The sequence below is a fragment of the Papaver somniferum genome, chromosome 11 (assembly GCF_003573695.1).
Source record: "Papaver somniferum cultivar HN1 chromosome 11, ASM357369v1, whole genome shotgun sequence".
NCBI lineage: Eukaryota > Viridiplantae > Streptophyta > Magnoliopsida > Ranunculales > Papaveraceae > Papaver > Papaver somniferum.
Window position 1 is genome coordinate 130,428,158 of NC_039368.1, and position 144,179 is coordinate 130,572,336.

A 144,179-nucleotide genomic window follows, 5' to 3' on the forward strand; every position below is an offset into this window, starting at 1 on the left:
ACTTTTTTTTCGCTGCCACCTTGATTATCGCCAGCAATTACTTCTTTAGAAGAGATTTCTTTTTCGTTTTCATCTTGATTAGCACCAGCAGCTGCTTCCTTAGAAGGGATCTCTTCTCCATCTTCCAGAAGACTATTCTCTCCACCACTTTCATAATCATAATCACTGTCAGCAGGACGAGGAATTTCATCATCATCTACTTCCAAAGGTTCGATTGATATAGGATGAAGAGATTTGGACAATAAAATATCATTTACAAGGACTTCAGCCTGGAGATGAACTTGACGAAGAAGTGCTCTCTCATGATTCCTATCTTGAATATCCTTAAAGTAAGCAAGATAATCAAGTCTTCTTTCTGATCGGTCGCGATAACCAGTAAGGACAGAGACGAGTAGTGCATTTTCTTTGCGAATTTTGGCATATTTAGCCTCCAAAACAGAAATGGAGGAATGAATATTTTTCTCAGATTCTGGGAAAAGTAGAATACAAAATTTCAGTAAGATGAAGAACTCAAAAAGATATAACAAAGAAAAGATAGTTAAGGCAGTCAAACTATTATGACTACCTTCCTTTTGTGAAATAAGGTGTTGAATCAAGGTCATACAACTATTTTCCCAACGGTCCATTGCATCATCAAATTTATTTCCAACTAAACCTTTAAGTCGAGACTGAAGATTTTTCTCTTTAGAAATAAGAAAGGCATTTTTCTTCGCAAGAGAAGAATAAGATTCTTCTAATTTGGAATATTTTTCTTTAAGTTGATTCACCTTTACACTTAAAGCTACTCTACCTTTTATGAGTGTATCTCTTTCAGCGATAGATGACTCTGTTACTTCTTTAAGTTCATTTCTCAAAGAGCGAAGAGATTGTTCTTGGTCATCACATACTTTCTGAAGGATGCTAAGTTGTTGCGAAGACATCGCCATCTTATTTAAACAAATTCGCTTTTTTTGAGATAGAGTTTTATTCCCATCTGATAAAGATTCCATCCCTAAATTAGCTTTAGTTAAAGAATAAGAGAGGCGAGATATTTCATTACTTAATAAATCTTGCCTCCGAACTAATTGGGTATTTTCATTAGTAAGGTTATTTATATGATCAACAGAGTATGAATAGAGGTTATCTAATTGGTTATATTGATCCATCAAAATCTCTTTATCAACACAGGCTTCTTCAACAGCAGATTCAAATTGATATCTCTCCATTATTCGTTTCTGGTTTAAGGCTTAACATGCGAAAGAGGGATTTCAAGGATAATTAAATATGGAAAGGATAAAATCATTAGAAAGGCAAATTGAAGACCCAGATAAGGAAATCATACCTCTCAGTTCATCGTTCTTCTTGCGAAGATTGTCGCGATCCAACAAAACATTCTATAGCTTTTGATTTTCGAGACGAAGAGCATTACACTCTTTTTCCAAATCTGTTTGCGAAGCAGCTCTGTCAGAGACAAAATACTTACTCAGAATTTCGCAAATACCAGACTTGACAGGATGGGAGACATCTTGCCATCATCCAGGACCTCAGACAAAACTTTGGAAGCAATATCTATTCCTTTAACGGTTTCTTTCGAAAAAGGAAGAGGCTCAGGTAGAGAACTGGAAATGATATAACGTTGAGAAACATTATCAATAGGAAGAGAAGAAGTTTCATTCACAGAAGGATTAATAAGGGGTTTTCAATCATTGAAAGGTCAGTTGAAGAAATGAAATCTGAGGCAGCCTTTTCGCGAATTGGAGATAATGGTTTAACTTGCGAAGATGTCGCGTGAGATTTAGAAGAAATAAGTAAGTGGAATGGAACAGAGGTTTCAACGGTTTTAAGGTGGCGAGATTTCTTGAGAGGTCTGTTGGCATCCTTATCACCCAGCGAATCATAATCCAGATAAGAAACAGAGGCAACAATATTGTTATTAGAAAAGAATAATGTTTCTTACTACCTTCTGATTCGCAGACTTTCTTTTGTTTACAACAATCTTATGCTGCGATTTGGGAATATTAAGGTTCTGAACCGTAAATTTGGTGTTAGAGGCGTTTTTTGTTGAAATAAAAACAGCATGGGAATCACATAAGCAACATCATTAAATAAAACAGTAAGCAAGATCAATTTCAGCAGAACCCATAAGAAAGAAAAAAGAAAACTAACCTTGATGAATCCATGGAAAACACCAGCAGGAAGATTAATTCGTAAAAATTAAAAAGGAAGAAAGTTACGAACAGTGAAGATCTACAGAGGGAACAATATGGAGATGAAGAAGAAATTAAAAAGATTAAAAGAAGAATAAAGAAGAAAAAGTTGTAATGGCAAAATTTATGGAAGAACAATAGAGTTGCAGAGATGAGAGAATAAAAAGAAAAGAGAAAGTAAAAAGAAAATGGAAACAAGAGTAAGAATAATATATAGAGAAGAAATAAACCTATTAATACGAAAAGACATGAGCGGTTGAAAAGCAGTGGTTATAGAAGACGTGTCAAGAAATAGATGGAATAAAGGATACGTGTGATAAATGCAGAATATGAAGAGATGGACAGATGCGGCATTTCTCACATCATTCTCTACTTCGCAGAGAAGATATGAGAAGAGGCAAGATGTAGGATCAAAATCTTGCAGCAATAATGCCTCAGCGAAATTATCAACAACACAACACAACAGTGTCGCAGAACAATTTCAGAAATGACATGATAAACGACGTCAGCTAAAATCATGAGAAAAATTTGATGTTCCTGCGAAAATTAGAGAGTTTGCGAGATTAACATTTGTAAGGATGCGATAATGTCGCAAGTCATATCCGAAAAATAAAGGACAGATTAGCTGCCATCCACTACGTAATTCCCTATAAATAGTTGTTCCGTTGTAAAGGAAAGAGAGAGATCTTTTCTGAGTGAGAAGCAAGTAAATAAGATAGAGAAAATCTAGAGCAGTGGTTATTCTTGATTCCTTTATCTTTTCTTGTAAGATCGTTCAAAGATTCATTAATAAAATTAAGATTGTTAATCTAAAATGAGTTGAATGTTATTGAAATCTTGTGAGGGGTGTAGTGTAGGATTTCCTGCAACTACAATCACTTTGAGAATTGCTCTAACGTGAATAAGTTTGTGAATAACGGCTACATAGCGTCCTCTGAGAATGTATCAATGATTGAAATGAGATTTTAGATTACATAACCATGTATTCCTTGAACCGAAGTTTTCGAACTTTGTTGATCAAGAGAAATCGAGAGTATTGTGGAATTGGCTTGCCAAGTCCGCGAACTGTCGGAAGTTCTCGACCGAGAATTTCTGCTGGATTTTCCAAAACTCGTTTGTGTGCTAAGTCCGCGAACTCAGTACGCGAACCCAGCCCGCGAACTGGCGGAAGTTCTCTTTCCGAGAATTTCTGCTGAGTTTGGAAAACTCAAACGATAAACTTAAGTCCGCGAACTTGTTTGTGAACTTAAGAGGTTATGATCTAAAGATGTGCTCTGAACATGAAACATTAAATTACTAAGGAATACTTTATGAAAAACGTGGATATAATGTTCATGAGCCGATTCAATCGAATCGAATCATCTTTGTTTCAATTGTGTCTTGTGTAGTTACATAAGATCTCATAGAAATTGAACAACTCTTTAAATAGTTCATTTGAGTCAATTGAACTAGTTATGGTGAAGAAGAACAAGGTTGATATGAAATGCTCATATGGTTAACCTTTTTGGGTTACTATGTTGAACCAACATACAGGTACAAGTTTGGGCATGGTTTTCACAAACCCACTAAACGTCTACCCAAGTGTATGTGACAAGCTAAGTTTTCGATCTAACGGTTGAGAAATATTAGCTTGAATCTAAATCAGGTTTTCATCTAACGGTGAATAAGGATTGCTTTGTACCTAAGGAAAAATCCTGATTTGAAGGCTATATAAAGGAGACATCTAGCATTGTGTAAAACTAATCGCCACACGTCTGTGTGCTACTAGTGCGCCCGCTAGATTCGATCTCCATTAACCTTTGATTTTCTTCTCTAAAATCAGGTTAATGACTTAAAGACTTCATTGGGATTGTGAAGCCAGACCGATACTACTTTATCGTAGTTGTGTGATCTGATATTGCATCTTCTGTCGTACGAGTACAATCGATTGATTGGCTTGAGATCGTGAGAGTTCTTCGATAGTAAAGATAAAGAAGTCACAAATATCTTCGTCTCACTGTTTGTGATTCCTCGACAAATCTCCTGTGTAGTCAGGAAGGATTGTAGAGAGGTGATTGATTAATCTAGGTTGTTCTTCGGGAATATAAGACCGGATTATCAATTGGTTCCTATTAACCTTGATTTTATATCTTAAGACGGAACAAAACCTAGGGTTTATCTGTGGGATACAAATTTATCCTTTGATAGAATTTTCTGTGTGAGACAGATCTGTTTATTATCAAGTCTGTGATTTTGGGTTGCAGCAACTCTTGGTTGTGGTTGAGATCAGCTAAGGGAATCAAGTGCGTAGTATCCTGCTGGGATCAGAGGCATAGGAGTACAACTGTACCTTGGATCGGTGGGAGACTTATTGGGGTTCAACTATAGTCTAGTCCGAAGTTAGTTTGCAGTAGGCTAGTGTCTGTAGCGGCTTAATACAGTGTGTATTCAATTTGGACTAGGTCCCGGGGTTTTTCTGCGTTTGCGGTTTCCTCGTTAACAAAATTTCTGGTGTCTGTGTCATTTCTTTTCCGCATTATATTTTATATAATTGAAATAATACAGGTTGTGCGTTCGTGATCATCAATTGGAAATCCAACCTTTGGTTGTTTATTGATATTGATTGATCCTTGGACATTGGTCTTTGGTACCTTCCAAGTATTCCTTGTATTTGATAAAGACTCTCTATTGTTTTTAGCTTGAGTAAAAATCAAATCAAGAGAGAGATGTTAACTCCTTGAGATAATTTTATCTAGATTGAGTCTGACTGTCTAGTTGATTATCTAGCAAAGTATTTCGGAGTTAGTCCATACAGATTGCTAAGCGAAATTTTGGGTGATGTTGTTAGACCCCCGCTTTTTCAATTGGTATCAGAGCAGGAAAACACGTTTAAGACCTAACAAGTCCGTGTTTGTAGCGATCTGACTCTATGGACAAAGGTGATATCCCTATTAACGTACCACCAGTCTTCGATGGCTCCAATTACTTATGGTGGAAAATTGATATGCGAGCTTTTCTTCAATCGCGTGATTTTCAATCATGGGTATATGTGGTGAATGGTTATGATGCGCCCGTTGTTGCAGCTGGAGACGGAACTGTTCCCAAGAATATTGGTGAATATAATGCTGCTGATATTTTTACTGCAAAGCAGAATTCTGAAGGGTTAAATGCTATCATACATGTCATTGCCCAAAGTCTTCAACACCATATGTCTAATTTCACTAGGTCTAAAGATGCTTGGGATATCTTAGAAACCGTATTTGAAGGAAACTCCAGTGAAAAGGAAGCTAGGCTTCAATACCTTAATTCCGATTGAGAGACTCTTCGTATGGCAGATGAAGAAATATTTGATGATTTTAATCACAAAGTGTCTGAAATTGTTAATGCATCTTTTGCATTGGGTAAGACTATTCCTGAAAAGGACATTGCGATGAAAATTCTCAGATCGCTGCCATCTTAGATACGAGTCTAAGAAGAATGCCATCGTTGAGGGGAATAACCTCAATAATCTTTCCAGAAACACCATGGTTGGGAAGCTAAAAATCTTTGACCATGAGCATAAATCCAAAGTCGGTAAGGATGTTGCATTTAAAGCACAGAAGAGCACTAAATTACTTGCCAAAGGTAAAGGTGTTCATGTCTCTGAGGATGATCAGTCTGAGAATGATTTTTCAGTTGAAGACCTTGATAAGTCGGTCTCCTTGATCACAAGACAGTTTAGGGATCTTCTGTTGAAGAGAAGTAAACGATTTTCAAGAGACAAACCTAGGTCATCAGACAAACCTCACTGTCGCGTTCCTCCTAAAAACAGGGATGCTCATAGTTCTCAGGATCTTCATCTTGAGAAAACTGTCAGGATTATACTGCATTCGATTTTACTTATTTCGTTTGCTCCTCAACATCTATTTCTCTTTCTCTTTGGGATTCTTTGGTCTTTCATAGGCCCGTCTCTCTAGTACACGCACCAACCCTCACGAACGTCTTGTTTCCTAGGGTTTGATGGAATCCCTTATTTTTATAATGTGTTCCAGAGGTGCAAAAAGATTTTCTAAAAATCATTGTGGTGCACAATGGAGGGAAGAAACAAGGTTGATGATGTTGAGCAATGCCCTATTGATATTTCCTTCTTTCATGATCTTGATCATGAAAACGAAGACAAACTGCCAGTTCAGATTTCTTCACAACTGGTAGGAAATATTCTTGGAGATTTCAAGGTCGTTCGCGAACAACTTGGTATCGCAACAAGGAATCTAGACTACCTAAAAGACGAACTAAGGAAGGCAACTGAGGAACTCGCTCTTGTTCAATCCCTGGTTGCAGACAAGATTTAATTTTTCGTCTGATCTTGGTTCTAGTTGTTTGCGTAGTATGTCTTCTTTTTGGATTAGTTGGAAGAATAACTAGTGCTTTGAATAGCGATGATTGTGACTACACATAGCTATTTTTGTTTTCATCTTCTTGTGTTATTTTTTAGGTTTATTGGTTATTAAATTCTAAAAATATTTGAAGGATAATGTTTATTGCAGTATTTTAATGGTTTATGATATTGCAATATTTTTATGGGATATGTATTGTTTGCGTCCGTGAACTTGAAGATCCCATATTGCGGTCAAAAGTAAAGTCGTTTATGAATATGTATTCATATTGATGAAAGGACGAATGGACTTTTGACATATACAAAAGTTATGCCTATGTAGTCATGTATTTGATGGAAAATAGGATGATATCTTTTGTTTGACAAGGATAAAGTCTATTATATCGTTGTGATGGAAAATAGAATGGATCCTTGTATGTTATCCACGGTATTGATCTTCATTGATCCATCTTGTTATTTTTTACCGTGAAGGCTCCATTAAGTGTCTTATGTTGAGCATGATACAACTAAGTCGATTTACCTTGTCTTTGTTGGTTGTTCCATAAGATGCTATATGTCGAGCATTAGGAACTAAATTAATCAACCAGTTTGGTTATTTAGTTTGTACTCCATAAGTTTTATTTCTTATGTCGAGTACATGTACGGTTAAGGTTGTCATATTCTATGATGAACTTAGTCGGGGTTCCATAAGTTCTCTTATGTTGAGCCCAAAATAATTAAATTGATTACTTCGGTGATTAGTTTGGTTGTTTGTAATCCAATTAGATTAATTATAGGTTCTCTTGTAATTAATCTAGTTGAGTTTTCATATATTCCACAAATTCTTGTGTTGAGTATATGAACGACTATACTAATCATGTTTTATTGGTTAATGTAGTCGTATATTCCGTAAGGTTTTCCTTATATTGAGTATGTGAACGATTAAGTTAGTCATATCCGTATGATTACCTTAGTCGTAGCTCCGTAAGTTTACTTATGTTGAGCACTTTCAATTAAATTGATCACTTTTGTGGTTTGATTTAGTTGCGTTTTCAATTGAATTAATCATGGGTTTACTTGTGATTAATTTGGTTGAGCTTTGGATATATAAAATCATTCATATGGTTTTTGGTGTCCAATTAAAAAATACTTCTTTCTTTCGAAATTAAGGTCGCCCTTGTTGTTCTTTCGGAAATGACATCAAATGGGGGAGTGTTCTTTTGAACTTGTGCTTAATGGTAATATCTTGCGGGGTGTGCTGTTGTGGAATTTTATAGAGGTCATCTTGTATCTTAAAACTCCTTGAAAAATGTATTTATCTTCGGCTTTATGATTGCATCTAAATTAAGTTGCTATGTATTTTTCTTTTAGTCTATGAAATGTCTCTTGTGGAAATTTCATTATGTTCCCGTTCTTGTAACTTTGCCAATTTTATTGACAAAAAGGGGGAGAAATAATGTAGTTCACACTACAAATACATATGGTTTTCGGATCATTGTGTAAGGGGGAGTGGTTTCCATGATCGAGATGGAGTATTGACTAAGGGGAAGTGATGCATATCACCGTAGTATTATTTTTAAAGTCGTGATACAATTGGACTTTGATATTACATAATAATACTATGACATTGTATAATAATGATCGAGAATATCGATTTCTTTCATTGTTATAGCTACGGATCTTCAACAACGGTGATGCTAAACTTACAACCTTTGGGATCATTGGAGTACTTGGAAGGACGAAGATTTCAGGGAACGTTGAAGATTAGACTATGGAAGAGAAGCCACTAAGGTTTATCTTTTTTGTATTCCATATGTATTAATAGTTTTGTCACTAAAATTGACAAAGGGGGAGATTGTTAGAGCATAGCTCGGTCGACCTCGCATGCGTTGCTATCTCAAGCATGTTTGTCAATGTTAGTGATCAAAACTATAAGTCTTGATTTCTAGCCTACATAGCTAAGTCTCGGACTAGGATAGAAAAGTGTAGTTGAGCTCAAGGACTTCATGGCGATTCATCATACAACGAAGAAGATCTATACAAGGAACCGTGGAACTTAATAAACAAAAAGGTATGTGGATACTTGAACTTATCTACCACTCAAAAGTCTATTCTATTCTATCTCCTACTTCTTATGAGACAAAAGTCGTACGCTATATATACTAGATCATACACATTTCACATTTCGAGCTGAGCATTCATTGCTTATCTTTTATCTCGAAATCGTGCGTTGGTAAAGCGTTTCGCTTTGATCAAGTTTATCTTCACCTAGTGACGAAAGTCATGAAAAGTTTCAATCACTTTGAGAATTGCTCTGACGTGAATCGGTCTGTGAATAACGGATACACAACGTCCTCTGAGAATGTCTCAATGATTGAAATGAGAGTTTAGATTACATAACCATGTATTTCTTGAACCGAAGTTTTCGAACTTTGTTGATCAAGAGAAATCGGGAGGATTATGGAATTGGCTTGCCAAGTCCGCGAACTCTGTCCGCAGACTGTCGGAAGTTCTCGACCGAGAATTTCTGCTGGATTTTCCAAAACTCGTTTGTGTGCTAAGTCCGCGAACCCAGTCCACGAACTGGTGGAAGTTCTCTTTCCGAGAATTTTTGCTGAGTTTGGAAAACTCAACTGATTAACTTAAGTCCGCGAACTTGTTTGTGAACTTAAGAGGTTATGATCTAAAGATGTGCTCTGAACATGAAACATTAAATTACTAAGGAATGCTTTATGAAAACCGTAGCTATAATGTTCATGAGCCGATTCAATCGAATCGAATCATCTTTGTTTCAATTGTATCTTGTGTAGTTACATAAGATCTCATAGCAATCGAACAACTCTTTTACTAGTTCATTTGAGTCAATTGAACTAGTTATGGTGAAGAAGAACAAGGTTGATATAAAATGCTCAGATGGTTAACCTTTTTGGGTTACTATGTTGAACCAACATACACGTACACGCTTGGGCATGGTTTTCACAAACCCAGTAAACGTCTACCCAAGTGTGTGTGACAAGCTAAGTTTTCGATCTAACGGTTGAGAAATATTAGCTTGAATCTAAATCAGGTTTTCATCTAACGGTGAATAAGGATGGCTTTGTACCTAAGGCAAAACCCTGATTTGAAGGCTATATAAAGGAGACATCTAGCATTGTGCAAAACTAATCCCCACACGTCTGTGTGCTACTAGTGCGCGCGCTAGAGTCGATCTCCATTAACCTTTGATTTTCTTCTCTAAAATCAGGTTAACGACTTAAAGACTTCATTGGTATTGTGAAGCCAGGCCGATACTAATTTATCGTAGTTGTGTGATCTGATCTTGCATCTTCTATCGTAGGAGTACAATCGATTGATTGGCTTGAGATCGTGAGAGTTCTCCGATAGGCAAGATAAAGAAGTCACAAACATCTTCGTCTCACTGTTTGTGATTCCTCGATAAACCGCTTGTGTAGTCAGGAAGGATTGTAGAGAGGTGATTGATTAATCTAGGTTGTTCTTCGGGAATATAAGACCGGATTATCAATTGGTTCATGTTCACCTTGATTTTATATCTTAATACGGAACAAAACCTAGGGTTTACCTGTGGGAGACAGATTTATCCTTTGATAGACTTTTCTGTGTGAGACAGATCTGTTTATTATCAAGTCTGTGATTTTGGGTTGCAGCAACTCTTGGTTGTGGGTGAGATCAGCTAAGGGAATCAAATGCGTAGTATCATGCTGGGATCAGAGGCATAGGAGCACAACTGTACCTTGGATCGGTGGGAGACTGATTGGGGTTCAACTATAGTCCAGTGCGAAGTTAGTTTGCAGTAGGCTAGTGTCTGTAGCATCTTAATACAGTGTTTATTTAATCTGGACTAAGTCCCGGGGTTTTTCCTGCATTTTCGGTTTCCTCGTTAACAAAATTTCTGGTGTCTGTGTTATTTCTTTTCCGCATTTTATTTTATATAATTGAAATAATACAGGTTGTGCGTTCGTGATCATCAATTGGAAATCCAACCTTTGGTTGTTGATTGATATTGATTGATCCTTGCACATTGGTCTTTGGTACCGTCCAAGTATTCATTGTATTTGATAAAGACTCGCTATTGTTTTAGCTTGAGTAAAAATCAAATCAAGAGAGAGATATTAACTCCGTGAGATACTTTTATCTAGATTGAGTCTGACTGTCTAGTTGATTCTCTAGCAAAGTATTTCGGAGTTAGTCCATACAGATTGCTAAGTGAAATATTGAGTGGTGTTGTTAGACCCCCGCTTTTTCAATTATGTTATTTAATTTGTTGTTTATTTTGCGTTAATACGATTATCTAAAACCATCAATATCATAAGTAATTTAAATTTTTTCCTCGATTAAACATTGCACCATCAATTTCATAAATAATAACATACTGCATTGAACAACCACATCATACATGAGAATAACAGAAATACATTAAATTAAAACAACTACTACATAGGCGTCAATTCTCGACGGGTGGTGGAATTCCTAGGGCGATGTAGGGATCGTATTTGATGAGCACCCTAAGAATGTTGAAACAAGCATGGAAGTCGAAAGGATGACTGCGGTGAGATGCTGGCCACATCGCTAGAGTTCGGGGAAAAACTTCATGTTCGGCTTCACCGTTGAGATTATTTTTGTGATTCTCCATTAGTTGAGCGACGAATTCAGATACATTACACGAAATTACACTAAAACGATGCGCCAATCCGTGATAATCACGCCCATGAATGTTCATCGTTTCAGCGGCGAACATTTCAAAAACTTTCTCCCAGAATATCGATTCAGATACATTCATACCGGTATCGGCAATATCTTGACTGTGAATAACGTAGGCTCTGCAAAAGTTTATGACTGTCCAGATTCAGCCGCTGGCGCTTTTATGAAAATTACGGCGCTGGAAGTACAAGCTCTGGCGCCCTAATCAAGAATGCGCGCTGCAAAGACAGGCGACATCGCTGTTGTTTCAACCGAGGGCGTTTGAGAAAAGATCGCCCATCCTATCATCAAACGCTCGCTATATCCTCCAACTCAATGAATAAACCAACAAATTTGTTGGTTTGAACATCCATTTTTCATGTTTGTTGGGTCCATAGTGGTAGCAAAATGAACAAACTAGATGGTTTGTTCATCCATAAGAAATGCTCTTCGGTAAAAGTAGTGGGGCTGTAAATAATAGCTGAAAATACTCAGTCTTCTTGTATCATGTACCCAGAGTTTGCTTATAACCGTAGGACTCCAAAGCTTGGTACATCTTGTTATTGGCCGCCTTTTCTGGTCTGGTTAGCTTAAATGGGTGGGTTCAGGTTGTTCCTAAAATTCAATAGTCTAACCTAGTATCTGTCTAAATAATCCGACTTGGAATCCGTTTGAACTTTTTTAATAGTTTTATTTAATCATTGCAGTAAATAGTTATGTGTTTCGGTCATATTTTGGATCAGAATTCGTATTTTTAAAAAATTATTAGCAAATTTTTCCTACAATGGTGCATTATCGACCAACTAAAAACTAAAAGTCCAGTTATAAAGTACCTGGGAAATATTTATTAGTTGAACCAATCACCTAGTAGGCCGAGCCACATCAAACATCCTTGACACAGGAAGCAAAAGGGAAACATCAATATTTTTGACAGGTCACATAATATATTTGTTGTTTTTAAGTTTTGATGGGTAACGCAAGTAGTTCTGAAAGCTTATTTCTTCATTCGCGACTCGAATTTGCAATTCACTCAAGAAATCCAGGAACAAATTTGGGCACATAAAAAAGTAGCTTTCTGCAAAAATTATTTTGTAAATTTGATTTTAGATTAATGAATATTCTCCTCTTAAATTCAACCGAACTTGTTAAGTTTCGGTAAAGTTCTGTTCTTCATTCATTCATCACCTCTTAATTATACAAGACCAAACTTGGGTTCCAAGACACAAACCCTAGACCTACCGACTTAATTTATAACATCTTATGCATACTGCATATCTCCTAATGCATACTGCATACTGCATAACATCTTATGCATACTACGTATCTCCTAATACACTGCATAACATCTTATGCATACTGCATAACATCTTATGCATACTACGTATCTCCTAATACCCCCCCCCCTCAAGACGGAGCATGTAGGTCACAAATGCCCATCTTGGACAAACACCATGAAACTGAGCTTTCCCTAAGGATTTGGTGAAGATATCTGCCAATTGCACCGCCGTAGGAGTGTAAGAAGGTGATATAATCTTCTTCAGGATAGCATCTCTAATAACATGACATTCCACCTCAATATGTTTTGTGCGTTCATGAAAAACTGGATTCTGAGCAATGTATAATGCTGATTGACTATCACACAGGAGCTTCATTCCATGCGCATGACGAACTCCCAAATCACCTAGTAACTATTTCAACCACTTTAACTCACAGGTTGCTGCCGCCATGGACCTGTATTCTGCTTCAGCTGAGCTCCGAGAAACAGTTGGTTGCTTCTTTGTCTTCCAAGACACCGGTGAATTCCCAAGACAAAAACCATCCTGTCAATGAACGTCTAGTCAAAGGACAACTTGCCCAATCTGAGTCACACCACCCTTGCAAACTTAGGGTACTATCAGAGCGCAACAAAATGCCTTGCCCAGGATTCTTTTTCAAGTATCTAACCACTCGAAGTGCAGCTTCCCAATGTTCTATTCTCGGTTTTTGCATAAACTGAGACAGTATGCACCGAGTATGTAAGATCAGGTCTAGTCACTGCCAAATAAATCAGTCTACCAATTAGTCTTCTATATTTCTCCACATCATCAAACAAATCTCCCTGCGCCAAAGCAAGACGATGATTAGTCTCCATTGGAAACTCAGCAGGTTTAGCTCCTAATAAACCCGTTTCCATGATAATATCCAATGCATATTTCCGCTGGCATATATAAATACCCTGTTTACTGCGAGCTATCTCCAAGCCGAGAAAATATTTCAATTTTCCCAAATCTTTCATCTTGAAACATTGTCCCAAGTATGATTTAAATTTATGAATCTCCACTAGATTATTCCCTGCAACAATCAAATCATCTACATAACCAAGACATTAAGCTGCATGTCTCCCTTGGTCATAGTAAAAAGAGAGTAGTCTGAGTATGCTTGCCGAAAACCATATTTCTTCAAGGCTGTGATAGTTTGGCAAACCAACAACGAGGAGCCTGTCTTAAACCATATAATGATTTCTTCATTTACACACCATATTTGTCTGACCTTTGGCAAATCCAGGTGGTATCTTCATATACACCTCTTCCTCCAAGTCTCCATGAAGAAATGCATTATGTACATCCATCTGATGTACTTCCCAATGTTTAACTGCTGCGACAGCTAGAAAAGTACGTACCGTTGTCATTTTTGCAACTGGTGCAAATGTCTCTTTGTAATCCAACCCTTCAACCTGATGATTCCAAAGATCACCAATCGTGCTTTTAATCGTACCAACTTCCCATTTTCATCATACTTCTCCGTGTAAATCCATTTACTCCCAGTGCTCTCTTGCCCGGTAATTCTTGCAATTCCCAGGTACCTTGTTCTTCCAAAGCTCGGATTTCTGCTTCCATGGCTTTCCTCCACCCTGGATGCTTCATGGCTTCTTTAAAGTTCGCGGTTCAGACCCAGCTGTTATAGCTGCAAGATATTTCTTATGCACAGAAAATTTATCACAACTAACATAATATGTCAAAGGATAAGGCGTACCTGAGGATGATGATTGTGTAGAATGAGGATGAGGTAGACTATTTTCTCGAATGGTGTGCGTCACAAATCCTTTTAGTCTGCTAGAAGGGATCTTCTGACGCTTCCCTTTACCCATGTCACCCTCATTGCGAGAAGCATATTTCTTCATGTTGTTTCGGAACATCATTGTATTCTCTACCCATACCTCGACTCAGCTGAAACACCAGCACCTCAGTCTCAGTAGAAACACCAGCATCCTCGGTCTCGGCTGAAGCCCAGCTCTCTGTCTCAGTTGAAACTCCACCTTGAGGAGCTAATACTGCTTCTCTCTGTTTTCATCCTCACTCCAGTACTCATCAGGACTGGACTGAACCCTCTCAGCCGATACACCTTGCATCAGTCGCAGATGAAGCGTTAAATCTCGACTGCATCATCTCATCTCCTCTTACTGATCACCATCAGTCTTAAACGGAAATTGATGTTCAAAAAACTTGACATCTCTTGACACCCGAAATTGTTTCGTGTCTAAATCATATACTTGCCATGCCTTTTTACCAAACGGATAACCAAGGAAGACACACCTTCTTCCTCTACTCGCAAACTTATCCCCTTTACTACTTTGATCATGCACATAGCACAGGCATCCAAATACCTTCAACTGATGATATGGAGGCTGTTTTCCAAACAAAAGTTCATATGGAGTTTTTGACCTAAAATAGGTGTAGGCGTACGATTGATTAAATACGCAGCCGTCAATGCGCATTCCCCCCAAAACCTTATTGGAAAATTGGCTTGAAATCTCAAAGCCCTTGCTACATTCATGATATGTTGATTTTTCTCTCAACTCTTCCATTCTGTTGTGGTGTACCTACACAGGATGTCTCAAACACTATCCCATTAGTTCTAAAGTATCCACGCAATGCATTGAACTCGGTTCCATTATCACTTCTAACAATTTTGATATCTTTATTAAACTGACGCTTCACAAGAGAAATAAAGTTAAGAAATGTCTGTTCAACTTCAGTTTTGTTTCGAAGCAAATAAATCCACACACCTCTTGAAAAATCATCTACTATTGTCAAAAAATAATGTGCTCCACACGATGACTGAGTCTTTTACGGACCCCATAAATCTATATGAACCAACTCAAAATTACAACTGGATCTACTGATACTACTAGCAAAACTACTCCTATGATATTTTGCTCGTGGACAAATATCACAAGCATCATTATTCTTCTTTATTAACCTACTTACTCCTTGTAACTTCTGCAAAACTTTTTCTGAAGGATGTCCCACACACCAATGCCATAGCTCATACGTATCTCCACTAACAGTCATAACTTCAACTTGAGGCACACCACAGAAAATATATAGTCCACCTTGTCTCTCAGCCACTCCAATCATCCTCCTCGTCAACCGGTCCTGTATAAGACATAAACTGTTAGTACATTGGATAATACATCTTTTCTCATCAATAAGTTGTGTAACCGAAATTAAGTTACAAGTTATCTGAGGCACATAAAGCACATTCTATAGTCTCAAACCCCCAGGAAGGATAACAGTTCCTATCTTCTCAGAAAGTGCATACTTCCCATATGGAAGTCCAATAGTGCATGCCTTAATATATTTTATCTCTATCATGTCATCCCTTTTATATGTGACATGATTTGTAGATCCCGTGTCTACAATCCAAACAGTTTCGTTCTTCTTACCTTGAAGTTGAGGCGTAGATTTTCTTGAGTTTAAAAACTCAAGCACCTGTTGAAGCTGAGTTGTTGTGACTCCAGTCAAACCTGAAGCTTCTGATGAGGACGCTCCACCTGACTGCCTTGTGTCTGATATGTTAAGGTTGTGTGCTCGAACCTGGTTGCCTGCACCTTGTCCGCGGCCTCCTCTGCCACCAGCAAAGTTAGTGCCACCACGCCCTCTACCATTGGTTCTTCCTCCTCGACCAGATCCTCTTCCGCCTCTAGGTCTGCCTCCCCACCATTATGGGTATCCAATACGTTGAAAACACCCATCCTCTGAGTGTCCATATCTACTACAGTACTTGCAATGCTTGTTAGGATCATACGTATTGTTGAGTTGACGTTGATCAGATTGTACTCTGAATGCCATCACATTGTCATGTACCTCCGTAGACATAGCTACTTCTCCTATACGCAGACGCTCCGAATTCACCATTGTCTGGTATGCTACATCTGTTGATGGCAACAGGTCTCTAGCCAATAGTTGTTCACGCACGGAACTATACATAGAGTCTAATCCAATCAAAAAATAATGCAGCAAGTCTTCTTCTCTCAACATACTTACTTGTGACGCGATATCACAAGTGCACTTTCCACACTTGCACTGAGGTACCTTGATGTATGTTACCATCTCATCCCATATCTTGTTCAATCTCCCAAAGTAATCTGCTACACCTTCTGCTTTCTTTTGTTTGCACTCAGCTAACGAAGCTTTTAGCTGACAGATTCTCGTTCCGCTTACAACACAGTATCGTCTCTTCAACTGTGTCTACATCAAGTTTGCGTTATCATAATCTCCCAAGCTCGATCTGATTGATGAATCTAACGTGTTGCTAATCCATGAAACAAGCATTGACTGGACAGCAATCCACTCTTCCAACTGATCACTATCTTCAGGTTTTGTGATAGTTCCATCAACAAAACCAAACTTTCTTTTAGCTATCAATGATCTTATTATGGATCTAGCCCATTCATCATAGTTAGTCCCCTTTAGAACAATCGGCATGATGATGATACCTGGACCATCACTCGATCCTAGATGGTAGACTGGATTCTTCTTCTGCATATCACACTCTATATTCTTCCCTTTGGATGAATCTGTTTCACCATCCATTGTTTTTTTTTTAGGGTTCTTAACCGGCTCTTGATGCCATGTTAAGTTTCGGTAAAGTTCTGTTCTTCATTCATTCATCACCTCTTAATTTATACAAGACCAAACTTGGGTTCCAAGACACAAACCCTAGACCTACCGACTTAATTTATAACATCTTATGCATACTGCATAACAACTTATGCATATTACGTATCTCCTAATACACTGCATAACATCTTATGCATATTGCATAACATCTTATGCATACTACGTATCTCCTAATAGAACTGTACAACCACTATTGTTCATGATGATCCATAAAGTTTGGAAGGGTTTGAATAACAAGCAACTCGGGGCACTTTTCCATCACGACTCGGGTCGCCTCGCACGGCAACAACCTGTTATCTTCCTTCCCCGAACCGATAATCTGACAGTCATAGTTACATGCTGAGAAACATTCTGGCATACTGCATAGGTACTTGCACAGAAATCTTGGGTTCAAATTTGTACATGCCTCAACAAATCTATTAGGAAATTGAAGAGCCAAACACAGCTCTTCCTCAAGGTCCAATACAATCTTTCCATTATGTTCAAGCGATAATTAAGATCTAATCGCACATCATTAGGAGCATTATTTTATCTTTGTTATTTAACTAAAAAATATTCCTTTGGTAATGCAAAACTTACCAGCTTCAACTATCCGATATGCCTAGGTTGCAAAATAACAGAACAGATAGCAATGTGTGCATATTTGAGGGCTACAGCTGAATTTCCCTGCTCAGAAAAAAAAATCATTATTGTTATCTGTTTTAACCAAGCATATACACAACATATATAGGATAAAAATCTCATACAATAAATTTTGTTTATTACCTCATCGTTTAGCATCTCATAAACATATTTAATATCTGCTTTTCTTTCAAGTTTACATACTTGAAGGTGCCACACCTCATCTTCTCAACAGTTTGTCATGCAGTCCTGCAGACCACTGTTCTTTCTTGGCTTAGAAACAAAATATGATAGGTATTAATATGGATACCAAATGTAACCAAGACAACAAGGTTACTCATCCTTGGACTATCAATTTCTAAGTATCGATGGCTATTTAGGAAATAAGCACCAGTCACACCTTGATTCTCAAATCCTGATTTGCATCGCCGTTTAAATCGATAAAGTAGCTCACTAGCGGAAATCTTAGAAACCCCCCACCCACCAATCATTTTAAAGAACGGGACCTCATGCCACAAAACTAAGATGATTTTCATCTCCAAGTAGCTAATTAACACTTTTTGCAAACTGGAGGAGGCACTCACATTAAACAATTTATCGATAGAGTATTTTCAAACCACGAAAAGCGACTTTTGGAGAGATGCTCACGGAAAGATATGTATCGAAATAGTTAGATACATCTGAGTCAACTACACGTACAAACCACCCAGTCAGCATCATCTTCAATCATATTGTGCTAGAGTTACACTAGATCATTTCTATGAACAACATGCCTACCCTCACTATCCACAACAGAAAAAGCCGCTTCGTTCGCTTCCGGTTCAAATGTAGATTTCTTCCACAGATGTTACTTATTGTCTTTTTTTTTTAGAGATATGGGTTCTTATAACAATTGGAGTTAGGAAACTTAACAAAATGGTTTCTCAAATATATGTTAGGAGAAATATTTCATTTATTTTTCACACATACTCACACAAAGTACTAACATGTTCTGTTTGTGTTTTCCCCCAATTCAATTAGGGTTGTTCATGTGTTAAGATATTATTTGAATGTTTATGTTTTTCTGATTTTTTTTCTCTTATGTCTTTGTTGGGTTTTTGTTAAATTTTAACTCTAGTTAATTACTTCCTTTTATAGGAATTTGATTTTCAGTGGGTGAGATAAGTGAAGGAAATCAGGTGCAGCTGCAGCTTCCTTATTCTTATAGTAAATGCTGATATTAGATGACATCACATTTTCTTTCTCCAAGGCCATAAAGCCTGCAGAGAATGTTATACTCTTTGATATTGATCCCGACGTTGTGATTGGTTGATGACGATACCTTTAATTGGCAATGTAGGCAGCATTGAGTAAACTCCAGGAAATTCCAAGCTTCATATCATGTACATGGAGGGAGAATTCACTGCTTCTCTTATGTTGGATGAAAATGGGACAGGGAAGACAACATCTATCACGGAATGCAGGTACACTTTGGAGATTCACTTGTTCCATGAGTGCATGATTACCGTGAATTGTATAGAGACATATATTTTTATGAATTCGACATAATTCAAAAAAAAATTATGTTTTTAATATATGAGATAAAGTTTTTTTTATTAAGTTAGTATTGATATGCAAATAATACATAATATACTTAATATTTAAGAAATTAAAAGACAATAATAAATTAAAGAAAAACGACGTTTGCATTCATTTGGATGCAAACAGTGGCGTAAAAGTATATTTATATAGTAAGGGCATAGTTTACAAAGAAACAACAACTTAAGTTACCAAGAAACATATGAATACCGATATACATTGATTTGTAATGAGAGAGACGTCCAATTGGTTACTTACATTTATAATTGATCAATTTGTTCAAGTTTACTAATTTTATGAGTATACTTAACATCAAAGAGACTAAAAATACGCTAATAAATCTATAACAATAGTTTTTGTATTATCATTAACCCTTGGTTTAAACAAGCAAAATATTTTTATCTTTAAATAATATCAAAACCTAAATCTTTAGGGGGAACCATTCATCGTTTTCAATTTAAGTCTACACCGACTTATAACTAAAATTAAGATATGATGTGTTTTAATAAGCAAAAATCATCTCTTGAATAATTTTTGTTATCTACAGACTGATATGAATTCAAGATTACCCTCATCCATGGTATTGCAGGTTTTGATTTCTTCATATGGAACCCAATTTTCATTCTCTTATCAGAAGGTTGAGGAATCTGGAATCCACAAGTCAAATCTGCATCCACACTCATCACAACACTAGCCACAATAATTTGGAGCAGAAAATATGGTAACAAGATGTCGATCAGCAAAGAATTCATATCCAAGTTTCACAACCTAATGACATTATGACAATTATAAATGTAATAAAATCGTCAGACCACTGAACTGAGAAATACTGTGAATAAGGAAGCTTAGTTCTGACAAACAATGTTAAAATGAGGTTATTTAGCCTGGTGAGATCGTCAAATAAGGTCCATCCGTCATGTTCTTCAAAACTAAATGATCAATTCAGTTTGGTAATCTATCAGACGGTAGCCAAGAGCCTCCATATGAGTTGCATTATGTCTTAAATTGCCGTCATTTGATAGACACATTTTTGTATCTACGTTGTACTTAATTTCATGTATTGCTGGTACTCGATTTTTGTACTTATTATTGTATTTTATGTGTTTTTAGGTATTTTTGGAAATAAACATTCTTGGAAAAATCGGCTCGAAAAGTCGTCTAAAGCACCGGAAGGAACATGTTATTCGGACTCTCACTTTTGGATAAGGGGCGCCCAAATGATAAGGGGTACCCAAAGGATATTTGCACCCAAGCATCTAATCAGAGACACCCCTCATGGCAGCTTCTATTCGCATCCCAGGACCGGATAGGGGGCACCCATCTTCTTCTTCACGGGAAAGATATTTGGCGGGAAAAGAAATCTCAACTGTGTGAGATTCTGGTCATGATATTATGGGGATATTTGTGTCTTTAAGACATGATTATCTTCTTACCATGACATCAAGATTTTGTACTTGTCTTGAATGGAAGGAAATCGTATACTTTTGGATATTTTCGAAAACAGAGAAGGAATTATTCACGGAATTAATTGAAGATTCTCTTCATTATTTGGCTCAATTAAATGAGAAGATTTGGATATACCATACAACTCAGAAGACGTGTGAAAATGGAGAGGAAATATTCCCGTGAAATACTTTCATTAACTGCAAAGATCTTTTGGAGTAATTGAGATGATTGTCGACCTAAGATTGGCTTCACAGTATAAATAAGAGTGTCTTGGGTATCAGTGGGGGATGGAGAATTTGGGGATCATTTAGAGAAAACCCGGTTTAATGATTATTTTCTCCCGTTTCATCACTTGTAAACACTTTTGAGCAATGGAAAATTATTCTGAGTGTGTTTCCAATATGCGGAGCTAGACCCCAATCCTTGGGGCTATAGAGGAAGCCGTTGTTTGGGTAAAAGTGATACATTTCTATTTTTAATTAATTATAACAACTCTATTATGATTTTTGCTTTGAATTAAAACTTGATTATATGATTTTAATTAGTTAGGTGTATTTTCTCTTGATAGAATATGCTTGCTTTAGGGTTTTGATATTCTATGCTTGGATTAACATCTATTCTTTATAAAATCTACATGTCTAGGCAATACCATTAGAATCAATTTGAATGTTGAGTTGCATAATTATTGTTTTATTAAATCACTAATATCGACCAATGGTGGAATCCTAGCCCCGTTCTCTCCATAATTTTTACAACACTTTTTAATTGAGTTTGTTATTTTTATTTATAAAAATTAAGTCCAAAAAAATCTTCCTTCACAAGTCTCAACGAACCTTTTACTACAACATCATTGAAAATAACCATCATCATTCCCCTAAAGAACTAATTATAAAATTAATCAACCCTCGCGACTTGAAGCTTGCAAAGGTCCAACGATATATATATGGTTGTTATAGGACTAGTAACCCTGATGAAAAACCAGTATAAATACATGTTACTCTACCTAAAATGGAACATATAACCACAGGATGCAAAGAAAAACAGGAAGAATCATTCTGTATCAAGATAAGAGCATACCTTTTCCATCAATGAAAGAGGCCTCAGGTGCCACTCAAACTCCTTTTTCATAAAATTAGATCAAAGCTCCAGGGATATGGTTGTTATAAAACCTATAACCCTGATGAAATTAGATCAAACTAAATCTCAGGATTTGACGCTCCGAGGAGTAGGATACACAAAGTACTAATAACAGTTGAGAGAAGATATCATCATGCTGAGTTTGTGGTTGGTGCTATTGATGATCATCACATCATGAGCCATGATCAAATCTGAGTTTTATGAGACGACGGCTGGAACGGAGAAAGAGAGAAGAGAGGAATGAGAGTGAGTAAAGTAAATATAACCCTAACATCCACGAGTTAGTTCATATACTATGAGGAACAAACGGACGGACATAACATTATTACACCTTGTTGACATCACTAATTTGGAGCATTTATTTTCATGTTTTCTCTTATACTCATTCGGTTTCTGGAAAAATAATACTTTCACTTTTTAATTTTTCGACTAAAGAGAAAAAACAAAAATATCGCTTCTTCTGAAACAGAAGTAGTATTATGTAGCAACACTTTAGAGCACTTGTACCAGTTGCGCCATATCTCTATTTCTAAATGTGATTGTACCATAGCAAGTGCAGGATCAAATTATGGAACTAACAGTATGTAGTAATCTTCAACAAAGTTCATAGAAGTTATTATTCAGAAATAATTGGACATTTATGGAATATTAATGCTACTCTTTCCATGGTATTCAGAAGAAAATAAATAAATATTGTACACTAAGATTAAGATCTCGTTTTTTTTTTTTTTTTTTTTTTAAGATATGACTCGTCTAAGTCTAACTGAAATCACCCGACTCATCTGAGTCTAATACACTCATTTTCTTTTTTTCTTCAGTAGTGACTCAATTGACACAAAAATATGGAAATCACTGACTTAGTCCCATGATTTTATTTGCATGGATGTAATTACCTTTTTTTTTTATGAAATAGTCTGTTTGGCATATAATGTTGCCTCTTAGGCCGAGTCTAGTGGAGGATGGAAGGGGGTACTTGTACATTCACACCACGTCAGGTAGGAGGGAGATCTTAGTCTAGTGGTGAGGGAGGGAAAATAGGAATGGGCGAGGATTTTCACCTCGCCCAAAATATATAATATTCCTTTTTAAAAAGTTATCCTATTTTTAAATATCTTTGTTATAAATTTTAATATTTGTAAATATATAAAGTGAGTCCATTTCATTCTGTTTATTATAAAAGTGAAAAAAATAAGGGAGTTTTCTCTTTTTCTTGGCGAGGATCCAATCCTCGCCCATTTCTAAATCCCTTCATTTTCCTTTTGATACCAAAATTTGATTACTAGACGGGATGAATTACAAAGATTCTATCCTCCTCCAGTGTTGTGGCAATGAAGTTGGGAGGATTTGTTATCCATGAGTTCGAAGTTTTAAAAAATCTCGCGTGCCTAGCCATTTTGTCGGCTAGCTTATTACAATATTTGCTAATAAACTTGCAGTTGCATAATGGATTTCTGATAAACATAAATATTATATCTAGAATGAGTGCTTGGTTCTCCCACGCAACTTTGTGGTGATCTCTATTGACTGCTTCCACTATTGTTTGTGCATCGAGTTCGACACACGCCTGTTGTATCTCTGCCTTATATGCCCACTTCATAGCTTGCAACAGACCTCCGCACTCAGCATGTTCTGCACTCACATATTCATTTGCATAGGTGCATCTCCCGTATTCAAATGAACTTGCAAAATTGCGCACTATTAGTCCAATCCATGTATTATGAATGTTATGTCACTACACTATTTTAAGATTTTAGCAACCCAGATAAACAACAACACTAATGCCGTTGCGAATTTTCGTTGCTAATTTCCGTTGCTAATATTTCGCAACGGCGGGGTGTTGTTGCTAACTTCGCTATCGCGAGAAACTGCCATTTGTTCATGCATGCGAAGCACGTGTGTGGTGGGAACACTTTGACCTATGTTTACACCCAAGTCAAAGTTTGGTCAAGCACTCTTCTTTTTTTTTCCACCCTTCAGCATTATCCGCCTTATCTTTCTATCCTTCAGAGATTTCTGACCCATATTTTTTTTTCATTCTCTTTCTTCTTCGAGTTGAAGCTCTGAACTTCTCAAAACCCCATCTTAGATTCAAAAGAAAACCTGGTCTCTTCTTCAATTGACTTCTTCTTAATCAAGAGCATAAAGTTATCAAAATCAGCTTCACATACCCTATCACAAAATCGATTGAACCACAACAACCCTAGTTCGCTAAACAGGTAATAATCGTTTTGTTCTGTGTATATGTTGGGTTTAGGTTTATGTTTGCTAATGGATTTCATTTTGAATTTATATTGCAGTTGGAAGCATTGATCTGAGCTTTTAGGTCATCTGTGACATTTGGAAGCATCGATCTGATAATCAGGTAATAGTGTCATGTTTTTGTTCTAGTTTTTTGATTTGGGTCCAACTTTTTCGATTTAAGGTTTGTGAGATTTAGGGTTTGTTTTCAATTTGAGTAAATAACTAAGAAATCATGATAAGTTAGATTTTGGTTTCTGTTTCTGTTTTTGTTCTATTTCCTCATCTTTGTCTAAAAAAAATACTATCTGTAATTAGGGTTTTTTCAGTCTACTGTCTAATGTAATTTTGTGGGATTAGTTATGTCAAAAATAGAATTAGTTAGCATTTATTCTGATTTTTGCATGATTCAGTTTGTAGCTTATTGGAGCTCATACTTGCCCTGATACTTAGTGTTTTTGTACACTGGGGGTTAATTTTTCTGTGTATTTTAAGCTTTTATAACATTGTTCATGGAGATTTGTGTATGGATTGATGAACTGGTCCAGTTTTTTAATTTTTGTGTTGTGATGAATGGTAGATAATTCACCTGGTAATGAATTGCCCTGTTATTGTCCCCGTGAGGATGAAAGATATGGTCGAATCGTGAGGATACCGAAGCCATTGGCTCAGATTATGATCGTTACTTGCGTAATTGAGGAGTAACTGAAATTACATTTCATTACATAAGAGTGTTTTTTTGGATATTTGGTATGGTATCTTATGCTGGATTACTGAGTTGCATGATTTTGAATTCCATTTAGCAAGCTCCGTCGTTTAGATTTGCCTCTGATATCAAGGATCTTGGCCAGCTGCAGATAGGCTTTGAATTAGGTTCATCATTCAAACCATTCAATCAGCTGATGGGTGTCTTTCCAGCTGCAAGGTTGTATCAGTGTCTTCTTCCTTTGCTCGAGATATTCTTAGATTATAGTTTTTTTGATGTCTCAGTGTTTGTGCAGTTCCCTTGCGCTACCTGAGCATTATAGGAAATTGATGAGCGACCCAACTTCACCGATTATTGATTTTTATCCGACTGGTATGTTCTATGGTCTCGAAAATACGTAGTGTTAAATTCGTTAAGATTGGCAAGAGGTTTACATGGCAGGTTAGATTCTTAAATTTCTTGTGTAGAGTGTTGGATATTTTGGTTCTTGATATCTGTTTTATGGGAGAGTTGAAAATCTCATTTATACCAATTACTCGAGATTCTCTTTTTGTAGGGTATCCCTAAACTACCATTCATCGATGAAAGTCGTCTTCTTACCAAGCGTAGTATATGTTGTTTTGGATCTATTACAGGGTTAGCGTAGTTGCTATTGCCAAGTTCAATGAATTTGAAAAATTGCAAGAAACGTCTTCATGCAAAATATGTTGTTCATCCAGATGCATCTAACACTTTATTTGTCGAATGGTTGCCTGCAAATTGTACAAAACGTGAATTCTCTCGTATCCTTTTTATCAGCAGACTCTATCTTCATGTCTTTTTTTGTTTATTGAGAACTTTTCCTCCTCCGAACGCTTTTTTTCATATATCATCTTCAGTTGATGGACCTTCACTTGGGTTTGTAGTTATCTTGCTCCTTTTGTAGGTTTTAAAGAAGTAACACCTATGAGCAAGGAGTCTCGTCATGTAAGTTAATTCGTTATCATTGCACATAGTTAAGTTTTTTATCTTCCTATTTGTGGTCTCAAGCTAGTTTTGTTTGTTGCAGTCTGGAGGAGATCCACTTGTCCTGTGTTTTGTTGATATTATCAATCCTGTGCAAGCAGCAACGGTGTTGGGCGCCTTACAAGGCGAACACAAAAAGCTTACTCTTCTTATTTGTTCACTTTATGTGAAGCTTATCTCCATTTGCATACACAAACTTATTTTACCATGTCTCCTCATCGTTGCTGCTTGCATAGGATTCCAAAATAGTGTATTTGCATCGCGATGGAGCATCATTAGTGCACTTAGGTTGAGTGATATAGTTTTCCATTATTTCTTGGTTGTTTCTGCCATTTTTATTTGAATTGTGGTTTTGTTTTTATTTTTATTGTAAGAATATATACTTAATGACTTATTACCCCTCTTGCAGGTTACAGACCAAAACCTTGATATTTCGCAGAAGACACCTGCTTGTGTACCTTATGCTTTGCGGCACTATTATTATCAGTATTTATCGTCCATCGCTGAGGCTGTTGAGGTGTGATCTTAAATGATGATTCGACAAATTGTTAATTGACAAGGATAAACTTTTTGGTGAGCTTGCATCTATGAGTGCAAGGTGTAGTTCTTGTTCCGACCATATTTGCTTAGAATTGTTAAATCAAGCAAGATGTTGTTAATCAAACTGGTACATGGATAATTTTCAGATACAAATCTGAATACATTCATCATAGAGTGCAAGGTTAGTATGTCAGAAACATGATGTTAGCAGTCGCAGTCATCCGCCTAAATAGTTAAGTTGTTGCTTGATTTTATAACCTGATTATGCCTATTTTAACATGCTGATTGCTCGACTCTGCATATAGTTATTTCACCTCCTATATTGCAGGAGAAGATCTCAATTCTTAGAGAAAATGACACATTACTAAAAGCAAAGGAAAATCTGAATCTTTAGATGGATTCTTTGATGAAAAACAAAGATTTAGCTGACGGTCAAATTATGGCACTAACAAAATTTATTGGAAGCTCTTCAAAAAGATCTTAAGGACCGAGAGATTCAGGTAGTCTCACTTGGTACTGTATTTTTCGAAGCAGCTAAAATTCCAGTCACTATAAATAATGTAATTATGGTCTTCTTTCAGGTACAGGATTTGAAGCAGTCATTGGAGCTTCAAAGACAGGAACTAAATGACTGCAGAGTGAGATCACTTTACTAAAAATGCACATAGAGGTAAACTTTTTGTATGATAACCTTACCATCATAGAACTTTATGATAAGTATTGTTTAATACTGAAAGGATTTTTTTTTCCTCTCTCAGGGATAGAAAATTCTATGGAATCACATCTCCGCGCTTTTGGTGAAAGAAAACGCTGGAAAATTGAAGTTTTATTGCGGATGTTGACAAAGTTCATCATCAGTAACATGTCAACCGTGGATCATCTCCATCTGACCAATTTGTCCTCATAGCTAGCCTAGTGATTTCCTTGGATGCACTTGAATGTTTTGATAAAGTCTTATGTATGAGCTGAAAGGGTTGGTGGCCTTATAAATTCATGATCTCTTAAATCTTAAGGCATTTGAATTCTTACTAATGTTCGTGCTCTCTGGTCCAGTATATCTATGCAAGTAGAAAACAAGGGCATTTGCTAACTCTATATGAATATGTTCTTGTAGGATCCCCATCAGCAGATTGCACTCCTAACAGCGTTCCTGGCAAAGGTGAATAAGGTAAAGGCATTTAGTGTATTCTTGTAAATAAAATAGATTTAGGCCTTGAACAATGCGTGTGTTAGGGTAAGGGTATGTGTGTGTGGGTTTGGGTTTGGGGAGCCTGGTCAAGGAATGATTGATAGCATCTATAACAATAACTTTATGTTTCATTATTTCGGTCTGCTACATCGAATTGAAAATTTAGACATTACTGTCCATTATTTGTCCGCTAATGCGTCTGGCACAATAGAGACTGTATTATTGTTCTTTTATTCTCATACATCTCCATTTAGTTCACTTATAACAGAGTTTGTTGATATTTGCTTTACATGGTTTTGACTTGTGGTTTAGTCTTTTGTTTGTGACATCAGTACTGAAATATCAAGTTGGTTATTATGCAGGTATTTGGGCTTAAGTCAAAAAGCAGTACTCTGGTGATATTTTAGAAGCAGTTGACTCTTTGCTGAGGAGATTGGTTAAGCAAGCGGAGCCTGGTGATACTTCTGGTGATATTTAGTCTTTATTTCCCTGTTTTTCAATGCCTCTGTCAGTTGACACAAACTAGGTTACCCATCCATTTTAAAAACATCAATATAGATCGAATATTGTATGTCAGTCACAACATACATAAGTTTACTTGTGTACATTCAATTGAATAATCCTTTCTTTTATGATAATATTACCAGTGGTGATTCTCAAATACATTTGTATCACTTTTGTTTTGCCATTGTAGTTGGTATATCTGTGTGGATGTTGAAATATGGGGAACTGGGTAATTGCAGGGGGGAAATGAATTTTGACTAGGTCAATAAACATAGACTTGACCTTTTTTTTGTGGTTGCAAAAAATTAGCAACCTCAGTGCTCTGTTGCTGAATTAGAACTAGAGCCAATAAATTAGAACCAGAACCAACATTATCTAGTTCGGGGTAAGGGTATTCCTATAATTAGCAACAGAATAGCAACAACAGACTGTTGTTTCTAATAGAAAATGTAGCAACGGCAAGTTCCGTTGTGAATTGCCATTGCTGACCGGGATTCGCAACAAAGCTTATGCCGTTGCTAAAAATTGCGACACCGTCATTAGCAACAGCGAAAGCCTGTTGCGACCCTGTTTAGCAACATCTATTGTATGTTGCTAATACCTTAAAATGGTGTAGTGTGTTGTTTTCTATATGAAGCATCACAACAAATTGAGAGATATAGGGCAGTAGGAAAATTCCAATAAGATATAAGTCGTCTGCTCTGTTGGGTGTTTGTTGTGCTCTTGTGTCTCAACCTTATAGCTTTTCATGTCCCCATGTTTAACACTTGTGTGCATTTGACAACTCCAACTGGATTGGGCCTTATATTCTGGAAGGTGTGGTCACAACGAGCTTTCCAGATTTCGCATGAAGTGATAGCCATTTTAACTATACAATCTTCCACTAGGTCATTCATTCCATCTGTAAACCAGCTTCTGATCCAAGTTGCAACATTACTTCCATTATTTTGTATGCTATGAAGAGCACTTGGAACTGTAAGCCATACGACTCTTGAGAAGCTGCATTCCATGAGGATATGATATGTTATTTTTGTTCCTTGATTTCATATATTGTAGTATCCACATGTATAGTTCATTACTCTGTCCATTCGTTCACTTGAAGGAAATATGTAAGGCATTTCCACAAAAAGTGCTTCACTTTAGGCAACGTATCAATATTCCACAACTTCTTGCAGAATTTTGCATGTTCTGCATTATAAGTAATAGCACCATTCTGTTTAATTTCCAAGAGCTTACGATATGCTGATTTAACTGAGAACTGTCCATTTCTTGTTAGTGTCCAGATGAATCTTTCCTCACAATTCCATGGGATACGTATGTTGAGAATTAAAGCTACATTTTCTTGACTGTAGAGATGTTGAACCAATTGTACCCTCCATGTTTTTGTATCTTGATCGATTAAGTCTGACACATGTTTGTAGTTTGCTGCCTCTTCTAATGACACTGTAGAGATAGGTGGTATGCTCTTGCCTGGTAACCAAATATCCTCCCAGATATAGTTTACTTTCATTAACCAATACACCAAAAGATGAATTGTTTAATGAAAGCCATTATATTGTAAACACTCTGTGAGGCCCAAGAAGAATTCTGTCTCTTTACATGCATTGCATTAACATTAGGGAAATAACACTTTTTCATTGCAGTTGACCAAAGTTGGTTATTTTTCATTACATAATCTCTAATTTGTTCTGGCCAGAAGAGCTTTGTTGAAGGTAGACAAGTCTCGAAATCCCATACCACCTCGTGATTTGTCTTTACTAACAACTGTCTAGGATATGATCACAACCCTTTACCATCCTCTTTTCCCCACCAAAACGTGCGTTGTGTTTTATCCATTTCTTTGATTGTAGCTTCTGGCACTTTAAAAACACTTATATGATGGGATGGCATTGTGCTGAGAACACTCTTAACCATTACAGATATTCCTACTTGGTTCATGAATTTTCCATTCCACTTAGAGAGTCTCACTCTCATCCTATCTACTAATCCCGAGAAGGAATTAGTTTTCTTTCTATTTAAGAATAGTGGAGTTCCCAAGTACTTTTATTCAAGAGACATTTTCTTCATCTTTAATCTTCTCAACAATATTATGCAGTACCGTGAATGAATGTGCTTGGAAAAGAAAACAGCAGACTCCTAAAAGTTCACTTGTTGCCCAGACACTTCACTGAATTTGTTTATAACATCCAATAAGGTGTTAACATTTTGGATGTCATCTTAAACGAATAACAAGCAATCATCAGCAAATAAAAGATGTGTTACCAGTTGTGCATTTCTTGAAATATTAATACCTTGTGAAAAGGCGAAGGTACCCAAATATACCTCAAGCTAAAACTTTTCCTTCTTATAAGTCCTTTCTCCGAAAGTGATTGTCTATGGACTGAGTCAAGATAATACAACAAATCGGTTCACACTTCGTGTGATCGTCTATGGATACGAGATCGAGACAATACAACAACGAAGTATGTTTACTTGATACAAAGGTTCAGACTTAACCAAACACAATAGGATTGCTTATCAATTAAATAGGAATTAACGTTTGTGTAATTTACTTTAATTATAATAAAACAATTATAATGCGGAAATATAAAGTAAATGCAGCAAGATTTTGTTAACGAGGAAAACCGCAAATGCAGAAAAACCCCGGGACCTTGTCCAGAATTGAATACTCTCAGGATTAAGCCGCTATACAAAATAAACCAACTTCGTATAGTTGAGACCAAAAAACTAAACCTATAGTTCACTTAGTTCCGTCTGTATTCCCACGCCTCCGACCTGTAAACAAGTCACGTACTTGGACCAATTCCTTTGGTTCGTATTCCAAACAGTAAAGGAACAACAAATCTGTTTGGTATCAACTCTCTTCAACCAAGTGATATGAGTTGGACAAAGGCTCTTCTGTTTATCTTATCATAAACTCCTTTTCCAGGTTCCAAGATCTATCTTATGTTCAATCACCAAAAAGTAATCGTTAAGATTTTGCAATCAATACCTTTAATCCCAAGGAAACGTATTGATGCCGATCTACACAACTATTCTATCAAAATACCACAAAGATAGATCGATTATAGTTAGATCCTCTTTTACCGAAACAAGTATTGTGCACACCAAAGATTTATATAAACAAGTCAGAAATATTCTATCTCTTCTATGTCTTCAAATCTTCTTAGATATTCAATAAACACCTGCACACAACTACTTGAATCTCTTATGATCAATCACACACAGAATGGAGTCTGTTAAGAATGAATTATCACAAGATCATCTTTAGCACTAACAACAGTCTAAAGATCCCTGTCAAAACTTGAACCAGTTTGAGTGAATCTTATATCAGAAGAGAATATTCTCAAGCATAAACAAACCAGGTGCAATCAAAGTTCAACCACTGTTAGTCAATCAAATCAATATGAAAACAAAAGATAAACCGCAATCATCTAGTTTCCCACCAACAGTACTCGCTATAGCTTCTCAATCCCAAAGAAGACTTTAAACTGAGCGGCCGTAAGAGATTTCTCCTAATTAGGTTACTCTCCTCTCCGAATAGGCGGCTTCACCAGTAACAGTACAACAGAGGAAGTTTACTGTCACGGAGGATTAGTTTTCTAGAAAGGCAAACTTCAAGTATTCATAGACAAGGAAGTTTGGACACCAAGGAATTTCTAAAACCGAAAATATTCTATAATAATTTCCATATTCGGTTTTCATAATTCCTGAGAATGCTCTGTCCAAAATAATGATCGAAAATCTTTAACTAGCAAATGCACATTACTGATTCTTATTTTCCATAAATAATTAAAAACCTTAATTAAAAGATTCTTAACTTATTTAATTTCGATCCTGGGATTTACTTCCTTCTTAGCCTTTAAGGAATATCTTTGAACAATAAAAAATATACGCATTATTGCATGTGTTCAAAGTGTGTCGACATCCTTTCTTTGTAAGTCCTCTTTCATACTTACTCACTTGAAACCGATTTACCACACTTCCAAACAAGTTTAGAATTGGTTCATCTGACTTTCAAGAGCTATGCGATTGATTAAGAACTTCTCAATCACAAATCATGGGTTTAACGGTTCTACCAAAACAAGTTTCGGTTCTACCTCCATGTGAGTATTGTGTATAGTCACACTAGCTTCCCAAAATTCGGTTGACTAGGTACTAGGATCGGTTCTCCACATATATATGGTATCTAAATCATATGTGTTGCACATGTCCATAGGATCGGTTCCCCTTTGCCTAAAAACGTGTTGCACATGTCCATAGGATCGGTTCCCCTTTCTGCTATAAACCTTGTTGCACCCCGTACAAGGATCGATTCCCCTTTGTGACGTGTTGCATCTCTTACTAGGATCGGTTCTCCTTTACCCAGTGTTAGGCCTTACAAACTACACAAACTCGATCATACCAACAGGTGATTACTTAAGATCGGTTTCACTAATAAAATTCATACCAATACAAAAGTCAGGCCTCATGTGAATAGTTTTACCAAGAACACAAACAAGTCGTGAGAGGTTATAGTAATCACACATATTGGTCGTTCATAAGATATGCAATGAAGAATAACCCCAATAACGCCTGGCGATTTCCTTTTCGGTTCACAAACAAAGTTCATGAACTTACGTCCTTAAAACACATGTAACAACATCGTTTCCTAGGATGAAATACTCACCTCACACCCATACATAATCACAATAGCATTCATACGACTATGTTGATGTCTTATCTGCAAAGTTTAATGGTTAAGCAATAAACTTCGTATTGAATTCCTTAATACTATGTCTATCTAGAGTGTTCATGCTTCACAAATTTGTTTTCAATATGCACGACTTGAAAGATATGTTAGGGAATGAAACAGTTCAAGTCAAAGATGCTGAAGACTTTGGGATGAATAAGACTCTTCTTAACCTTCTTCGTTATTTCTTTTGGCCAAAGATGCAAGATGATGTGGCTAAGTTAGTTAGAGGGTGTAAGTTGTGTAGCACATCTAAACCTTCCAACAGAAACTGTGGGTTATATCTACCATTACCAGTACCATCAAGGCCTTGGGAGAGTATTTCTACGAATTTTCTTGGTGGGTAATCGAATACCAAGTCTGGTCATGATTATTTGTTCGTTGTGGTCGACCGGTTCAGAAAAATGATTGCATTAATTCCATGTACAAAGACGGTAACCAAGAGCTGGTGCAACAAAGCTCTTCTTTGAGCATGTGTAGAAGCATTTTGGTTTACCTACTTCGATTATTTCTGATAGGGATAGTCGATTCCTTAGTCACTATTGGGATTCTTTATGGAAGATGATGGACACTAGCTTGAGGAAGAGTACAACTTTTCATCCTCAAACAGACGAACAAACAGAAGTGGTCAATAGGACTATGGTTCACAGGTTAAGGGGATATAATTCTAAGCATCCTAAAACTTGGGATGAGAGTTTACCATATCTACAGTTTGCTTTCAATAGAGCAGTTCACAGTTCTTCGGGAAAATCTCCTTTCGAGACGTTCTATGGTTACTTACCACCTAGTCCTTTCGATCTAATATTTTCTGGTGACACCTCAATGGTGGGAAGGGAAGGAAGTGAACAACAAAAGGCACAAAAGTTCTTGGAGAAGATATCTCAGATTCATGCGACCGTTGAAGCACAACTAAAGAAGTCACAATCCAAATACAAAGAAAAACATGACAAGCATCTTGTAACTTGTAATTTTGGTGTTGGCGACTTGGTATGGTTAAAATTATGTGAGGAACGACTAAAGGAGGAAGGTAAGAAATTGAATCCATTGAGGTATGGACCGTTTCGTATTCTCGATCAGATTGGTGACAATACCTTTCGTCTAGATCTGCCACCTTATCTAAGAATGTACTCAGTTATAAATGCCGAATACTTGAAGTTATTTGAACCACCATTAATAGATGATGAAGGCGACGACACCATGATCTTACCACGAGTAGAAGAATTATGGTTTGATATAAAGGAACCACTCAAGGAAGACTGCATATTGGAGCGAAGAATGACTAAAACACGACAAGGAGAGAAAGAAGCTTTTCTAATTGGATGTAAAGGTCAAGTTCCTAGGAAGGCCAAGTGGTTTAACAAGAAAAAAGGGACTCTCGAGTTCCCTAACCTTCATTTTTAACTCTCACAGGAGTTCAAGTTCTTAAAAGGGGGACCATGGTACAGGTGTATGTGTACTCCTTTAAGGAACTTAGTTAACCTCAAGATAAGTTGAGGGAATAATCCTATTCTAGGCAAGATTCCTTGTTTAGGCAGAATTCCTAGTTAGGGAAGAGTTTTGTTTTAAGCAATACTCTTAGTTTAGGAAATAGATTCCTAATAGAAGTCCTTGGTCGGCTGAGTACGATGAAGGGTATAAATAGAGGGCTTTGGCTAATAGCTGGACACAAAATTCTAAGCATAGAAAACCTAGAGAAAGCTTAGAAAAAACTTGTGCAAGCTTAGCAAACAGTTTAGGTTAATCCACTGTTAGAGAAGATTGTGAGCGTAACAAAGAGAGAATTGTAATCGTTTTCTTGTTCATAATCGAGAGAAGATATTTTCTTCGAATTACTACTTGTGTTCTGTTTTTTAAGTTTCTCGTCTATTATTATTCTGAATTTTGCCTTTATAATAATAGATACCAAGGTAGAGAGATCAATACGTATCAGAAACCATATCCTCATTCTCAACATCCTGATGAGTATAGGCATAGTAGCATGAGGTATCAGGATTTTCATCATCATCTTCTATTAGGGTTATTTTCTTCCTCCCTTTGGACTCGAAACAAATACCTTTATCAAGAAAATCTCTTGCAAAACCACCAGTGCAAGAAGGTGAAGACATTCTTGACAAAACGACAATAACCTAGAGTATGCGTACATGACTAAATAAGTTTGGTATTTAAATGGTTTCCTAGGGATGGTAACTTTTAGGGTTTCTAAAGACAGTTCGTGACAATTAAATCATGGGTACCCGTACGAATACAATCCGAACCCAAAAGGAAAAAAAAACTAAGCCCGTAACGTACCCTTTTACAAGGTAAGACAAAATAGTATAATTTTGCTACGTGAAGATTTTCTTTCACAATTTTTGGCTCAATAAATTTTATATTTCCACAGAGAAAAAAGTTTAGAGCACAAGAGTAACAAACAACTTAGTTGCAAAAGAAAAACTTTTTTCAAAAAAAAAAAAAAAAAAAAAAAAAAAAAAAAAAAAAAAAAAGATAGTCGAAGAGATTCTCGAGACACAACCAATACTTAGGCAAAGCTGTCTGTGGACAATATTTAGCTATGGACGATAAGAAAATAACTCAACTAATCAGAAAGCATTCTGCCAAAAGTATACTTGATTATTAGCAAAACATACTTAACATGATTTTTATGAGTAAGCATTCAACCCTTGTGATTAATTAGCAAAAGTATGAGGCTTAAGCTCATTAAATGAATGGTGTTCACAATTGAGTCTTTTATTTCTTCCAATTCTAGGAGAGGGTCCTTTTTTATGTGAAAAATTATCGTAAACATTGATGTCATCAAAATATGATACTAAGTTAGAGTCCTTACCAGAAGAAGTTTATATGGAGGATTTTGACAGCATGTTGATAAGATCCTTGTATCCTTCAATTATCAGATTAAGGTTGTCCTTCATATCTCCAGTGTTGCTTCCATCTACATGAGCCTTTTTCACATCTTGAACATCATTTTTCACATTAGGTTGAGAGGAACCTTTCTGAAATCTCCTTGAACGATTTGCATTGATGCTACAATTGGTTCGAACGTTCGATGAGTAAATTGAACTGACTTTCCTGGAAGAATTTGCAGGGTGAGTACTAACACCAATAGGTTTATACATCTGAATGTCAGTTACACCTTTGAGTATTATATCTAAGGTGCGCCGAAGTCGACAAAAATAATTGTCATTTGGCTTCAGTTTGCTTAACAAGTCCTTTTGAATCACAAAAAAAATACATACTTTCTAATCACCAGAGTGATTAGAGTGTTTAGCATTAGAAAAAAATCGTTATAAGATTTCTTCCTTCCGTAAGACGTGGTAAATCCATGATTAGTGGAAGAACCAAACACCTTTTTATCAACAGGAAGGGATTGCAGTTTAGTTTCTAAAATTGTATTCATAGCAGAGTCAGAAGTAATTGGTATGGCAGACTCCATCCCCAAAACGACTTTTATCTTGAATAGAGAGATTACTCAATAGTCGTTCAATTTCACAAGCATCTTCTTTGTGCTTAGCCTCGAGTAAGGTTCGTGATGAACAACTTACAACATTTTCCGCTCAAAGAGCCTTTAGTTGGGAATCACGATTTTTTACCATACCAACCATTGTATTAACCTTGTGTTTCGGCCTATTGATTTCAACTGCCTGGATTCCAACAAGTTTTAGAATCGCCGTACTCTCTCGGGTTGCTTCCTTTTTTATTACAGAATAAGATTCGTCAGTAAGAATATCATGATAACACATATAAATACTAGTCTGTTTCGTAGGAACAGAATGTTCATCTATATGTCAGATCGACAAGTCTTTCTCTTTAATAGATTTTATAGAAACAGAATTTTTGTCTCTGGTGATGCGTTTATCAGAGATAGCACTACTGTCCATAAAGTCAGATCGCTATAAACACAGACTTATGAGGTCGTAAACGTGTTTGCCTGCTCTGATGCCAATTGAAAAAGCGGGGCTCTAACAACCACACCCAATGTTTCGCTTAGCAGTTTGTATGGACTAACTCCAATATAATTCTGAGAGCACCAACTAATAAAGCGAACTCAATCAAGAAATATATCCAAGAGTTATATCTCTGTTTCTTAATGTAATCAGCAAATCAAACAAATAAAAATCTGTGAGCTTGATTATTATAAGAAACAACTTGAACGGTACCAAAGACCAACGTTCAAGTGTCAATCAATTTATATCAACAACCAAAGGTTGGATTATCTAATTGATTGAACTACACACAACCTGTGATATATCAATTATATAAATAAATATAATGCGGAAAAGAAATAACACAGATACCGAAAATTTTGTTATCGAGGAAAAAAAAATGCAGAAAAATCCCGGGACCTAGTCCAGATTTGAACACAACACTGTATTAAGCCGCTACAGACACTAGCCTACTCCAAGTTAACTTCAGAATGGAATGTAGTTGAGCCCTAACCAGTATCACACTGATCGCGTTCCTTACGCCTCTAGAACCACGCCGGATTCTGCGCACTTGATTCCCTTAGCTGATCTCACACACAACTAAGAGTTGCTACGACCCAAAGTCGAAGACCTGATAAACCAATCTGTCTCATACAGAAAAGTATATTGAATATATATATATATATATATATATATCTTGTTCCTTTTTTTGATAAATCAAGGTGAACATGAACCAATTAATACACCGGTCTTATATTCCCGAAGAACATCCTAGTAATATCAATCACCTCACAATAATCTTAAACGTATGGCAGCGAAACAAGATATTGTGGAATCACAAACGATGAGGAAAAGATGTTTGTGACTACTTTTTATCTTGCGTATCGGAGATTAAACCTCGAGGAAATCTTAGAGAAGATAATACTCAATAAGATAGAAAACAGCAAGATCAGAACATGCAACTACAGAGAAAATTATTGGCTTTGGCTTCACAATCCCAATGAAGTCTTCAAGTCGTTAACCTACAGGGTTTTGGAAAAACCTAAGGTTAAAGGAGAATCGAATCTAGTCGCAACTAGTATCACACAAGAGGCGTGGGGATTAGGTTTCCCAATTTCTAGAGTTCTCCTTTATATAGTCTTCAAATCAGGTTTTGCAATCAATGTTACCTTAGTAACAAAGCATTCAATACTGTTAGATGAAAACCTGATTAGACTCGAGCTAATATCTATCAACCGTTAGATTGAACTTAGCTTGTTACATAACAAATGAAAAGTGACTTCATTTAGATATGAGTAACCGTACCTAAACGTGTATACCTTTGTTGGCTCAACAATAGTTAACTGAAGTTAGCCATATGAACACTTTCATATCAACCATATTCATGTAACCATAACTAGATTAAATGACTCAAATGAAACTAGTTTTAGAGTTGTTCAATTGTTTATATTCTCATAGAAGTATACAAGACACAATTGAAACAAAATCGATTTCGATTCACTCGAATCAATTCATGAACATTATGGCCACGGTTTGCAAAAGATTGCATTCCTTATTATATAAATGTATTAGTTCATGAACAAACCGATTTTAGAACATAACCTACTCAAGTTTGCATACGGGTACGCATACCTAAGTGGCCGGACTAATTTTGGGTTCGCCAGTATGCAAACGGGTACGCATACCTTCCAAACTCAGCTGAATTTCCGGAACTTGAAACTCACGCCAGTACGCATACGGGTAATGCATACTAAGTTCTCGGACTTTCATTAACCAACCAGTACGCATACGGGTATGCATACTATGGTTCCCGGACATGGAATATCTTGCAACAGTTAGCATACAAGTACACATACTATGCTATATCCAATCATGGTTAATTGTTCTAAACTCCCATTTAAATCATTGAAATATTCTTAGAAGACGACAATAACTGTCTCACACAAACTATTAGCTTCAAAACAATTTTCAAGTAATCGAATGATCAATACGAAACATTCCGAGTCTGCATCAAATGACTCTCTCACACAAATCATGTAAGATGTTACTAGGCGATTTTCACATGACCATCTTTTGACTTTCGTCAAGAATATAAGATGAACTTGGTTAAAGCAAAATCTTACCGACACATATTTCCAGAAATATGTAAGCGTGTTAAACTCAGATCGAAATATCAAAAGTGTATAATCGAAGTCTATATAGTTATACGACTTTTGTCTCAAATAGGAGATAGAGTAGATAGACTTTTGAGTGATAGATGAGTTCAAGTCTCCACATGCCTTTTATTGATGACGTTTCACAAGCTACCCTTAGTAGTTCTTCGTCTTCAATCGATGAACGCCGTGAAATCTAATGCTCAAATACACTTTCTATCCTAGTCCGAGACTTTGCTATAAGTAGACTAGAAATCATGACTTATAGTTTTGGAAACTAAACTTGACAAATAAGCTTGAGATAGCAACGCTTGCAAGTTCGACTGAGCAGTGCTCTAACACTTATGATGGAAGAATTTCATCTTTCATCTTCCATGTCAGCTCAGCATTTGGAATTGTTCATAGAAGTTCAAGTCTTATGACGGAATCATAGAACACGGATCTATAAAACGTTTAACGCTAAACAAAATAACATGCAAGGGACGCTAAATAGAATCGCGCTTGACTAGGTCAACGGTCAAACGATATTCTGAATAGCGCTTAACGCTAATCCAAATCACGTTTAAATTGTTTTTTATACAGAAAGTAAACGGAGTCTCCCACACATTTTTCTCATCTCAAAACTGAAAACTCACTCAAACACTCTTTTTACTTCTTCTTCTCTAAAAGAAAAAAACAAAATTCTAGTTTTTCCCGTCTTGGTTTCTAACCATCAATTCACTTGCTTTAAAAGGTTTGTTCTTGGATTGGTAAGAAATCTCTGTATTAATTTTTTATTTTCATTGAAATCCAAAGAGAAGTAAGTTAATTAATGCGTGTTCTCCTTTTAATGGACGAAAATTAATCATGCTTTTAAGTTTATTAGTTTGAATGTAATTTAATTCTAGGTGTTTAAATGTTGTACTTTTAAATTTTGGATATTTTAATTTATGTGAAAAAGATTGGTTTTTAGATTTTATATGCAAATTATTAATTTCGACAGAATATGGTGTAAAAGAGCATAGTTAAATTAGTAGAAGTTGTAACCGTTTGGTATGACGCATAAGGTGACTCCAAATGCCGCTTGAGTTTGAATAGCGCAACACGTCATTCTGAAGCTATTTAGAATGATTTTTAACGCTATACGGATTACCGTTTTTTTTTTTTTTGCATTCCACACACCAATTCACGGAACCGTGAAACATGGATTGGAAAAGGTGTATATGACACCATCTTGGAAGCCATAAGACTTGATATTCCGTAGTTTTTATTTAGGATAGGTTAGATTTCACCATAGGACTTGTCCTAGTGGGGAACCGGAGAAATTCCCCAAAATTTCAATAACAAGAAAAAAAAAATGTATATATATTAAGAACGTAATTTAAAAAAAAATTAATTAAAAATCCACTCAAAAATAGATCTTGGGCCTATAATAATAGTAATAAATGATAAACCTTATTGGGTTGTTAATAATAAGCCCATAATTCAATTTACCAGAACTACTGGAAACCAATGCTACGATTTGAGCCCTTAAATTTGGGGGTCTAGGCGGTTCGCTAGCTCGCCTAGCCTTTGCTATACGGCCATGCATCCACCATAAACTTCTGTTGCTAGTTTACTTTACCTCCTCTTCTTCATTTGGATTCCAGTAGTGCTAATCAACATTGTGGTACTGCATCATTAACCCTGGCTAAGCGGGTCTTTGATGTCGGCTTTCGAACAGACCATCGTTTTTGCATAGCTTTCAGCTTTTCTTGTAATTCATTGGATGTTGGTCGGCATTTTGGCTCGCTATTTTGTCAAAATGAAAAAAAGAAAGGTAGTCATTGAGAATTCGAGGTATAAGAGACACTATTCGACATAGTAAAAAACAAATGTAGTTGCCATATAATATAAGCACCTCTGCCAACAACTTTCAATTAAAGATGTCCAGTTTGGGTCTGTATCCTTTGGAATCTCAAGTCGTTGGTCCATGAATCCTACAACTCCAATCACCTGCATAATTCATTCACTAAAATTGTAAATGTTGTGGGTGATGACTGGAATTGGGCAAATTATGTTTGTAGGTAATTATCAAACGAATACCTGGAATGAGTCGAGGGTATCCCAAGGGATCTTTGACGTAGCAAGCTCCCACAGTACTACTCCAAAACTATACACATCAGACCTGTACGTAGTTTACCGCCATTACCCAAAATTGTGAAATCTTTGTTAAACTCGAGAAATTGGATAGCAGAAATTATTAAAAAAGCAACTGAAATTATTTTTAATTTACTTCTCATCTGTAGGATCGTTACGGATAATCTCTGGAGCCATCCACTGAGGCTGGATGGAGGTAAGAAAAAGAAGAAGTGGAAAGTACAAACTCAGCAATGGTAATTAAGCAGGTAACTTGTTAATTAAGCAACTCCCACATAAGAAAAAAATTAGACAATCAAGCCAGGAAAATAAGTGTAATCAGTACTTACTGTTCCGTTTCCGGACATCATAGAGAGGTACGTTGCATGTTTGATTCTTGAAAGACCGAAATCACCGACCTAAAGCAACGAAATTATAGCAACAGATGATATCTTATCACACATGCTTTTTTCGTAAGATAAAAGAAATTGAACAAGAGAATCATAAGTCATAAAGGTAACAAACGTGCACCTTCACTGTCCAATTTTTATCAACCAACAGATTTGATGATTTCAAATCACAATGGACAATTGGTGGGTTGCAATGATGAAGATAACTCATTCCTCGTGCCTATAGAAAAGTTGGCGAAAACAATGATAGTATTAGCTGTAGTCAAGGAACAAAAGAGTATGCATATGAAAGTAATGCTTTAGTTTTCCCCTTATCTAGGGAGTACGTACAATGTCTAAAGCCATGAGTACACGCCGCCTCCAATCTATTTTACAAGTGCTGTGATGAAGCAACTGAAACAAACTTCCACTACGTAATAAATATTTTAGACCCGGTTAGTACAATAATATGAAGAGGTAAACCAAACGACATTAAGAAAAATTCAGAACAGGAAATCATCTTCAATATAGTAGATATAATGCAATATATATATGGATTAATATATGGAAAACAAGAACTAGAATGCTCTACAATAGAACATTATGAAGTTTTATCACAACATAAAGTAAAGAACGAACCGTGGCAGGAACTGTGTGACAATGCATAGGTGAGGTGAAGTTACAGCCCCCATAAAGAGTAATAGATTTGGATGACGGAGCTTCTTCATAAGAAACACCTGCGAAAAATTTGTTTAGGATGATGCATATGTGCATGTCTATAGAGGACGGTGAGCTTGTGTTGAAAACTACCTCTTGTCTGAAAGATTGTAGTAGGTCATCTGAGCACTCGAATTTAAAAAATACCTTCAGAGCAACGTCCTGCAAAAACGAGATCGTGCCTCTTAACACCGAACAAAACCATCAATTTCACAGTTTCGCATATATTCATTCGATATAGCAATATGTTCCACAAATTAATTTAGGCATAAATATTCATCCTGCAGATCGAGTTCTTACAAAAGAACAGCAAACTTACCGAACCGCACCACATACCACGATATACAGTTCCACATGAACGGTGAACCTGAGAGCATCAATCAGCAATTCATTGATCAGATCAGCAAAACGGCATATTAAAAAGCCAAACACATTCCTTATAAATCTATATGCTTTAAAAAGAAATGCCTAATATTCCTAGTACCTCGCCCTATTTGTTCCCCAACCGTCAATTCGTCCCACATGATGTCATAATCCGATGAATGCGTTTCGTTAGAACAGAAATTTGCCTCATTTTCAAATTGGTTATTACTTCCCAGAACCTGGACTTTTGGTTTTCCGCAGGACGACAATGAAGTCTTTGGCCGAACAAAGTCATTTTCTTGTTCATCTCTCATGCAGGCAAAGCTCTGGTGATGTCTAGTCCTTGCTAACCCATCATGTTGACTTTCTATCCGTGGCCATGAAGATATGTTTTTCTTGCTAATGCTAGCCACTTCTGTTGAATTATTGTTCTTGTGAATCTCAGTCTTGGTTTCACCCTTCTCACCATATCCTCCGAATTTTCTTCCAGAGAGTTTTTCCACTGGGGGAGCTTTAAAAGGTACGTCTCCATCTCCTGTAAGCTTGCAAGCTCCGCACGAACTAACTACAACTTGCAGAGGTTGTTGAGAATCATCATTATGATCAGGTTTAGATGTCAGATGACTAGAGTTGGAATTGACCTTCGAAGATGAAACTGGTGGTGTTTGGAGAAAGTCCCGTGCATCAACAGATACACATATGATCCCAACAATAGTACCATTGTCATCATAGAGGGGAGTAATTGTTATATGGACAAAAATCGGTTCCCCTTGTTTATTCTTAACTTGGAATGTCCCTGTCCAGTTCTCGGCTGAGGCATTCTTGCGAAATATATGCATCGCGTCTTCTCTGGCTTCTCTTACCACAACGAGGTCAAGGACATCCTGACCAAGGGCTTCTGAAGCAGAATAACCATAAAGGTTCTCAGCTGATCGATTCCTGTATGATTAATCCAAATAAATTAAGCATATATAATCAATCACGTGGACAATCTAAAAACCATAAAACCATGAACCAGAACCGTAAAACAAAGACTAATTAAATTCTAAGTAATAATCTCAAATTAAGAAATGCACGCACAGAAAAAAAATATTTACCAGTAAGTCACCGTACCAGTGGCATCAAATATAATAATAGCTTGACCCATTGACTGCAATATATTCAACAAAAAATTATCTCTCGAATTCATGGCAATTTCTTTCCTATAGAGGTTCAATACTGAGAGTATGAATGTTTCAGTGAAACATCATCATTAAGAATCAAGTTGGAGAGCTATTGTTTGAGGTTTGCATGTCCTCCAGGCTGCAGCTTCAAGTTATTGCCTACTCTTTAATAACATCTGTTCTTTCTCCTGGTACCAGTGCTAGTAGTGGTGATGGGCGGTTTTCTAGTGGTGGCCGGTGGTGCAGTGCAACGGTGGGGTTTTCTTTCGGAAGTTTATACACTTTGTGAGTTTGTCTGTCAATCTGTCATCATACCGCCACATGTGATCCCCAATCTATTTGGTTGTAAGATTTTCACCCACATGGCACATGTGATGACATGTTAAGGAGTTTGTGCTCAGCAGAGAAGGAAGAAAGTATGCGACAGCTTGCACGCTCATGCATTGGCAGGTTGCGGTAGTGTTTTTTTTCCTTCTGTTTTTCTGTTAGTGTTTTGTTATTCGGATCCGAGTTCGCGATATGGTCAAATATGTGAAGTGAAACCGGGTTGCCCCTTTTAAAAGGCTTTTAGGTATGGACTGAACTTCACTAATTGAGAATTCAAATTAACCCTGCCCGTTAGTCAAAGCCAAATTACCATGAAAGAAAATATTTTCCTCGTTAAAGGTCTTGACAAGTAAAGCTCTCACATTAAACGGTGATGAAACCCTCGTTTCCTATTGGCCTAGAAAGATTTTTTCTAATACAGAAGCTATGGTGAGGGCACTTGGCAAAATTCTGTTAGTTTTAATAATTAAAATTTTGTTAGAGTTTGTTTACATAAGCTACTTAACTGTTCGTTAGTAACAACGTTGACAAAATAGTAGGTAGACAATACTTATGTTAGAATTTAACCTTGAATTATTTAGTTGCACCACGTTTACACCTATACTTAACTGTGCTTTAATAAGGGTGGGCAAAACTTCCATCCAAATCGTTTAAATAAATAAAAGAAAAGAGAAAACTTGAAACTCTTTGTTTCACACGTAATAAGGAATTCCTGTTAAAAAAAGGAAATCCGTGATTCACCGAAAAAAAGGAAATCGGTTATTAAGGAAATCAAGAGTTCGTATTAAAAAAGGAAATCGGTAATTCTTAATAAGCCTTTCCTTATATACATATATGCGGGTCGTAACATATAATCATGCAATTATAAATTTTACGCCTAAACCTAAATCATGGAATCCTTTGATCATCATCAACTCAAAGAGTTTAAAAAAGAAACAACTAGGAGGAGGGAGGCAGAGACAAAGAAGGATACAACTTCTGAGTGGAAAGTTCTCCATTAATTTAAGGTTGTATGGTTATGCAGTCCTAAGGAGTGACTGAAGAAGAGCACTCAAAATCCTAGCACTACCTTGCTAAGGTAGATTGGCGCTATTCCAAACCTCTTCACTTCACTTTACTTAACTAATTATATCTTATTGATTCAAACGTGAATTGTTGTTTCTCAACAAGATTTTAGTGAGGAAAAGCCATGTCAATCGTGATACAATAGGTTACAGGGTACAGGTAAAACATATTAGTTTCTTCGTAAGACTTTTCCAGGTAAATCTATTCGTGAAATCCTAGGGTTTTATGCATGTAAGATCTTTATGCTTCTTGATTCGAGTTTTACATTCAGTTTTCGGTACATCTAATTGATCAAAGGATAAAAATCATAAGGATTTTACAGGTTTTAGAGAATTAATCATTGATAATGGTTACACACAAGGTAAATAAGCAACTCTAACTTTTTGTAGTTCATAAAGTATGGGTTTTGTCTCTGGCTTGATTTATGGCTAGGTTTTTAGGTCAAATATGCCCAATCAATTTTCACTGTCTAAGAGAAATAAGGGTTTGAAAATTTAAATTCTAAAAAAATGTTATGCCAATCAAATTTCATCGTCCGAGATGCGTAAGGGTTTCAAATTTCTTAATTGGGTGATAACCTTAATTATGTTTCAAGATGCCTCCTTTCTATCCCTATTCTTCTTATCTCTGATTCAATTGCACCATGCACCATAATAGAGCTGGCAAACCAGCCAAAACCCGCGGATAAATCCGACCCGGCCCGTGAAACCCCGTACCCGGCTTGGCTGGTTGTCTTAACAAGCCGGGTTAGGGTTGGAGAAACGCCGGCTTGTGTAAGAACGGATAAACCCGGCCCGTCCCGTAAATCCGCGGATATAACCCGTATACCCGCAGTCCATTTATGCTGCCGCGTGTGATCAGTTTTTATACGTGTCTGACTGTCTGAGTCTGAGGCTCTGAGTAAAAGAAAAAGAGTCTAACCCTTACCCTAGCAACGTTATCTTCTCTGAAATCTGAATCTCTACTTCTTTCTTCTTCTCCGTCCGCAGCGGCAAGCAATCACCTGACCGAACTCCTGGGTAAGTGACTAAATGTGATTTCTAATTGATTTTAATCTTCAAAACAACGAGTCTTCTTCTCCATCTTAACTTCTGCAAATAGTGATTCGATTAGTTTGAGTTTTTTCAGATTTTCGAATTGGGGTTTTGTTAATAATCTCTGCTAATTCTTCATCTTGTTGTGGAAGATTCAGAGTTGAGGACAGGTAATCTTCTAATCCTATCTTCTTTAGTTGATGATTTCTCTAGATTGGTTATGTTTCAAACTTTCACTGCTCAATCAATAACCAAAGTTGTTGATTGAGTCATTTTGCAAGTCAATAGCTGATGTTAGTCCATGAACCATGATAGTAGAGTAGACAGTAGTAACAATTTGATGGATTTTGTTTCAACTGCAAAAGAGAACCAAGATGAAGAATCAGTTGTTCTTGCTGCCAAGATGAGATTACGTCTTCAATCTCTTGTCCTTGGACTTGGACCACAACATGCAAGTTCAAACGAAAGAGTTCACGGCTTTTCTGCTTTACTTGTGGATATGATTGTATGATTTGTAATTTTGTATCATAGAGTCATAGACTCTCAACTCGTCAATGATCTTAAAGATCTGTTTTCATTATAAAGGGGGTAAACTTATTTCTTGTCATTATATCGTATTAACAGACATAGAGAGTCTCCTAGGTGAACTGATGGGGGGGACCTTTTGAGCTGAAAGAATCATTTTTGCTGTGCAATTGAAGCCTTATAGTTATAGTGATCCATATTATTTGAGCACACCTGAAAAAAATATATAGATGCGCTCGTTTGAGCCCCAGTTTTATATTTTATGAATCGAGATTCATACTGTCTTTAATTTTCTTTGGCATCTCACAAAAGTGAAACTAGGCTAACTAGCCATTGTTGTTTACAAGAACTTTACTCTGCCTTCACCTTTTCTTTTCTGTTGTAGTATCCAAGGAGTTTCGTTAGACTTTATGACTTATCTATATTACCAGCACTTTCTGACTCTGATTTTTAAATGGCACTTACGATTTATGGTCTTCAGCAAGTCATTTTGCAAGTCAATTGCTGATGTTATTCCATGAACCATGATAGTAGACAGTAGTAACAATCTGATGGATTTTGTTTTCTTTTCTTGTCCAAGTTATTTTCCTTTATTGGTTTGAATTCTGTGAGTGTTTTGTTATTTAACCATGATAGTAACTAGTAAGTAATGTACTGATTTTTGTGTCTTTGACCTATTCTTTGTGGCTCCATCCAGATTCCAGGATGTCAAGTGTACAAGAACAAACTCATTATAACAATGGTATTACTACGGTTTCGAAGGTTTTTTTTCCTTTTTTGAAGATATCATGAACTGACTGATGAGTAGTTGAGTACTAAACTACAATGATTAGCAATAGCACACTGTGTATCTGTGACTCTGTGTTCCTCTCATGATGCAAAACTAGTGTCAAATTATTATTAAGTTTTGCAATTTTCTTGATTCTTTCATTAAGTTTTTTAATTTCGGTGCGACACCGAGTCACTGACTGTTGAATCTGTAATCTGTTGATTGAATTGAATGGAAATGTCAAATGAATTAGATGAATGTTAGGTTGCAGGAGCAGGAGTTTTTGATGGCCTGAATGTGGCCGGAAATAATCCAGAAATCAGAGGAAACTAAGCAGAAACCAGCTAACCCGTGAACCCGCAGGTTTAACCCGTTACGGGTGCGGGTTGATGAAACGACCACCCGTGAAGAATATCAACCCGCGGGTTTTGACCAATGTTAACCCGAACCCGTGTAACCCGTAACAAGCCAGCCCCGGCCCGCCCGTTTGCCAGCTCTACACCATAATCCGATTAACTGTTTTGTTTGTTTGTTCCAGAGATTAATGTTGCGTCGCAGAGTGATCTGTATCCCACGAACCAGAGGCAGCTCCTGTCAAGGAGGAACCATTTGGTAGTGCTGTGGTCTGCATGGACGCCTTGGAGCTGGAGATTACGACACCCAAAGAGGTTACTGAAAATTTCAAAATTTGCATTTAATACTTTGGAAAGAAAACAAAGTCTGCAGATACTGTTTTGTTTTGCTAGGAGTTTGAGGCTGAATCATTTGCTATCAAAATCTTTCCATGTGGCATTGCGATGTATTAGGTTTAAACACAACAATATTTTCAAAAAAATAAGAGATTATATAATCCATCGGGAAAGATTGGTGATTCGTAGAAACAGACAAGAAAAGGGAAAATCAGTTTGCAAGCAAAAAAAATTCTGATTTTTCATTTATTGAATTTTTACAGCAAAATCTAACTATCAAATGATCCCATGTTTTCAGGTCAGACGGCTGTCCAATGCAAATTATTTCCAATCTTCATTGGTAGAATTTGATTCCAGAGTATAGGTATTTATGATGCTTTTTTATTGTGGACTTTGCCATATTGAAATACAAGATATGTTCATTTTTAGTTTGCTTAGTTGCTTATGGCCATCTGTATCCGAATTAAGCAAATCATTGTTGTTTAATGCGTACAACTGCACAAGTTAGTTAATTTCATCATGTGCGTAACCATATTGGTGCTGCAGGAACTTCACTAATCAGGAAAAGATAGATAAGCAGTTAAACATTTACCTGATGCTGATGCTTCAGGCTTTTAAAGTGCAAAATTGCTGCAGTGTGTTGCTTTGTACTTAATTGCAGTCTTGACTCCATTTCATGAGTTGTCTTTTAAAGGACAAAAATAAGGGATGGATGTTTAGGGTTTCCTCCAAATGTAATTTTGACCAAATAGTTTGTTAATATCAGGATTCTAAATCTAAGTAAATCAGTTTAATTAGAAAAAGGGAAAATTGGGAAACTGCCCCAATTTGGAGTGCAATCTTGGAAAACTGCCCCAACGTTAAAAAAAGTTGGAAAACTGTCCCACTGTTAGAAATCTCAGTTAACTCCGCGTGTGCGAGTTCTCACGTGCCAAAACCTTGAACCCTAAACCGACGCCACCACCACCCGAACCTTAAACCTTGAACCCTAAACCTTGAATCCTGAATTTTGAACCCCAAACCCTGAATTCTGAAGGATATATTTGACTTTTTTTTCGCATGTATAAGCTCACCCATGTGACTTAACTGGATTTCTAACGGAATGGGGCATTTTTCCAACTTTTTAAATGTTGGGGCAGATTTCCAACATTGCACCCAGTTTTGGGGCATTTTTCCAATTCTCCCTTAGAAAAAATGATCAATAAGCCAGGGGTGAGTGTTTTATGTGAGACTGTTTTTACTTCATTTACCAAAACTAACTTTCTCCGTGACTCTTTTTTTCCCTGTTGTCAATTCACGAATTTGGGAATTATAAAATAAAGATGTGGCGTCTGGAAAGGATGGTTCTGGAACTTTTTCTACCATACACAAAGGAATGTGGATATTCTGGAACTTTTTCCACGCCCGCAATCTGAACAACATAGAAGTTGCACTGTTGTTCGGATTAAGAATGAGATTCCGACATAGAAACTATTTTTTGTCTTTTGATATTGCATGTGATAATTAATCGAATCCTTGGATGGTTTCTCTCTAAAAATTTTAGGTTTACTTATTTCATCTGATTTTTTTTTTCTGCACACCTGGTTTATTTTCTTACTGATTCACTCTTTTTTCTTTCCCTTAGGTGATCATAAGTTGATTTGAAGATGGTTTCAATTGTGTGTACATATTTCATCATCAAACACGTGTATATAGGAAGACACGTGGAGAGCATGCGGACCAAGTCATCAAAACATGATGACACACGCCCACAGCCAAGAAGCCCATCCCGTCGACGTCAGGTCTTTGCCCGAACAAATCCAAGGGCAGAAGTTAAAAGATGTACCAAAAACATGATGTACTGCGGAGCACTAAATAACTCCCGAAGAGTTACTTTATCTCATCCCCAAAAGAAGCCAAGATCAACGGTGAAGAGAAGGTTGACTGACATGTACGTGACAGGGGCAGAAGACACTTGTCTGACACGAGCATGCGTCTCAACTACCCGCATTAAACACTCTGAGCAGTATACGTGTCGATCAACCCGTGGAACGAACGAGGATGACTCTGCGTGATCAAGCAATGAACGAAGAGTTCCGCGTGATGGACACAAAGCACAAGAAGATAAGGTTCCAACGGCCCACAGAATCGGGTCCCACACTTTAACCCTATAAATACCCCCTCTCCACCAAGAGAGAGGGGATCGGAAAAAAAGGAGAGAGAGGAGGAGAGAGAGAAGGATTGTGAGTGTAAGTTTATCTTTGTACAATTCACATACCTATGTAAACTCCAAAGTCATTCGACTACCTCTGTAATCATCTAATGCATTGTGAAACGACAACCCCGTGGATGTAGGCCTTAGTGCTGAACCACGTAAATCCCGGTCTTATTTACATTTCAGCACTTTACGTTCATTTGATACTTCACGAGTTTTACTTTTATACTACGTTTTCTTTATCTTCCTCTATGTGAACGCCTCTAGTGATGATATTAGATGAGGCTATGATAAACCCGAAGGTTTTGAGCCAAGGAATCAGTACAATCATTTCATCGGTACGAGTGTGTATATAGAGTGCGAACATTGTTTGTGAACATAAGATGCCTTCGTGATTTACGTGTTCACAATTTGGCGCTAGAAACAGGGACTTCGTCCCGGTAAAAGGTTTATCTTATCCTGTGATTTCATCTTAAACTAGCATATGATTGATCTGCTTCATTAGCTCTGACAGTATTTATCTTTTGTTAACTTTACCATATTCAAAAACGCACCCGTTATCTTCGATAGCTCCGGCGATATCTTCGTTTACTGGTTAAAAGATTTATTACTTAGATCCATGGATTTACATTTTTTTTAGATCTCGTACGGACCTGTCTTTCCGGTGGGTTTTCGTAAATTTTCGAAGGATCTACATGCATTTTTAAAAGGGATCTTCTCGCGTTTCCACGTACTTTCAATGAATCCACACTTTTAATAAGACTTTAACCCATGTATTTTAACTCATATGTTTTAATCAAATGAGCCTCCCTAAGAGTTTTCTCTGTGGCCCTCGGACAGTTTTTCCCTGTCTTGGAGTAAGGTATTTCGCAAACTAACCCGATCCGCACGGACATTTCTGTTTCTCGCTATTTGAAATTCCCTTGTGCAGAAAGAAAGCGACAAAAGGACCCACGATGGAAAAGATGCAGGAAGCAGGAAAATCCAAAGCCTCGTCAAAGGAAGCACCAAGGACAACCCCGGTCATCACCCGAAGCAAGCAGAAAGGAGACAAAGCCAAAATGACTAGTCAGAGGCAGGATACTGCGGAAATCACTTCGCCTATGAACGCTAACTCCGTTGCAGCCGCAACTCTCAGAGCAGCGGCGACAAAGTACAGTACGGCTGCGGCAACCCCGAAGGCTGCAGAAGCCAGCAAAACTTTTGCTACGAATCAATTTCATCAACCAAAAGAAAGGGTGGATGAATCCAGAACACATCAACCCGCGCACCCGCCAACCTTCGGAATGCCATCAACAAACGATCAGAATCAAACTGTGCCGGCGGCTCTAACACCGCAGATGGGCACTCAGCCCGATTTGGAAATGCCAACAATCGAAGCTGAACCTCTACCACCTTTAGTGCAACCGTAGAAGAAGGCGGCACCATGGCCGTAGTAGCACGAGCTGGGACTCCCAATCAGGGGTCAAACCAATCACATCGATTGATGGCTGAGCTTGAAGAATTGAAGAAGAGCCAGCAGGTTTACGCAGATGTGTAGCTTGCTGGCCAGAGAAAACAAGATTTAAAAGACCGGATTGCCCTAAGCACGAAGACCAGCCAACAACTTGATGAAGCAATTCAAAGGCACCAGAACCTAATCGAGACCGAAGAGTCATCGTAGCAGCTAATGGAGACGCGGCTAGGGGAAGTAGCGCATCCGACCCGGATTATAATGACGAGAGTCAGACTATCACGAGCAGAAGAGCGTAGGGCACCACCGCGCGATGGAAGAGCTGCGTGATGAAATGATGGCCGAGATCAGGCAGTTAAAAACTAGACAAGGCGGGGGAAGGTTAGAAGAGGTCATGAGAGAGGCTAACTCCACGCCCCTAACTCATCGCCTGGCCAACACCCCTATTCCGCTGAAGTGCCCTGTCCCGACCTTCGAATGCTATGACGGATCCAGTGATCCCGCTGCACATATTCGGTATTATAACCGGTCTTAGCCAGATGGAGTCAGAACGACGCCGTACTCTGTAGATACTTCCCATCAAGCCTGAAGGGATCGGCATTGTCTTGGTTTGATAATTTGCCGCCGACTCCATCCACTCCTACGATCAACTCGCAGAAAAGTTCTTAAGAACTTACATGTACAACAAGGCTGTTAACACCGGAATGGATAAGCTCTTTTCGCTGGCAATTGGCTACAAGGAAAACACGAGGGAATACACTAACAGATGGCACAAGATCTGCCAAGCCATAGGAAGTGTGGACCCAGTGGTAAGTATCAACTGCTACAAGTGGGGATTAGACCGAATGAGTCCACTATTTGTTGAGATTCATGGAAGCGTGCCTAAGACAGAAGGAGATCTTCGAATAATTATTGAAAAGCACGCTCGTCTTGAAGAAATCCAGCGTGAAAACCCGAGGGCGTACCCGCAGAGGTCTCACCGTACCAATTCCGCAGAACAAACCAATGGGGCAAAAGGAATAGCTCAGTGGAACGGCCTCACGAAGATAGGAAGGAACGAAGATGAACGACGAAAAGACGATCGAAAATTCGAAGATCAAGTTTACACGAAGCTCAATGCTAGCTATGCCGGATCTTGCGAGAGATCAAAGGAAGGGAAAATTTGGAGTGGCCATGGTCTAAGGGAAAACAGCCCCGAACCGAGAAGTCTAAAGATTACTGTGAATATCACTTCTTCAACGGACACCAGACCGAGAAATGTAAAAACCTCAAAATAATGATCCAAAAACTGATTGATGCTGGCGAACTCCAACATTACATACGAAAGGAGGTCGCCGAGGATAGATCCAAACGGACCAAGCCAGTCCAACTTCCAGAGGGGAACCGCACAATCAAACCATCTCGTGTTCTGAAGCCGCAGGGCCCTCACTTACAGCACAATAGGAAAGAGGCTACGGAAAGTTCGAGGACCACTGCGAATTGTATAAGATTGATGGTGTAGAGTGGACGAGCACGAAGAGTGGATGGACTCACCTATTATCTTCGATGCTGAAGATATCGAAGAAGATATGGAAGACCATAACGACCCCGGTCCTAACACTACCAGTGGCTGGATGTAACCTCAAAAAGATCCTCATAGACGGGGGAAGCTCAGTAAACGTTCTATTCTACGACGCATTCAAACGAATGAAGCTCCATGAAGAACAGCTAATGACCTCTTATTACACCATCTACGGATTCAATGGAGCACCCACGAAGCCATTGGGAGACATCGTGTTGCAGGTTAACGCCGGACCCATGAAAGTAGAAACACGATTCAGCGTGGTTGACGCCCCATCCCCCTACAACGCCATTATTGGACGAAAGTGGTTACATAAACTCAAGGAGTGGCGGCAACTTACTACCAATATCTCAGATTCCCTACACCTGAGGGAGTGATGGAAATCAAGGGAGATCGGGTCTCTGCAAGAGAGTGCCAAGCCACTCAGGATCGTATCAACAACGAACAAGAAGAGCAGCGAAAAACCCGAAGAATTAAAAATAAAGAAGCCGCGAAAGAAAAGGCCATAGACCTGTTCCTCAAGGAAACCACAGGGAGGGGTTTGACAAAGGATGATAATGTCCTAAACACAGAAACAGGTACTTCAGCAGCCAACAAGGACAAAAATACCAAATAGCAATCAAAGAACGTCCCAGTCCTCGGGGATCCGAAGCCGGTGTTCACACCAGTAGAGCCCGTAAAGAAATCAACATAGGAACGGAAGAAAACCCGAAGATGATCAAAGTAGGGACCATAATGGACGAAAGAAGAGAAGATTCCTTAACCAAATTACTTAAAGAATACGCGGATGTATTCGCCTGGAAGCTAGGAGATATGCCGGGGATTGACCCGAAAATAATCCAACACGACTGAGCTGCGCATCAAACCAGGCACGCCACCTTTCAGGCAGAAAATAAGAAAAGTTGCACCGGAGTACCATAAGGCAGTGGAAAAAGAACTTCGGAAACTACTAGAAGCGGGTTCATCAAGAAGTCAAGTACCCTACATGGATCTCCAACATGGTCGTCGTTCCTAAGAAAAATGGAGGGGTTAGGATATGCATCGATTTTACTAACCTCAACAAGGCATGTCCAAAGGACAGCTATCCCCTGCCAAGCATAGATCAGCTGGTTGAAGCAGTAGAAGGATACGAAGAGCTGTCTTCATGGATGGATATTCTGGTTACAACCAAGTAGCCCTGGCAGAAGAAGATCAACTACACACAGCATTCTACACCCCACATGGCCTTTATTGCTACACTAGAATGCCCTTTGGACTTCGAAACGCAGGGGCAACATACCAAAGAATGGTCGATGCTATCTTCAGGCCATGGATTGGTAGTACCTTAGAAGTCTACGTTGATGACATGCTCGTCAAAAGTAAGCTGCGCAAAGATCACCATCAGGATCTGAGAGATATCTTCGAAGCAATGAGGAAACATCACATGAAAGTAAACCAGAGAAATGCACTTCGGTGTCACTCAGGGAAATTCCTCGGATATCTGGTAACAAAAAGGGGCATTGAGGTAGACCCAGCGAAGATTCAACCATAGTAGAAATGCCATCCCCGAAGAATTTAAAAGAAGTGCAGAAGCTCAATGGGTCCATAGCAGCCTTGGGCAGATTTATTGCCCGATCCTCGGACAAATGCAAACATTTTTTCAATATTCTCAAAAAAGGGAGTAAGTTTGAATGGACCGCAGAATGCGAAGAAGCCTTCCAAAAATCAAAGAACACCTGGCTTCAATTCCAATCCTGCAGAAGCCTGATCCTGATGAGGTTTTGGCATTGTACATAGCAGCGACGAAGACGCAGTTAGCGCAGTGTTGGTCAAAACCAATACGAAGATAGAACACCTATCTATTATGTCAGTAAGACCCTCAATTCTGCGGAAAGGAACTACACGAAGATCGAACAACTTATCCTAGCATTGGTATGGGCTACTCAAAAGCTGAGAACCTACTTCCTAACTCACTTCATCCGGGTCCCATGCAAAGCACCACTGGAAGCAGTCCTCAAAAGCGCGGAAAAGTGGCAGAATAGCCAAGTGGAACACCCACCTGGACCAATTCAACATCATTCATGAAATTCAACATTCCCGAAAATCCCAAGTTTTGGCGGATTTCTTAGCAGACCTCCCCCTGGACAAACGAGAGATTAAGGGAATACCAGAAGCCGAGGAAGAAAGCAAGGATCCAATGGATATCCTCGAACCCGCGAGTCAAAGACAATGGGAAGTCTTCGTCGATGGTTCCAAAAATAAGGAAGGAGCAGGAATAGGCATCGTCATCACCACCCCAACCGGAGAAAGGATCGTACAGGCACTCAGGTTAGAATTCAAAGAGCATACTAACAACATCGTCGAATACGAGGCAGTCGTACATGCCCTCCGTTTAATAATAGAGATGGGGGTAACCGATGTAAGACTGACAAGTGATTCGCAGCTTGTCATACGGCAAATAGGGCTCGAGTACAATGTGTACGACGACACCCTCTCAGCTTACATGGCCTTGGTCCAAACATTGGCATCACAAATTCCGAACATCAAGTTCCGGCACTTATGCAGAAGGGATCTCAGGCACGCGGATGCCCTAGCATATATATCATCCATGCTGAAGGACAAAAGCGTCGAAGCTATTAAAATAACAAGGGTATACGAGCCTTCGATTGCATCACAATTCTCCTTCGCTACCAATCAAGATACAGTGGAAGAAAATATCGAAGACCAGGTAGGAGAAGACATCCATAACGATTTTGACGAAGAAGATATCCTGTCAAGAGCAAATCAAGACGAAGATTTCAGCAACGAAGATGATTGGAGAATGGTGATCCATGCGTTTCTCGAAGAAGGAACCTTACCCGCGGATCATAAACAAGCCAGGAAAATACTCTCCAAAGTAGGAAGATATGACTTCGGGATGGGGTCCTGTACAAGAAATCCTTCCTCGGACCGTTACTACGCTGCTTGTCCAGAAAGAGGGGCATCGAATTCTAAACGACATCCATTATGGTGACGCAGGGAATCATAGCGGCATGAGATCACTAGCCGACAAAGCAAAAATGCAAGGATATTACTGGCCCACAATGATACAGGATGCCGCAAGAATGTCCCGACGATGTGAAGAATGTCAGCGTTTCGCCAAAAAGATACACGCGCCAGCAACAACGTTAAATTCTGTAGATAGCCCGTGGCCATTTGCAAAATGGGGCATAGATATCGTCGGGCCTTTCATCGAAGGATCAGGGAAAAGACGATTTTTGATAGTAGCCACGGACTACTTCAGTAAATGGGTGGAAGCTAAAGCCTTAGCCAGGATCAGAGACGTGGATGTGTTTACTTTCATATTCCAAAACATCATTTGCAGGTTCGGCATACCAGCGAAATCGTGTCCGATAATGGTAAGCAATTACAGGGAAAAATATAGACATGCTCTTCGATACTTTCAAAATAAGGAAGAACAAATCCACCCCCATATACCCTCAAAGCAACGGACAAGCGGAAGCCACTAACAAGACCCTCGCCCTTATCCTCAAAAAGCAATTAGACGAACATAAGGGGCGATGGTGTGAACAGTTGCACAATGTGTTATGGGCATACAGGACAACACGAAGATCTGCCACTGGGGAATCCCCGTTTCTCCTCACTTATGGAGCTGAAGCAGTCATCCCAACAGAGATCCTCATGCCAACCACAAAGACCGAAGCATGGGAGAAAAATCTCACAACAGACATGATGTTAGAGAGATTGGACGACCTGGAAGGAAGGGAAGCAGCATTGCAGAAGATGGAAAATTATCAACGAAGACTAGCAAGGGAGTACAACAAAAAGGTAAAACTTCGAAATTTTGTAGAGGGGCAGTATGTGCTAAGAACAATCCCACAGTATCAACGAGAAAGAAATGGGGAAAGTAGCACCTACATGGGGAGGACCTTTTATAATACACGACATTGCGGGAAACGGTTCCTACTATCTTCGCAATCTGAAAGGCGAGGTCTCCGGCATCCTTGGAATGCTAAGTGGCTAAAACCGTACTACCCATAGGAGCAACGCAGCTTTGCATCTGCGTGAAGAATACCAGAAGAAGAAGGCAGCGTAACCGCTCTACATGTTTCTATCTCTGGACGAGGAGTAGCAGGCCTCAACCTATCAATCAAACAAGCTTTCTGAACTTCGAGTAAACAAAACTTATCAACAATATTGGGGAAAGTAGTTAATCTACAATCTCTCAGGGATCCCCCATCAGTGTCCATGAGTGTAAGACCGGGGGGAAGGCACCCAACAGAAAGAGATACACAACCAATCTTAAGGAAACGGGTCGACGGAATGGGTGTATGTAAATATTTTAACCCCATATCCTAGAACGTTGCCTCGGCCCCCACCGTCTGGGAATCCTCTGTCCAAGGTTTCGCCAGCGGGGTGACAGGTCTCAAGACGATCACAAAGGTACCTCCCTTCGGTATCGCACCCAAACACTTAAAAAACTCTTCTTTTGTTTTTAGTGTCCTTCCTCACAATGCTTAAAATAAACAACAAACTGATATTGCAGGTATATAAAAACAAGGACCCATTTCATAAAGGTTGTTACAAAAAGCGGCAAGGCCAATTCAAGGAAAAACACATAAAAAATATTCTTTTTACAAAATACTAGCAAAATCTAACGGAAGGCTAATACCATGGTCTCTACTTAGATGATGCCACCCCATCAGCAGGGTTGTTCCGAAGAGTTGAAGGGACGCTTCCACCAGAAGAGGGTCCCGAGGATCCAGGCAACGAGGCAGGTACAGGACGACGCGGATAGCTCTTGACGAGGCCATGCTCGGTCTTAAAGCCAAGCTCAATCTTCTCCAGCATCTTGTTTGTCTCCTCAGCCAATTGACACCGAGCCTTATGCATAATAACTGTCGTCCGCTGGTGGGCTTGAGATAACAACGACGATAGACGATTCACTTCTTTAGAAGCAGCACCAACGGCCTCCTCGCGGGATGCCGCCAAACTCTTAAAATGATTAGTTTGTTCTTCCTGCTGCGCTAAGGAAGATTGAGCCTTTTCAAATTTTTCATTTGCAGCGCGGAGTTGTCCCTCGAGCTCTGAAAAAGACAACACAAGGGAGTTAGCACAGAAAAGACACAATCACAATCGACGAAATAAGGTTATACCTTCGACACAAGCCGAAGCCTCTTCATACTCATTAACAACCGCATCTCGCGTTTCGTCAAGATAGTCATATTCCTCGGATAATTTCTTATAATCTATTTGAAGGTTGGTGAGAGTAAATTGACTGGCATCTAATTCTACCTGCTTCATCGAATCCATGTGACAAAGGTGGTTGACTTCGTTGTTTATCTCTGTTACCCCTTTGCTAAGTCTGTACATACATACTTCGATATTCCTCTCAGACTCAGCCTGGCGGACTATTTCAGCGCGAGACGCAGCAAGGGCTTTGCTGAGATCCCCAACTTCGACTCTGGCACCGTCCCTTTCTCTGGTAAGACACAGCATACTCTCCTTAATTCCCGGAAAAGGAAGGGAGCGAGCCTTTTGTAATTCCTCTTCCAGAAGATGTATTCTAGACTCCAACAACAAAGTACGCTCACGGGATTCCCGCAGATTCTCACGTGTCCACAGCAGCGTACCATTGAACAAAGTACGGTCATGATTATACAAATTCTGCATATCAACCATCTGAACATGCCTTGCGCGCCATCCCTCAGCTCGAGCGTCCCACTTTTTGGTTTCGCTCTTAATTTTTTCGACCAGCTCTTTGATACGAGATTTTTGTCGTGCCCTTTCGTTTCGAAGTCATATCATCTCGGGGACGCCACCCACTGAAGATAGGGTGGGGGACTCAGACAGAACAACTAAAAACTAGAGAGGAATTATGAGGGATAAAAGATGAAGAAGAACCAAACCTGTGAAAGTTGAAACTTGGCCGCGAGTTTGCTCTAACTCAGCACGAACGGCGGCAAGCTCTGAACGAAGACCAGCCTCCGCTTCACCCAACCTTTCTTTCTCTTTAAGGCTTTTCTTCAGTTCTTCTATCCCCACCTCAGCCGCAGATAATGCCTTTTCTCTGTGACGGAGCTTAGCCTCCAGCTTCAAAGATTTCTCTTTAAAGAATTGATACAGCACATGGTTACAATGCTCACTCCTCATCATCTACACATCAAACGGCAAACATTATTACACCGAAGGATTCAATTGTCACGAAGAGATATGTACGAGGACTTACCTCCAAGACACGCTGCTGGGGAAAACCATATTGGTACAACTCGATTAAAAACAAACCCATGCAACAATTCAATCAAATAACAATAATTTCATAAAGAAATTAATCAAAACCGAAACCCTAAATTAAATCTTCAAATTAAGAAAACCCTAATTTACCTGGTTCTGTGATTCCTCATCAGAATAGCCTCCAATCGATATTTCAACAACAAACCCTCTTAATTCTCATCAAACATCGACCCAGTAAACTTATCCTACTCCAAACAACCTCGAAATCAGATGAAGCCTTAACTTTGTTTAACATGAATCAACACCCCTCTCATCTCTTCATCAACATCAGCACACCTCCTAGTTCATCTTCTCTATTTCATCGATTGACTCTCTCTTTCTCTCTCTCTCAAATAAGAACTCAATTTCATCAATCACTTTCTACAGAGAAAAAACGGAGAAGAAAAGAAAGAAGAAGAAAGAAGAAACGAAGAGAAGAAATGAGCTTCTCTCGAAACGCGTAGAAGATAAGGCCAACAAAACTTATGAAGGCGCCCACGAAACGGCTAAGGGCAGCCAGGTCGGTCTAGGGCAAAATTAACAGTTTTACCTTTCGTACATATCTGAAGATATCTTCTTTGTCCGATATCCGAAATACACATTCGAGTGATCCATTTCGCCTAACTTTTCGAGACCTATACAATGATACTAGTTTCGTATCTAAATCGTTGTTAGATTAATTTATATTAATTACGTTCGTCTCTAATTAATCAATTCATTAGCGGGTTAGTGATCACTTGAATGGTCTAATAGCGTTGACGAGCTTGAGGCTCGTTACAATATATTCCAATTTGCATCGGTTTCATTCAATTCAATCAAATCGAATCGAAATTGATCATCTTTTCATTAACTTGATTGATAATCAGAGGTTCGAGGTCCCTAATTACGTATAAACTCCATCAAATCGGATGACTTCATTCAATTTCACCTTCAATTGCTTCAAACAAAATTGAAACAACGTGGTGTAAAATAAGAAGGATTAATTGGGATATACCGGAAATAATTAGTGGATATTTTACTGTTCATGCCGAAATGGAAAAATCATGCAGACTTTGATTGCCGGCATTGAAAACCCATACCAACATGAATATTAAAATATCCCCCAATTGTTTCCGATATACCCCAATTAATCGTTCTAAGAGAAACCATGGATAAAACAACAATAATAAGTAATGGATATATGCGTTATTAGTTTTTTTCGGTCATAGATTAGAAAATTTTAGTTAAACTTATAATTAAATTAAATGGATGGAATTCTATCAAATCGTCCCTCCCACATGGAGGTGTAAATTGGGACCGACCAGCACATATATGACAACACAGCACGTTAAAATTCGAGCACGGCACAACACGTGACCGGCCCAGCACGAGCACAACATGTTTGTTTAATGTGTTGTGTTGTGCCAGACAAATAGGCACAGCGGCACAACACGCGGCACGTGTTAGCACGCGGCACAGCACAACACAGCATGCGAAGAAAGCACGCCACATCATGCGTAAAATACTACTCAATACATCACATTTGATGCATATCTCACAAAAAATCATTGTTTTAGCCAATTTCTAACATTTTATGTACGTTATGCTAATTTATTTATATAATAATACATGTACTAACTAAAATATCTCAAAAATATTTATTTTAGAGAACATAAAATAAGTGTGCTAGCACAGCCCAGCACGGCATAGCACGTTTATTTTTTTGGCACAGCACAGCACGACACGTCGTTTAGCACAGCACAGCACGTCTGAATCTCTGGCACGGCCCAGCACAGCACGCAGCACGGTAAGCACGCGACTTCGTGGGCTGGACTGTGCCGGGCCGACACGTTTTACACCTCTACCTCCCACAGCACGCGGTAATCATAGTTACTTTTATCCAACAAAAAACCGTTACTTTATATTAATTATTCATTTAGGATCAAACACGCCATGAAACAATTTCACCATGCAGCATTTGTCCATTTTCCTTTCCCACCTCATATATAGTACGGCCGGATTGGCTTAAGTAAAATACCGTCTGTGTGCAGTTGCCTTCCATAGGTGAGGCTTATTCACGCACCAGCGGCCAGCCAGCAACACTTATAAGACAAAATTGATGTTTCCAGGGTAATCTATGTGTAGCTAGTCTTCTGAAAAATATCTACTGTAATTAAAGTACAAAAGTGACAGAAAATTTCTCGATATGAGTTCATTCACTTGAGTGCCACATTTGTCTTCTTTATTGTTCTCTCACCGTCCCACGCTTATCTTGATAACGGTCCCCCAAACCACACCGCCTGAACCTCACCTCCTAATCGCGTCAACAATGCATGGTTTGCGGCAATGGGTTGGATCAGTATCCGACAAGCATACTTTCAAGTGTTTTTCTTTTTCTGATTCCATACATAACCAGACCAAATCCTTTTTGGAGCCTTTTTGTGTCTTAAATGTAAATATAATTTTTTTTTTATGGATAAAGAAAATCCAACAGATCGAGTAGTGGGTTCTTTTAAGATGGATTGTAAAATGATTTGGCAGTACATAATACCGGCTGCAATTTGGGTGATATGAGATGAATGTAACAAATGACTTATGATTGGAAAATGACTTCTGTTTTCTTATGGAATATTTGGATGAAATGCAACCCCCAATTAGAGGTTTCAAACGCCGGTCCGGCACAGCCCAGCTCACAAAGTCACGTGTTTAGTGTGTTGGGCTGGGCTGTGCCAGATATTCAGACGTGCTGTGATGTGCCATAAAAATAAATATGATGTGCCGTGCTGTGCTGTGCTGGCACACTTATTTTATGTTCTCCAAAATAAATATTTTTGAGATATTTTAGTTAGTACATGTATTATTACGAAAATAAATTAGCATAACGAAAATAAAATATCAGAAATTGGCTAAAACAATGATTTTTTTGTGAAATATGCATCAAATGTGATGTATTGTGTAGTATTTTATGCATGACGTGGCGTGCTTTCTTCGCGTGATGTGCTGTGCTGGGCCGCGTGTTGTGCTGGGCCGCTGTACCTATTTGTCTGGCACAACACAACACATTAAACAAACGTGTTGTGCCCATGCTGAGCCGGTCACGTGTTGTGCTCGAATTTTAACGTGCTCTGCTGTGCTGTGCCATAAACGTGCTAGCCCGTCTCAATTTACACCTCTACCCCCAGTGTCTTTGGCTCAAGACAAAATGTCTATGCAGAACAAAAGAGACTATTTTACGTGGGTAAATTTTTCCATGCGAGCATCAACACTCCTATTGATTTATTATATTATGGTGTTAGATTTTGTAAACACATATATCAAAATAGTTCGTATCTCTTTCATTCATTCAACCTGCTTCTTATACAAGACACAACCCTAGTTTTAGACCCTAGAGTTCGACCTTATATTGGACTGTCCATAACAGTTGAGACATTGGACTGTCCATAACAGTTTAGACAGTAGACTGAGAAGATGGGTCTCAATCCTGGGTCTCAAACCAACAGTCTCGAGCCCATATATAACTCTCCTAATACCCTCCCTCAAGACGGAGCATGGAGATCACACATGCCCATCTTGGAAATAAGAAACTGAAACTGAGCTTTCCTTAAAGATTTAGTAAAAATATCCGCCAATTGCACTGTTGTAGGAGTGTAAGAAGGCGTAATAAGCTTCTGCATGATAGCATCTCTAACCAGATGACAATCCACTTCAATATGCTTTGTTCGTTCAGGAAAAACTGGATTCTGAGCAATATACAAATCCGATTGACTATCACATAGAAGACGCATACCATGTGGATGATGAACTCCCAAATCACCCAGTAATTTTTTCAACCATTTTAATTCACACGTAGCCGCCGCCATAGATCTATATTCCGCTTCAGCTGACGAACGAGAAACGGTATGTTGCTTCTTAGTTTTCCAGGATATTGGAGAATACCCAAGAAGAACAAACCATCCTGTCAACGAGCGTCTAGTTAAGGGACAACCAGCCCAATCTGAGTCACACCATCCTTTCAAATTAAGACCACTATCAGAGCGCAACAGAATTCCCTGCCCAGGATTCTTCTTCAAATATCGAACCACACGAAGAGCCGCTTCCCAATGTGCTATTCTCGGCAGTTGCATGAATTGAGACAAAATATGAATGGAATATGCTAGGTCTGGCCTAGTCACGGACAAATAGATTAAACGCCCAATCAGTCTTCGATATTTTTCCACATCCGTGAACAAATCTCCTTTGTCCAAAGAAAGACGATGATTAGCTTCCATTGGAAATTCTGCAGGTTTTGCACCTAATAAACCTGCTTCCATGATGATATCCAACGCATATTTGCGTTGACACATATAAAAACCTTGTGCACTCTGTGCCACCTCCAAACCTAGAAAATACTTCAACTTTCCCAAATCTTTCATCTTGAAACATTGTCCCAAGTAAAGTTTGAATTGATCAAGAGCAACTAAATCATTACCCGCAACAATCAAATCATCCACATATACCAAAACGTTAAGTTGGGTTTTTCCCTTAGTCATAGTAAAAAGAGAATAATCGGAATATGATTGCCGAAACCCATAATTCTTCAAAGCTGCAGACAATTTTGCAAACCAACACCGAGGAGCCTGCTTTAAACCATATAAAGATTTTTTCATCCTACACACCATATTAGACTTACCTTGAGCAAATCCAGGTGGCATTTTCATATACACTTCTTCTTCCAAGTCTCCATGAAAAAATGCATTATGTACATCCATCTGATGCACTTCCCAATTCTTAATTGCTGCCACAGCTAGGAAAGTCCGCACTGTCGTCATTTTCGCCACTGGTGCAAATGTCTCATTGTAATCCAACCCTTCTACTTGATGATTCCCAAAGATCACCAGTCTAGCTTTGAGCCGCACCAACTGTCCATTCTCATCATACTTCTCTGTGTAAATCCATTTACTACCAAGAGCTTTCTTTCCCGGCGGTAATTCTTCTAATTCCCATGTTCCTTGTTCTTCCAAAGCTCGTATTTCTTCTGCCATTGCCTTACGCCATCCTGGATGCTTCATGGCTTCTTTGAAATTTTTAGGCGCAGACCCAGCAGTAATTGCTGCAAGAAACTTTTTATGAACTGTAGAGAATTTATCACAACTAACATAATACGTCAAAGGATACGGCGTACCTGAGGATGACTGTGGAGAGTGAGCATGAGATGGACTATTTTGTCGTACAGTGTGCGTTACAAAACCTTTGAGCCGACTAGACGGAATCTTCTGTCTCCTTCCTTTACCCATACTAGCTTCCGTCACTTCCTTCGAGACCACAGGGTTCTCAGTAATATATTCTGGGTTCTCAGTATCATCTTCCGGGTTCTCAGTAATGTCTTCCGGGTTCTCAGTAATTTTTCTGGGTTCGCAGTAATACCTTCCTGGTTCCCAGTAATTATTCTGGGTTCGCAGTACTGTCTTCCGGGTTCTCAGTAATGTATTGGGTTCTCAGTAATATCTTCTGGGTTCTCTTGCTGCACTATTTCTTCATCATCACTCCAAACACGTCATTATTAGCCTGAACTATCTCAGTTGGCTTGATCAGGTACCCTAGATATGTAAGGAAACTGATGTTCATGAAACTCTACATCCCTTGAAACAAAAATTGTCTTTTGTCTAAGATACTTTGCCATGCCTTTTCCCAAAAGGATAACCCAGAAAGACACACCTTCTTCCTCGACTTGCAAACTTATCCCCTTTACTACTTTGATCATGTGCATAACAGCAACCAAATACTTTCAACTGACTATATGGTGGTTTCCCAAATAGAACTTCATATGGAGTTTTGTTATTTAGAACCGGTGTAGGCGTACGATTAATCAAATACGCTGCTGTCAAAGCACATTCTCCCCAAAATCTGATCGGTAAATTTGCTTGAAACCTCAAAGCTCTTGCCACATTCATTATGTGCTGATGTTTTCTCTCAACTCTTCCATTTTGTTGAGGTGTTCCTACACAGGATGTCTCAAAAACTATTCCATTAGTCTTAAAATAGCCACGCAATGCATTAAATTCAGTTCCATTATCACTTCTAACAATTTTGATTTCTTTACCAAATTGACGTTTCACAAGCGCAATAAAGTTAAGAAATATGTTGCAACCTCAGTTTTGCTTTGAATTAAATAAATCCACACACCTCTTGAAAAATCATCTACTATTGTCAGAAAATATTGTGCTCCAGAAGACGAGCGCGTCTTATAAGGACCCCAAATCTATATGAACCAAATCAAAACTACAACTGGATTTGCTCAAACTACTAGCAAAACTACTTCTACGATGTTTTGCACGTGGACAAATATCACACGCATCATTATTTCTTCAATAATCTACCCAGACCTGGTAACTGTTGTAACACTTTCTCTGATGGATGTCCCAATCGCTGATGCCAAGCTCATACGTATCTTCACTCACCGTAAGCACTTTAACTGGAGGCACACCACAGAACATATATAGTCCACCTCGTCGCTCACCCACTCCAATCACCTTCCTCGTCAACCGGTCCTGTATAAGACATAAATTGTTAGTACATTGAACATTACATACTACCTCATCAATGAGTTGTGTAACGAAATCAAGTTACAAGTTATCTGTGGCACATAAAGCACATTGTCCAATCTCAAACCACCAGGAAAATAATGTTCCTATTTTCTCAGAGTGAGCATATTTTCCGTCCGGCAGTCCCACGAACATGCTCTAATATCTTTCACATTTATCATATCATCTTTTTACACGTGACATGATTTGTAGCTCCTGTGTCTATAATCCAGGATGTTTGATTTGTCTTACCTTGGAGCTGGGAACTGATTTTTCTTGAATTTAAATATTCAAGAACCTGCTGAACTTGACTTGCAGTCACGCCTGTCAGTCCTGATGCATCTCCTGAAGATCCAGTGGCAGGATGAGATGATGTTGCTGCCGAGATGTTCAAATTATGCGCACGTATATTGTCTTGTCCTCTACCTCCTCTGCTGTTCACAAACCGGCACCAGCACGTCCTACCACCAGCTCTACCACCAGTTCGGCCTCCTCGACCATATCCTCTTCCACCTCTTTGTCTGTCACCCCACCATTCCGGGTATCCAATCGCTGAAAACACCCTTCCTGTGAGTGCCCTTCTCGGCTACAATGCTTGCAAAATTTGTTAGGATCATACATATTATTGTATGGACGCTGATCTGACTGAACCTTGAACGCCATAACATTGTCCTGTGTCTGAGACCACAACTCCTTCCCCCAATTTTAGACGTTTGAATTAACCACAGCTTGATAAGCCACATCTATAGATGGCAGTGGTTCTCTTGCCAGTAATTGTTCACGCAGGGAGCTATACATGGTATCCAAACCAATCAAAAAATAGTGTAAGAAATCTTCTTCTCTCAACGTACTAACCTGTGTTGCAATGTTACACGTGCACTGGCCACAGCTACACTTGGTATCTTCATGTACGTCACCATCTCATCCCATATCTTGTTCAATCTCCCATAGTACACTGCAACTCCTCAGTTTTCTTCTGTTTGCATTCGCTTAAGGCAGCTTTCAACTGGCAGATCCGAGTTCCACTTACAACACAAAATCTCCTCTTCAAGTGCGTCCATAACATGCTCGCATCATCATAATCCCCCAACGTTGATCTAATAGTTGTCTCCAATGTACTGTTGATCCAAGAAACCAGCATTGAATGCACTGCAATCCACTCCTCTAAATCCTCAGGTTCCTTTGGTTCTTTGACGGTTCCATCAACAAAACCAAATTTTCTTTTGGCTATCAATGATCTTCTCACTGCTCTAGCCCATTCATCATAGTTTGCTCCCTTTAACACAATCGGTGTGATGATAATCCCTGGTCCATCACTTGATCCCAGATGATATTCTGGTTTCTTCTTTTGCATATTTTTTTCTACCTCTTTTCCTCTTTTAGATGATTTTGTATCATCCGCCATGTTTACTGTTCTAGGGTTTTCTTATTCGTGTTAATCAACTCTGGCTCTTGATGCCATGTTAGATTTTGTAAACACATATATCAAAATAGTTCGTATCTCTTTCATTCATTCAACCTGTTTCTTATACAAGACACAACCCTAATTTTAGACCCTAGAGTTCGACCTTATATTGGATTGTCCATAACAGTTGAAACATTGGACTGTCCATAACAGCTTAGACAGTAAACTGAGAAGATGGGTCTCAAACCAACGGTCTCGAGCCCATATATAACTCTCCTAATATATGGCTCAACAATTGGGATATAACCTTTATAATTTGAGATCCCCATTAAAATATTGAGTTCTCGTTCTTACTTGAAAATGGCAGCATTTGTTAAATAATTGGGAGTTTCTACCATAATGCATGACGAGATATTGGTGGGGATCCACTGAAAAACTAGCTTGGCTCATTATTGCCGAGACAATGCCTTACTTTCTTTTCTGAGAGTTATGCTCATTTTTCTTAAGTCACCTGTCGAATTTCTACAAATCTTGCAACGGCGACATTGCATTTGGTCTTTGTAGAGGTTGTCTTGGGAACTGATCTCACATTGTGTAGTTACTGAGTAAAACTCTCCTTAAATGCAAGCCGGGACAAATCCTTCAGTCAAGTAATTTTCGACCGCCTCTTCAATCAAACATGACACATCTGAACTTTGAGCTCATGCAGTGAGTGACATTAGAGCACTCCGACTATTTTAAGTACAAGCAAACAAAAGATCGTTGTCAAAAAAAACAATGTTGTTAGTTTTGGTCACCTAACTTATCCTTCATGAAAACAACAAACTTATATTGTTGCAAAATCTTTGAAAAAATACTGACAGAATATAAAAATCTATTAACATTTTTTGCTATTTTCGGGTAGATTTAAGAAAAGAATAAATTTTGTTTGCTTTTACAAAGGAAAAGACGAAATTTGTTGGAGATTGACAGCGAAATGGGTTGGTGATCAGAGGAGGAGAATTTGGGTTTCTACTATCTAATCATGTTATTCCTTTTTTATTTAATTCAAACTTTTGTATTAACAACTGCGAAGCCGTTCCTTGATTTTTTTATTTTCTCGTCAAAGGATTTTATATTAAAAGGAAGTAGAAGTTACGAGACAGGGAAAAGGGTTCCAATCTCAGATTGGCCGAGGCTATCTCGTAGGGGGCGAAGCCAAGATTCCTAAGTTTGGGGTGCAACCAAATAAAATTAGGCTTGGAAATATAAGTAAATCTATAACTGACTTAAGTTAGATTTTGGAGCCAGCTAGGCTGGGATGCAAGTACACACCCTTGCACTAGGATGGACCATCGCTGTTATCCGGGAAAGAAAAGAGTTCCGTAGAGTAGAACCTGATATCCTATTTTCTTACTTCTTTATAGGTAGTTATAATTTGTTCTAGAAAAAAAAACTAATACCATGTTTGGACATCAGATGCGAACGTCAATCACAAAAGTCAGAAGCGAAATTATTTTACTCCAGAGAAAGTTTACTATTTTGTTTTTAGAAATCATAATGAAAATATATACCCAAACTAACTTCCAACTTTTTGATGTTAATAATTTCTGAATGTGTATCTAAACAGGCTATAAGAATTTGCTACATATATACAACTCTCCTTAATAAGTGATATTGAGTAGTACCCAAATAATGACGGTTCCCAAACCGCAGCAGCATCTATCACCCCTGAGGGCTTAGATTATAGTGTTGTCACCGATAAATTACCTGAAGATTGTATTATTGTTTATTGTACATGCCTCTTTTGACCATAACTCTAATCTATCTGATATTAGGTTGCTCATAAAAAACAATGCAGGGAACTATCTCAGAAGCAAGATCATCCCAAGGCTAGCAAGGAATGCGGAATAAGCAGAGAGTTTAGATATCCCTATTCTTTGGGAAAAGAAACAAGAAAAGGACAATGCATGCCTCATCAATGATGCAAAACTAGTTATCGATTGTTTGAACTCAACTAATAACCAACTATATTGATTTAATAACTCTATCTTAAATGACTGCAAGACGATCATAGATAGGGCTGACAACAGATAAATATCCGCCGGATATTGGCAATATCGATAAGATTAAAATTAAGGGTTATCGGATATCCGATAATATTCGGCGGAATCCAAAAATTTCATATCGATAAGGTTAAGGGTGCACAGGAACCGAGCCGGACCGACGGACCGAACCGGAACCGATGGAACCGTGCCTGATTTTGGACCGAACCGAGGTACAAGGTACAAGTACCGGTCCCAAAAATAGGAACCGAGCTCTGGGGGTACAGGTACACGGTCCAACACATGAACCGTCCCGTACCGGACCGAAGTCCCGAATAATTCTGACCGTTAGATTTAGGGGATAAGGGATCTGTCTCAGCCATTGGATTAATAGGGGGTATATAAGCTCACATTATTAGATTAGGGTTTCAGTTCCCTTAGTTTTTTCTCGCCTCTTCTCAGTACTTCTCTCTGAGAAGGAGAAGAAATTCTCCCCTTCTTCTGATCTTCATCTTCTCTGTTAACCTTCAATCAAACGATTAAAAGTTCAAACCGTATTACTTCGTCTGTCTCTTCGTTTTTAATTCCGGTGTGAAGAAAATTAGCAGAACAATTCCGGTGGTAAGTAATTTTTAATTTTTTGATTTTAATTTTTGTATGCATGTCTGTGAATCTGTGATTCAGATTAACGGATTTTTGTTTTCTCTAGCGAGTAGCGGCTTAAAGGATTTTCTTCATCTCCCACCAAACCTTCATAGCGAGTAGCGGCTAATTGTGTTTCATTAGCTTTTAATTTTAATTCTGGGAAATCGAAGTAGAACAGGCATTTTATCATACAATTTCAATGCATCTTTTTATAATTTTGAACTTAACCACCAAATTTAGTGTTCCTATACGAGTTTTTAATTGACTGTATAAGATTGGGTCAGTCATTGTTAAGAGTGGCAATTTATAAGCAATGATTTTTGCTGATCATAAGCTACATTACCCCACTCTACAGGCCAAAGATTGAGACCAATTGAGAGCAATTGCCTGACAAGTAAAATCAAGGTACATTATCAAAGGCATGAGCCGCAGGACTGCATCAATTGCACAAGGTAGAAAAAACCTGAACTTTACAATTTCATAACAGTAGAACATTTTTATCTTCTTCTATAGAATGGGAATCATTGTCTAAATAATTTTATGGAACGCATTGTGCATAGCCTCTTTCTGATTACTGAACTTTATGTTCTTTCTTAACTGCATGTCGCACAAGTACTAGAAGCACATGTTAAACAAATTTCACAAATTACTAAACTTAAAATGTTCACATGTACTAGTTCATAGTAAATGATTGAAGCACTATAAATGACGAGTATGAACAAGGTGAAGGAGAAGATGACGAGGAGGAGTTTGACTTATTGGGTGGTGGAAGACTAACAGTACAAAGTATAAGATACTTGGACATATGGCTAAGGACATATTAGTCATTCCTGTGTCTTCTGTTGCCTCTGAGTCTGCTTTTAGCACAGGAAAGCGAGTCTTAAGTCCTTGTAGAAGCTCTTTATCTACAAGGACAGTTGAGGCATTGCTTTGCACACAAAGCTGGCTAAGGAAGCCAATACAACTTGATCTTCTATCTGATTACATACCAGATGATGATGTTGAAATTGAAGAAGGTAACATATTACATTATTACTTGTGTTTGGCAGTAATAGATATAGTCTAATGGTTACTAACTGCTATTATTATTTTTTTGCAGCGTTACTTGGTCCTATCAACAATGATGACACCACAAGTGCTGCTGACATGGATTAGAAGATCAATATTCAAAGCTACTACAGCACTGCTAGACTGCTAGTTGTTCTTTTATCAGATTTTCTCATTTTCAAGACTTAGTGTGTGTCTGTGACTACTGCTACTTCTTTTTTAAGATTTTCAAGACATTGTTTGTTTGGTTTGCTATTAATATTGTTACTTATTAGTTGTTGCTTTGAGATATTGAAAAATAGGTAAAAAAAACAGGTAAAAAAGTAAAAAACAGGGCAGTAGATTTCTGTTTTTTTTTTCCCTGAAATGGAAATGGAAACGGAACCGGTACCGGTACCGACCGGAACCGGGACCGGTCCATTTTTTTTGGTACCGAAGGGTGTAAGGTACAGGTACTCGGTCTTGGCAAGAACCGAGCCGAACCGTACCGTGTGCACCCTTAGATAAGGTTAAGGATAAGCTATCGGATATCGGATATTATTCCGATAATTTCCGTTATCTAATCATGATACAAAAAACTTCCAATAATTTCCGTTAATATTCAATAATTTTCGGTAATTTCTGTTAATTTTTCGTTAATATTCGATAATTTCCGATATTTACTTAGGAAAGACGTAATTAAATGGATAAAGCGTAAACCTAAAGGGTATTAGGTACCGAAAATTTCCGAAATTTTTTATGATATAGTTATACATTAACGGTATCGGATATTAACTTAACGGAAACTCCCTTAATAGGTACCATTATGTTAATAGACGGATATCCGTTATGTTAAGGCTATCAAATATGGGATAACCGTTTTGTCGGATGTTAACCTAACGAAATCCGGATATTCGGAAATGACTACCGGATATCGAATATCCATTGACAGCCCTAATCATAGATTTCTTTATGCCTGTTAGATTTAATTTCTTAAATAGAAACTTCCCTCACGTAGCTGATATTACAGCTAAATACTGTAGAACTTTTAAAAACAACGGCGAACTGTTTTGGTTTTATTCGAGTCTTTTTCATTGAACATCCGTGATCTTTTTCCGGTTCAAGGAAGTATTTTTCCTATATAAAAAAAACTAAAATAAAATACTACTCTCCTTTAAACCCATTTCTTTTTTAACTATGGGTTAACAGCCAATCATTGTTAGGATTTGGAAAATATGGTTGGTTTTCTTTTTTTGGTAATAAAATTTGGAAAATATGGTTGCCCCACGCAAATCTTTTTGGTTATTAAGTTATCAGTATAATGCACTTTTGGTTCCTAATTTCTTGCATTTTTAATGAATTTAGATAGAAGAAAGGTACACCTAACAGTGATTTAAGTATAAAAAAGAGAGCAATGAGTCATGACTACCGAATACTTAAACATTACATATGGATAGTCGTTGGTCAAGGCTTGCCTATGGGTTGTGGGAGGCTTGAACAGGCCAATGTAAAAATTATGTTCTCCTACCCTACCTTGTACTTGCTACCGGAAAAGGGGTTTTGATCTTTGGTCGTTGGTACTACACTACACTACGTTCGAAAAGCAAAGATATCATATACTAGTATTTAGATTTTTTTTTTCTTTTTTTCTTTAGCCAACGACAAGAAAACCATTCCTTTATAGTTGTTCATTTAGGATCACACACGTCACGAAACAACTTCCCCATGCAACACTGTCCCTTGCCCACCTCATATATAGTACGGCCAGATTGCCTTCAAGTGAATTGCATTTGCCATCGATGAGAGCGTGGAAGGAGGCTTATTCATGCACCAGACCAATGTAGTCGATTTCGGCCATCTCGGCCGAAATTTCGGCGAAATTCCGGATTTCGGTCCAAAAAGACGAGATTTTGTTAATTTCGGCCGGAATATATATATAAATTTTTTTTAAATTGAATGGATTAATCTCAAGTACAAAAATTAAACAGATTAATTCACTCACTAGTATTATTGCTTGTTGTTGTGTTTGAATTTCTTGACCTAAAATTATCATTTGGTGTTGATGATGAGGAAGGTGAACAACCAGATTTACTAATAGTATGTTTCTTTTAAGTGGGTCAATACTCCCTCAATCTTCTAGTCTGACTCAAACTAGGATTAGAATTAATTGAACCTGGTAACAAACACTTCTTATTATAAAAGTTGGAACCGAAATTACACCGAAATTTGAAAACGGAATCTTCCCGAGACAACGTTGTACCAGTGTCTCGCTCGGGACCGAGATAAACCGGAATCCGAAATTAACTACCTTGCACCAGACCATTTTATACAGTATGTCAGTATGATGCTTTCAGGGTATTGTATGTGCTTTTCGTTGATGGCCTCATTCAAAAGTCGAGTTAATCCGGTGTACAGTGCATAGGGCCAGCACTAGCTAAAGTAATGACAGAAATTTTCTTGATATGAGTTCATTTGTCCTTTTTACTGTTCTCCCACGCTATTATCTTGATAACAGTCCCCGTTAGTTACCATCCAACGGAAACAGAAGATACATATTTTCCCGTATAGGACCTCAACGGGAATGAGGCCGGTTGGATCCCTAATTTTGGCTTCAATATCCGACCATGTCAGATGTCTCCATTGTCACCGATTTGAATACCTTACTTATACTAGAAGTTTTAGTCACCACCACCCATTCTATCTCACTTACTAAAAAGTGCACATCACAAGGCTTTTCTGGGTTAGCGACATGTGTCTACCAAGAGTCACCATGCAAACTGCTGTAGTCAACATTCTTGCCTAAATACCGAGAATCCACCAAACGTCCACGACACAGTTATTTATATCAATCGCCACGTTATGATTTCGAATGGACCCCACAGAAAGAAGACACTTACGTCATATTTCCCGCCAAAAATTATAATCATCAATTTCCAACCGTCCACGTATCAGACACAAACAAAATCATCTGAAGTCGGCTGCGGGCTACCAGTCAACTCGCCACTCTTTTTGTCAAGGACCTGTAGTCCGTCGGAAAATCACCTTTCCAGTCCAACGATTAAACTGAGATTTTTCTTTCCGATTTTTTTTTCGTTCATTCAAAATTTTGGGTCCTCTCACTATCTGAGTAATTAGATAAATGTAAGGTCCTAAATGTAATTCAATGATAGGCTTTACTCATTATTACATCTGAACTTTGAGGTCATGGAGTGGGATTAATTAGCGAGCAGTCTTGATTATTTTTTTAAGTACAAATGGACAGAATCGTGTGTCATGATCAAAAATGTTGTTTGTTTTGGTTCACCAAACTAGCTAAACGAAAAGTGAAAACAACAAACCTATATTGTTGTAAAATCCTGACAAACTAAGAAAATCCTGTTGTTTTTAGTTAAAATTTAAGAAGAGAATAAATTTTGTAGTTTAAGTTTTGTTTGTCTGTAGGGAAGGAAAAAAGACGAAATTCGTTGGAAGATAGGCAAATGGAGTTGGTGACACAGTGGAGGAAAATTTGGGTTTCTATGTGATCTAATCATGTTTATGTTCAAATTCTTTTGCAAATGCAGATACCTCACACTCGTTAGCCGTTGAAAATTGATGGATTTTCAACCATTCAAATTTGGTTCGCTGGAACATGTCATTTTAGATAGATGTGTAGAGCTTTGCAAAAAGAACATATTTACAAAATATTAGCCGCAGTATAACGTTTTTTTTTCTTCTTAATTCCTTCTATCCCTAAATCACCATAGGAAGATGGTGGAGTATTAAGGGAAATAAAATATATTTGTTTATTGGTATTATTCTCTTATTTATTATTATTATTTGGAAAATAATATTTTAATTAGTTAAGTTATTTTCATTTATTAAGAATATTTTAGTAGTATAATTATTTATATAGGGATTTATTAGTTTAGAAATATCTTTTATTTTAGGTAATCAATATTTTGATAGTTTAGAAAATACAAGAATAGTTATCTATATAAAGAACTCTTTGTTTTAATGTTAAACAGACTTGGATGAATTGAAAAAATATTATTTTCCTTGAATGGTATCTCGGAAACATGAGGTTTAGATAGTTATTCTATTCAACACTTCAGTCGTGCATCAAACAGAAGAAAAGGACACCTAATGGGATTTAGGTATAGAACAATGTCATGACTCATGACTACTAAATACTACTATAATAGCCTAAAGCTCTCCCCATACACTATGTTCCAAACGCAAAGATATATAAAAACAACTCATTAGATCACTTTTTCTTTATCCAACGACAAGAAACCATTACTACTTTATGTAGCTGTTGCATCTGGGATCAACGCACACGTCGCAAAACAACTTCTGCATGCAACATTTTCAATTGCCCACCTCACTCCTGTATGGTACGTACGGCCATATTGTATATATAATTTGAGTCCAATTTACAGAATTGTGGTTGAAAGCTTAACAAAGCTCCAATTCTAGAGTTTCTGGCCCCATTTGAGAGAATATAGACCAATATGATTCATGTGTTTTGAGATCTTTTCGGTGATTTTTGCTGCACACGGAATGGGGTAGGTGATCGATACTCATACTTATCAAACCTGCTCACTAAACAAAACCCTTACCCTAATTCTATTCTCCACACTTTCCTGTTCTCTCCTCTTTTTCTCTGTCGTCACCCTGATTCTATTCTGAACAGATACTAGAGAAGATGATCTAACAAGTTACATTTGCTAGGGAAGATCATCTAACAAATATTATGGTAGCGATACTACAACAACAGTGAGGTCTACGATATTGATAACGAAAATGGAGATATGATGGTGTCATACCAGAACTTAGATACAATAATTACCTTTTTCTACATCGACTCTGTCGATACCAGTTGGCTGGCGTATTAACTCTACATCCTAAACCCTAAATATTGTTTTATGTTAATCGCCTCATATATTCTCCCTCGCTCTTTCTTTTACTCGGCGTTTCTCCTTCAGTCTCTTTTTATTTTTTCTGCAGTCATGTTGATTTTTTTCTTTTAATATCGAAGGTGCATCATAGACGTTGCAGTCTTCTTATCTTGCTTTGTTGAAAATGTTTTGTTTGTTTTTTCTAATTTTCAGTAAATCATAATCATGGTTCAGAAATTGGCTCATTAAGTTTGTTGGGTATGTTTCGATTTTGCATGTGAGGGCTTGAATATGTGAATCTGTGACTCATAATCATGGTCCGTCGAAAGACTGAAGATTTGCATACCAGAAGAGAAAAAGATCAGTCTTAACTGAATTGTGTTAGTGTTTCTTTGTATAATTTGTGATGTTCTAGGTGGCACATATGATTAGAGATGTCAATACTAACCCAGCTTCAATTGTCAATTAGGAAGAGTGAAAAAAAAAAGTGTGCACGTTGCATCCGCATGTAATATAATTCTCTTCTATATTTTTACTACATTTTGAGAATATATTGTTTACTTTTAAACCCATAGTTTGAGGTTTTCCCTGTAATATATGTACTTTGTTCTGAATGAAATTTAAAAGTCGTAAACTGAAGTTCATTTTGAGATAAAAGTTTAAAGCAATTAGATACCCGATTGACGTTGGTTTTCCTGATTACGTTTGGTTATACTCTTTGTGCCAGCTATTTTTCTTATTTATTTTCTTTTTAAAGCCATATACCTTCTCGGCTTCTCCTGAGTTACTCTCACAAACAGGGACTATATAATAAGAAGCATACTTTGTGCTCTATATAAAGAAATGTGAAAAATTTTAGGACTCCAAAGCTGCAGGGTGTTATAGAAATACTTGGCTTGCTCTTACTTTTTCACAAAGATATACATGAAGGTAAATCAATGAATTGTTATCCTAAATGAGGCAATTGCATGATTCCATTTTATACTATATGGATAGTGTTATTTTTTTTGTAGGCCGTTATTTCCTAGCTATGATGCACTTGAATAGAAAGAAGGTTTAAAAAGGATGATGTTTTCATTTACAGTCTTCTTCATCAGCGCCACTGCCATCAAAAGCTAAAATTCATGTGTCATCATCTCACTGTATAATGCTTCCGCTTTCTAATATATGAGCATCTGTCAATTTTGACGTCCAAGTCAAATGAGTCTAAGCAAAAACAGGAGTTAGTTTTACATGCACGATTTGCACACTTCCAATTGAGTTGGTTCTAAATTAGACGTTAAGTGTCCTATAAAATTTGACTTCTGCGAGAACATCCTATAGCGTAACCTCATCTGTGATAAACTTAAGCCCGTGAGTTGTCTTAAATGTGAGATACCATCTGTGTGCATTTGCCTTCGGTAAGAGAGGGACTTATTCATGCAATAGCCAGCAACACTTCAAACCATTTCATGATACACGGTACTGATGTTTTCAAAGGCAGAAAGTTTGTTTGGAAACGAGAAGGCAAATGAAGGTAAAAATAATTTTCAAAGTAACAAAAAACATTTTTTCTTCAAAAATTTCTTGTAAAATTTAATTTTTCATTTTTCAACTTAGCAAATTTTTCCGATAATTTATTTATGTACTATCCAGATACTTCAGAAAGAAAAAAAAAAACATAGGATGCCTCAAATTGGTGCTTGTGCCCTTGCTGGTAGTCTGTTGGTGTCTACGTACTTTACTTTAAATTCCTAACGCCTTTGGACACTATTTTAGAAGTAACTTTGACTTCAAAAAGGAGAAAAACTTGCATAAATTAGCTTAAATGTACAATTTCAGAACCATTTTTGCAAACAAAATATTTAACTTTCTACGAAGCAAATTATTTTTTTTGATTTTTCAGATTAATTTCTGAAACACAAAACAACCTCTGCTAATGCCGGTTCGATTTGCCAATTTTACATCCATTATGGTGCTCGCAAACTAGCAAAATCACATGGCAAAGTGGTATATTTGTAATTTAACCATTTGAAAGTCGAGTATTTAACGAGTGATCGATACTCGACCGTTCGGTTGAGACTTTCTCTCTCGATAAACTTTTGATCGCTCACGGTAAAGTTTCTATCGTTTAATAAATTTTTTGTTTTTACAAATATTCATTGTGAACGCGTTTTTTGTTTTTACAATATTAATTGTGAAGCACGTTTCTGGACAAACCAAAAAACCTAGAACACAGATGGGTCCCAGTAAACAGTATCCCTGCAAATCCTTAACCAGTAGGGTCCATTTCTGTGTCCGTGTGGTCATTGGGTCCAAAAACGCGATTCACAGAGAAATAATATTTTTTTTTATTTGCTTCTACTTTCTTACTTTTTGGTGATGTATAAACATTTTTATTACTCTCCCCCGTCCCACTATTAAGTAATCTAGTTCAAGTTGCACATTTTTTATGGCAAACAAGGGAAACGAGTATTTTTAAACATTTTTTTACAATTATACCCTTATGGATAATAATTAGTGAAATTTGAAATGATTTATCTCTCAAACTACACCACGGAGTTCACAAACTTCATACCATGAAAACATTTTAAACACCTACGTAAAGAATATAAATGCCTATCAAATTATGTATATTTTCTTATAATCATTAAAAAGATTATTTTAGAAATATCCTCCTTGCTTATTGATATAAGTCACTTAATAGTGGGACAAAATCTAAAAATAAATAAGTCACTTAATAGTCGGACGGAGGGAATACAAAGAGATCCAAAAAAATATTATATAATCCTCCCTAAAATGTAATAAAGATCAATCAAACATAAATCAATAATTTTTTTTATTCACTTTTATACCTCCCCGTAGGAACCTGCCGAAGAGCCAGATTCATTTCAAACGGGATTGTGATTTCTTTATTGGCTAAGTAAACTCTCTCAGTTGTTTTCGAACGGGATCCAACATTTTTCAACAAAATTCTTATTCGTCTAATTCAGACTATACAATTTTAAGATCTTCGAGTAATTTATTTTACAAAAGCCTGTAGCGCGTTTGGATACAAATTTTTGGAGCAAAAGTCAGAGCAAACTATTTGCTTCACATAAAACTGACTTTTCTACTTCTAAAAATCGTCCTAAATATTATTACCAAACTGACTTCTGATTTTTTTGACTTTTAGAAATCGAAAACAACATCTGAATATGCATCCAAACGCGCTATAATTATCATGTTTAAAGTCAGAAATTTGAGTCTCCACTTTCTGGCGTAGTTAGTAAGTTCGCGAATGATTCGTGAATCATTCGCGAATTTTACCATTTTATTCGCGTACGTTTGCAACTCCGAATCCAAAACGCGTATATTGGCATTTCCGGATTATTCGCGAAGCGTTCACGAAACGTATCCCGAATGATACGTCCGCTTAATTCGCCAGAAATCTTTAGCTTTTATGTTTTCAAAAGTCCCTATTTTTTCGGGGCTTTACTGCCTCCCAAGCATACACGGCCCAATATTAGACGTTGTTGTAATTTTTATGAAACAAAATGACAAAGAGATTTGAAGGTGAAGGTGAGAGAGATCTAAACCACTATACCACGTCCTCTTTGATGACTAATGTTGTATATATTATAATACATCATATTAAGTTTATTTTTTCTTTAAATAACTCACATGTGCATAAAAAAGTTTATGACTTTATAAACTAATTATTTATTATATATAGATACCGAATTTCAGATTCGAACTCACATTTATAAATCGAATTATACACGTACGTATACCGTTCCGAATTACTGACGAATCACATTCCGTTGACCGAATTTTGGACCAAATTTGGATTTTACAAAACCGTATAATACTCGTAAGCTTTGGCGAATTCCGAATTGCTAACTAGGCTTCTGACCTCTTACTTCACTCGCACTGCCACAAACAAAAATCATATAAAACCCAAATTTGCATACAATTCATCCACCGATTGGAATACCTTAGAGTTGAAGTTTCGACACCACCACCGATTTCAATCTCCTTTCACAAAAAAGTGCACATTGCAAAGCCTTTGGGTACGTGACAAGTGTCTACGAAGAGTCACCATGCAAACCTCTGTGGTCAACATATGTTACCAAAAATGGAAGAATCATCATCCATCTCTAACCTCCACGACACAATTATTTAATTAGAAATCAATCGCCACGTTACTACGAGTTTACATGGACCCACATTTCCATCAAGAAAGAAAAATATCTAACGTCATTATTCCCGCCAAAAATGTAGTAAACACGTGTCTGCCAGATTCGATCCATAACCGTCCACGTCTCAGACATAAAATCATCGAAATCTGCTACCAGTCAATCTTCGCCACACTTTTATCACAGATGTCGAATCCATCGAAAATCACTTTTTCAATCCAACGGTGTATAGTCATCCAACGTAACTAGATATTCAGAGATTTGGAAGATTTTGTTTGCAAATTTTGAATGCTACTGGCAAATGGCAATCAATCATGTCCTTAGGACCTCCCTACTTTCCTAAGAAAATTAATCATACCAAGATATTTTGAGATTTAGGTTTTGATAATACTGTGAAAATTCAGGGTTCAAGATTCATAGACCATGATAACAGGAAATGAAATGGAAGTGAATCGTCCAGTGAAAGTGGAAGATTTATGTTTGAAGCAATCAAGACATGCTCGTAGAAAAAGATTAGAAATCAAACGGTTGAAATCGTCTTTTCCTTCTGATGATCATGATCCTGATCATGTTGAGGATAATAGAACAAGTTGGGATGGGAATGATGAAGAGAAATATGAAGATGAAACTAGGGTTCTGTGGTGGTATTAATTACAACAAGGTTACCAGCTTGTGAGGGAAATATTATTGATCAAACAACACAAACTGATCATCATGATCATGATAAGAGGGATGGATTGTGCGTACCGTCGATTTCATTATTTGGTGCATCAAAAAACGATGTACCAAAAAAACCAAAGGTTGGAATGTTAGTAAATACAGTCGGTGGTAGTGATGATTTTGGAAGAGATGGTTTGAGGTGCAACTCGCATGGTTCTGTATCTGTATGTGGTAGAAGAAGAGAGATGGAAGATACTGTTACTATAATACCAGGATTAATATCTTCGTTAAAGATTAATCGTCAGTTTAATCATGGTTATGGATTTAACCTTGATGATGGGGTTATGGAAATGAAGTATGATTTTTATGCGGTGTATGATGGGCATGGTGGATCGGGAGTAGCTAACGTATGTAGAGATCAGTTACACAGAGTTCTTGTGAATGAGATTGAATCATGTGATGGTGATGAGATTGATTGGGAAAATGTTATGGTGAGTTGCTTCATGAAGATGGATGATGCAGTAAGCGGAGAAGGAGTTGAAAATGAAGAGATCAAGTCAATAGGATCAACGGCTGTGGTTGCTTTGATTAGTACTGATCAAATTATTGTTGCCAATTGTGGTGATTCAAGGGCTGTGTTGTCTCGTGGTGGTACAGCTATTCCTCTGTCCCAGGATCACAGGGTAAATTTTTCTCTATTAACCTTTTTTCTTTTCATCTTTTTTTATTAGCCGTGTATTTGGTGTCATACGAACATAGATAGATTTGATCGGAATATTTTGTGTACCTATTTGAGGCGGTTTGGCAATAGAAGTGTACATTTCATCGTGTTTTTTCTTTTTGATTGGTCGATAAGAATCAGATTTAACATCGGTTTGAAGAGATTAATTCTAGGGTACTATGAAAAAAAGAAGTGGTCAATTTTGAATCACTCTTGCCAGAATAGGGTTGTTGATTAATTTTATACAGCCTGACAGGACTGATGAGATGGAGAGAGTAGAAGCAGCTGGAGGAAGGGTTATCAATTGGAATGGTTATCGTGTACTCGGCGTGCTTGCTACTTCTAGATCTATAGGTATGTAATTAAATCAAATATTGTTAACCATATATAATCATAGTAGTACCAGGTCGTGCATGTTCGTGTTGTGCGTATGTTTAAATGGAAATGGTGTACGTCTTTTACTGACCCAGGATCTGGAAACCATTTTTCTGTTTCAAATTGAAGTCATTTTCGTTTGTCAAGTGTTGTTTCAGAAAACAATCTAATTTATTTGTTTTTGTACATTTCATGGGCGTATAGAATTTTAGAGCGATTTGATTCTTTGAGTGGATTTAGGAGTTCAACATTTTGGGTGTCCTTTTGTAATGCATCTGCTCAGCTGAGCACTCGGGTTTTGAAACCCGCCACTTCGTTATGTTTGTATGAACAACCATTGTCCAAGAAGTCTGTATAATATGTTATGTGGATACCTGACGGTTTCTTGATGTGCAGGTGATCACTACCTCAAACCATATGTCATATCTGTCCCTGAAGTCACCATAACCTCAAGAACCGAAAGCGATGAGTTTGTGATATTGGCTAGTGATGGTTTATGGGATGTGATGTCAAATGATATGGCTTGCAACATAGCAAGGAAATGTCTCGAAGGTAGGGTAGCAAGAAAGTTTGCATCATCGGCTTCGGCGTCGACTTCTAATCATACAAGCAATGCTGCACTCGCTGCGGCAGTTCTTGCTGAACTTGCAATGGCTAAGGGAAGTAAGATAATATAAGTGTAGTGGTAGTTGATTTGAACGAAACAGGTAACTAAATATATATATATATAGTAAATCTAGTACTAGTTAGCATAGGATGATATATAGTTTTGTCTACTTTCCTTCTATGTTGTTATGTTCATCCTTTTTCCTTTTCTTACCAAGTTTTTCCCTAATTGTATTAAAAACGAGTGTACAGTGAACTTTTCATTTGGCATTGTTGATTTTGTTCTGCGGTTCTGAGTAGTGTAGATATGCCGTGTCAGCCTGTGCTCCCCGGCTAAAGAGGGCGGCAAAGTCGCCTAACTCGGGGGTATGGCCTATTTATTATCTGTTCGAGTCCAAATTCAATAAAAATCACCTGGTTTGAACAATGAAAATCACCCGGAAGTAACCTCGCACAAATTAAAATTCAACAAAAACAACCTAGAAAAGTAGGATTTCTTGCACACTAGTTATGAGATTCGCATCCTTGTTGGTATCTTGCTAAGTTCGTCTCTTTCAACACGCCTCATCAAGGATCACCCACGCCCTGTCTAAATGATGCATTGTGCGCCCTTCAGTCTTGAGAATACTTCAAAAGCTGTTGCATACCATGTCCACGAAATTCTCCACTTCTTGCATGAGCTTCCTCAGATCCTCTGTTTTAAACCTATATTGGCTACATTGGGGAGCCAGGAGGTCAAAAATAGTCCCATTTACTTCCAGCTTCCTTCCAGAAACATTTTCTTATTCGCAGCTTGGGCTTCCAAACTATTGGTAGTCTTTCGTAACGATATTTCTTATTCACACGAACGATTTTACACCAACTATTTTGTTCCAAAACTGCTGGATTATTGAGGATCCAATATTATCAGAATCGTCATTTAGAAGTGCCAATGACATCTAACAATCTGTTTCACTTTCGTAATTCTTTTCATTTCCGAAATGTGTTTGTAATATAGTGACAACCAATCAATGATATAGTTGGTTGTGTTTCTTTAAATCATCTAAGATCTGACAACGCGAAAATTTCTTAGATTTCACACTCTAGACATAGAAATTTAGAAAAAAACAATTGATACTGGAATGCACCTATCAAATCAAACTCTATGAGGTTGGATGAGATATGTAAACTTTTCTCGTTGATATGCCAAATCACGTTTCATCCATGTCAGTGATGTCACTTTCGTGAGAATATATAATATCACCGGCCAAAAACTCAAACTAATTTTGGTTGCACCAAAATAATCACATGCATTGGGACAATCAAATAACTGAAAATGGGTCATTTGTCCAAAAATTTTTAAATCACGGTTCAAATGGACGAGTAAAAAATAATTTGGGTGAAACGGTCAAAAAGAAACATCCTAGCTTAAATTTAAAAAATAGCAAGATGAAACTGGATACATCCTGTGTAAATTAAAAATAAGAAAAAATATTTGAAAATGGGTACGATGAAACTGGTTACATCCTGCCTATTTTTACATTTTTGTCCATTTAAACAGTATGAAGTCTAACTGTCCATCTCACCCAGGAATTGTTAATTTTGATCTTTTTAACCAATTTTCTGATCAAATAAATAGTTCACGAACCAACCGTTCAAGTATTTCGCATATTAAGAGATGGAAAACGTTAATGATATCAGTAATCAAGTGGTCGTTGCTATTTGGTGGAATCTTTAAAGGAAGGAATGACAAGCTAGAAATCAAGATATTTTAAACATGTTATCATTTCAGTTAATTCTTTGTTATAATGGGGACATTTTTAATGATGTTTGTCCTCCGACAATACATTATTATCTCGTACGTCTGTAGTCAGGGCCGGGCCTGATACGGAAGCAGGCAAAGTGGGGCTTGCAGGTAACAAAAGCCCAGGGGCAACAAAACCCTTGTAACAATAGGGGATTTTCATTGAAAAGAAAAGTTTGCATTGAATTATAAGTTACATTAATTTAAAGGGGTTAAAAAAATTATCTATACAATTTAACTTTGAGAAGAAACGTTTTAGTTTCTTTTCTGGTTCTTTCCTTTTCAGCTCTACGGCTCTACTGTCTCCTTTTTTCCAAGATCACGGCGTGCTATAGTTTTTCTTCTTTTCTTTCCAGATCACGACGCGTTATAGTTTTTCTTTTTTTCAATTCTCTTTCTTACAAACTCATGAAAACAACCAAACGCAAAGATAGATAAACAACCATTAGATCACTTTTCTTATCCAACGACAAGAAACCATTACTACTTTATGTAGCTGTTGCATCTGGGATCAACGCACACTCGCAAAACAACTTCTGCATGCAACATTTTCAATTGCCCACCTCACTCCTGTTGATGTACTTACGGCCATATTGTATATATAATTTGAGTCCAATTTACAGAATTGTGGTTGAAAGCTTAACAAAGCTCCATTCTAGAGTTTCTGGGCCCATTTGAGAGAATATAGACCAATATGATTCATGTGTTTTGAGATCTTTTCGGTGATTTTTGCTGCACACGGAATGGGGTAGGTGATCGATACTCATACTTATCAACCTGCTCACTAAACAAAACCCTTACCCTAATTCTATTCTCCACACTTTTCCTGTTCTCTCCTCTTTTCTCTGTCGTCACCCTGATTCTATTCTGAACAGATACTAGAGAAGATGATCTAACAAGTTACATTTGCTAGGGAAGATCATCTAACAAATATTATGGTAGCGATACTACAACAACAGTGAGGTCTACGATATTGATAACGAAAATGGAGATATGATGGTGTCATACCAGAACTTAGATACAATAATTACCTTTTTCTACATCGACTCTGTCGATACCAGTTGGCTGGCGTATTAACTCTACATCCTAAACCCTAAATATTGTTTTATGTTAATCGCCTCATATATTCTCCCTCGCTCTTTCTTTTACTCGGCGTTTCTCCTTCAGTCTCTTTTTATTTTTTCTGCAGTCATGTTGATTTTTTTCTTTTAATATCGAAGGTGCATCATAGACGTTGCAGTCTTCTTATCTTGCTTTGTTGAAAATGTTTTGTTTGTTTTTTCTAATTTTCAGTAAATCATAATCATGGTTCAGAAATTGGCTCATTAAGTTTGTTGGGTATGTTCGATTTTGCATGTGAGGGCTTGAATATGTGAATCTGTGACTCATAATCATGGTCCGTCGAAAGACTGAAGATTTGCATACCAGAAGAGAAAAAGATCAGTCTAACTGAATTGTGTTAGTGTTTCTTTGTATAATTTGTGATGTTCTAGGTGGCACATATGATTAGAGATGTCAATACTAACCCAGCTTCAATTGTCAATTAGGAAGAGTGAAAAAAAAAAGTGTGCACGTTGCATCCGCATGTAATATAATTCTCTTCTATATTTTTACTACATTTTGAGAATATATTGTTTACTTTTAAACCCATAGTTTGAGGTTTTCCCTGTAATATATGTACTTTGTTCTGAATGAAATTTAAAAGTCGTAAACTGAAGTTCATTTTGAGATAAAAGTTTAAAGCAATTAGATACCCGATTGACGTTGGTTTTCCTGATTACGTTTGGTTATACTCTTTGTGCCAGCTATTTTTCTTATTTATTTTCTTTTTAAAGCCATATACCTTCTCGGCTTCTCCTGAGTTACTCTCACAAACAGGGACTATATAATAAGAAGCATACTTTGTGCTCTATATAAAGAAATGTGAAAAATTTTAGGACTCCAAAGCTGCAGGGTGTTATAGAAATACTTGGCTTGCTCTTACTTTTTCACAAAGATATACATGAAGGTAAATCAATGAATTGTTATCCTAAATGAGGCAATTGCATGATTCCATTTTATACTATATGGATAGTGTTATTTTTTTTGTAGGCCGTTATTTCCTAGGTATGATGCACTTGAATAGAAAGAAGGTTTAAAAAGGATGATGTTTTCATTTACAGTCTTCTTCATCAGCGCCACTGTCATCAAAAGCTAAAATTCATGTTCATCATCTCACTGTATAATGCTTCCGCTTTCTAATATATGAGCATCTGTCAATTTTGACGTCCAAGTCAAATGAGTCTAAGCAAAAACAGGAGTTAGTTTTACATGCACGATTTGCACACTTCCAATTGAGTTGGTTCTAAATTAGACGTTAAGTGTCCTATAAAATTTGACTTCTGCGAGAACATCCTATAGCGTAACCTCATCTGTGATAAACTTAAGCCCGTGAGTTGTCTTAAATGTGAGATACCATCTGTGTGCATTTGCCTTCGGTAAGAGAGGGACTTATTCATGCAATAGCCAGCAACACTTCAAACCATTTCATGATACACGGTACTGATGTTTTCAAAGGCAGAAAGTTTGTTTGGAAACGAGAAGGCAAATGAAGGTAAAAATAATTTTCAAAGTAACAAAAAACATTTTTTTCTTCAAAAATTTCTTGTAAAATTTAATTTTTCATTTTTCAACTTAGCAAATTTTTCCGATAATTTATTTATGTACTATCCAGATACTTCAGAAAGAAAAAAAAAACATAGGATGCCTCAAATTGGTGCTTGTGCCCTTGCTGGTAGTCTGTTGGTGTCTACGTACTTTACTTTAAATTCCTAACGCCTTTGGACACTATTTTAGAAGTAACTTTGACTTCAAAAAGGAGAAAAACTTGCATAAATTAGCTTAAATGTACAATTTCAGAACCATTTTTGCAAACAAAATATTTAACTTTCTACGAAGCAAATTATTTTTTTTGATTTTTCAGATTAATTTCTGAAACACAAAACAACCTCTGCTAATGCCGGTTCGATTTGCCAATTTTACATCCATTATGGTGCTCGCAAACTAGCAAAATCACATGGCAAAGTGGTATATTTGTAATTTAACCATTTGAAAGTCGAGTATTTAACGAGTGATCGATACTCGACCGTTCGGTTGAGACTTTCTCTCTCGATAAACTTTTGATCGCTCACGGTAAAGTTTCTATCGTTTAATAAATTTTTTGTTTTTACAAATATTCATTGTGAACCGCGTTTTTGTTTTTACAAATATTAATTGTGAAGCACGTTTCTGGACAAACCAAAAACCGTAGAAACACAGATGGGTCCCAGTAAACAGTATCCCTGCAAATCCTTAACCAGTAGGGTCCATTTTCTGTGTCCGTGTGGTCATTGGCTAGTCCAAAAACGCGATTCACAGAGAACATATATATTTTTGTTTTTATTTGCTTCTACTTTCTTACTTTTTGGTTATTATAACATTTTTATTACTCCCCCGTCCCACTATTAAGTAATCTAGTTCAAGTTTGCACATTTTTTATGGCAAACAAGGGAAAAGAGTATTTTTAAACATTTTTTTACAATTATACCCTTATGGATAATAATTAGTGAAATTTTGAAATGATTTATCTCTCAAACTACACCACGGATGTTCACAAACTTCATACCATTGAAAAACATTTTAAAACACCTACGTAAAGAATATAAACATGCCTATCAAATTATGTATATTTCTTATAATCAATTAAAAAGATTATTTTAGAAATATCTCCTTGCTTATTGATATAAGTCACTTAATAGTGGGACAAAATCTAAAAATAAATAAGTCACTTAATAGTCGGACGGAGGGAATACAAAGAGATCCAAAAAAATATTATATAATCCCTAAAATGTAATAAAGATCAATCAAACATAAATAAATAATTTTTTATTCACTTTTTTATACCTCCCCGTAGGAACCTGCCTAAGAGCCAGATTCATTTCAAACGGGATTGTTGATTTCTTTATTTGGCTAAGTAAACTCTCTCATTGTTTTCGAACGGGATCCAACATTTTTCAACAAAATTCTTATTCGTCTAATTCAGACTATACAATTTTAAGATCTTCGAGTAATTTATTTTACAAAAGCCTGTAGCGCGTTTGGATACAAATTTTGGAGCAAAAGTCAGAAGCAAAACTATTTTGCTTCACATAAAACTGACTTTTCTACTTCTAAAATCGTCCTAAAATATTATTACCAAACTGACTTCTGATTTTTTTGACTTTTAGAAATCGAAAAACAACATCTGAATATGCATCCAAACGCGCTATTAATTATCATGTTTAAAGTCAGAAATTTGAGTCTCCACTTCTGGCCGTAGTTAGTAAGTTCGCGAATGATTCGTGAATCATTCGCGAATTTTACCATTTTATTCGCGTACGTTTGCAACTCCGAATCCAAAACGCGTATTATGTGGCATTTCCGGATTATTCGCGAATCGTTCACGAACTTTACGTATCCCGAATGATACGTCCGCTTAATTCGCCAGAAATTCTTTAGCTTTTATGTTTTCAAAGTCCCTATTTTTCGGGCTTTACTGCCTCCCAAGCATACACGGCCCAATATTAGACGTTGTTGTAATTTTATGAAACAAAAATGACAAAAGAGATTTGAAGGTGAAGGTGAGAGAGATCTAAACCACTATACCACGTCCTCTTTGATGACTAATGTTGTATATATTATTAATATCATCATATTAAGTTTATTTTTTCTTTAAATAACTCACATGTATGCATAAAAATTAGTTTATGACTTTATAAATACTAATTATTTATTATATATAGATACCGAATTTTCAGATTCGAACTCACATTTATAAATCGAATTATACACGTACGTATACCGTTCCGAATTACTGACGAATCACATTCCGTTGACCGAATTTTGGACCAAATTTGGATTTTACAAAACCGTATAATACTCGTAAGCTTTGGCGAATTCCGAATTGCTAACTAGGCTTCTGACCTCTTACTTCACTCGCACTGCCACAAACAAAAATCATATAAAACCCAAATTTGCATACAATTCATCCACCGATTGGAATACCTTAGAGTTGAAGTTTCGACACCACCACCGATTTCAATCTCCTTTCACAAAAAAGTGCACATTGCAAAGCCTTTGGGTACGTGACAAGTGTCTACGAAGAGTCACCATGCAAACCTCTGTGGTCAACATATGTTACCAAAAAATGGAAGAATCATCATCCATCTCTAACCTCCACGACACAATTATTTAATTAGAAATCAATCGCCACGTTACTACGAGTTTACATGGACCCCACATTTCCATCAAGAAAGAAAAATATATAACGTCATTATTCCCGCCAAAAATGTAGTAAACACGTGTCTGCCAGATTCGATCCATAACCGTCCACGTCTCAGACATAAAATCATCGAAATCTGCTACCAGTCAATCTTCGCCACACTTTTATCACAGATGTCGAATCCATCGAAAATCACTTTTTCAATCCAACGGTGTATAGTCATCCAACGTAACTAGATATTCAGAGATTTGGAAGATTTTGTTTGCAAATTTTGAATGCTACTGGCAAATGGCAATCAATCAATGTCCTTAGGACCTCCCTACTTTCCTAAGAAAATTAATCATACCAAGATATTTTGAGATTTAGGTTTTGATAATAACTGTGAAAATTCAGGGTTCAAGATTCATAGACCATGATAACAGGAAATGAAATGGAAGTGAATCGTCCAGTGAAAGTGGAAGATTTATGTTTGAAGCAATCAAGACATGCTCGTAGAAAAAGATTAGAAATCAAACGGTTGAAATCGTCTTTTCCTTCTGATGATCATGATCCTGATCATGTTGAGGATAATAGAACAAGTTGTGGGATGGGAATGATGAAGAGAAATATGAAGATGAAACTAGGGTTCTGTGGTGGTATTAATTACAACAAGGTAGTACCAGCTTGTGAGGGAAATATTATTGATCAAACAACACAAACTGATCATCATGATCATGATAAGAGGGATGGATTGTGCGTACCGTCGATTTCATTATTTGGTGCATCAAAAAACGATGTACCAAAAAAAAAAGGTTGGAATGTTAGTAAATACAGTCGGTGGTAGTGATGATTTTGGAAGAGATGGTTTGAGGTGCAACTCGCATGGTTCTGTATCTGTATTGGTAGAAGAAGAGAGATGGAAGATACTGTTACTATAATACCAGGATTAATATCTTCGTTAAAGATTAATCGTCAGTTTAATCATGGTTATGGATTTAACCTTGATGATGGGGTTATGGAAATGAAGTATGATTTTTATGCGGTGTATGATGGGCATGGTGGATCGGGAGTAGCTAACGTATGTAGAGATCAGTTACACAGAGTTCTTGTGAATGAGATTGAATCATGTGATGGTGATGAGATTGATTGGGAAAATGTTATGGTGAGTCTTCATGAAGATGGATGATGCAGTAAGCGGAGAAGGAGTTGAAAATGAAGAGATCAAGTCAATAGGATCAACGGCTGTGGTTGCTTGATTAGTACTGATCAAATTATTGTTGCCAATTGTGGTGATTCAAGGGCTGTGTTGTCTCGTGGTGGTACAGCTATTCCTCTGTCCCAGGATCAGGGTAAATTTTTCTCTATTAACCTTTTTTCTTTTCATCTTTTTTTATTAGCCGTGTATTTGGTGTCATACGAACATAGATATATTTGATCGGAATATTTGTGTACCTATTTGAGGCGGTTTGGCAATAGAAGTGTACATTTCATCGTGTTTTTTCTTTTTGATTGGTCGATAAGAATCAGATTTAACATCGGTTTGAAGAGATTAATTCTAGGGTACTATGAAAAAAAAAGTGGTCAATTTTGAATCACTCTTGCCAGAATAGGGTTGTTGATTAATTTTTATACAGCCTGACAGGACTGATGAGATGGAGAGAGTAGAAGCAGCTGGAGGAAGGGTTATCAATTGGAATGGTTATCGTGTACTCGGCGTGCTTGCTACTTCTAGATCTATAGGTATGTAATTAAATCAAATATTGTTAACCATATATAATCATAGTAGTACCAGGTCGTGCATGTTCGTGTTGTGCGTATGTTTAAATGGAAATGGTGTACGTCTTTTACTGACCCAGGATCTGGAAACCATTTTTTCTGTTTCAAATTGAAGTCATTTTCGTTTGTCAAGTGTTGTTTCAGAAAACAATCTAATTTATTTGTTTTTGTACATTTCATGGGCGTATAGAATTTTAGAGCGATTTGATTCTTTGAGTGGATTTATGAGGATGTTCAACATTTTGGGTGTCCTTTTGTAATGCATCTGCTCAGCTGAGCACTCGGGTTTTGAAACCCGCCACTTCGTTATGTTTGTATGAACAACCATTGTCCAAGAAGTCTGTATAATATGTTATGTGGATACCTGACGGTTTCTTGATGTGCAGGTGATCACTACCTCAAACCATATGTCATATCTGTCCCTGAAGTCACCATAACCTCAAGAACCGAAAGCGATGAGTTTGTGATATTGGCTAGTGATGGTTTATGGGATGTGATGTCAAATGATATGGCTTGCAACATAGCAAGGAAAGTCTCGAAGGTAGGGTAGCAAGAAAGTTTGCATCATCGGCTTCGGCGTCGACTTCTAATCATACAAGCAATGCTGCACTCGCTGCGGCAGTTCTTGCTGAACTTGCAATGGCTAAGGGAAGTAAAGATAATATAAGTGTAGTGGTAGTTGAGTTGAAGAAACGAAACAGGTAACTAAATATATATATATATAGTAAATCTAGTACTAGTTAGCATAGGATGATATATAGTTTTGTCTAGGTACTTTCCTTCTATGTTGTTTATGTCATCTTCTGCTTTTTCCTTTTCTTACCAAGTTTTTCCCTAATTGTATTAAAACAAACGAGTGTACAGTGAACTTTTCATTTGGCATTGTTGATTTTGTTCTGCGGTTCTGTAGTCGTGTAGATATGCCTGTGTCAGCCTGTGCTCCCCGGCTAAAGAGGGCGGCAAAGTCGCCTAACTCGGGGGTATGGCCTATTTATTATCTGTTCGAGTCCAAATTCAATAAAAATCACCTGGTTTGAACAATGAAAATCACCCGGAAAGTAACCTCGCACAAATTAAAATTCAACAAAAACAACCTAGAAAAGTAGGATTTCTTGCACACTAGTTATGAGATTCGCATCCTTTGTTGGTATCTTGCTAAGTTCGTCTCTTTCAACACGCCTCATCAAGGATCACCCACGCCCTGTCTAAATGATGCATTGTGCGCCCTTCAGTCTTGAGAATACTTCAAAAGCTGTTGCATACCGATGTCCACGAAATTCTCCACTTCTTGCATGAGCTTCCTCAGATCCTCTGTTTTACCTAATTGGCTACATTGGGGAGCCAGGAGGTCAAAAATAGTCCCATTTTACTTCCAGCTTCCTTCCAGAAACATTTTCTTATTCGCAGCTTGGGCTTCCAAACTATTGGTAGTCTTTCGTAACGATATTTCTTATTCACACGAACGATTTTACACCAACTATTTTGTTCCAAAACTGCTGGATTATTGAGGATCCAATATTATCAGAATCGTCATTTAGAAGTGCCAATGACATCTAACAATCTGTTTCACTTTCGTAATTCTTTTCATTTCCGAAATGTGTTTGTATATATAGTGACAACCAATCAATGATATAGTTGGTTGTGTTTCTTTAAATCATCTAAGATCTGACAACGCGAAAATTTCTTAGATTTCACACTCTAGACATAGAAATTTAGAAAAAACAATTGATACTGGAATGCACCTATCAAATCAACTCTATGAGGTTGGATGAGATATGTAAACTTTTCTCGTTGATATGCCAAATCACGTTTCATCCATGTCAGTGATGTCACTTTCGTGAGAATATATAATATCACCGGCCAAAAACTCAAACTAATTTTGGTTGCACCAAAATAATCACATGCATTGGGACATCAAATAACTGAAAATGGGTCATTTGTCCAAAAATTTTTAAATCACGGTTCAAATGGACGAGTAAAAAATAATTTGGGGAAACGGTCAAAAAGAAACATCCTAGCTTAAATTTAAAAAATAGCAAGGATGAAACTGGATACATCCTGTGTAAATTAAAAATAAGAAAAAATATTTGAAAATGGGTACGATGAAACTGGTTACATCCTGCCTATTTTTACATTTTTGTCCATTTAAACAGTATGAAAGTCTAACTGTCCATCTCACCCAGGAATTGTTAATTTTGATCTTTTTAACCAATTTTCTGATCAAATAAATAGTTCACGAACCAACCGTTCAAGTATTTCGCATATATAAGAGATGGAAAACGTGTTAATGATATCAGTAATCAAGTGGTCGTTGCTATTTGGTGGAATCTTTAAAGGAAGGAATGACAAGCTAGAAATCAAGATATTTTAAACATGTTATCATTTCAGTTAATTCTTTGTTATAATGGGACATTTTTAATGATGTTTGTCCTCCGACAATACATTATTATCTCGTACGTCTGTAGTCAGGGCCGGGCCTGATACGGAAGCAGGCAAAGTGGGGCTTGCAGGTAACAAAAGCCCAGGGGCAACAAAAACCCTTGTAACAATAGGGGATTTTCATTGAAAAAGAAAAGTTTGCATTGAATTATAAGTTACATTAATTTAAAGGGGTTAAAAAAATTATCTATACAATTTAACTTTGAGAAGAAACGTTTTAGTTTCTTTTTATCTGGTTCTTTCCTTTTCAGCTCTACGGCTCTACTGTCTCCTTTTTTCCAAGATCACGGCGTGCTATAGTTTTTCTTCTTTTCTTTCCAGATCACGACGCGTTATAGTTTTTCTTTTTTTCAATTCTCTTTCTTACAAACTCATGAAAACAACCAAACGCAAAGATATATAAAAACAACTCATTAGATCACTTTTTCTTTATCCAACGACAAGAAACCATTACTACTTTATGTAGCTGTTGCATCTGGGATCAACGCACACGTCGCAAAACAACTTCTGCATGCAACATTTTCAATTGCCCACCTCACTCCTGTATGGTACGTACGGCCATATTGTATATATAATTTGAGTCCAATTTAGAGAGTTGTGGTTGAAAGCTTAACAAAGCTCCAATTCTAGAATTTCTGGCCCCATTTGAGATAATATAGACCAATATGATTCATGTGTTTTGAGATCTTTTCGGTGATTTTTGCTGCACACGGAATGGGGTAGGTGATCGATACTCATACTTATCAAACCTGCTCACTAAACAAAACCCTTACCCTAATTCTATTCTCCACACTTTCCTGTTCTCTCCTCTTTTTCTCTGTCGTCACCCTGATTCTATTCTGAACAGATACTAGAGAAGATGATCTAACAAGTTACATTTGCTAGGGAAGATCATCTAACAAATATTATGGTAGCGATACTACAACAACAGTGAGGTCTACGAAATTGATAACGAAAATGGAGATATGATGGTGTCATACCAGAACTTAGATACAATAATTACCTTTTCTACATCGACTCTGTCGATACCAGTTGGCTGGCGTATTAACTCTACATCCTAAACCCTAAATATTGTTTTATGTTAATCGCCTCATATATTCTCCCTCGCTCTTTCTTTTACTCGGCGTTTCTCCTCAGTCTCTTTTTTTTTTCTGCAGTCATGTTGATTTTTTTCTTTTAATATCGAAGGTGCATCATAGACGTTGCAGTCTTCTTATCTTGCTTTGTTGAAAATGTTTTGTTTGTTTTTTCTAATTTTCAGTAAATCATAATCATGGTTCAGAAATTGGCTCATTAAGTTTGTTGCATGTGAGGGCTTGAATATGTGAATCTGTGACTCATAATCGTGGTCCGTCGAAAGACTGAAGATTTGCATACCAGAAGAGAAAAAGATCAGTCCTAACTGAATTGTGTTAGTGTTTCTTTGTATAATTTGTGATGTTCTAGGTGGCACATATGATTAGAGATGTCAATACTAACCCAGCTTCAATTGTCATTAGGAAGAGTGAAAAAAAAAGTGTGCACGTTATCCGCATGTAATATATTCTCTTCTATATTTTTACTACATTTTGAGAATATATTGTTTACTTTTAAACCCATAGTTTGAGGTTTTCCCTGTAATATGTACTTTGTTCTGAATGAAATTTAAAAGTCGTAAACTGAAGTTCATTTTGAGATAAAAGTTTAAAGCAATTAGATACCCTTGACGTTGGTTTTCCTGATTACGTTTGGTTATACTCTTTGTGCCAGCTATTTTTCTTATTTATTTTCTTTTTAAAGCCATATACCTTCTCGGCTTCTCCTGAGTTACTCTCACAAACAGGACTATATATAATAGAAGCATACTTGTGCTCTATATAAAGAAATGTGAAAAATTTTAGGACTCCAAAGCTGCAGGGTGTTATAGAAATACTTGGCTTGCTCTTACTTTTTCACAAAGATATACATGAAGGTAAATCAATGAATTGTTATCCTAAATGAGGCAATTGCATGATTCCATTTTATACTATATGGATAGTGTTATTTTTTTTGTAGGCCGTTATTTCCTAGGTATGATGCACTTGAATAGAAAGAAGGTTTAAAAAGGATGATGTTTTCATTTACAGTCTTCTTCATCAGCGCCACTGTCATCAAAAGCTAAAATTCATGTTCATCATCTCACTGTATAATGCTTCCGCTTTCTAATATATGAGCATCTGTCAATTTTGACGTCCAAGTCAAATGAGTCTAAGCAAAACAGGAGTTAGTTTTACATGCACGATTTGCACACTTCCAATTGAGTTGGTTCTAAATTAGACGTTAAGTGTCTATAAAATTTGACTTCTGCGAGAACATCCTATAGCGTAACCTCATCTGTGATAAACTTAAGCCCGTGAGTTGTCTTAAATGTGAGATACCATCTGTGTGCATTTGCCTTCGGTAAGAGAGGGACTTATTCATGCAATAGCCAGCAACACTTCAAACCATTTCATGATACACGGTACTGATGTTTTCAAAGGCAGAAAGTTTGTTTGGAAACGAGAAGGCAAATGAAGGTAAAAATAATTTTCAAAGTAACAAAAAACATTTTTTTCTTCAAAAATTTCTTGTAAAATTTAATTTTTCATTTTTCAACTTAGCAAATTTTTCCGATAATTTATTTATGTACTATCCAGATACTTCAGAAAGAAAAAAAAACATAGGATGCCTCAAATTGGTGCTTGTGCCCTTGCTGGTAGTCTGTTGGTGTCTACGTACTTTACTTTAAATTCCTAACGCCTTTGGACACTATTTTAGAAGTAACTTTGACTTCAAAAGGAGAAAAACTTGCATAAATTAGCTTAAATGTACAATTTCAGAACCATTTTTGCAAACAAAATATTTAACTTTCTACGAAGCAAATTATTTTTTTTGATTTTTCAGATTAATTTCTGAAACACAAAACAACCTCTGCTAATGCCGGTTCGATTTGCCAATTTTACATCCATTATGGTGCTCGCAAACTAGCAAAATCACATGGCAAAGTGGTATATTTGTAATTTAACCATTTGAAAGTCGAGTATTTAACGAGTGATCGATACTCGACCGTTCGGTTGAGACTTTCTCTCTCGATAAACTTTTGATCGCTCACGGTAAAGTTTCTATCGTTTAATAAATTTTTGTTTTTACAAATATTCATTGTGAACCGCGTTTTTGTTTTTACAAATATTAATTGTGAAGCACGTTTCTGGACAAACCAAAAACCGTAGAAACACAGATGGGTCCCAGTAAACAGTATCCCTGCAAATCCTTAACCAGTAGGGTCCATTTTCTGTGTCCGTGTGGTCATTGGCTAGTCCAAAAACGCGATTCACAGAGAACATATATATTTTTGTTTTTATTTGCTTCTACTTTCTTACTTTTTGGTTATTATAACATTTTTATTACTCCCCCGTCCCACTATTAAGTAATCTAGTTCAAGTTTGCACATTTTTTATGGCAAACAAGGGAAAAGAGTATTTTTAAACATTTTTTTACAATTATACCCTTATGGATAATAATTAGTGAAATTTTGAAATGATTTATCTCTCAAACTACACCACGGATGTTCACAAACTTCATACCATTGAAAAACATTTTAAACACCTACGTAAGAATAAACATGCCTATCAAATTATGTATATTTCTTATAATCAATTAAAAGATTATTTTAGAAATATCTCCTTGCTTATTGATATAAGTCACTTAATAGTGGGACAAAATCTAAAAATAAATAAGTCACTTAATAGTCGGACGGAGGGAATACAAAGAGATCCAAAAAAATATTATATAATCCCTAAAATGTAATAAAGATCAATCAAACATAAATAAATAATTTTTTTATTCACTTTTTTATACCTCCCCGTAGGAACCTGCCTAAGAGCCAGATTCATTTCAAACGGGATTGTTGATTTCTTTATTTGGCTAAGTAAACTCTCTCATTGTTTTCGAACGGGATCCAACATTTTTCAACAAAATTCTTATTCGTCTAATTCAGACTATACAATTTTAAGATCTTCGAGTAATTTATTTTACAAAAGCCTGTAGCGCGTTTGGATACAAATTTTTGAGCAAAAGTCAGAAGCAAAACTATTTTGCTTCACATAAAACTGACTTTTCTACTTCTAAAAGTCGTCCTAAAATATTATTACCAAACTGACTTCTGATTTTTTTGACTTTTAGAAATCGAAAAACAACATCTGAATATGCATCCAAACGCGCTATTAATTATCATGTTTAAAGTCAGAAATTTGAGTCTCCACTTCTGGCCGTAGTTAGTAAGTTCGCGAATGATTCGTGAATCATTCGCGAATTTTACCATTTTATTCGCGTACGTTTGCAACTCCGAATCCAAAACGCGTATTATGTGGCATTTCCGGATTATTCGCGAATCGTTCACGAACTTTACGTATCCCGAATGATACGTCCGCTTAATTCGCCAGAAATTCTTTAGCTTTTATGTTTTCAAAGTCCCTATTTTTCGGGCTTTACTGCCTCCCAAGCATACACGGCCCAATATTAGACGTTGTTGTAATTTTTATGAAACAAAAATGACAAAAGAGATTTGAAGGTGAAGGTGAGAGAGATCTAAACCACTATACCACGTCCTCTTTGATGACTAATGTTGTATATATTATTAATATCATCATATTAAGTTTATTTTTTCTTTAAATAACTCACATGTATGCATAAAAATTAGTTTATGACTTTATAAATACTAATTATTTATTATATATAGATACCGAATTTTCAGATTCGAACTCACATTTATAAATCGAATTATACACGTACGTATACCGTTCCGAATTACTGACGAATCACATTCCGTTGACCGAATTTTGGACCAAATTTGGATTTTACAAAACCGTATAATACTCGTAAGCTTTGGCGAATTCCGAATTGCTAACTAGGCTTCTGACCTCTTACTTCACTCGCACTGCCACAAACAAAAATCATATAAAACCCAAATTTGCATACAATTCATCCACCGATTGGAATACCTTAGAGTTGAAGTTTCGACACCACCACCGATTTCAATCTCCTTTCACAAAAAAGTGCACATTGCAAAGCCTTTGGGTACGTGACAAGTGTCTACGAAGAGTCACCATGCAAACCTCTGTGGTCAACATATGTTACCAAAAAATGGAAGAATCATCATCCATCTCTAACCTCCACGACACAATTATTTAATTAGAAATCAATCGCCACGTTACTACGAGTTTACATGGACCCCACATTTCCATCAAGAAAGAAAAATATCTAACGTCATTATTCCCGCCAAAAATGTAGTAAACACGTGTCTGCCAGATTCGATCCATAACCGTCCACGTCTCAGACATAAAATCATCGAAATCTGCTACCAGTCAATCTTCGCCACACTTTTATCACAGATGTCGAATCCATCGAAAATCACTTTTTCAATCCAACGGTGTATAGTCATCCAACGTAACTAGATATTCAGAGATTTGGAAGATTTTGTTTGCAAATTTTGAATGCTACTGGCAAATGGCAATCAATCAATGTCCTTAGGACCTCCCTACTTTCCTAAGAAAATTAATCATACCAAGATATTTTGAGATTTAGGTTTTGATAATAACTGTGAAAATTCAGGGTTCAAGATTCATAGACCATGATAACAGGAAATGAAATGGAAGTGAATCGTCCAGTGAAAGTGGAAGATTTATGTTTGAAGCAATCAAGACATGCTCGTAGAAAAAGATTAGAAATCAAACGGTTGAAATCGTCTTTTCCTTCTGATGATCATGATCCTGATCATGTTGAGGATAATAGAACAAGTTGTGGGATGGGAATGATGAAGAGAAATATGAAGATGAAACTAGGGTTCTGTGGTGGTATTAATTACAACAAGGTAGTACCAGCTTGTGAGGGAAATATTATTGATCAAACAACACAAACTGATCATCATGATCATGATAAGAGGGATGGATTGTGCGTACCGTCGATTTCATTATTTGGTGCATCAAAAAACGATGTACCAAAAAAACCAAAGGTTGGAATGTTAGTAAATACAGTCGGTGGTAGTGATGATTTTGGAAGAGATGGTTTGAGGTGCAACTCGCATGGTTCTGTATCTGTATGTGGTAGAAGAAGAGAGATGGAAGATACTGTTACTATAATACCAGGATTAATATCTTCGTTAAAGATTAATCGTCAGTTTAATCATGGTTATGGATTTAACCTTGATGATGGGGTTATGGAAATGAAGTATGATTTTTATGCGGTGTATGATGGGCATGGTGGATCGGGAGTAGCTAACGTATGTAGAGATCAGTTACACAGAGTTCTTGTGAATGAGATTGAATCATGTGATGGTGATGAGATTGATTGGGAAAATGTTATGGTGAGTTGCTTCATGAAGATGGATGATGCAGTAAGCGGAGAAGGAGTTGAAAATGAAGAGATCAAGTCAATAGGATCAACGGCTGTGGTTGCTTTGATTAGTACTGATCAAATTATTGTTGCCAATTGTGGTGATTCAAGGGCTGTGTTGTCTCGTGGTGGTACAGCTATTCCTCTGTCCCAGGATCACAGGGTAAATTTTTCTCTATTAACCTTTTTTCTTTTCATCTTTTTTTATTAGCCGTGTATTTGGTGTCATACGAACATAGATAGATTTGATCGGAATATTTTGTGTACCTATTTGAGGCGGTTTGGCAATAGAAGTGTACATTTCATCGTGTTTTTTCTTTTTGATTGGTCGATAAGAATCAGATTTAACATCGGTTTGAAGAGATTAATTCTAGGGTACTATGAAAAAAAGAAGTGGTCAATTTTGAATCACTCTTGCCAGAATAGGGTTGTTGATTAATTTTTATACAGCCTGACAGGACTGATGAGATGGAGAGAGTAGAAGCAGCTGGAGGAAGGGTTATCAATTGGAATGGTTATCGTGTACTCGGCGTGCTTGCTACTTCTAGATCTATAGGTATGTAATTAAATCAAATATTGTTAACCATATATAATCATAGTAGTACCAGGTCGTGCATGTTCGTGTTGTGCGTATGTTTAAATGGAAATGGTGTACGTCTTTTACTGACCCAGGATCTGGAAACCATTTTTCTGTTTCAAATTGAAGTCATTTTCGTTTGTCAAGTGTTGTTTCAGAAAACAATCTAATTTATTTGTTTTTGTACATTTCATGGGCGTATAGAATTTTAGAGCGATTTGATTCTTTGAGTGGATTTATGAGGATGTTCAACATTTTGGGTGTCCTTTTGTAATGCATCTGCTCAGCTGAGCACTCGGGTTTTGAAACCCGCCACTTCGTTATGTTTGTATGAACAACCATTGTCCAAGAAGTCTGTATAATATGTTATGTGGATACCTGACGGTTTCTTGATGTGCAGGTGATCACTACCTCAAACCATATGTCATATCTGTCCCTGAAGTCACCATAACCTCAAGAACCGAAAGCGATGAGTTTGTGATATTGGCTAGTGATGGTTTATGGGATGTGATGTCAAATGATATGGCTTGCAACATAGCAAGGAAATGTCTCGAAGGTAGGGTAGCAAGAAAGTTTGCATCATCGGCTTCGGCGTCGACTTCTAATCATACAAGCAATGCTGCACTCGCTGCGGCAGTTCTTGCTGAACTTGCAATGGCTAAGGGAAGTAAAGATAATATAAGTGTAGTGGTAGTTGAGTTGAAGAAACGAAACAGGTAACTAAATATATATATATATAGTAAATCTAGTACTAGTTAGCATAGGATGATATATAGTTTTGTCTAGGTACTTTCCTTCTATGTTGTTTATGTCATCTTCTGCTTTTTCCTTTTCTTACCAAGTTTTTCCCTAATTGTATTAAAACAAACGAGTGTACAGTGAACTTTTCATTTGGCATTGTTGATTTTGTTCTGCGGTTCTGTAGTCGTGTAGATATGCCTGTGTCAGCCTGTGCTCCCCGGCTAAAGAGGGCGGCAAAGTCGCCTAACTCGGGGGTATGGCCTATTTATTATCTGTTCGAGTCCAAATTCAATAAAAATCACCTGGTTTGAACAATGAAAATCACCCGGAAAGTAACCTCGCACAAATTAAAATTCAACAAAAACAACCTAGAAAAGTAGGATTTTCTTGCACACTAGTTATGAGATTCGCATCCTTTGTTGGTATCTTGCTAAGTTCGTCTCTTTCAACACGCCTCATCAAGGATCACCCACGCCCTGTCTAAATGATGCATTGTGCGCCCTTCAGTCTTGAGAATACTTCAAAAGCTGTTGCATACCGATGTCCACGAAATTCTCCACTTCTTGCATGAGCTTCCTCAGATCCTCTGTTTTACCTAATTGGCTACATTGGGGAGCCAGGAGGTCAAAAATAGTCCCATTTTACTTCCAGCTTCCTTCCAGAAACATTTTCTTATTCGCAGCTTGGGCTTCCAAACTATTGGTAGTCTTTCGTAACGATATTTCTTATTCACACGAACGATTTTACACCAACTATTTTGTTCCAAAACTGCTGGATTATTGAGGATCCAATATTATCAGAATCGTCATTTAGAAGTGCCAATGACATCTAACAATCTGTTTCACTTTCGTAATTCTTTTCATTTCCGAAATGTGTTTGTATATATAGTGACAACCAATCAATGATATAGTTGGTTGTGTTTCTTTAAATCATCTAAGATCTGACAACGCGAAAATTTCTTAGATTTCACACTCTAGACATAGAAATTTAGAAAAAAACAATTGATACTGGAATGCACCTATCAAATCAAACTCTATGAGGTTGGATGAGATATGTAAACTTTTCTCGTTGATATGCCAAATCACGTTTCATCCATGTCAGTGATGTCACTTTCGTGAGAATATATAATATCACCGGCCAAAAACTCAAACTAATTTTGGTTGCACCAAAATAATCACATGCATTGGGACATCAAATAACTGAAAATGGGTCATTTGTCCAAAAATTTTTAAATCACGGTTCAAATGGACGAGTAAAAAATAATTTGGGTGAAACGGTCAAAAAGAAACATCCTAGCTTAAATTTAAAAAATAGCAAGGATGAAACTGGATACATCCTGTGTAAATTAAAAATAAGAAAAAATATTTGAAAATGGGTACGATGAAACTGGTTACATCCTGCCTATTTTTACATTTTTGTCCATTTAAACAGTATGAAAGTCTAACTGTCCATCTCACCCTAAACAGTATGAAAGTCTAACTGTCCATCTCACCCAGGAATTGTTAATTTTGATCTTTTTAACCAATTTTCTGATCAAATAAATAGTTCACGAACCAACCGTTCAAGTATTTCGCATATATAAGAGATGGAAAACGTGTTAATGATATCAGTAATCAAGTGGTCGTTGCTATTTGGTGGAATCTTTAAAGGAAGGAATGACAAGCTAGAAATCAAGATATTTTAAACATGTTATCATTTCAGTTAATTCTTTGTTATAATGGGGACATTTTTAATGATGTTTGTCCTCCGACAATACATTATTATCTCGTACGTCTGTAGTCAGGGCCGGGCCTGATACGGAAGCAGGCAAAGTGGGGCTTGCAGGTAACAAAAGCCCAGGGGCAACAAAAACCCTTGTAACAATAGGGGATTTTCATTGAAAAAGAAAAGTTTGCATTGAATTATAAGTTACATTAATTTAAAGGGGTTAAAAAAATTATCTATACAATTTAACTTTGAGAAGAAACGTTTTAGTTTCTTTTTATCTGGTTCTTTCCTTTTCAGCTCTACGGCTCTACTGTCTCCTTTTTTCCAAGATCACGGCGTGCTATAGTTTTTCTTCTTTTCTTTCCAGATCACGACGCGTTATAGTTTTTCTTTTTTTCAATTCTCTTTCTTACAAACTCATGAAAACAACCAACCCGAATCTAGATTGATGCCCTAATTGAATGTTTCTATAAGTATAAAAGGTATTGATGTTGTTTAGGGGCAAAAACAATGAATTCACTTCAGGGAAATTTTTTCCAGGAACGACCCTGTCTGTAGTACTGTTTGGTTGTAAATTATTTTTGTCTCTTACCTGTAAAAATAAAAAAAGATATCGATAGAAAAAGATAAGATATTGGAACTCATCTATCAAACTTCACGAGCTACTAAGGACACATATTAGAACACAATAGTCGATAATATGTTGTGGTTGGATAAGATACGTAACTTCTCCTTGTCATTGATACCCCAAATCACGTTTCAGTCATGTCAATTTCGTGAGAGCACCATCGACTAAATGATCACAATATGATCACATCAAATACGTACTATAATACATGTCTCACACACAAACCAGCAGTTGAGTCGCATACAATCTTAATGTTGGTAATGGTATATTCCATTAATTCATGTTATACCAATGAGATTTTCTTTATTACGTTGCCTATAAATATGTCTAGTTTACTCAGTTGTCTCTATGTGATACACAAATCCAGATTAAAACGTTGTCGATAACTACTACCATAAAAATGTTGTAGTGAGTTTATATGAGATCTTGGAGAAAACTAATGAAGCAAAAGAAAATTTTTTAATGAGCACAAAATATCATTAGGTACCTCGTGCTCAAGGAAAAAACAGATAATGCACACTCAACAAAATCGCCCAATCTTAGAAACAATATATAGCAGACAAAATGACTATACTTGGTCCTAAGAGTCTTGAGACATGTTTATATATTCTGCATCTCCGTGCATAGGTTTCCTGGTGGATTTTCCATCTTATCTAGCTTGGTATGGAGAAAAGGGAACCATTCAAGGGATAAATTTCAAAAGGGTATCGGATGCAATGGATGTTGACCCATCAACAAAGTATATAGGCTTATGAGGATGTTTATATGTTGAACAAATTTTAGTCCCAACGGAAACTTGTTAAAGTGGATTGGCAGCCAATGGTGTTATTGATTTTGAATGAGTCTGGAACTATTTTGTGAACTAAAAATCAGACTAGAAACTTTCCGATTTCTATGCCGATTAATTGAGTAAAATTGGTATTGTTACTGCCAAGTTATTTTTCCTTCTTCTTCATGAATAGGTTTGGGCCTAATAGAAGATGCATTACACCACCATTTTATTAGCTTTACTACGTTGCTTGTAGTGTTCCAAAATATAAATGTTGCGGAAGACGTGTCTTGTCTATGTTCGAATGAGGTGCGATTCATAGTGAATGCTGATAGAAAAATGTATAGAAGCAGACGGACAAGATGTTCCAACTACCGAACTTTAAGAATTGCCAGCACATTACCCTGCAAAAAGACATCACATTATACAGTGTCAATTTCTTGAGAATATGCAATACAATAGCACCAACCAACCAAACATTCGTACTGATTATTATTACACCTATATAATTGAGGAAATCAGGGTCATGGATCAAATAATCGTATGGAGTCAGGGACCCTTTCAAAATGTTCAAGCAATGCCTCAAGAGCCAAGGAAAAAATAGTCCTACGTAGCCTTTCAGTTACGTGAAAAAAAAATAACAGCACTGGCCAAACACCCAAGCTGATTTTGGTTGCACCAAAATAAATCACATGCATTATGATATAAAATAATATAATCCCTTGGTCTCATAAATGTGGATTTATTTTACGCAAAAATGAAAAACTAAAAAACTCACTTTTTATATAATGAAAGACACGTTATTTTCACAAAACTATCGGTTGAGCGTGCAGCATAAAATTCTCTTGTTGGTAACATAAATATCTCATTGCATTGGCTTTAAATATGTCTAGCTTATTTCTTGTCAAATTTAAAACATTGCATCGTTTTGCCGATTATACCTTCAATAAAGAACATTACCTTAAGTTTGTATGAGATGCTAGAGAAAACTAAACAAGGGACAAGTATATGATAAAAGGGGAATTCCTTTTGTGTATCTCATGTTTAGAAAAAAAAATGAGGACGTTTTCAGCATGATTGTCAGAAGATGTTGCGTGCCAATTCCAGGATTACATGCGTGGATTTCCTCACCCCAAAAAAAAACTAGGTGAGATCATACTGATTGGAATAAAATGGATTTTCCATTTTAGCTAAGTTGACCATCCCTTCCACATATCCTTTTCATTTTCTTATTGTACGAGTTAAATGTCGCGCACGTTAATAATTATGCGAAGTAAATACAATCTAAGTGAAGGGAGTCGCACACAGCAAAGTTGAGACGACGCATCAGATGATGTCAGCAAAGTCACGGGTAAAGTGTGAAGAATTATGCGAAGAAGTATTCTATACGAAGGTGAGCGATTGTATATGAGCGAATATGTCGTATAGTGATCCCGAAAATAATGGGTTTCTTAGCTGTCATCCACTATGTAAAACCCTATATAAAAGAGAGAGGTCATTGTTTCTGGGAGGATTCTAAGGTAAGTCTTGATCAAGAAATAGGGAGAGAGAGAAAGTGAGTCTAGGTTTCAAGTAAAATTGTTGTAATACTTGAATCTATTTTGTAAACATTCTCAATATTTAATTAAACAAGTAAGAGTTCGTAATGATCACTTAATTGTTAGATTAGTTTAAGTGGATTGTGGTTGTAAGGAAACTTACAACTACATTTTTGGTGCTAGAAAATAGTTCTGGATGATAATTCCTGATAGTATATCATACATTTTAAGGAAAAAATTGAGATCTAAAAATTTAGAAATGGTAAGGATCGAGTTTGTTGTTGAACAAGGAATGACAACTAGAAGAAGTAACAAAATTGCTGAACGAAGACGAGTTACAAATCTTGAGCAACAAGAGGAAAGAATGGAAGAACATCAAAGAACAGAAATTCCAATTGGATCTCAGTGAGAACAAGGATAGAATAATGATATAGATTATGATAAAGTGAGTGTCCATACTGCGATGACGAATTCCACAGAGGAAGGACAGAGAATTGGGAACGAAGAACCAGTTACAGCGAGTGAAGGAAATATGACGATTGCAGAGCTTAGGCAAAGGTTACTAATTGAACGAAAGAGAGAAGAAGAAGAACATGCGAATCTAATCCGTGAAAATGATGATTTACGAGAAGAGAATCTTAGACTACAAGAACAAAGGTCAAGGAGTGCTACCCGTTCAAGGTCAAGATCAAGCAGAAGTTCCTCCAGACAAAGTCAATCTAATCGAAGAAATGATAAGAGAAGGCAGCACATGGAATTCATTGAAGAAAACTCGCAAGAAAATGAAAATTTGGAAGATCAAAGGGAAAGGAGACGTATAATTGACTTAGCAACTAATCGGTATGAACATCCAAGGGAACTTCTTGGTGGCGCACATATTAAATTTGAAAGGGAAGAAGAGGATCCAAGGCAAGGACAGATGATATTACATGGTAGAGAAATATTAAGAGACGAATATGAGCGCGAACGAGAGACTGCACATGCGATAGATAGACATGGAAGAAGGGAAGAATTAGAAGAAAGAGAATTACAAAGCGGATTGCGTCAACCTGATTACGATAATCGAGTTAGGAAACGCGAACGTCGTCACATAGATGATAAACAACAAGATCGAGTTACTCCACAAGAAAGAGAAATATCAAGACATCGATATGATCGCACAAGCAACGAAGAAAGACGTGATATAGTAAAAATTGAAGCAAACACTGAAAGGCGTAGGCGAAGAAGAGAAGAAACTGAACAACGGGAAATACAAGAAGCAATACGCCAAAACAATCGTGAGAATAGATTGAGATAAGAAAGATTAAAAAGACCCATGCAAGAAGATTTGGATCAATCATTCAACAAAGAAATTCTTAAGGAGATGGCAGAATTAAGAGAAATGATGACTGCAAAAAGAAATGATGAAAGAAGACAACTAGAGGAAGCAGTGGAGGAAGCTGGAAAAACTCCATTTACAAAGGAAATTCATAGAGCACCGATACCATCTAAGTGCAGTTTACCGGCATTTACAAGTATATTTGATGGAAGTGCATGTGTGATACAACATGTGAAAGCTTATGCAAGATCTTTATTGCAGTGGGAAAATTATGATGCAGTGATGCACAAATATTTTGCTGCAAGCGCAGGTGAAGCTTTGAAATGGTTTAAAGGACTACATGTAGAATCCGTTGGTACATTTCATCATTTACAAAATGTCTTTTTGGGGAAGTACATAAGTAATATCCTATCAAGACCAGGGATTGAGACTGCATTCGGACTTCGCAGAAGAACAAATGAGAGTTTGCGTCATCTAACGACACGTTGGAGAACCATGTGTAGTGAAATGGGAAGACGGGTGGATTAGCGACATCTTATTATTTCATTAATTAATGCTCTCTTTGCAACAGATCTATTATATACCCAAATCTTCAGAATAAAGGATACAATAACAATGTCGGAGTTGCGCGAATTTCAAGAAGAATACATAACACTTGAGGAAAAGCAAAGAGATATGGAATCTCACCCAGTTGCAATATCTGATTTGAAAGATGGAAATACAAGTTTACTTCCGAGGCTGACAAAAGCTGTTGCGAGTACATCGCAGGGAACTCAAGGAAGGAATAATGGAAAGATGGAACAAAAGTTAGTGGCTATGGGCAGTGCAGATCAAGCAGAGTTTGATAAAGAATACAGAGACAAGCAACTTCAAAATTACGGAGGTACTGATACAGTTCAACCAGGAATCTCTGCAGGACAGCAAACACATTATAACAAGAAAACTGGAAGAATAGTGTGGGAACAAATAAATTTGCCGAAGCTGAACACTACAGTGGATAAAGTATGGGAAGCCGCTCTCCTAATGGATGATATTCCAAAACCACATAATGTAGGCGAAGAGCCACCACCAGGAAGGAAGAGTAAAGAATTTTGTGTCTATCATAGATTCCATGGTCACACAACAAGCAACTGTAGAAATGTGAGGAAGATTATATTGCGAATGATTGAGCAAGGAAAGTTGGACTATTTCTTACTAAAATAGCCAAGGAATTTACCACCACCACCACCTCCACCTCAAGGAAATACATATGCAAATGAGAAGGACGGGAATGCATTTGTTATTGAAGTCGGGGCGAAGGCAAAGAATTTATATTGTAACTCGATCATACACTCGTTAAGAAACATAGAATATTTTCATGATAATGTCTTAAGTCGATTATATGTGAGAGATGTTGAAGGAAGGGAAATTTTCAACCTGGCAAAAATATCAACTTTGAAGGACTGGCAAATGCATAAAATCTCGTTCAGTGAAGATGAAATACCACAAGGAAGATCATCACATGTGTGTCCACTGGTGGTGATATTGGGAATTAACTCGAAGCCATTGGGAGAAGATGAAGAATAAAATAAGAAAAATACTTGGGTGATAAATAGGATACTTATAGATACTGGAAGTTCTGTAGATATTCTTTTTTACCATACATATAAAACAATGGGAGGGAGAGATGATGAGTTAATCCCTACAACATACAAAATTTATGGCTTTGATGATTCTGCGAACAAACCAAAGGGGGAAGTGACTATGAGAATTCTTCTACAAAATTTACCAACAGATATCACATTCTGTGTAGTGGATGTCGAGTCGCCCTATAATGCTCTCATTGGAAGACCATGGTTGCATGGAATATTAGTTGTTGCATCAACATTTCGTTAATGCATCAAGTTTCCTCTACCTCAGGGAGTTGGCATTAAGATACCATTGAAAGTAAAAATTTCCAAGAAATTGATATTGACAAATGCGAAGCAAGAGAGTTCAAGCGAAGAAATTTCAAAAAATATGCGGCAGATAGTCAAAGAGCAGAGAGATTGATGGTTGATGCGGTGTATGAAGTTGGAGAGGAAAGTATGTGAAGTGATGGAATAAATTCTTCTGCGAATAATTAAAAAAAAATGTTTATCAAAGTTAGCAACACAGGTTCTATGGAAAGAAAAAGCGTGGAGGAAAAATACCAAAAATGGTAGGGTACAATGACTTTCGCATCAAGCCAACTCAATGGTCATGCAAATGAATATTCTGGAAAACATATGCGAACTTAAGAAGATTCAAAAGGTGTAGAAGGTAAATGAGTAGAATGAATATCGTACCTGATTTTCTTCGAACAAGATGATTCGATAGCAGCATTTACGTACTACAGTTGTACGAATTTAAAGATTGGAATGAGAAATTTTAATTTCATATGGTAAATCCATAATAAGAAAACAAAAAGAGAAATCTTTATAATAAGACCTTTATAAAAGGCTACAGAAAATGAAATTTATTATCAGATTGGCTAGGAATCCAAATGTGGCGTGCACCCTAGTTCGCTTATATGCAAGAGGCAATATAGTAAGACCTATCGCACGTCATAGTTGGAGAAACATAGAAGGCATGACTCAAGGGAAGGATACACCGACCCCGGAACTTGAGTTGTGGATATTTGGGGTGAGAATAAAACGATAATGCCCATCCGGGAGAGATACCTTAAATTTTCAGTCTAAGATAGTAATCTTAGATTGAGAGCCTAAGGTGAGAAAGGCTCTCCCAAAGAGTGCAGAAACTCGATAAGGGCGCCGATGTACACGGTTGAGTCAAGAGTGCCAGGGACGTCTGGAGCGTACCTTGCCACTCTTGACAAGTCCTGACTATGATGCACTTGGTCAGAAGATACCCCACTTAGGGTGCGGTCTTGCTGCCATAAACCCTATAGGTAGTGTATGCGAGACTGCGAAATCAACTGGTTGTTGAAAAATGGATGGGAAGAGCCATAATATTAACACGATAGAGGTAAGCTTCCTTGAAGGGGCAATCATGGGGAAGATAAGGACGACACCCTCCATTAGGGAGATGAATTGTGTCAAAAGACGTAAATGTCACAAGACTTGTAACTCATACGAGTATTGAGACTTGTGTTATTTATGAGAATTAACCTGAAGAGGAAATAATACAAGAAAATGATAAGACGATATCAATGGGTCAATACACTATGGTGTAAAGACTGCCTGCGATTTCATCGCACATAAACAGAGGCATCATAAGACCTTTACATAGGAAGGAAAAACTAAGACCTCATAGATAATACAAAAAAGAAATTATTCATAAAGTTTAAAATGTGCTCGCACAAAGAGAAGTTCATGATAAAGAATACCAATCATACTTGGTCTATCAAGATCTGCCAAATAACAAGAGGCAAGAATGGGAATGCAAAGGAATTGTTATTTTCCCCATTTTGATAGTCTTATATGCATATAAAGAAGTCATAAATATGAAGCGAAGAAAAGAAGAATCATATTAAAAAGATGAAAACTGAATTTACAAGAATATTCAACATAATTATTCTTTTATTTTTACAACAAGAAGAAGCAGTCAATTTTCATCTCCCTCATTTCGCTCAGTCTCAGAATCACTAATTTCTTCTTCAGAATCTTTTTCTCCATCAGTAACTTGGATATCAGGAATGGGTACATTTTCAGGAATCACTGGAAAGTTTTATTTCGACAAAGGAATACCATTCTCTAGACAAACTCTTTTAACAGCAGCCTCACGAGAGCGATTAGCATCGTTACTGTTGTTTTGGACTAAGTTAAACCAATTTTCCTTCAATTGCTGATACTTTGAGTTACGAGTAGATGATTCTTCTTCTTTAGCAACCAAGCGAGTTTCTAGCTCTGCAACTCTCTTTTGATATTCCTTCTCTTTCTCTGCGAAGTGTCAACAAAAGAGTTAAGATAACAGACAATTATTCTTAAAGAATATGAATGAAGATCAAAGAACAACAAATGACCTTCATAATTGGAAATAATATCTGCGACCAGTATAGAATGCTCAATGTGAAGACTAACATTTACACCTAGATTATTTCTAGAATCGTTCAGAACTCTAGCAACCTAGTTAAACTTAGCTTCAGTTTCTATAAGGAGTTGAGATCAAATTAAGTTTATTTCCTCAATAAGTGTGTCCCTCTCACGAAAAACTGAATCACATTCTATTTTAACTTCAATAATGGATTCTTGAAATTGTTCTAGTGCCTTCGCACCCCTAAGAGCGATTTCATCTTTCTCAATAATAAGTTTGTTCTTCTTCGCCTCCAATACTTGAATTGCTTATCTCTCCTCATAAAAACGTCGTTTAAAATTATTGTCAGCGGATAATGCATTCTTATGGCGTTCTCTAAGGGTAGTATATTTTAATCTTAATTCTTCCAAGCTAAGGTTTTCAAACCCTCGATTAGGATAATTATTTAAATAGGAATTAAGGTGTTCTAAAAGAATTTCAGCATCGGGAAGATTCGACGCTTCATCTGAAAGGTCATACAGGTCTGCGAAGATAATTAAGTAAGAAATGCGAACGATCGCATAAAAGAAAAGGAGTGAAAAAATATAAGTTGCATACCAATGAGTTCCTTATTTCTTTCTCGAGTTTGGAGAACTAATTGAGAATTAGTTAAATTCTCATTTTAAGTTTTGTATTCTCGCCTGTAAGATTCGCATTCCCATCCGATAGAATAGACTTCTCATGTTTTAATTTGGCATTCTCATCTTGCAACCTGCGAAGTTTTCTTTTATTGTCTAAAGAATCGCATAAGATATGCGGGCACTCTGCGGAAATAAAAGCATTATAAGTAAAAGAAGAAATAATAAGGAAAAGATAAAAGGCAAAAGTTGCAGAATATTACCAAGCCATTCATCGCAAATTGAAAATCTGGGTTTATCGCAGAGGCATCTCCACGAAGAGAACGATCCCCCTAATCAGAAGCAGTACAGATCCTTGAGACCATTTTGAAGGCACGATCCGTTTCATCATCCCCAAGAGTAGCAAGAGCATCTCCTGAAAAAAGATCAGACAACTTCTTCTGATACGAATCGATTGATACCTCTTCTTCAGAAACAAAAGTATCTCCATATGAAGATTCTGAACTTGAAGAAGAATCATATCTCGCACGTTTCCTAGAGACATTATCTTTTAACGAAGTTTTCTTGGACACAGATTTTGACGTGGGTTTCTTAGGAGTGCTCTTGCCTTTGACTAAAGTTTTGTCATTCAAAGGATTCACCTAAGCGAATAATCAAGATAAGAAACAGAGGAAACAATATTGTTAAAAATAGAAAGTGTGTTTCTTACTTTCTTATTCTGTGAAGTTGATACCTTGCGCGAAATACTGACCTTTTTGGCATCCTGTGAAAAATAAGAAATAAGATATAAGAAGGAAAGTTATGAGAAATTACAAATTGGATTAAGGGGATCACATACCGCTACTTTCTTTTCCTCATTTTCGAGTAATTTAAATTCCCAAGGTTGGTAAAGAGGGAAATCTTCGGGCAAAGGATTGTCAGAACCATCTGCAGCTTTACCAGATATAAAGGACCTTTCTAAGATGACAGGGCAATTAAGCCAACTAGAATCATTGGATCTGCGAGCAGCACGATTAGAGTTTGAATTCCAAACAACATCTCGCATAAGTTTCTCATCTTCATCTATACCATCTACTCTCCTTATGCGAACATCCCATTTAGTCACGTTACTTTTCATAAAAACAACGTAATAGTTCTTAAAGAAATTATCGAGAGTATACTCAGCAGGATCTATAATTTTATCACGATGATCATCTTTCCGCAGTTCATCAGGATAAGAATTTCCAAGAACATCTGCGCGACGAGCATACTCTAATGGTATCCTAATAGCATCACCACTCAAATGAAATATTCCTCGTGCGAATCTTTCATCAGCAAGAATTCTATAGAAAAGAGGAATCTCAGGGTTATATAAAGGAATTGGTAGAAATTGAAGTTGACCTAACGCAACGATGATTTTTCGATTATTCCATTGATCAAATTTGATTAGATCAAGATTAAGTTTGGATGCGAAATTATATGAAGGAGGAAGAGAGAGTTCGTAACCCCTCTGATTGAAGTCAGTTTTTAATCTGTTAAATTCAATCTCCATCTTTTTACCAGCAGGAGCCATTAAAGAATGGGAATGAAGAGTATAAATTTGCAGAGAAGGTGAAGAAGAATGAAAGAAATAAAGGGAGTAAGGTAGAAGAGAATATATAGGAAAGAGCGACCCTTTTTTCAAGATTTATTCTTATTAATGCGAAGAAATGAACGGATAAAAACATACGGTTAAAAAAGACGTGTCTAAAGATGAGTGGTTACAAGGACACACATACATAAAGAGAACATGAAATAGGGAAAATTGTCGGCAAAGTAAAATGAAAAAAGACAAGCATGTGCGATTTACAAGAGGGGAATTTCTCATATCACTCACTCTGAAGAATAAGAAATATGAGAAGAGGCAAATGTAGGAGTTAAATATCGCACACGTTAATAATTACGCGAAGTAAATACAACCTAAGCGAAGGGAGTCGCACACAACAAAGTTGAGACGACGCACTAGATGATGTCAGCAAAGAGATGTAGAGGTTTTCGCCTAGGTTGGGCTTTTGGAGAATTGGCAAGGTTGCCAGATGTTCCTTGATTTTTTGAAAGGCTTCCTCACAAGCACTAGTCCAAGAAAACTTTTCACCCTTCTTTAAGGTGTTGAAGAAGTCTCTGCATTGTCAGAGGATCGCGCGATGAATCTGCCCAAGGCCGCCAGCCGGCTATTCAGTCTTTGTACATCCTTGACCGTGGCCGGGGAAGGAATTTCCAATATGGCCCGTACCTTCTCGGGGTCAACCTAGATTCCTCGTTTGGTGACCAAGTATCCCAAGAACTTGCCCGAGGTTACTCCGAAGGAACATTTTGCGGGATTGATCTTCATGTTAAATTTTCTTATTTGTGCGAAGATTTCCCTTAGATCATGTGCATGATCTTGTGGGAGCTTTCTCTTAACAAGCATATCGTCCACGTATACTTCTAGGGTTTTGTGTATCCAACCGTCAAACATTTTTTCCACCATTCTTTGGTAGGTGGCCCCTGCATTTTTTAACCCAAATGACATCTTGGTATAGCAGTATAGGCCACGAGGGGTGAAGAAAGCGGTATGTTCTTGATCTTCCTCGGCGAGGGGTATCTGGTTATAACCAGGGTATCCGTCCATCAGAGACAGCAATCCGTATCCTGAGGTTGCTTCTACAAGTTGGTCGATGTTAGGCAGTGGGAAGCTTTCCTTGGTGCAAGCTTTATTAAGGTCCCTAAAGTCGATACAGATCCTTACTCCCCCATTTTTCTTTGGTACAATCACCATGTTAGATATCCATGTTGGGTAATGGACTTCTCGTATCACCCCTGAAGCTTCCATTTTCTTTAGCTCTTTCTGGATGGCTTCATGGTATTCTGGTGCCACTCTTCTCATTTTTTGCCGCATGGGTTTGTGCTTTGGGTCAATTTTTAGGTGATGACAGCACACTACGGGGTCTATTCCTGGCATATCTTCCATACGCCACGCGAAGACATCTGAATATTCCCTTAGAACCTGTAGTAGATTCTTTTCTTATTCCTTGTTGAGGAGTGTCCCTATTTTCACCATACCCGGGTTTTCGGGTGTTCTGATGTTGACCTCCTTAGTTGGCTCCGAGGCTGAGAAATTTGATTTTAATTCCCCTATATCATAGAGGTTTTGTATTGGTCCCATGGGTGAGTCCGATGGGGGGTTATTGTCTATTGCGAGTTCGTTGCCTGATCGTCTCGCCTCATTCGTTCTAGTTATGTAAGCATCGATTTCAACCTGATTTTTGGCATTTTTAACTTGTTTATTTTTTGCTCTGGCAGAGTTTATTTTGTTCTCTCCGTATTGAACTTCCGTCTCGTAACAGTTTTTTTTTCGGCGAGATCTCCAATGATTTCTGCCACTCCCTCAGGCGTAGGAAATCTTAGCCTTTGATGGTAAGTCGAGGCCACTCCTTTGATTCCGTGGACCCAGGATCGTCCCACGATGGCTGTGTAAGGTGATAGTACATCTACCACACAGAAGGTGGGTAGGGTGAGCATCTTTCCTACCCGAATTTCTAAGGTTACCTCACCCTTTGGGCGGGTTGATGACCCGTTGAAGCAAAATATGTTATAAGTGGCGGGTACGAACATTCATCTTTGAGGCCCATTTGTTTAAATGTTTCATAGAATAAGATCTCCACAGAACTGCCGCCATCGATCAGGATTCTGGGCATCACCCATGGTAGTGCTTTGTTTTTTGTTTCATCGCCCTCGTGCTCGGGAGTGCGATGGCCATCGTGACCACTAGTGGGTCATTGTGGTTTTGTCCTCCTTCTAGTGCTTCTGAGGCTGAAAAGGTAATGGTAAGTTTCATCCATTCCTCCAATTGAGGTTCTCTTGTTGTACTGAAAACTTCATCGTCGTTGAAGTTTCGTTTGTGAATTCGTCCAATGGTATTTCCTTCTCGTACGAGGGTGGCTATCGCCGAATGTGATATGGTATTACAGCCTAAGTACTGTGCCTCGCGGCGGATCTTCACACGATGTATGGATGCCCTGTGGTCGGTGTCATGCGGTAAGTCCTAAGGTGCTCAGTTGCATCTCTTATTCCTGTGAACGGGGGTGTGAATACCGGTAGGGAGTATTTCCTTGGGAATGACAATCTTAATATATTTTCGAATAAGGGAGATTGTCTTGCTTCTCTCATGACTACTACCAACTTCTTATTCTCCTGCTTCCCCGTAGCTTCTCTATACATTGCTTCGAGTCGGTTGACTCGGGCTTGGAGTTCGTCCTCATCTCGCCTGGTTTCGGCCTTCTTTCGTCTTCCCAGAGCTCTCTCGGGCGAGAAAGATGGTTCATGTGGGCGATGCCTTGATCGCGCTGAGTCATCGTCCGATCGTTCAACGTACGACACAATCATAGAGCGAGTTGATCTCGAGTTCTCCCCTCGCTTTGGGTTTGTGGACGCGAGATTCTCGGTCTCGTAGTCAATATTTACTTCATCGATTTGGTTCTTGTTTCGTCTGTGTTTGGGATCAACATCTGATAACCCTTCGGATAGGCTACCCTCGTGGTCGGGCACACCTCTACTTCCCTTAGGAAATCGATTCGCTATTTCCTCGTTCGAGGTGTCAGGGATGTTAATTCGTTCGTCGTCTTGTAGATGCTCGAAAGGGTTTTCCTCCTTCGAGACTTTTTCAATGGTGGTGAATGGTACCTTCTTTGTTACTTTGCGTTTTAGCCTGCGGTTTCTCCGTTCCAGTTTTCTAATGCGCCTTTCTAATTTCATCATTCTCTTATCCTGTGCCTCTTGGGTTTTCAGGATGGCTGCAATAGCAGCATTAGCATCGACGAGGTCTGAAGGGTTGTCCTTCTTGACCTCACCATTAGATGCTTGTCTCGGCAAGCAGCTCGACCCTCTTGGATGAGTAAGACGAATATAGTCACGCTTCTCTAAGGGGTTTCCCTCGCCTTCGGAGATAGAATTATCAGTTAGTCCTTCCCGATATTGGTCATCGGGTTGTCCCTCGCCTGGGATCAGAGGCTCGCCTGGCTCCATATCGTCGAGTCCTTCTGTTTGGGCTCCACCATTTTCTCCTTGGCTCGCACGAGTATATCGTCGCGTTACCATTACCTTCCCTGCAACATATGCAATAATACTTAATTTGTCTTTTCTTTTAGAAAAGTGGGACCCTATATTTGCAGGTCACATGCAATTACTAAGTCATAGTTCAGACTGGACAGTTTAGTGCAGGAAGACTTTGCAGTAGATTTTGGAGACATGTGAAAATGTCAAAACATCCCTATTTGCATGAGGTGTTGATGATGGAGAAAAGGTATTTTTCCAGTCCCCTCTTTTCGAGGAAATATCTCCTTCAACACGCCATACCCCTATAGGGAAAGAATCTAATTATGACGATTGAGTACGTTTTCCCATTCTAGGAAATATATCTCATCATCTTTTAACTTATGATTTCAAACAAAATTTTGAGTTCGATGACTGATTATATACTCATTAATACCTCCCCTTGACTTAAATTTTAATTTTTAAGAAGGAAATTCCGAGATTATGGTGAGTTTGATGAAGAACATCATGAAAAATTCGTCTTTTTCAACTCTCATAAGGTGATTTCTTCCTTATGTAGCTTACTGACTAGCATCTCTTACCATCTCTTTCATGGAGGAGATCGTTTGAGTACCGAAGTGTTTAAAACTTCATAATTACTCCGATCTACAACTCTCCTGAGATACTTGAGGAAGACTCTAAAAATCTTAAAGAAACATAGTGAAAAAACGTAGATCTGTTGATCTTGAGGTTCTTCTAGACTTCTTAGATCGTGAAGATCATTTTTGAGTCCGAGCTCTACTCATTCATCTCAACAGAAATCTACTTTGTAGTGTGAAAACACTTCTCTTATAGAGATTATGAAAACAATATAGAGTTGTTGTTAGGAAGGTAGATTAGATCTTCATACCTCCCTGTTTCTAGCGCCAAAATGTAGCTGCATATTTTCTGACTACTACACCCAAGTAATATTAAAGACTAAAAACTACTTAAACATACAAGATTCATCATGAACAATATGTAAATAGCATGTAAATATTGACACAAGCATATAATGTGGTTCGGCCATGAAAACCTACGTCCACGGAGAAGAAGATGTTTTCTTATTGATTATAAGGTCTTACGTTTGAAAGTGTTACAAATCTCTTCTAGATTTCTCACTTTCTCTCTATCTAAATCTCTCTCAGGAATTCTCTGTAGAAAAACCATCTAAGATTACATAAGTTGTCCATCTCCTGATACATGGATTGGTATTTATAGACAGAATAAACTCGTAGTCGCTTGATCGTCCGAGATGGGTGAGCTGTCCTCCATCGTCCTGGCTCCCTCGGACTCGCTCTATACCGTCCCTCGTGATGGCATACTTGGTTCTCCCTCCGAGTTTTCTTGTTCTCCCTTGGATCGTGGTTCCCTTCTGTGAAGAACCTCGTGTTCCATCGCCTCTGGTTCGTAGTATAGATCGTCCGAGTCTTCTGTCACGATGCCCAACTACCCAAGTCCTGTTCTTATCCTTCATTAAATGCGGTCTTGCTTTTTAGACTTGACCGTCTGAGCAGATTAGACCTTTATACACACGCGTCATTCATGTGGCGTTTATGCAGTTGCCTCGACTGAGACAAATCCTTCTCTCAACGAATGATTCGGTGCTCCAACGTCATCATCTCATCATATATTCACCTTTTGGGATGTTGACACGTGGCCGTCGGGTATTTTACCCACACATTATGTGCGAGCGATTTCCGTCATACTATGTAAAGGCTTTTTCTTTCTAATATAATATTTTTTCGAGAAAAAAAAGGCCAAAGTGTGTGGATGATGGGACCAAATTTTTCGCTCATTTCGATACGCCAATTTTTTCTTTCCTTGTTTTTTGTTTCGGAAGAAAAAAAAGGAAGGAAAATAGGGAAATACATCCTAATCATGCAAAGGACTACGGTTTATCTTACTAGACTAATTAGTTTCTTTGTAGACTTGTGTCTAGCCCCAAGAACTCTTCCATCAGGCTCCTTCCAAATATTCCACAAAATTGCATAGTAGATAAATCTCCAGGCTTTTTCATATCCATCTTTGAGCACTGTCCAATTTTTCCTCCCTCGTTAAGGATAGCTTTCCTATGAATTTCCGAAGAAAAATGTATTACACTATAAATTTTATTTTCCTTTGTTGCTTGAATAAATGAGATGGAAGACTTTCGAGGTTATCTAAGGATTTTGTTCTGTTGCTTGGCAATCGTATAAATATGTAAGAGAAAAAGGAAACGAGTGTCATAATAAATCTCATCCCACTCGGAGAATGCTCCACCACTTTACACTCCACATCATCACCAGAGTTCAGACCACCCTCGCAGCACTTTTCTCCTCTATCTTTCATTTTATCTTACGCACCCGTTAAGCACAAAACGATAAACACAAATTGTGTTATTTACTCACAGTCAAAAATAACCTGGCTTGATCCGGGTATACCCAGATTAGTTGGGATATACCCAATTTTAAGTGGACTCTTTTTAAAGATTTTAGGGGAAGTCCTAATGGGTAAGCTACAAAAATACCCTTACCCTTTATAATCCTATTACACTAAATCAGTTTTATTATTTTCATTTCATCTTCCTTCTTCTCTTCTTCTTCTCCTCCACAACCATACCGGATCTCTTCTTCCTCTCCATCAAAACTCGAAACTCGTCGATTAATTCATCGAAATCGTCGATCCGAAAACTCCGGTTAATCTTCAACAATGGATCCGCTAAGATGTAAAGCTACTCGTATGAAAGACGCTAATCGAAATCCCAATGAGTATAACCCTGGAATTGCAAGTTTGGTTCAAAAGAAAGTGAAGAAAAAAACGGTTGAAGAAGAAGAATTCGTAGCCGCTAAAACACGAGAAATGGCGCGATTAAGAAAGTAAGGGCATACTTAAACTCACTCTAGTACTTCAATTTCATGTTGGCAGTTGCAACGCCGACAAGGTATTATGTTATCGACCTTGGCGACTTTTCATATTTAGGATTTGGCCGACATGCTCTTTGGTTGAAAATCTTGCCGGCTATTGGTTGTTGCATACCTATAACTGGTACTTGCAGGGTCGGCAAGTTATTCAAACTAAGACCCTACCGGGGATAGTTTTTTTTTAAGCCGGGTTGGTTATATATTTTTACCTTGCCGGCTATATTTCGTTTTTTTTTGTGTCTCCCGATGCCTTGAATTTTAAAAGTCGGAATGGTATTTGGATAAAACCATGTCGGTTGTGTGTTAGCCGGCAGGTTATGTGAATATTACTCTGCGGACCTCTGTTTAGCCGACATGCATTATTTAGTCGACCCTCCCGACTTTTGTGTAGCCGGCAAGGTTATATTTGTCGACCCTGCCGACTTATGTATTTTTTTCTTAATCGTTCTTGTTCAGGTTGCAAAAGGAAAAGAATAAAGCTCTTAAAGCTCTTAGTCCTCCTTCAAGACCTCCTCGTGTTGGTGAAAAACTCTTGACTTCAACACATAGAGGGGCATACGTTGTGTGGGGAACGCTTTTGATCCGTGTACTGAATGATTCTGAATCACCATCGGAACCCAAAGATTCAGACGAGACTCCAGATGAAGACCAATCAATTCCATCTGTTAGAAGAGGTGATGATGATGATGTTGATGAAAGCACTCCATCTGCTGGAGGAGGTAACAATGATGATTATGATGGTGATCAAGAAATGCCTAATGTTGGAGGAGGTGATGATGATGATGATGATGATGATGATGATGTTATTGGAGATAAATATAAGGATATTGAAGATGAAATTATTGAAGAGGCAATGAAAGAAGAAGAAGAAGAAGAAGAAGAAGAAGAAGAAGGAGATGGAGAACAAACTCTAGCTATTTTTCAACAAACCGAAGCTTCAACTTCAACTGAAACCGGAAATAAGAAGAGGGTGATTACTAAACCAGCTAATTCCCACTTGATGCTTACTCTGAAAAAAGGTGAGCTTCCAAGGGGTACCCTAAGAGATGGTGGAGATGTTCTTTTCGAATACAAAGACTCATGGGCATGTACGATCCATAATACTATCATAAGTAATTTCAATCCGTCTTTGTTTTTTATTAAAGTGTGTATCTATCTTAAATTTGTGTCAAGTGTTTGTATTTATTTTCATTTTGTTTTTTTGGTATTTAGGATCACAAGCATGTCGTCCGTCTCATGAGGCGCCAAGCTTCATGTTCAGTGACTAAGACTTGGAATCTTGGGGATGAATGTGAGGAGGTTAAAGTGATTGTCAAGAAATCCGGGTTCTGGCCTGCGGTGGAGAGTTCGAATATTGAGCATGATAGGGTTATTGTATCTGCATTCTGCGAGAGGTTCTACGGAGAGACTGATACAATGTTATTCCCATTCTGTGAGATGACGATAACTCCCGATGATGCTCATCAAATTCTAGGCCTTGAGGTTGAGGGAAAAGCAGTCAGTGAGGGATTCGATGATGATTTTTCTTTCAAGGATATTTACAAATTGAGCCAGAAATTGTTCGGCTGGAATCAGATTGAGACGGACTTTATACTTGAGAAGAAGGATGGTCGTCTAAGCAAGAAGTTTAATCTGAAGAAGTTGAGGGACACATTATGCGACAGCAAGAAAATCTTAGATAAGGAAGGAAGGGTGAAACCGGTCCGAATCAATGCTACTGCGTCATGTTATTTACTATACGTCCTGGGCAAATGTATCTTCCCCGACGGTTCCGGAAGCTTGGTCGACGCCAGTTATATGCAACTATTGGATCCCTTAGATAAGATGCATGAGTATTCTTGGGGTACTGCGGTGGTCACCTTCTTGAACAATGAGTTGAAAAAGGGTTCTAGGGAACTCACTGCGCAAGTTAACTGAAGCATATGTCTCTTCCAGGTAATTTTATTGTCTAAATCATTTACATTTGCAAAATTCTCGTAAGATAAGATTCTTACTAAACTTTTTTTTTGCATAGGTTTGGATATATGAGCACTTCCCTTCTTTGGTGAAAGCAGACTCCTACATCAAAGTGGATGAGAATGTTGCGATTGATAAGCCAAGAGGGAAAAGATACAGTTTTAAGGGTGGTCAGGATAAGGAAATTCCGCAAAATCTTATCAAACTCCGAATCTCCATCGACAAATTGACTGCAGATGATGTGTTATTTGATACGTATCGAGATGCTAGAAATCAAGGTTTAATCCAAAGGAGAGATTAAGTTGCATTATACTATGGACCCTTGATGACTGCGGATGGTGGATATTCAATGTACGATCCACATCAGGTAATGCGACAATTGGGTTACGTCCAAGAAGAACCTCATTTCGATGAACATAAGTCGTTCTTTACTGTGTTAAAGGCTAACTGCTCCACGTCCCAAAAAACTATTAACGTCGCTTACGATCCACCGCCAAATCAAGAACATCGGGACGATACAGGTGGCCGTATCATCGATGTGAGTCTTTTGGACGAGGTGACCAAAGGTAATGACGCTAGTGAGAAATACATGACGTGGTACTTTGGTTGAGCTCGTCCTACTGTGATTAGGAAACTGACTGCTAAAGAACTGGCTCGTATCAAGAAGATGGCATCGAAAGACCCAGCAACAAGTCTTAAGTTCTTTGTAAGTATTTTAGAGTTGCTCTTACTATTTTAAGATTACATTATCGAATCATTATATTAATTGTTTGTTGTTTAATTGAAAATAGAAGGAGCAGTTGAAGATCTTTGTGAAGGTGTTGTGTTGCGCGAAAGACTGAGGAGACCCTTTGTCGACTAAAGAGTAAAGCAAGTACATTGACTATGCTTGCAATATTGACAATGAGGATGCCCATGAATTGTTCAAGCAAGCTGATGTTGAAGTAAAGAGGGAAGAAAAATCCAGGAGGGAAGCACAAGCCAAGATGAATGCTGACAAAAAGAGGGCTCGTAGTGGTCGTGGTGGTGAAGGTAGTAGTAGTGGTGTTCCTAAACGGGGTCGGGGTCGTGGCCGTGGTCGTGGTCGTGGTGGTGAATGAATGCAGTCTCTAGTTTATTTCTTGTTAACGGTTGGACAAATGTTTTTTTTTAAGGTTTATGAGACATGTTTTCGTATTTTGGACAACAAGTGTTGGATTTCTAGTTCTTGAATGAATGGTTTGTTTAGCTTTGTAAAGTTTCAATACATATGCCGGCATGCTTTGTTTAAGTTACAGTGCCGACCACACCAGGGACGGTAAGGTTTTGAACTGTCAGACTGCCGGCCCTGACACCAGAAATTATTTGCATACCAGGGTCTGCAGGGTAATCAGATCAAAACCTAGCCGGCTGTTAAGAAGCCGGAAGGGTATTATATTATTGACCCTGCCGGCTATGTGTTGCAGAAGATACCTTCTCCTGATGCCTAAAATCATCATAAAGTCGGCATGGTTAGAATTATGTTCTCTGCCGACCATTTAACAGTCGGCACTCTAGTGACCAAATACCATTACGACGGTTAAACAGAAAATTGCATGAACTCCTGATGCCTAAAAGTCATAAGGTTGGCATGGTAAGAAAATTTATACCCTGCCGGCCGGATCATAGTCGGCATGCTAATGACCAAATAAAGTTCTGGCGGATAGACAGAAGAAAATGTTCTCCTGATGCCTAAAATCATCATAAGGCCGACATGGTAACAACATTTCGACCCTGCCGGCCGGACTTAGTCGGCAAACTGGGGAAAACAAACCGTGCCGGCAGTTTTAAAATTCAATTTTTTTGCAAGTACAATTGCATTGATTGACTTGTACTTATGCACTATAACGGCCAAATTTGGACACCATCCTATAAATACACTACTTATCTCCACAAAACAACACAACTATTTGCATATACTCTCTAAAGCTCATATCATCATATGCTCCATATAATTCACCCAATAGCTCTCTACATATAACAATGGCTTCATTTGATTCTAATGAAGATTTGGCAATCGCCAAAGCTTGGTAACGGAAAAACGACTTAGACGTCAATCCTTCAAAAGGGTGGATTTCACAACCTTTTGGGCTAGGGTACACAACAAATTTAGCCAAGAGTTTTGGAATTCTAATGCAAGAAGTGTTCAACAAGTCCATGATAGGAACCTAGTCATCGAAAATGCGATACTTTCTTTTTTATCTCTACAACCTCGGATTTTTAACACTCGCCCCTTCACCTTGTCCATTGCACAATTTGTAAGTAATTTTGTGGTTTTTTTACGTAACCCATGTTTTTTTATCTTCCAATGAAACACCAGTAACAAATGTAAGTTTGTTTTTGTGTTTTTGTAGCATGAAGTCGTGAAAGCGCGCTACTTGGAGGAAAAGGGGGAAGCATTCGCGTTCGATGCAAGCTATCACTTCTTGGCAGAAAAGATCCCGGAGGATAACCCGGACTACTTGGATGTTGTATCGTCTTCAGAGGAGGAAGATTGATGGCTTTAGAAGTTTTTGTATAGGTTTTGTGGGTAGATCTGTATATAAACCCTCACGAGACTATAACTTGTCCACTAGGGTCGCCTAGGGGTTCAAAGGGTTGATGCACATGCTAAGTGCATTCGTTTTGCCGTCGACAAGGAGTTGCATTTTATGTTTCAATCAATGTAGTAACCAAAATTGCATGAATAAAGTGAATTGCATCTTCCCATATTCTGTTTTCTGTTTGGTATGAGTACAAGTCGGCAAGGTTATAAATCCTTATCATGCCGTCTATATGTCATCCGGCAGTGTTATAGATTATGTGCATGCCGGCTATCATATAGCCGGCATGGTAGGAAATATTTACATGCCGACCGTAAGATTGTTGGTCCAAGATAGTCGGCGTATTCTTCATTGAAAGACCATTCCGGCTTAAAAAGGGCCGGCATTTTCTTCATCCAAGGACCATGCCGGCTGTATTTGGTCAAAATGTTATTCAAACGTCGACCATGCCGGCGAAACATAGCCGACAACTTATTTAAACGTCGACCTTGCCGACCATTCACATTTTCAAAGCATTCAAATGAAAACATTATCTTGAATTTTTTTGAGATGGTGGAGAAATTTAAGCAAGAAATAAGTTTATGATAAAAAAAGAAGGTTTCATTTGGGTAACCCAGCTCATGGCCAAGGATAAGAAAAACATGATATTTCCTCTGTCTCTGCAAAATGGCATAATTTTAAACTATAACGAAAAAGTGATATTAATTCTTTTACATAAGAAACAGAGGGACTACTTGACAAGATCGTCAGAGTCTAGGTAAGAAAGGGGCACACAAAACAGACACTAGGTTGTGAGAGACTGAGAGTCCCGTGACATTTTTGTCTATGTTCTGAATCTTATATTTATTTATGTGGTTCATCTCCGTGCATGAGAATAGAGTTTGGAAGCAAATAGCATCTCAGACTTTGAATTAATGGTTAACGATCTTTTAAGCTGAAAATCCTTGACCAGACCCTTGCCGATTTCTTGCATTAAAGATAAGAGACGTGTCAATGATTTCTGTCAATCGAAGATAAGATACTGGAATGCGCCTATCAAACTTTACGAGATCCTTGACCAGACCCTTGCCGATTTCTTGCATTAAAGATAAGAGACGTGTCAATGATTTCTGTCAATCGAAGATAAGATACTGGAATGCGCCTATCAAACTTTACGAGTTATCATAGAAATTAGGACACAAATTGTTGTGGTTGTATATGATACGTAACTTTTTTTTTGTCACTGATACGCCGAGTTACGTTTCAGTCACGTCATCTTCGAGAGAAAATACAAAATCACCGGCACCGACCAGATACCCCAACTGATTTTGATTGCATCTTCAAATATCATCACATGCATTACCACCAACCTTTGAGTATGTGGCATACAATTCATGTGTTGCTTCATACCATTGTAGTTTTGTTTCATTAATTATGTCTAGTTCACTAGTTGTCTATGTGACACACAATTACGTAGGAACTAAAACTTTGATATCTTCTCCTTGTCAAGAACAGTAACGACATTGTCATGATCTCTTACGAGATCTTGGAGGAAACTAAGCCAGATATAATCTATATTGAGTTGGGATCTTCATTGGGGTAACTCATGCTCAAGTGTAACAGAGATAAGAAATTGTGCAAGATCGTCAGAGTCATATTCCAAGAATGGCATACTAAATGATCACTTAGCTCCACATAGCTTCAGAGATAGAATATTTATAGTTAAGTGTTGTTTTTACTTTGTACTATGTATTATTAAATCACCATTCTATTACTTAGCTTCATTTCAGTATGTTGCTTCTTTGAGATATCAATGATTTGGAAGACGTGTGACACGTCTCCCGTTCATTTTCAAATGAGGTACAATTCATTATAAACGTATAAAAGCAGAGAGACGAGATTTTACGATGTAACCATCCAACTTTATGAATTGCTAACACATTACACTGTAGAAAATGACATATCGTCATATCGTTTCATTTTCATTATTAATACCGGGCACATTTCATTCATGGCAATATCTTGAGAAAATTCATTACAGTAGCACCAACCGAACATCGATACTGATTCTGAGTACACCTACCAATAACCGAAGAAATCAGGGTCATGGATCAAATCATTGCACCATTAGGAATTGTTCTTGAAGAATTATTTGTGGTAACCAATTCTGGTGAAACTGCAGATCACATCGTTTTACATTGGATAATAGGTTTGGTCAATGCTGACTTCTTCTATCTGAGCAAGGTTTTTTTCAGTAACAATGTAATGATGTACATTCTTGGCATTAAAACCATATCTCAATTTCTTGAAAGTACCATTGGGCTCTTATACCAGCTGCTGTTAGGTGGGTATTTTTTATAACAGAGAAATGCGTTGAAGAAAATCATTCTTTCAAGACTGACTTTGGCTTGCCAACTGAAGCTAAATCTTTGCTCACTGCTTGAGGCATCTGCTTTTGGACTTGGTTCATTTAAATTTCTCAGCAAGTGTCAACAATTGGGACACTTTATTTGCTTTTTGTTTTTGCGTACCTTTGGACCTCTGGTTGCTCATTGTGTGTATTCTTTCTTCTAATAAAAATTCTGAAAAACTGTCATATCTTTTCCACACACTTCACAAGAATCATAACCCACACAAGTTTTTTAGCCATTTTAACACCAACACATGTCAATACCATTGGTTCTCTGCCATATAAACTGTTATCGATGAGGAAGGAGAAAGCAACAACCATAACCAGACATATGATTCTTGTTAATAAACAATCTTGACATTGGGACTTTTCTCCAATTCCCCTTATCCAATCCCCTAGCTACCCAAAATTCTCCACCCTTGAGAGAACACCACGTGGTTTTCCTCCCTACCAATACTTTTTTTGCAAATTAAAAATAATTCCTATAGCTGGACCTATCGATAAAGTAGTACCAAGGTCCCAATCACTTCTACTTTTGTGTGTACTACAATGAATATTTGGAGTAAGACTCATACCGAACTCTCCAATGCGGTGTCATTTCTCTGATTGGTGCAACTGTAGTTACAAATCTCCAAAAGAGTGATAAAGAGTGTTGGATTAGCAAACTCTTAGTCTAGTGATCCGAAGTATGAGAACTAATAGCAATACATGAAGACAACGTGCTGCTCCGCATATTTTTCAACGCTCATTCTCTTTGAATTGCCATTCGCGATACCAACCAATCAATTAGTTATAAAAAAACAGTAAATAATAAGGAAAATCTATATATAAGTTTAGCTGCGGGATTCAAATGCTCTTCATTTCCTGTTACTCATTATAACATCTGGTCCTGTTCTGTTTCTGTTCTTACGAAGAAGAAGAAGAAACGCCACTACTATACAAGGTATGATCAGATCTCTCCTTTCTCTCTGTCTCTTCTTTTATGATCATGTTTTTCATTCAAACAAACAAATGAAACAAAGTATACTCATAGAAATCTCTCCCTTCATCTCTCTCTATATAAAGAGTTGAATCTTAAGAAATGGATGGAAGAAATGGATGGATGTTGATTTTCAAAAAGAAAACTATAACAACCCTATTTTCCACGTAACCCCGGTCGATGATTAAATAGAAAGTATGATGTTAATTTTTTACAACAAGGTACATAACCATAGAAAACTAGGAACACCATTTTGAGTTTTTGATTTTGTTTTTTTTATCAACAGAGGATTACTAATTAGTATGTCTGACTCGATTTGTGTCTGACTCAGATTGAATCAGACTAACAAGCTGCTGATCTGAGTCGAAGGAGATTTTTTATTGACATATTTTTTTGCTTTTATTAGTAAATCAGAAATTTAGAAAAATGGATGGAATCAAGGATGATTGCAAAAGCTGTACAGATAAATCAATTCCATCTTGTTGTTTGAAAGCTAAGTCTTCAGCTGCGGAAAACGATGCAGTATGTCATGACACAGTGGTATCTGGTTGGTTCTCTGAGGTTCCATCTGATTCTGGTAAGACTCATTACCTTTCTTCGTTTATGTATATTTTTCGTCGGTTTAATTTATTTAGAGATTCATGATTTGATTTTTCGTCGTTTGTAATGCAGAAGGTGTTCGCGATGTGTACTATAATAACCCTATGTGGCCTGGTAAATACAAGTGCCAGCTTCAGTGTAATTCATAATTTAACTTGCTTGTTATCCATATTCATTGCTTGTAGTTTAATGTCTGTAGGAGAAGCGCATTCATTAAAAGTAGAAAAGATCTTATTCAAGGGCAAATCGAAGTACCAAGAGATACTAGTTTTCGAGGTACGTACACTTTCCTATGCCAACAAATATTCTCTGTTAAGGTACATTGATGTTCTTAGTGACCAGAAACTGCTTTTGTTTTTTCTATCGACAGTCGTCGAAATATGGAAAAGTGCTTGTGCTTGACGGTATTGTGCAATTGACTGAGAAAGACGAATGTGCTTATCAAGAGATGATATCCCACCTTCCACTTTGTTCTATACCATCCCCAAAAAATGTAAAATTCGAATCTCTTTCGTTTACATGTCGCAGTTTTTTGAAGTTTTGTTATTAATTTCTGTTTTGGGGTATGATTAACGTAGGTTTTGGTTATTGGTGGCGGAGATGGTGGCGTTCTAAGAGAGATTTCTCGCCACAAATCCGTGGAGCACATTGACATTTGTGAGATAGATGATATGGTTATAGAAGTATGTACTGCATTTTCATCCTTTGGATGGTTCTATGAGTTCAACTTGCGCTCATCCGTTGGAACTGATAATGAAATTAATCGTCGTATTCTAGGTTAGCAAGAAATTCTTTCCAGAGTTATCTATTGGTTTCGAGGATCCTCGTGTTCGACTCCATGTTGGTGATGGTAATGCCACAATAGTTCCTTATTACCATTTCCAAGTTCTAAAATTTACTTATGCTCGTATGGTGATAATTCTGTCTTTGCTTCAATAGGCGCGGAATTTTTGCGTAACTCTACTGAAGGAAAGTATGATGCCATTGTTGTGGATTCATCTGATCCTGTTGGTATGCTTCCACTTCCATCATCCCCGTAGATACTTTGGTTTCTAGGCTGTGTTAAGTGCAATGACCGTAAGATTTAATGGTACATTTTTTTGCCCCTCTTTTAAATTTAGGACCTGCTCAGGAACTTGTTGAAAGACCCTTTTTTGAAGCGGTAGCAAAGGCATTGAGGCCTGGTGGTGTTCTCTGTAACATGGCGGAAAGCATGTGGCTCCATACTCATCTCATTCAAGATTTGATATCAATTTGTCGCTTAACATTCAAGGGTTCTGTCCACTATGCTTGGACAAGTGTTCCTACATACCCAAGGTAAAACTTATGTTCTATCATATCCTGCATTCTCTTTTGGTATACAAATGCGAACTCTCACGAAAGAAATGTGATGCGACTACAATTTTATGTTCTCTTTTGGTATGCAGTGGTGTGATAGGTTTTCTATTATGCTCAACTGAAGGACCAACTGTCGAGTTCTTGAACCCTATAAATCCTATTGAGAAAATAGAAGGAGCTGTCGACTTCCCAAGGGAGCTCAGGTTCTATAACTCAGAGGTAATAAATTAACAGCTTCAACACCTCACTTACTCTCTTAAGATTGCAATTGTGGATCTAGTCTGCCTCTAATTCTGAACATTACATTTTTTTTTCCAGATGCATACAGCTGCCTTTGCCATGCCATCGTTCGTGACGAGGGAGGTTAATATTTTACGCCATATTCAGCCAGCACGAAAAATAATCTGTGTTTTATAGATATTATGATCAATGTATCAGTAATCTTATTAATTTATGTACAATCCAATCGAAACACAGCTGGTTATGGCTGATATTGTATGGGGGAAAAGAAGTTCAATCAACTGATTTCCCTTTTCTTTTCTACCCATAGTTATAATGAAAGTGTAATGAACCGATGAAGAGCTAATTAAGATTGTATGTTCCATAATTAAGATTTTTATTAGAGCTAAAAATAGTTAGTTAATATATTAATAGTCCGTTCGGCTGGGAGAATTAGAATCCTAGGAATTCAATTATGGGGTTATCCGGTTCTTGGAATTGGATTCCAAAGAATTTGATTCCAATCCAAAAATTTCATGTTCGGTTGAGATAATTCTATTACCTTTGTTATTACCCCGAAATCCAATTCCATTGGATCATTGGACCAGTGCAATGGAAATCTATCATTTTGGAGGGAATTGGATTCCTAGGAATTGAGATTCCCAATTACATAGAGTTTATTAGCCCCGTTTGGTTCAAGGAATTGGGAGCATTCCCTGGGAATTGGATTCATAGGAATTCTCCCAACCGAACGGGTTATAAAGTCAATTCAATTAAGTAAAAATTGACTAGGACGGTGGACAATATCAAGAGGAATCCAAAAATACACATGAAGTTCTGCCGCACCAACCAATGCCATTATTCTTTCCTGCCAAGCAAGGAAGTATTTTCTTCATTCCTTCTTCCCAATCCCGTGAGACATATTGTATATCCCTTGAGCCTATGCAAAATACATAATGATGTCAATGAAAAAATGGACACTGACTGGATATATCTATTCATCACAGTAAAAGCACAAAAAAAAAAAAAAATCAACCGGACAAACTTACAATCATGACTCCAAGTGAGTGCCAATCCAAGGGGAATAATGACCGAAGTGAGCTTATCATATCTCCCTTTAAGATGGTTGTGTTTCTGAATGCTCTGGAAGAGTTTTTGCTTCTCTAAGAGAAGCTCTCTAGGACTAAAGGGTGCTTCGGCATATATCAGATCCATCCTGCATAGTTTGAATAAAACATAATCTATAATACAAAACAACATAGATTTCGGAGCTTTGGAAGGATGGATAACATTTTGAGAGACAAACAAGTGATCCGACCATCTCAGTCTCATCCCATCCAAAGACATCCAGTGGCTGTGGTGTTTGTAACCTTCTTCCATTATGGAAATATTAATAACCCTCTTAATAAACTGAAAAAATAAATACGTCATTAAGAAAATAAACCAAAAAAAATAAATCTTACAACCATGTTTCAACCATTGAAATTTTAAAAAAAAAAAAATCTTTGACACGTATCTTTAAAAAAAAATAGCCATCTTTTAACAACCTGCAAAATACAAATAGTTATTATTTTTAAAATAATAAAAGTAATTTTCATCGTACTCATTGTGTAAAGTGAAGAATCAAAAAATACAACTGATGATTTTCATTATACTCATTGTACAAATGGAACAATGAGTAATGCATATATATATATATATATCCAAAAATGCTTCAAAAAAATATTCCAAAAAAATGACTCACAAAAGATTTAACCTTACGTCGTGGGCCTAATTTTAATTCTAGCAATCGAATAAGATTATTTTCATCATCCTGCAAAAAAAAAAAAAAAAGATTTATGATGTAAAACCCAAAGCACAGAGAACATTAGAATTATTTTCAAGCATTCGTAGTAAATTTATTTTCGAATGAAACATTTAGCAGGTAAATAGATGAAGCATGTATTCTTGATCGTGATCATGGCTATCTTTGCATCAGATTTTAATGCCATGAATAATTTGATCAAAATCTGCAGCACAAACAAAAAGAAGCTAAACTCAAGAAAAAAAAAGAAAAGCAAAAAATCTTGAACAAGCAATTGCAAAATAGAACATCACAAACAAAAAGAAGCTAAACTCCAAAAAAAAAAAAAAAAAAAAAAAAAAAAAAAAAAAAAAAAAGAAAAGAAATCAATTAATCATGATTAGCCTCTTCCCAGCGATTGAAAAATAGAGATAACACTGTAGAAACTAAACGGTGAAATAAACTGTCACCATATCAATTAATTCCAAGAAAAAAAAAAATGAAACTTATGAGCTTCCATGCCATTTATACACTTACTAGAGTAAAACTTACATATGAATGAATCTCCAAACACATGAATGTGAATTTTGATAGCGAGTGCGTTTTTTCTGGAATCAAATTTTTTTTTTAAACGTTTTTTCTGGAAACGTTTAATGTCTTCTGATGGAATCAATAAATCTCTTCTTTTTTGGTGATCCACAACACAAACAAAGATGAAAGAATCCCAAAAATGAACCGTTTTTATTAGACCAAAAACAAATCTCCTCCTCTTTTAACTCCAATATTTTTAATTGTTTTGGATCCTCTATTTACTCCCCCATTATCCTCCCACAATTAAGAGAGTTGCTTACCCATAAATAAATTAAAACCGTCCATGCTCTAAGGTCTGCAGGGAACGAAAGGACTGCTCCTTTATGACTAGCACATAATAACCCATTCCAAAAGAAAAAACGTCCAAACAATTGAATATGTCCATAATTATAATTATCAATCAGCAGTGTATAAATAAAGGAGTGTATTTCTTCAACCACACACATTCACTCATTTCCAACTCATTCACTTATTCCAACTTATTTTTTTGTTTCGAAAATATGCGGCAAGATCATATTCGAAATAATTTAGGCGTCGAGCTCAATCCTAATTAGGTCCATTATACCTATGCTACGCTATTCATGATCACCTAATAATTTTTAGCGTCCACCAAGTCCCAAAAAATTGTTAGCTATGCTTATTCCACTAGAAGCCGAGCATAAGATCCAACTTGAGCTTAATTAGATTCCCTCCAGCCAGTGACCAAAAAGTGTCCTAGCCTACTAGTATGCCAAGTCCCGTCCAATTCGTGTGCACCAAAATTAAGTCGGTCATCCACCTAAATAATACGTCGACACATTTTAAGCCTTGTTCCCAAGTATTTCCCTTCGACCAAAATCTTAGAAATTAAATAGTATAATTCATATACATGGAAAATGATATCAAATAATACTAGGATATTTTACTTAATGGAAATAATATTAATTAATTTGGTAATGATATTTAGGGTTTTCATGTGAGCCGTAATATCGATGTCATTTAATCCTGCGGTTATGGTTAATGGAGAAAGAATATAAATAGAGAGCTAGTTTTGGAGTTTTAGAGAAGAGAAAAAAGCCGGATAGAAATCAATAAGGGAGAAAAATTGTAGAGAAGAAACCAGGAGAGGTTGGAGAAATAATTTGGAGAACTAAAAGTGTAATGTTTAGGAGACAATCTTGCAGCAGCCGCGGACTGTGACATTGTTGGTTTTCCTCATTGAGCCAAGTAAACATTTATTTATTAAAAAAAACTTGCAGCGAAAACAGGTCGATCTAATCACATTTTTCTTTATTTCCACGTTAATATATTTGGATATGAAACTCTTGTAACAGTTTGAATAAAAATTGTCCACATATCTTGTTTTGGTACTGTGTGCTTCGTTCCTTTAAGTCCACGTCTGGTTTCCATCCTTTATTTATCCATAGCACATATTAGCATATGAAAATCACATGCATGATGCAAGTAGTTAGTAATATTTAGTGGTAACCTGAGTTAGTATTGAACGGAGTCAGTAACATGATATCTAGTGGATCGACTTTAATTAAATTTCATCATAATTGTTTGTCTTGATTGGCTTATACATTTGATCTGTTTGACGGTTGTGATATTTGAATTATCCCGATTTTTTCTTTATAATAATAATAATTGGTGATTATTTTTCCTAACAATAATCATAATTCGAGTTTGTTCTGAGAGGAGATTTTACTTCGTTGGACAAAGAGCAGATTTGAGTATCTAATATTCTTTTGTGTTATATTTTTATGATAATGGTTTTACTATATATTTTTATGATCAAAACCCTAAAATTCCGATTCTAAGGTAGAGGTCAAGTTTCGGCTTGGACGGGATAGGTGCCTCACACCTTCTAGCTCGTATATTGATTCGTGGACTCTTTCTATGTTTTTTGGACCAGTGTTTTATTGGGTCCCAACTCCCTAAGTTGGGTGGCGACTTCCCCTAATAATAATTTTCTTGCGCGATTTCCATTTTAGAGATCCTAACTGATTTCGACGGTATCTACACGTGCATAACTTCAAAGCGTTGCTGGACTTGCTTCTACATGAGACCTCACAACCCCATTTTTTCTCCAAACTCTGTAACCCATTTTTTATAGTGTATGATTACTAACACTCTTCAAGAAGTAAATATGTATTCCACCTCATTCAGCCTTATTTTGCATCACATACTACATCATAAAATCAAACGAAGAACATCACTAACCCATCTTTGTGTAAATACTGGTTGAAACATTATCTTGAAAACATAGTTCTCCACCCGAACAATAAACCATCATTCAATTCCAGGTTAAATCACACCCGCCCGTTCGTGGCTCTGATACCAATTGTTGGGGAAATTGGCATCCCGAGCGCAGCGGAAATCAGGATCATAAAGGGAAATTAGTGATTTGAATCAAAAATGGGAGAAATAATAAGAAAGAAACCGAAGATAAAGAAGAACACACAACTACAACACAAGATATACGTAGTTCACCTTTACAGGCTACATCCACGACCAACACCACCAGAAAAATTTTCATTAAATCAAAGACCATTACATGCTCTTTCCGCAACTAAGATAAGAACCAAAGAGTTAACAAGACATACCCGAGACACCATTGAAGAAACCATAGAAACCAATATCTCTAACCATTCCTTTTACCAGCCTCATGTCTTCTCTTTTACACCGTCTTCATAGCTGATAGTAACAAAGAAGAAACATGGAAACACTGGAAACTAGGTTTAGGGCAAAGCCCCAAACCCTAAATACTAGAACACCAAAATCCTCTCTCTACAAGTTTTTTCTCTCACACCGATATTGACTTTCACGGTAGTATACGACCCTCCCTAACAAAGAGACCAAAATCCTAAGCACAAGAATTTACCACTCTTCTAGGTTGGATTGTTTACAAACCTAAATTCTAGTCATATATATAGAGAACATAAACTTAGCCCTCAAGAAACTTGGCTTTAGGAACAAGCTAGGTTTCCTAACTTGGCTCTGAAGTTAATTCCTAAACTTTAGGAACAAGTTTTGCACGAGACAAAGTTTGACCAAAAGTCAAACTTTAACCACCGACTAACAAAGATATTCTTACATAAAATAATGTGATCTCGAACCAAGACGAAGGAGCAACATTCTGATTTTATTGTTAGCCGAACTTTATTCTGTAATTGTCGTAAAAGAATTTCCAAGCAATAAGAAAATAAAAAAAATCAAAATTTTCAAAAAAAAAAGAATTATAATTTTTTTTATAAATTATACAAAAAAGTAAATTAAAAAAGTTAATATTAAAAATTAATTAATTGATCAAGGGTATTTAAATAACTTAACCACTCATTACACACCTCACCCCACACTAGTTAGAGTCATCCATATGTATGCCCCAAAATTTTTATGTATGCCCCAAATGAGGGTTCATCCAATTTCCATACTACCTATTTTTATTGGGCCGAAAAAATATTTCTTAAAATTAGGCTTAAGCTCGGGGTGGAAAAATATTGGGCTTGCTAAGACGTTGCTAAGAATTCCTAGTGCTGGCGTGCCACCCTTAGTGTTAAAACCTATTTTGATGCGTACTCATTTCTTTTGAGGCATACTCATCCATTATATTATCTAGGGTGAATTTATAAGGGGTGTCTAAAGGTAGTGTAATTATCTATATATCCCTAAATAATTTCAGTTTGTCATAGTTCCCTTATCCTCAAAAACCTAAAATTAAAAATCAAAATAAACTTTAAACGTAAACACCTAGGACTCCAATTCAATAAAGAAATTAATCAAACAAAGGAAACACGAATCGAAGTGACCGATGCTGGAATGCGAAATCCAAATCTCAATTGCTCTTAGATGTATTTTAGAATGTATGCATAACAAACCCATCTTGTTTTTGATTGATTTTATTTTGTTTGATCGGTAGAATATGATTTCAAAGATGAAATTAGGGTTTTCAGAAGATCAGTTTGGTTGATCTTGCAGTATCAATTTGAGCCGAACTTAGTGTATGATTTAGAGAAACACTATGTTCGGCTAATGCGACTTTACAATATTTTCAGCCGAACCTCAATTTTTCCAGCCGAACCTAGTGGATGATTCAGTTTCTGAGTGAAGTTCGGCTGATAAATTTTGAGCCGAACCTCTGTTTTTTTGAAATTATACCTAGGTTCGGCTGACAAGTTATCAGTCGAACCTAGGTATAATTTCAAAAAAACAGAGGTTTGGCTCAAAAGTTATCAGCCGAACTGTTCATCTGGTCAGCAGATCTGGGTTTTAAAAATTCAATTTTTTGGCAGATTCAACTTATAAAAGGAAATTAAACCTCGATAGAAGTTTACCTCTGATTTGAATCAAACATTTTGGTCACTTCTAATCACTAAAATCTCAAAAGTCAAAACCCAAGCTTTTTTTCTTCACTTCTTCTTCTTCCTCTCAAAAATCCCAACTCTCTCACATAAATTTGATTTTTCTACTAATTCACCACTAATAATTTAATGTTTAATCAATCCTTAAAATTCATAATTAATCAATTCTAATCATAATCATTTATACTAATTATATAAGGGTAGTTATGCCATTATCAAAAATGGTGGATGAGGGGTGATGTGTTTTTTATTTAATGACCTTATTTTGGCATTATCTAGTATGCCTCAAAATAGGTTTCTTAGTGTTTTCAAGTTTAGGTGGGCTATGTTTCAAAAGAACAAAACGCGATTGACTCATTAGTCTTTCACTTTTCAGGCAACAATTTAACTGGGGAAATTGGGCTGAACCATTTATGTATATATCTTATACTATTTATTGGAGAATTCCGGGGAAACTAGTGTACTAAACCAGTGAAATCGAGTCGATTGTTATCAAGCAAACTACTTATCTGGTTCATTGCTATCTTTCATTTCAAATTTATCTGTCTCCAATTTCTATTACTTAGTGGAAACAAGTTAATTTCATGTCCAATTCTAGCTTCCATAAGAAATCTTTGCCAGATTCTCAATTTTGGTTATAGTGGAATTGCTTTCTCCAATGAACTTCCTCCAGAGATTGGAAATATATCACGTCTTTGTAAGACTTGAGTCAAAACAACTCTCAGGTCCATAGACCCAACAGTCCTATCAAAGCATGGAAGGCACAAGAGTGATAAAATTCCAAACAGGACTACATGAGCACTAGATTTCGTTTTTGCAGTCAGGGGAAAAGAAAAACAACACAAACATAATTTCAAAAGAGAAAATCAACCATACTGTTATTTCACGAACTGTAATATAATAATATAAGGAGTAAACAGGAGAATGTTCTCCTGCAGAGCTCACAACATCAAAAGGAAATAAAAACTATTTAGATACAAAGAAAAACTAAACCGAAAGACTCCATGAAACTGCAACTGAGAGGCACCTTAATATATCTCCATGAAACTGCAACTGAGAGGCACCTTAATATATGGACCCCTCAACTCTCACTATCGCTCCCTTTCTGTCTCTCTCAAATTCTCAGTATATATTTTAACAAAGTAAAGTGGAAAGGGTTTGCGGATGAGCAATCGAATATTGACACCGTCTCTTCACTCTTTTCTGTCCCTAAGTTTCCACTCTTGTTGTTATGGGGTAATTTGCATTACCTCCCTTGGCAAGATCGCTAATTTGAATTACCTCCCTTACAAAGATTAAATTAGCATTACCTCCCTTGGCAAGATCGCTAATTTGAATTACCTCCCTTGGCAAGATCGCTAATTTGAATTACCTCCCTTACAAAGATTAAATTAGCAAAACCTCCTGTTCGCTACATATTTCATCAAAAGATTCTGTCATTTGCCGGCTAAGATGTACACGGTGGCAGATACCATCAGGAGCTTAATAAAACGACAATATTACCCTTTCATATAAAAAGATTATAGACACTGTTCTGCACAATGCGTTACGCCTTCCCAATCTCCGTCTTCTTCTTTCTTCCCAAACAGAGAAAAAAAAATGATCAATGGAGGTTGTACTGGCGAACTTCAAAATCAACATCAAAACAATGTTAACTAAATTACCAGCAAAAAAATACAATAACAATGAACAGTTTCAAGCATAAGAACAATCATACACATATCCTTGATCAGCGTGGTAAAATCATTAGCATTAGAATTATAACTCCTCTTCATAATTGCAGCAAACACACAAAACCCAAAAACCAACTTGCCTAAATTGACAACAACAGTTAATCAGATTGGTGGGGAATTCATACTCATATGTTATTGATAGATCTACTCATACAGTCGATGTTGATCAGTTAATGACTGAACCAAAGTAGAAATTAAGCTTTGATTAGCTCTTTCTTTGGACACAAAAGCTTTAATTAATTGCCTGATTTTTCTTACTACTAAATCTCATTAACCAACTGATTCTCATCTTTCAGTTGGTTGGGCATCGATTACTTTTAAATAATTAAGAAGATTTGGTTACGTTCAATTCATGACCCACACCTCTGATTCCAACCCTTTATCTATTACGCTCTCTAAGAAAAATAGATCATTAGATTAGAGCCATGAATGAAAGTTATACCGTTAAGTTGGGATAGAGACGGGGCCGGAGCCGGAGAAGAAGAGTAGATCTGTCCCATCTTTCTCTCAATTTTATTTGACAGCACCTGTTAATCAACATGTGTTAAATCTTTAGATGATGAAACGTGTGGGCATTACAACCAGTGGAAGAAGAATTTTAGAAACCAACGAAGAGAGAGTTGGGGTTGTAGTTGATTTGACAGAGATTTAATTTGGGCTTTCCTTTGATTTTGGAAGAACCGTGAAATAATTAATGGAAAAGAGAAATAAATGTTAACCAAGAGAAAAAAAGAAGAAGAAGGAATTGAAATCAGTTACTACTGAATTAGAGCATCCACAGTCATGACCAAATTCGGGGACTATACCCAAATTTGGTCCAAAAACCAGCCACAGTGGAAGGGACTAAAGCTATATATGGTATGGAAAATTAGGGTTTGAGACTAAAACTAGTCGTCAACCCAGACCAAACCCAAGTATAGTGGGACGAAGATATAATGAGCGTATGGTTTAAGCGTAAGTATAAGGGCCGCTTGACAGTGGGGCGTTTATTAAAAGGGCGCTTGAGATGGAGCGGTGATATAAAGGGCGCTTGATTGAGGCGAGAGTATTATCAGCGCCTGATTGGGGCGAGAGTATTATTAGCGCCTCACATCAAGCGCATATACTATCACCGCCCAACATATACAATAATTACTCCCCCAACAAGACGTTTGCTATAAGTCCGCCTGCTGATCGGGCGTAGTATTTCATTTCCGTCTGCTGATTGGGCGTAGTCTTTCATTTCCGTCTGTTGCCAGGCGTTAGTAATACTCACGCCCAACACCAGGCGTTCAAAATACATTCGTCCCATACATACGCCCACAATACCAACGCCTGACCATTGTACGCTCATTGTATATCCGTTCCATTTCATACGTTGTTATTTTGTTCGCCTGACTAAATTTTAGTCTTTCACCACTACGCTTGACCTCTGAAAATGCCAAATAAATTTAGCTTTTGGTATGGCGTTTGGTCTTTAGTCCCGTTTATGATTGTGGTTGCTCTTAGTGAACTAAAACCAATCACTACCAAGACCGGAAAACGAAAAATCAGAAATCCAGGACTGTCGTGTAACTGCACAATTCTCACACTACAAACCCAAGAAAAACAAGCCATGTAGTAGTAAACTTCTTCTTTCTTACTTACTCTAAACTTCGTCGAGTTTTGTTATCTGTTGTGTTTTCAAGCCAGAGTGTAGCTTGAGACGGACACTGCAGCTGGAGTGTTTGCGTGGATGTAAACGAATTCCATGTTTTTTCCTTAGCGGAGTATCTGTGGTATGTTTTTCCTTTGTGTAATGCTGATCTTTGATGAAGGGAGAAATTTTATGAGCTAACAAAAAATTGATAACCCATGGTGACCGAAGTCAACTTTACATCCTCCAGTCGACAAGGGTAATGGAATGTGAAAACTACATCTCTCGTTTTAGTCACACAATGCAGGGTTCGAACTGCTGAATACTAGAGTTTGCCAACTGAGCTTTCCTCATCAGTTTGTTGAAAATTCAAGTGACCCAAATTTTAGGCACTCGTGGAAGTCCCAAAAGTAACAACTAACAAGGATAAAATAAAAAGGAGAATCCTCTTCAAAACAGGTCATGGGTAGAATTAGTATAATTTTACAGATAAACTTTTATTGCATTCATCATTCCTTTGACTGGAGCTGAAATTTTACCAAAACCTTTTGGGAACTTCCATGTGCATTTTGCCAGATAAATTACCCACCTTAGATTGTGCTACCTTTATGCTATATCATCTATACTTAATTTCGGAATCCTGAATTTTATTTGGTTGAAAATTTTAATTTCCATTATCTGGTCATCTTATTTGTTCTTTGTTTCGTGGTCTGTTGCTTATACACACTTCTTTATTTAGAGTTTTTCAGTAGTGGACACACTCAAGTTTTATACCTCTTCTCAGAGTAAATTTGCTGATACATTTGCTTAAGTTTTGTGGGTACAAAATACCGCACACTCGTTTTATATGCGAAGTAACTCCGTAAGTAGTAAGCGAATGCGACCGCGTACAACATATTTAAGATGACGAACCAGATGACGTCACCTAATCACGAGTAAAGTGTGCAGATCTATGCAGCAGTAAAGAAACTGTTCGGCAATGGTAAATCCCTATGCGACAGTGACGCACGTCAGATCTGAAATAAGGGGCTTTATTAACTGTCATCCACTATGTAAACTCCTATATAAGGAGTCAAGCGTCTTTGTAAAAGGGAGAGATCTTTTGAGAGAGCTGAGACAAGATATTTAGGAGAGAGAAATATTATTTGGTTCCCAAGTTAGGGTTTTCACATAACTTTGTATTTGATTTAAAGATTTAATAAAAGTTCTTGAGATTCTTATGATGGTTTCTTAGATTGTTCTATAGATTTTACTAAGGGTGTGGTTGTGAGATTTCTCGCAACTACATTTTGGCGCTAGAAAACAGCTCGGAATGATGTACCATGTTGGTGAATTTCTTTAAGAACAAGCCTAAACTTTTTCATAGTTTTTCATCGCTCTGTTAACAATCTTTGAGAGTTTCGGAAATTAAGATCTAAAAGATTAAACCAAAAGTTTTTATCTCAGAAAAAAAAAAATCATTAGTAAAGTTTTCAGTTCTTTAAAGAGTACTTTTTCCGTCGTCAAAAGAAAAACAGATGGTGAGACAAGAATCTACAATGAACAAGCGATAACGACTAGGAGGAGCAGAAGAATCGCAGGAAGAAAAGAATCGAAATTGATGAATCATCAAGGATGGGAGAAAGAAACAATCGAGGAAATCAAGTCCAAACTCAGATCCAACGTGAACCGGTGCAGATCAACACTATCAACTATGATACGGTAAGTGTTCATACTGCAAATACAAATTCAACAGAAGAAGATGAGCAAAGAACTGGAGAGGGAGGACCAATAACAGAAAACGAAGAGAATATGACCATAGAGGAGCTCCGACAAAGATTAGTAGCAGAAAGAAGAAGAGAAGTAGAAGCATGCGCAGTGCAACACATAAAGGCATACAACAGATCTTTATTGCAGTGGGAGGATAATGATGCAGTCTTACGTAAGTATTTTCCGTCTAGTCTAACGGGAGAAGCTTTACAATGGTTTGAGGGCCTGCCAATGGGAACAATCAGATCATTCAATCATCTACAGACCATATTCATGGGAGCATACATCAGTAACAACGTGCTACGACCAGGAATAGAGAAGGTGTTTAGCTTGCGAAGAAAAACCAATGAAGGCTTGCGAAACTTAACCCCACAATGGAGGACAATGTGTAATGAAATGACTGGAAGAGTAGATGAGAGGAATCTCATACTAGCAATGCACTATTTGCAACAAACTTGTCGGATACGCAGATATTCAGAATCAAAGATACCATATCAATGACAGAGCTACGCGAGTATCAAGAAGAATACATTGCTCTTGAAGAAAAGCAGAAGGAAATGGAATCTTACCCTGTTGCGAATACAAACAAAAAAGCAGGGAACGCAAACCTACTCCCTAAGATAACAAACACAGTTGCAAGCACATCTCAATGAAGTCAAGAAAAGATGATGATGGAAGATCAACAAAAGCTAGTGGCAATGGGCAGTAGAGATCAAGAGATGTATGACAGAGAATATAGAGAGAGGAAATACAATAACAATTCAAACAATAACAAGATACAAAGATTTGATGCCCAAGCGGAAGGCTATGGAGGACAAAAGAGAAAATATAACCAAGGCTCAGGAGAAAATAAAACAGTATGGAAACAAATAAAAATGCCGCCTCTAAATACTGCAATAGACAAAATTTGGGAGGCGGTGATCTTAATGGAAGATATACCAGAACCACCAAATATGGGTCATGAACCACCGTCAGGAAGAAGAAGTAGAGAATTTTGTGCTTCGTTTTCATGGTCACACGACCAGTAACTGTCGGAATGTATAGAAAATTATACTAAGAATGATTGATCAGGGGATGTTAAATCATTTCCTAGTGCAGCAACAACAGAATTTACCATCACCACCAGAAGGGCAGGCGCCAGGAATAGAAGCTGGAAAGAAAACATACTTGATTGAAGTGGGAGCGAAAGCAAAGAATTTATATTGTAACTCTATAATACATTCATCTAGAAGCATATAAGACTTTCATGATAATGTCTTAAGTCGAGTTTACGCAAGAGGAAATGATGGAAAAGAGATACTCAACCTCGCAAAGATATCACCATCGAAGGATTGGCAGAGGCAACCAATTTCATTTAATGCAGAACAAGTACCAGGAGGTGGAGAACTGCATGAGAGCCCATTAGTGGTCAAGCTGGAAATCAATCCAAAAGCAAAAACTGATGAAGAGGAAGATGATGACGCGGACGCGTGGGCAATAAATAGGATATTGATAGATCCTGGCAGCTCAGTTGATATACTATTTTACCATACTTACAAAACTATGGGTGGAAGAGATGACGACCTCATATCGTCAACCTACAAGATTTATGGTTTCAATGGATCATCCAATAAGCCGAAAGGATAAAGAACGATGTGAATTCCTCTAAAAAGCATAACCACAGAAATAGTATTCAGCGTAGTTGATGTAGAGTCTCCATACAATGCAATGATAGGCAGACCATGGTTACACCGCATTCTGGGAGTTGCCTCAACTTTCCATCAGTGCATCAAATTCCCCTTACCTCAAAGTGTTGGAGTAATAAGAGGAGATCCAAACGAAGGAAATACCTGTCATGAGATTGATGTTGACAACTGTGAAGAACGCGTGGGTAAGCGAAGAGATTGGAAAAAGGAGATACAAGAAGGCAAGTGAAGTGATAGGTTAATGGTAGACGTTGTGAACAAAGAAAGAGAAATAAGCACGACTTCTGTCAAGGAGGCAACCTCCGCACAAGAAAATAAATACAACAAGTATGTCAACAAGAACGAATTCCAGGAAGGAGAAACGGTTTTGAGACAAGAACCGCCATTCCAGAAAAATGGAAAAGGAAAGTCAAAGGACACATGGTCTGGACCATTTGTCATTAAGAAAGAATGGACTGTATGAATTGATGGAAAATAATGAAGAAGCATAAGTTGGAAAATTTGGAATCAAGTATATTTGAAGAAGTATGGTCCACGCGGCAACCGTAACACAAAAGAAGAAATAGTCCGCATGCGA

General features: G+C 37.3%; 5 protein-coding genes, 1 long non-coding RNA gene and 2 pseudogenes across 20 annotated transcripts; 6 read left to right on the plus strand and 2 right to left on the minus strand.

The window, feature by feature from the left end:
• The first annotated feature begins 23,989 nt into the window (after positions 1-23,989).
• On the plus strand, positions 23,990-28,276 carry LOC113321591. 10 transcript variants are annotated; one of them, XR_003346786.1, is made up of 13 exons: positions 23,990-24,157; positions 24,239-24,303; positions 24,760-24,929; positions 25,031-25,104; positions 25,181-25,851; positions 25,934-26,178; positions 26,300-26,488; positions 26,577-26,611; positions 26,759-26,930; positions 27,012-27,100; positions 27,189-27,403; positions 27,545-27,598; positions 27,982-28,276. It is a non-coding gene; the product is annotated as an uncharacterized LOC113321591 (long non-coding RNA). The 10 variants fall into 10 exon arrangements; XR_003346785.1 differs by having other exon boundaries at positions 26,300-26,611; XR_003346784.1 differs by having other exon boundaries at positions 26,577-26,930.
• Positions 28,277-40,253: 11,977 nt separating this feature from the next.
• On the minus strand, positions 40,254-66,985 carry LOC113325172 (LEAF RUST 10 DISEASE-RESISTANCE LOCUS RECEPTOR-LIKE PROTEIN KINASE-like 1.4). The gene is made up of 15 exons (XM_026573389.1): positions 66,921-66,985; positions 66,789-66,855; positions 66,318-66,651; positions 43,592-43,712; positions 42,654-43,433; positions 42,468-42,567; positions 42,225-42,293; positions 42,054-42,151; positions 41,766-41,844; positions 41,557-41,655; positions 41,376-41,444; positions 41,183-41,232; positions 40,993-41,074; positions 40,808-40,902; positions 40,254-40,698 (listed from the first exon to the last, which is right to left on the minus strand). Exons 1-15 carry the CDS (start codon positions 66,983-66,985, stop codon positions 40,566-40,568), a joined length of 2,241 nt encoding a protein of 746 aa, XP_026429174.1. The 3' UTR covers positions 40,254-40,565.
• Positions 66,986-80,872: 13,887 nt separating this feature from the next.
• Positions 80,873-82,673, plus strand: LOC113325173 (annotated as a pseudogene).
• A 7,364-nt stretch (positions 82,674-90,037) lies between these two features.
• Positions 90,038-90,790, plus strand: LOC113325174 (protein phosphatase 2C 51-like). The gene is made up of 2 exons (XM_026573390.1): positions 90,038-90,357; positions 90,511-90,790. Exons 1-2 carry the CDS (start codon positions 90,038-90,040, stop codon positions 90,788-90,790), a joined length of 600 nt encoding a protein of 199 aa, XP_026429175.1.
• Positions 90,791-91,194: 404 nt separating this feature from the next.
• LOC113323725 lies at positions 91,195-92,285 on the plus strand (annotated as a pseudogene).
• Positions 92,286-99,293: 7,008 nt separating this feature from the next.
• Positions 99,294-101,703, plus strand: LOC113320665 (protein phosphatase 2C 51-like). Its single transcript, XM_026568557.1, has 3 exons — positions 99,294-100,369; positions 100,657-100,762; positions 101,184-101,703. Exons 1-3 carry the CDS (start codon positions 99,446-99,448, stop codon positions 101,501-101,503), a joined length of 1,350 nt encoding a protein of 449 aa, XP_026424342.1. The 5' UTR covers positions 99,294-99,445; the 3' UTR covers positions 101,504-101,703.
• A 25,838-nt stretch (positions 101,704-127,541) lies between these two features.
• On the plus strand, positions 127,542-130,494 carry LOC113322813 (spermine synthase-like). Of its 3 annotated transcripts, none has more exons than XM_026570968.1 (11): positions 127,543-127,913; positions 128,356-128,526; positions 128,625-128,663; positions 128,749-128,825; positions 128,920-129,042; positions 129,128-129,232; positions 129,327-129,399; positions 129,489-129,560; positions 129,671-129,866; positions 129,977-130,106; positions 130,206-130,494. In XM_026570968.1, the coding sequence occupies exons 2-11, from the start codon at positions 128,376-128,378 to the stop codon at positions 130,302-130,304; spliced, it is 1,065 nt and encodes a 354-aa protein (XP_026426753.1). In that variant the 5' UTR covers positions 127,543-127,913; positions 128,356-128,375; the 3' UTR covers positions 130,305-130,494. The 3 variants fall into 3 exon arrangements, with proteins under 3 accessions (XP_026426751.1, XP_026426753.1, XP_026426752.1); XM_026570967.1 differs by having other exon boundaries at positions 127,548-127,913; positions 128,622-128,663; XM_026570966.1 differs by lacking the exon at positions 129,327-129,399 and having other exon boundaries at positions 127,542-127,913; positions 128,622-128,663; positions 129,128-129,326.
• A 292-nt stretch (positions 130,495-130,786) lies between these two features.
• Positions 130,787-132,634, minus strand: LOC113322814. 4 transcript variants are annotated; one of them, XR_003347288.1, is made up of 5 exons: positions 132,442-132,634; positions 131,868-131,919; positions 131,425-131,516; positions 131,156-131,322; positions 130,787-131,046 (listed from the first exon to the last, which is right to left on the minus strand). XR_003347288.1 is itself a non-coding variant. In XM_026570970.1 (5 exons), the coding sequence occupies exons 1-5, from the start codon at positions 132,463-132,465 to the stop codon at positions 130,913-130,915; spliced, it is 486 nt and encodes a 161-aa protein (XP_026426755.1). In that variant the 5' UTR covers positions 132,466-132,634; the 3' UTR covers positions 130,787-130,912. The 4 variants fall into 4 exon arrangements, 2 of the variants coding, with proteins under 2 accessions (XP_026426755.1, XP_026426754.1); XM_026570970.1 differs by having other exon boundaries at positions 131,851-131,919; XR_003347287.1 differs by having other exon boundaries at positions 131,156-131,516.
• Positions 132,635-144,179: the final 11,545 nt, after the last annotated feature.

What these genes read in the sequence shown, in the direction of transcription:
- LOC113325174 (XM_026573390.1), top strand. Translation starts at nt 90,038, where the DNA reads ATGATAACAGGAAATGAAATGGAAGTGAATCGTCCAGTGAAAGTGGAA. An exon ending in CATGATAAGAGGGATGGATT is followed by an intron (nt 90,358 to 90,510) that starts GTGCGTACCGTC and finishes CTGTATTGGTAG; the next exon opens with AAGAAGAGAGATGGAAGATA.
- LOC113320665 (XM_026568557.1), top strand. Translation starts at nt 99,446, where the DNA reads ATGATAACAGGAAATGAAATGGAAGTGAATCGTCCAGTGAAAGTGGAA. An exon ending in CTCTGTCCCAGGATCACAGG is followed by an intron (nt 100,370 to 100,656) that starts GTAAATTTTTCT and finishes ATTTTTATACAG; the next exon opens with CCTGACAGGACTGATGAGAT. An exon ending in TGCTACTTCTAGATCTATAG is followed by an intron (nt 100,763 to 101,183) that starts GTATGTAATTAA and finishes CTTGATGTGCAG; the next exon opens with GTGATCACTACCTCAAACCA.
- LOC113322814 (XM_026570969.1), bottom strand. Translation starts at nt 132,465, where the DNA reads ATGTGTTTGGAGATTCATTCATAT. An exon ending in GTTTGGAGATTCATTCATAT is followed by an intron (nt 131,920 to 132,441) that starts GTAAGTTTTACT and finishes TTTTTTTTGCAG; the next exon opens with GATGATGAAAATAATCTTAT. An exon ending in ACTCACTTGGAGTCATGATT is followed by an intron (nt 131,047 to 131,155) that starts GTAAGTTTGTCC and finishes TATTTTGCATAG; the next exon opens with GCTCAAGGGATATACAATAT.
- LOC113322813 (XM_026570966.1), top strand. Translation starts at nt 128,376, where the DNA reads ATGGATGGAATCAAGGATGATTGCAAAAGCTGTACAGATAAATCAATT. An exon ending in AAGAGATACTAGTTTTCGAG is followed by an intron (nt 128,826 to 128,919) that starts GTACGTACACTT and finishes TTCTATCGACAG; the next exon opens with TCGTCGAAATATGGAAAAGT. An exon ending in GGATTCATCTGATCCTGTTG is followed by an intron (nt 129,561 to 129,670) that starts GTATGCTTCCAC and finishes TTTTAAATTTAG; the next exon opens with GACCTGCTCAGGAACTTGTT.
- LOC113325172 (XM_026573389.1), bottom strand. Translation starts at nt 66,985, where the DNA reads ATGGTGACGTACATGAAGATACCAAGTGTAGCTGTGGCCAGTGCACGT. An exon ending in TGATGTCCGGAAACGGAACA is followed by an intron (nt 41,233 to 41,375) that starts GTAAGTACTGAT and finishes ACCTCCATCCAG; the next exon opens with CCTCAGTGGATGGCTCCAGA. An exon ending in ATTGAAAGTTGTTGGCAGAG is followed by an intron (nt 40,699 to 40,807) that starts GTGCTTATATTA and finishes TTGACAAAATAG; the next exon opens with CGAGCCAAAATGCCGACCAA.